This window comes from Stegodyphus dumicola, chromosome 6 (genome assembly GCF_044657685.1).
Source record: "Stegodyphus dumicola isolate Sdum_Otavi_A_Nest chromosome 6, ASM4465768v1".
In the NCBI taxonomy this organism is placed as follows: Eukaryota; Metazoa; Arthropoda; class Arachnida; order Araneae; family Eresidae; genus Stegodyphus; species Stegodyphus dumicola.
Genome location: NC_140773.1, coordinates 130,152 through 274,330, shown reverse-complemented (window position 1 = coordinate 274,330; position 144,179 = coordinate 130,152). Strand labels below are relative to the sequence as shown.

At 35.7% G+C, this 144,179-nt stretch overlaps 1 long non-coding RNA gene across 3 annotated transcripts; it reads right to left on the bottom strand.

Moving 5' to 3' along the window:
* Window positions 1-52,848: 52,848 nt before the first annotated feature.
* On the bottom strand, window positions 52,849-120,609 carry LOC146996631 (uncharacterized). 3 transcript variants are annotated; one of them, XR_015041514.1, is made up of 4 exons: window positions 120,455-120,609; window positions 112,741-112,859; window positions 53,292-53,617; window positions 52,849-53,153 (listed from the first exon to the last, which is right to left on the bottom strand). It is a non-coding gene; the product is annotated as an uncharacterized LOC146996631 (long non-coding RNA). The 3 variants fall into 3 exon arrangements; XR_015041516.1 differs by lacking the exons at window positions 112,741-112,859; window positions 120,455-120,609 and adding an exon at window positions 76,094-76,234; XR_015041515.1 differs by lacking the exons at window positions 112,741-112,859; window positions 120,455-120,609 and adding an exon at window positions 75,693-75,953.
* Between the last annotated feature and the right edge of the window lie 23,570 nt (window positions 120,610-144,179).

Sequence of the window (144,179 nt, the reverse complement as noted above, 5' to 3'; positions counted from 1 at the left end):
TTCGCACCTAATCTTCGTCATGATTGAGCATTTTTGTTCCATAAAAGTTCTAGTATAAGCGTAATTCGGCTAGTAGATTGTTGGAAAAAAATGTTGAGTTAAAAAAAATGCCTTTACTTCGTGAAAACAAAATGGCGTCAAAAAAACTAGAAAATTGCTGTAGCAGGGTTGGTCGCAAAATTTTCGCCAAAAAATCGCCAAGTTACCATAATGTAAAGATTCACCAAGAATACAACTGGACGTGAGAAGTGTTAGAAGTGTTGTCAAAAAGTTCAAAGAGACATTGTCGACAGAAAATAAAATTAAAAGTGGACTACTTCCAAATGTTTTCTACAAGGGAAAACTTTGCATTATCAAAGAGGTTAAGAAAGAAATTCTTTCATTATATGCAGTTGGCCAAAGATGTTGCTAATACTTCACATCACACTTTTAGTGTACAGACTCTACGGAATGGCTGACATGGAGGAAGTTATTACGTAAGGGCAGCTAGAAAGAAACCTTTCATTTCAGAAATAAATAGGAGAAAGTGATTAGATTTTGTTAAACCTCATTCATGTTAATTTATCAGACGAATTTTGGATGGTGACCCTAAAGGTATTTAAATTTACCGGTTCCAGAGTCGCCTTCCAACCGTACTACCGGGTCTGTCACCCTCAATGTCTCCGTATCAGGCGGGAGGTGGTTTAACAGACTAAAGTGCCCAGGAAGAGCTTAGAAATGTAACGATACACCGCCCCCTCGTCCCACACTTACGGGCGACGGATCAAAATGTTGCTCTCATTTCTCACGTCTGAACGGGTCAACGGGGGTCACCACTCCCCGCGAACCGAGACCACCATGAGGTGTGGTCCTATAATCTTTGCCGCTCTACCGGTCGGTTGCGCCCCTACCAGTACTACCGGGCAGTCCACTAAGCAGAAGGTTTGACATGGAATACTAGAGTCGTAGTCGAATAGCCACCACATTACCGCTACCAATACCATGGCTCGCAAGCGACGCCACCTGCCCAGTGGCCTATAGCCTTTCCCCCCTTTGGTCCAACCGTACAAACAGTCTTCCTTCAGGGGTTCTGGAACCGTCAAGTTCAAAAATGATATACCCCCGTGGCCGAGACTGCCTAGGTACAGATCCTAGCCAGTAGCTTCGCAGAGTTCTTTACGTCGACCCCCGGGGGGACCCTAAAGGTATAGTGAACTTAACCTGGCAAACGTTACTCGCGAGTTAAAGATACCACCTCAATCGTCCGACATAAATTCTATTTAAAATTTATGGCACAAATTGGACCTAGAAGTCAGTAATCATAAATTTCGTAATAATGAACTTGTATAATGAGGAGTGGTACTCCTGCACGAGTGTCACAGAATTTCCATCAGGAATTTGGTTTTTTCCCAATAGAACCTTCTCAACAAGCAGAACTTCGGTTTTCTCTATGAGAAAGTTATGAGTGCAAAAGGTATAAACACAAAATATTAAATTTTGTTTCCTCATTTTGTTGTATGATCTTTGGCAATACATTTTTGACATCCAAATTTACGATTTTGTTGTATATTTTGTGAAAGGCATATTAAAACGAAAGTTTGACTAGATTTGCATGTTTATTATCTCTTGTGTTCCTTATGACCAGCTAAAATTATTAAGCATTTCCTTTATTGCGAAGGGGGAAAAGTAGTTGTGGCAATTTTTTTCCCACCTTAGTTGGGGCACTTTTTTTCCCACCCCAGTTAGGGCTATTTTTTCCCACCCTAGTTGGGGCTATTTTTTCCCACCCTAGTTGGGGCAATTTTTCCCATCCTAGTTGGGGCAATTTTTTCCCACAGCAGTTGGGGCAATTTTTTCCCACCCCGGTTAGGGCAATTTTTTCCCCACCCTAGTTGGGCCTATTTTTCCCCCCCTAGTTGGGGCAATTTTTTCCCACCCTAGTTGGGGCAATTTTTTTCCACCTTATTTGGGGCAATTTGTTCCCACCCTAGTTGGGGCAATTTTTTCCCACCCCAGTTGTGGCAATTTTTTCCCACGTGAGTTGGATCAAATTTTTTCCCACCCCAGTTGGGTGAATTTTTTCCCACCCCAGTTGGGGCTATTTTTTTACCATTCCCAATCCTGTTGGGGCAATTTTTTGGCTAATCTTAAGAATATGGTAACAGGTAGTTTGGCTATATTTTGGTAAGGCGATAAAGCTTACTAGCTAGGAGTTTAGCAATAATCTGAAGATTACACAGTTCGAATCACAAATTATTTTGTCTCAGAGAAATGAAAGATCATGAGACATGTAACGTGACTTTTTCCGGAAAATTCCGGTCGTGATTTCTTAGCTAATAATACTTAGAAACAATTTTGCTGCTAAAGTGCAGGATCGCAGACTTATTTGTTTGGCACTTTTTACAAGAGTAAGAAGAGTTGGATTTTTGTCAATTTTCTTTGACTTTTTAAGTGAAAATATGTCGATAGATAAAGTCAAGTGTGTGCGCAATGCCATTTTTGTGCGATTCTGGGTTTTTTTAAGTGAAAATAGGTCGACGTGTACATGGATACTGTGTATGTGCAATTCTTAAATACGCGGCAAGTAGTTTGCTATTCTTCACTATCTCTCAATTTCGCACCTAATCTGCGTCATGATTAAGCATTTTTGTTCCATAAAAGTTCTAGTATAAGCGTAATTCGGCTAGTAGATTGTTGGAAAAAAATGTTGAGTTAAAAAAAAATGCCTTTACTTCGTGAAAACAAAATGGCGTCAAAAAAACTAGAAAATTGCTGTAGCAGGGTTGGTCGCAAAATTTTCGTCAAAAAATCGCCAAGTTACCATAATGTAAAGATTCACCAAGAATACAACTGGACGTGAGAAGTGTTAGAACTGTTAGAAGTGTTGTCAAAAAGTTCAAAGGGACATTGTCGACAGAAAATAAAATTAAAAGTGGACTACTTCCAAATGTTTTCTACAAGGGAAAACTTTGCATTATCAAAGAGGTTAAGAAATAAATTTCTTCATTATATGCAGTTGGCCAAAGATTTTGCTAATACTTCACATCAAACTTTTAGTGTACAGACTCTACGGAATGGCTGACATGGTGGAAGTTATTACGTAAGGGCAGCTAGAAAGAAACCTTTCATTTCAGAAATAAATAGGATAAAGTGATTAGATTTTGTTAAACCTCATTCATGTTAATTTATCAGACGAATTTTGGATGGTGACCCTAAAGGTATTTAAATTTACCGGTTCCACAGTCGCCTTCCAACCGTACTACCGGGTCTGTCACCCTCAATGTCTCCGTATCAGGCGGGAGGTGGTTTAACAGACTAAAGTGCCCAGGAAGAGCTTAGAAATGTAACGATACACCGCCCCCTCGTCCCACACTTACGGGCGACGGATCAAAAAGTTGCTCTCATTTCTCACGTCTGAACGGGTCAACGGGGGTCACCACTCCCCGCGAACCGAGACCACCATGAGGTGTGGTCCTATAATCTTGGCCGCTCTACCGGTCGTTTGCGCCCCTACCAGTACTACCGGGCAGACCACTAAGCAGAAGGTTTGACATGGAATACCAGAGTCGTAGTCTAATAGCCACCACATTACCGCTACCAATACCATGGCTCGCAAGCGACGCCACCTGCCCAGTGGCCTATAGCCTTTCCCCCCTTTGGTCCAACCGTACAAACAGTCTTCCCTCAGGGGTTCTGGAACCGCCAAGTTCAAAAATGATATACCCCCGTGGCCGAGACTGCCTAGGTACAGATCCTAGCCAGTAGCTTCGCAGAGTTCTCTACGTCGACCCCCGGGGGGACCCTAAAGGTATAGTGAACTTAACCTGGCAATCGTTACTCGCGAGTTAAAGATACCACCTGAATCGTCCGACATAAATTCAATTTAAAATTTATGGCACAAATTGGACCTAGAAGTCAGTAATCATAAATTTCGTAATAATGAACTTGTATAATGAGGAGTGGTACTCCTGCACGAGTGTCACAGAATTTCCATCAGGACTTTGGTTTTTTCCCAATAGAACCTTCTCAACAACCAGAACTTCGGTTTTCTCTATGAGAAATAGATTACGAGCCGTTATGAGTGCAAAAGGTATAAACACAAAATATTAAATTTTGTTTCCTCATTTTTGACATCCAAATTTACGATTTTGTTGTATATTTTGTGAAAGGCATATTAAAACGAAAGTTTTACTAGATTTGCATGTTTATTATCTCTTGTGTTCGTTATGACCAGCTAAAATTATCAAGCATTTCTTTTATTGCGAAGGGGGAAAAGTATTTGGGGCAATTTTTCCCAACCCAGTTGGGTCTATTTTTTCCCACCCTAGTTGGGGCAATTTTTTCCCACCCTAGTTGGGGCAATTTTTTCCCACCCCATTTGGGGCAATTCTTTCCCACCCCATTTGGGGCTATTTTTCCCACCCTAGTCGGGTTCTTTCCCACCCTATTTGGGGCAATTTTTTCCCACCCCAGTTGGGGCAATTTTTTCCCACCCTATTTGGGGCAATTTTTTCCCACCGCAGTTGTGGCAATTTTTCCACGTAAGTTGTATCAATTTTTTCCCACCCCAGTTGGGTCAATTTTTTCCCACCCCAGTTGGGGCAATTTTTTTCCCATTCCCAATCCTGTTGGGGCAATTTTTGGCTAATCTTAAGAATATGGTAACAGGTAGTTTGGCTATATTTTGGTAAGGCGATAAAGCTTACTAGCTAGGAGTTTAGCAATAATCTGAGGATTACACAGTTCGAATCACAGATTATTTTGTCTCAGAGAAATGAAAGATCATGAGACATGTAACGTGACTTTTTCCGGAAAATTCCGGTCGGGATTTTTTAGCTAATAATACTTAGAAACAATTTTGCTGCTAAAGTGCAGGATCGCCCACTTATTTGTTTGGCGCTTTTTACAAGAGTAAGAATTGGATTTTTGTCAATTTTCTTTGACTTTTTAAGTGAAAATAGGTCGATAGATAAAGTCAAGTGTGTGCGCAATGCCATTTTTGTGCGATTCTGGGATTTTTTTAAGTGAAAATAGGACGACGTGTACATGGATACTGTGTACGTGCAATTCTTAAATACGCGGCAAGCAGTTTGCTATTCTTCACTATCTCTCAATTTCGCACCTAATCTTCGTCATGATTAAGCATTTTTGTTCCATAAAAGTTCTAGTATAAGCGTAATTCGGCTAGTAGATTGTTGGATAAAAATGTTGAGTTAAAAAAAATGCCTTTACTTCGTGAAAACAAAATGGCGTCAAAAAACTAGAAGGTTGCTGTAGCAGGGTTGGTCGCCAAATTTTCGCCAAAAAATCGCCAAGTTACCATAATGTAAAGATTCACCAAGAATACAACTGGACGTGAGAAGTGTTACAACTGTTAGAAGTGTTGTCAAAAAGTTCAAAGAGACATCATCGACAGAAAATAAAATTAAAAGTGGACGACTTCCAAATGTTTTCTCCAAGGGAAAACGTTACATTATCAAAGAAGTTAAGAAATTAATTTCTTCATTATATGCAGTTGGCCAAAGATGTTGCTAATACTTCACCTCACACTTTTAGTGTACAGACTCTACGGAATGGCTGACATGGAGGAAGTTATTACGTAAGGGCAGCTAGAAAGAAACCTTTCATTTCAGAAATAAATAGGAGAAAGTTATTAGATTTTGTTAAACCTCATTCATGTTAATTTATCAGACGAATTTTGGATGGTGACCCTAAAGGTATTTAAATTTACCGGTTCCACAGTCGCCTTCCAACCGTACTACCGGGTCTGTCACCCTCAATGTCTCCGTATCAGGCGGGAGGTGGTTTAACAGACTAAAGTGCCCAGGAAGAGCTTAGAAATGTAATGATACACCGCCCCCTCGTCCCACACTTACGGGCGACGGATCAAAAAGTTGCTCTCATTTCTCACGTCTGAACGGGTCAACGGGGGTCACCACTCCCCGCGAACCGAGACCACCATGAGGTGTGGTCCTATAATCTTGGCCGCTCTACCGGTCGTTTGCGCCCCTACCAGTACTACCGGGCAGTCCACTAAGCAGAAGGTTTGACATGGAATACCAGAGTCGTAGTCGAATAGCCACCACATTACCGCTACCAATACCATGGCTCCCAAGCGACGCCACCTGCCCAGTGGCCTATAGCCTTTCCCCCCTTTGGTCCAACCGTACAAACAGTCTTCCCTCAGGGGTTCTGGAACCGCCAAGTTCAAAAATGATATACCCCCGTGGCCGAGACTGCCTAGGTACAGATCCTAGCCAGTAGCTTCGCAGAGTTCTTTACGTCGACCCCCGGGGGGACCCTAAAGGTATAGTGAACTTAACCTGGCAATCGTTACTCGCGAGTTAAAGATACCACCTGAATCGTCCGACATAAATTCAATTTAAAATTTATGGCACAAATTGGACCTAGAAGTCAGTAATCATAAATTTCGTAATAATGAACTTGTATAATGAGGAGTGGTACTCCTGCACGAGTGTCACAGAATTTCCATCAGGAATTTGGTTTTTTCCCAATAGAACCTTCTCAACAACCAGAACTTCGGTTTTCTCTATGAGAAAGTTATGAGTGCAAAAGGTATAAACACAAAATATTAAATTTTGTTTCCTCATTTTGCTGTATGATCTTTGGCAATACATTTTTGACATCCAAATTTACGATTTTGTTGTATATTTTGTGAAAATCATATTAAAACGAAAGTTTGACTAGATTTGCATGTTTATTATCTCTTGTGTTCCTTATGACCAGCTAAAATTATGAAGCATTTCCTTTATTGCGAAGGGGGAAAAGTAGTTGTGGCAATTTTTTTCCCACCTTAGTTGGGGCAATTTTTTTCCCACCCCAGTTGGGGCTATTTTTTCCCACCCTTGTTGTGGCAATTTTTCCCAACCCATTTGGGGCAATTTTTTCCCACCCCAGTTGGGGCTATTTTTTCCCACCCTAGTTGGGGCAATTTTTCCCATCCTAGTTGGGGCGATTTTTTCCCACCCCGGCTAGGGCAATTTTTTCCCACCCCAGTTGGGGAAATTTTTTCCCACCCCAGTTGGGGCAATTTTTCCCACCACAGTTGGGGCAATTTTTCCCACACTAGTTGGGGCAATTTTTCCCCACCCTAGTTGGGGCAATTTTTTTCCCACCCCAGTTGGGGCAATTTTTTTCCCACCCCAGTTGGGGCAATTTTTTCCTACCCCAGTTGTGGCAATTTTTTCCCACGTGAGTTGGATCAAATTTTTTTCCACCCTAGTTGGTCAATTTTTTTCCCACCGCACTTGTGGCAATTTTTTCCCACATGAGTTGGATCAAATTTTTTCCCAACCCAGTTGGGTCAATTTTTTCCCACCCCAGTTGGGGCAATTTTTTTACCATTCCCAATCCTGTTGGGGCAATTTTTTGGCTAATCTTAAGAATATGGTAACAGGTAGTTTGGCTATATTTTGGTAAGGCGATAAAGCTTACTAGCTAGGAGTTTAGCAATAATCTGAGGATTACACAGTTCGAATCACACATTATTTTGTCTCAGAGAAATGAAAGATCATGAGACATGTAACGTGACTTTTTCCGGAAAATTCCGGTCGTGATTTTTTAGCTAATAATACTTAGAAACAATTTTGCTGCTAAAGTGCAGGATCGCCCACTGATTTGTTTGGCGCTTTTTACAAGAGTAAGAAGAATTGGATTTTTGTCAATTTTCTTTGACGTTTTAAGTGAAAATAGGTCGATAGATAAAGTCAAGTGTGTGCGCAATGCCATTTTTGTGCGATTCTGGGATGTTTTTTTAAGTGAAATTAGGTCGACGTGTACATGGATACTGTGTATGTGCAATTCTTAAATACGCGGCAAGCAGTTTGCTATTCTTCACTATCTCCCAATTTCGCACCTAATCTTCGTCATGATTAAGCATTTTTGTTCCATAAAAGTTCTAGTATAAGCGTAATTCGGCTAGTAGATTGTTGGAAAAAAATGTTGAGTTAAAAAAAATGCCTTTACTTCGTGAAAACAAAATGGCGTCAAAAAAACTAGAAAATTGCTGTAGCAGGGTTGGTCGCAAAATTTTCGCCAAAAAATCGCCAAGTTACCATAATGTAAAGATTCACCAAGAATACAACTGGACGTGAGAAGTGTTAGAACTGTTAGAAGTGTTGTCAAAAAGTTCAAAGAGACATTGTCGACAGAAAATAAAATTAAAAGTGGACTACTTCCAAATGTTTTCTACAAGGGAAAACTTTGCATTATCAAAGAGGTTAAGAAAGAAATTCTTTCATTATATGCAGTTGGCCAAAGATATTGCTAATACTTCACATCACACTTTTAGTGTACAGACTCTACGGAATGGCTGACATGGAGGAAGTTATTACGTAAGGGCAGCTAGAAAGAAACCTTTCATTTCAGAAATAAATAGGAGAAAGTGATTAGATTTTGTTAAACCTCATTCATGTTAATTTATCAGACGAATTTTGGATGGTGACCCTAAAGGTATTTAAATTTACCGGTTCCACAGTCGCCTTCCAACCGTACTACCGGGTCTGTCACCCTCAATGTCTCCGTATCAGGCGGGAGGTGGTTTAACAGACTAAAGTGCGCAGGAAGAGCTTAGAAATGTAACGATACACCGCCCCCTCGTCCCACACTTACGGGCGACGGATCAAAAAGTTGCTCTCATTTCTTACGTCTGAACGGGTCAACGGGGGTCACCACTCCCCGCGAACCGAGACCACCATGAGGTGTGGTCCTATAATCTTTGCCGCTCTACCGGTCGGTTGCGCCCCTACCAGTACTACCGGGCAGTCCACTAAGCAGAAGGTTTGACATGGAATACCAGAGTCGTAGTCGAATAGCCACCACATTACCGCTACCAATACCATGGCTCGCAAGCGACGCCACCTGCCCAGTGGCCTATAGCCTTTCCCCCCTTTGGTCCAACCGTACAAACAGTCTTCCCTCAGGGGTTCTGGAACCGCCAAGTTCAAAAATGATATACCCCCGTGGCCGAGACTGCCTAGGTACAGATCCTAGCCAGTAGCTTCGCAGAGTTCTTTACGTCGACCCCCGGGGGGACCCTAAAGGTATAGTGAACTTAACCTGACAATCGTTACTCGCGAGTTAGAGATACCACCTGAATCGTCCGACATAAATTCTATTTAAAATTTATGGCACAAATTGGACCTAGAAGTCAGTAATCATAAATTTCGTAATAATGAACTTGTATAATGAGTAGTGGTACTCCTGCACGAGTGTCACAGAATTTCCATCAGGAATTTGGTTTTTTCCCAATAGAACCTTCTCAACAAGCAGAACTTCGGTTTTCTCTATGAGAAAGTTATGAGTGCAAAAGGTATAAACACAAAATATTAAATTTTGTTTCCTCATTTTGTTGTATGATCTTTGGCAATAGAGTTTTGACATCCAAATTTACGATTTTGTTGTATATTTTGTGAAAGGCATATTTAAACGAAAGTTTGACTAGATTTGCATGTTTATTATCTCTTGTGTTCCTTATGACCAGCTAAAATTATTAAGCATTTCCTTTATTGCGAAGGGGGAAAAGTAGTTGTGGCAATTTTTTTCCCACCTTAGTTGGGGCACTTTTTTTCCCACCCCAGTTAGGGCTATTTTTTCCCACCCTAGTTGGGGCTATTTTTTCCCACCCTAGTTAGGGCAATTTTTCCCATCCTAGTTGGGGCAATTTTTTCCCACCCCAGTTGGGGCAATTTTTTCCCACCCCGGTTAGGGCAATTTTTTCCCACCCCATTTGGTTCAATTTTTTCCCCACCCCAGTTGGGCCTATTTTTTCCCACCCTAGTTGGGGCAATTTTTTCCCACCCTAGTTGGGGCAATTTTTTCCCACCCTAGTTGGGGCAATTTTTTCCCACCCCAGTTAGGGCAATTTTTTTCCACCTTATTTGGGGCAATTTGTTCCCACCCTAGTTGGGGCAAATTTTTCCCACCCCAGTTGTGGCAATTTTTTCCCACGTGAGTTGGATCAAATTTTTTCCCACCCCAGTTGGATGAATTTTTTCCCACCCCAGTTGGGGCTATTTTTTTACCATTCCCAATCTTGTTGGGGCAATTTTTTGGCTAATCTTAAGAATATGGTAACAGGTAGTTTGGCTATATTTTGGTAAGGCGATAAAGCTTACTAGCTAGGAGTTTAGCAATAATCTGAGGATTACACAGTTCGAATCACAAATTATTTTGTCTCAGAAAAATGAAAGATCATGAGACATGTAACGTGACTTTTTCCGGAAAATTCCGGTCGTGATTTCTTAGCTAATAATACTTAGAAACAATTTTGCTGCTAAAGTGCAGGATCGCAGACTTATTTGTTTGGCACTTTTTACAAGAGTAAGAAGAGTTGGATTTTTGTCAATTTTCTTTGACTTTTTAAGTGAAAATATGTCGATAGATAAAGTCAAGTGTGTGCGCAATGCCATTTTTGTGCGATTCTGGGTTTTTTTAAGTGAAAATAGGTCGACGTGTACATGGATACTGTGTATGTGCAATTCTTAAATACGCGGCAAGTAGTTTGCTATTCTTCACTATCTCCCAATTTCGCACCTAATCTGCGTCATGATTAAGCATTTTTGTTCCATAAAAGTTCTAGTATAAGCGTAATTCGGCTAGTAGATTGTTGGAAAAAAATGTTGAGTTAAAAAAAATGCCTTTACTTCGTGAAAACAAAATGGCGTCAAAAAAACTAGAAAATTGCTGTAGCAGGGTTGGTCGCAAAATTTTCGTCAAAAAATCGCCAAGTTACCATAATGTAAAGATTCACCAAGAATACAACTGGACGTGAGAAGTGTTAGAACTGTTAGAAGTGTTGTCAAAAAGTTCAAAGGGACATTGTCGACAGAAAATAAAATTAAAAGTGGACTACTTCCAAATGTTTTCTACAAGGGAAAACTTTGCATTATCAAAGAGGTTAAGAAATAAATTTCTTCATTATATGCAGTTGGCCAAAGATTTTGCTAATACTTCACATCAAACTTTTAGTGTACAGACTCTACGGAATGGCTGACATGGAGGAAGTTATTACGTAAGGGCAGCTAGAAAGAAACCTTTCATTTCAGAAATAAATAGGAGAAAGTGATTAGATTTTGTTAAACCTCATTCATGTTAATTTATCAGACGAATTTTGGATGGTGACCCTAAAGGTATTTAAATTTACCGGTTCCACAGTCGCCTTCCAACCGTACTACCGGGTCTGTCACCCTCAATGTCTCCGTATCAGGCGGGAGGTGGTTTAACAGACTAAAGTGCCCAGGAAGAGCTTAGAAATGTAACGATACACCGCCCCCTCGTCCCACACTTACGGGCGACGGATCAAAAAGTTGCTCTCATTTCTTACGTCTGAACGGGTCAACGGGGGTCACCACTCCCCGCGAACCGAGACCACCATGAGGTGTGGTCCTATAATCTTTGCCGCTCTACCGGTCGGTTGCGCCCCTACCAGTACTACCGGGCAGTCCACTAAGCAGAAGGTTTGACATGGAATACCAGAGTCGTAGTCGAATAGCCACCACATTACCGCTACCAATACCATGGCTCGCAAGCGACGCCACCTGCCCAGTGGCCTATAGCCTTTCCCCCCTTTGGTCCAACCGTACAAACAGTCTTCCCTCAGGGGTTCTGGAACCGCCAAGTTCAAAAATGATATACCCCCGTGGCCGAGACTGCCTAGGTACAGATCCTAGCCAGTAGCTTCGCAGAGTTCTTTACGTCGACCCCCGGGGGGACCCTAAAGGTATAGTGAACTTAACCTGACAATCGTTACTCGCGAGTTAAAGATACCACCTGAATCGTCCGACATAAATTCTATTTAAAATTTATGGCACAAATTGGACCTAGAAGTCAGTAATCATAAATTTCGTAATAATGAACTTGTATAATGAGTAGTGGTACTCCTGCACGAGTGTCACAGAATTTCCATCAGGAATTTGGTTTTTTCCCAATAGAACCTTCTCAACAAGCAGAACTTCGGTTTTCTCTATGAGAAAGTTATGAGTGCAAAAGGTATAAACACAAAATATTAAATTTTGTTTCCTCATTTTGTTGTATGATCTTTGGCAATAGATTTTTGACATCCAAATTTACGATTTTGTTGTATATTTTGTGAAAGGCATATTAAAACGAAAGTTTGACTAGATTTGCATGTTTATTATCTCTTGTGTTCCTTATGACCAGCTAAAATTATTAAGCATTTCCTTTATTGCGAAGGGGGAAAAGTAGTTGTGGCAATTTTTTTCCCACCTTAGTTGGGGCACTTTTTTTCCCACCCCAGTTAGGGCTATTTTTTCCCACCCTAGTTGGGGCTATTTTTTCCCACCCTAGTTAGGGCAATTTTTCCCATCCTAGTTGGGGCAATTTTTTCCCACCCCAGTTGGGGCAATTTTTTCCCACCCCGGTTAGGGCAATTTTTTCCCACCCCATTTGGTTCAATTTTTTCCCCACCCCAGTTGGGCCTATTTTTTCCCACCCTAGTTGGGGCAATTTTTTCCCACCCTAGTTGGGGCAATTTTTTCCCACCCCAGTTAGGGCAATTTTTTTCCACCTTATTTGGGGCAATTTGTTCCCACCCTAGTTGGGGCAAATTTTTCCCACCCCAGTTGTGGCAATTTTTTCCCACGTGAGTTGGATCAAATTTTTTCCCACCCCAGTTGGGTGAATTTTTTCCCACCCCAGTTGGGGCTATTTTTTTACCATTCCCAATCTTGTTGGGGCAATTTTTTGGCTAATCTTAAGAATATGGTAACAGGTAGTTTGGCTATATTTTGGTAAGGCGATAAAGCTTACTAGCTAGGAGTTTAGCAATAATCTGAGGATTACACAGTTCGAATCACAAATTATTTTGTCTCAGAAAAATGAAAGATCATGAGACATGTAACGTGACTTTTTCCGGAAAATTCCGGTCGTGATTTCTTAGCTAATAATACTTAGAAACAATTTTGCTGCTAAAGTGCAGGATCGCAGACTTATTTGTTTGGCACTTTTTACAAGAGTAAGAAGAGTTGGATTTTTGTCAATTTTCTTTGACTTTTTAAGTGAAAATATGTCGATAGATAAAGTCAAGTGTGTGCGCAATGCCATTTTTGTGCGATTCTGGGTTTTTTTAAGTGAAAATAGGTCGACGTGTACATGGATACTGTGTATGTGCAATTCTTAAATACGCGGCAAGTAGTTTGCTATTCTTCACTATCTCCCAATTTCGCACCTAATCTGCGTCATGATTAAGCATTTTTGTTCCATAAAAGTTCTAGTATAAGCGTAATTCGGCTAGTAGATTGTTGGAAAAAAATGTTGAGTTAAAAAAAATGCCTTTACTTCGTGAAAACAAAATGGCGTCAAAAAAACTAGAAAATTGCTGTAGCAGGGTTGGTCGCAAAATTTTCGTCAAAAAATCGCCAAGTTACCATAATGTAAAGATTCACCAAGAATACAACTGGACGTGAGAAGTGTTAGAACTGTTAGAAGTGTTGTCAAAAAGTTCAAAGGGACATTGTCGACAGAAAATAAAATTAAAAGTGGACTACTTCCAAATGTTTTCTACAAGGGAAAACTTTGCATTATCAAAGAGGTTAAGAAATAAATTTCTTCATTATATGCAGTTGGCCAAAGATTTTGCTAATACTTCACATCAAACTTTTAGTGTACAGACTCTACGGAATGGCTGACATGGAGGAAGTTATTACGTAAAGGCAGCTAGAAAGAAACCTTTCATTTCAGAAATAAATAGGAGAAAGTGATTAGATTTTGTTAAACCTCATTCATGTTAATTTATCAGACGAATTTTGGATGGTGACCCTAAAGGTATTTAAATTTACCGGTTCCACAGTCGCCTTCCAACCGTACTACCGGGTCTGTCACCCTCAATGTCTCCGTATCAGGCGGGAGGTGGTTTAACAGACTAAAGTGCCCAGGAAGAGCTTAGAAATGTAACGATACACCGCCCCCTCGTCCCACACTTACGGGCGACGGATCAAAAAGTTGCTCTCATTTCTTACGTCTGAACGGGTCAACGGGGGTCACCACTCCCCGCGAACCGAGACCACCATGAGGTGTGGTCCTATAATCTTTGCCGCTCTACCGGTCGGTTGCGCCCCTACCAGTACTACCGGGCAGTCCACTAAGCAGAAGGTTTGACATGGAATACCAGAGTCGTAGTCGAATAGCCACCACATTACCGCTACCAATACCATGGCTCGCAAGCGACGCCACCTGCCCAGTGGCCTATAGCCTTTCCCCCCTTTGGTCCAACCGTACAAACAGTCTTCCCTCAGGGGTTCTGGAACCGCCAAGTTCAAAAATGATATACCCCCGTGGCCGAGACTGCCTAGGTACAGATCCTAGCCAGTAGCTTCGCAGAGTTCTCTACGTCGACCCCCGGGGGGACCCTAAAGGTATAGTGAACTTAACCTGGCAATCGTTACTCGCGAGTTAAAGATACCACCTGAATCGTCCGACATAAATTCAATTTAAAATTTATGGCACAAATTGGACCTAGAAGTCAGTAATCATAAATTTCGTAATAATGAACTTGTATAATGAGGAGTGGTACTCCTGCACGAGTGTCACAGAATTTCCATCAGGACTTTGGTTTTTTCCCAATAGAACCTTCTCAACAACCAGAACTTCGGTTTTCTCTATGAGAAATAGATTACGAGCCGTTATGAGTGCAAAAGCTATAAACACAAAATATTAAATTTTGTTTCCTCATTTTTGACATCCAAATTTACGATTTTGTTGTATATTTTGTGAAAGGCATATTAAAACGAAAGTTTTACTAGATTTGCATGTTTATTATCTCTTGTGTTCGTTATGACCAGCTAAAATTATCAAGCATTTCTTTTATTGCGAAGGGGGAAAAGTATTTGGGGCAATTTTTTCCCAACCCAGTTGGGTCTATTTTTTCCCACCCTAGTTGGGGCAATTTTTTTCCCACCCTAGTTGGGGCAATTTTTTCCCACCCCATTTGGGGCAATTCTTTCCCACCCCATTTGGGGCTATTTTTCCCACCCTAGTCGGGTTTTTTTCCCACCCTAGTTTGGGCAATTTTTTCCCAACCCAGTTGGGGCAATTTTTTCCCACCCTATTTGGGGCAATTTTTTTCCCACCGCAGTTGTGGCAATTTTTCCCACGTGAGTTGGATCAATTTTTTCCCACCCCAGTTGGGGCAATTTTTTTCCCATTCCCAATCCTTTTGGGGCAATTTTTGGCTAATCTTAAGAATATGGTAACAGGTAGTTTGGCTATATTTTGGTAAGGCGATAAAGCTTACTAGCTAGGAGGTTAGCAATAATCTGAGGATTACACAGTTCGAATCACAAATTATTTTGTCTCAGAGAAATGAAATATCATGAGACATGTAACGTGACTTTTTCCGGAAAATTCCGGTCGTGATTTTTTAGCTAATAATACTTAGAAACAATTTTGCTGCTAAAGTGCAGGATCGCCCACTGATTTGTTTGGCGCTTTTTACAAGAGTAAGAAGAATTGGATTTTTGTCAATTTTCTTTGACGTTTTAAGTGAAAATAGGTCGATAGATAAAGTCAAGTGTGTGCGCAATGCCATTTTTGTGCGATTCTGGGATGTTTTTTTAAGTGAAATTAGGTCGACGTGTACATGGATACTGTGTATGTGCAATTCTTAAATACGCGGCAAGCAGTTTGCTATTCTTCACTATCTCCCAATTTCGCACCTAATCTTCGTCATGATTAAGCATTTTTGTTCCATAAAAGTTCTAGTATAAGCGTAATTCGGCTAGTAGATTGTTGGAAAAAAATGTTGAGTTAAAAAAAATGCCTTTACTTCGTGAAAACAAAATGGCGTCAAAAAAACTAGAAAATTGCTGTAGCAGGGTTGGTCGCAAAATTTTCGCCAAAAAATCGCCAAGTTACCATAATGTAAAGATTCACCAAGAATACAACTGGACGTGAGAAGTGTTAGAACTGTTAGAAGTGTTGTCAAAAAGTTCAAAGAGACATTGTCGACAGAAAATAAAATTAAAAGTGGACTACTTCCAAATGTTTTCTACAAGGGAAAACTTTGCATTATCAAAGAGGTTAAGAAAGAAATTCTTTCATTATATGCAGTTGGCCAAAGATATTGCTAATACTTCACATCACACTTTTAGTGTACAGACTCTACGGAATGGCTGACATGGAGGAAGTTATTACGTAAGGGCAGCTAGAAAGAAACCTTTCATTTCAGAAATAAATAGGAGAAAGTGATTAGATTTTGTTAAACCTCATTCATGTTAATTTATCAGACGAATTTTGGATGGTGACCCTAAAGGTATTTAAATTTACCGGTTCCACAGTCGCCTTCCAACCGTACTACCGGGTCTGTCACCCTCAATGTCTCCGTATCAGGCGGGAGGTGGTTTAACAGACTAAAGTGCGCAGGAAGAGCTTAGAAATGTAACGATACACCGCCCCCTCGTCCCACACTTACGGGCGACGGATCAAAAAGTTGCTCTCATTTCTTACGTCTGAACGGGTCAACGGGGGTCACCACTCCCCGCGAACCGAGACCACCATGAGGTGTGGTCCTATAATCTTTGCCGCTCTACCGGTCGGTTGCGCCCCTACCAGTACTACCGGGCAGTCCACTAAGCAGAAGGTTTGACATGGAATACCAGAGTCGTAGTCGAATAGCCACCACATTACCGCTACCAATACCATGGCTCGCAAGCGACGCCACCTGCCCAGTGGCCTATAGCCTTTCCCCCCTTTGGTCCAACCGTACAAACAGTCTTCCCTCAGGGGTTCTGGAACCGCCAAGTTCAAAAATGATATACCCCCGTGGCCGAGACTGCCTAGGTACAGATCCTAGCCAGTAGCTTCGCAGAGTTCTTTACGTCGACCCCCGGGGGGACCCTAAAGGTATAGTGAACTTAACCTGACAATCGTTACTCGCGAGTTAGAGATACCACCTGAATCGTCCGACATAAATTCTATTTAAAATTTATGGCACAAATTGGACCTAGAAGTCAGTAATCATAAATTTCGTAATAATGAACTTGTATAATGAGTAGTGGTACTCCTGCACGAGTGTCACAGAATTTCCATCAGGAATTTGGTTTTTTCCCAATAGAACCTTCTCAACAAGCAGAACTTCGGTTTTCTCTATGAGAAAGTTATGAGTGCAAAAGGTATAAACACAAAATATTAAATTTTGTTTCCTCATTTTGTTGTATGATCTTTGGCAATAGAGTTTTGACATCCAAATTTACGATTTTGTTGTATATTTTGTGAAAGGCATATTAAAACGAAAGTTTGACTAGATTTGCATGTTTATTATCTCTTGTGTTCCTTATGACCAGCTAAAATTATTAAGCATTTCCTTTATTGCGAAGGGGGAAAAGTAGTTGTGGCAATTTTTTTCCCACCTTAGTTGGGGCACTTTTTTTCCCACCCCAGTTAGGGCTATTTTTTCCCACCCTAGTTGGGGCTATTTTTTCCCACCCTAGTTAGGGCAATTTTTCCCATCCTAGTTGGGGCAATTTTTTCCCACCCCAGTTGGGGCAATTTTTTCCCACCCCGGTTAGGGCAATTTTTTCCCACCCCATTTGGTTCAATTTTTTCCCCACCCCAGTTGGGCCTATTTTTTCCCACCCTAGTTGGGGCAATTTTTTCCCACCCTAGTTGGGGCAATTTTTTCCCACCCCAGTTAGGGCAATTTTTTTCCACCTTATTTGGGGCAATTTGTTCCCACCCTAGTTGGGGCAAATTTTTCCCACCCCAGTTGTGGCAATTTTTTCCCACGTGAGTTGGATCAAATTTTTTCCCACCCCAGTTGGATGAATTTTTTCCCACCCCAGTTGGGGCTATTTTTTTACCATTCCCAATCTTGTTGGGGCAATTTTTTGGCTAATCTTAAGAATATGGTAACAGGTAGTTTGGCTATATTTTGGTAAGGCGATAAAGCTTACTAGCTAGGAGTTTAGCAATAATCTGAGGATTACACAGTTCGAATCACAAATTATTTTGTCTCAGAAAAATGAAAGATCATGAGACATGTAACGTGACTTTTTCCGGAAAATTCCGGTCGTGATTTCTTAGCTAATAATACTTAGAAACAATTTTGCTGCTAAAGTGCAGGATCGCAGACTTATTTGTTTGGCACTTTTTACAAGAGTAAGAAGAGTTGGATTTTTGTCAATTTTCTTTGACTTTTTAAGTGAAAATATGTCGATAGATAAAGTCAAGTGTGTGCGCAATGCCATTTTTGTGCGATTCTGGGTTTTTTTAAGTGAAAATAGGTCGACGTGTACATGGATACTGTGTATGTGCAATTCTTAAATACGCGGCAAGTAGTTTGCTATTCTTCACTATCTCCCAATTTCGCACCTAATCTGCGTCATGATTAAGCATTTTTGTTCCATAAAAGTTCTAGTATAAGCGTAATTCGGCTAGTAGATTGTTGGAAAAAAATGTTGAGTTAAAAAAAATGCCTTTACTTCGTGAAAACAAAATGGCGTCAAAAAAACTAGAAAATTGCTGTAGCAGGGTTGGTCGCAAAATTTTCGTCAAAAAATCGCCAAGTTACCATAATGTAAAGATTCACCAAGAATACAACTGGACGTGAGAAGTGTTAGAACTGTTAGAAGTGTTGTCAAAAAGTTCAAAGGGACATTGTCGACAGAAAATAAAATTAAAAGTGGACTACTTCCAAATGTTTTCTACAAGGGAAAACTTTGCATTATCAAAGAGGTTAAGAAATAAATTTCTTCATTATATGCAGTTGGCCAAAGATTTTGCTAATACTTCACATCAAACTTTTAGTGTACAGACTCTACGGAATGGCTGACATGGAGGAAGTTATTACGTAAGGGCAGCTAGAAAGAAACCTTTCATTTCAGAAATAAATAGGAGAAAGTGATTAGATTTTGTTAAACCTCATTCATGTTAATTTATCAGACGAATTTTGGATGGTGACCCTAAAGGTATTTAAATTTACCGGTTCCACAGTCGCCTTCCAACCGTACTACCGGGTCTGTCACCCTCAATGTCTCCGTATCAGGCGGGAGGTGGTTTAACAGACTAAAGTGCCCAGGAAGAGCTTAGAAATGTAACGATACACCGCCCCCTCGTCCCACACTTACGGGCGACGGATCAAAAAGTTGCTCTCATTTCTTACGTCTGAACGGGTCAACGGGGGTCACCACTCCCCGCGAACCGAGACCACCATGAGGTGTGGTCCTATAATCTTTGCCGCTCTACCGGTCGGTTGCGCCCCTACCAGTACTACCGGGCAGTCCACTAAGCAGAAGGTTTGACATGGAATACCAGAGTCGTAGTCGAATAGCCACCACATTACCGCTACCAATACCATGGCTCGCAAGCGACGCCACCTGCCCAGTGGCCTATAGCCTTTCCCCCCTTTGGTCCAACCGTACAAACAGTCTTCCCTCAGGGGTTCTGGAACCGCCAAGTTCAAAAATGATATACCCCCGTGGCCGAGACTGCCTAGGTACAGATCCTAGCCAGTAGCTTCGCAGAGTTCTTTACGTCGACCCCCGGGGGGACCCTAAAGGTATAGTGAACTTAACCTGACAATCGTTACTCGCGAGTTAAAGATACCACCTGAATCGTCCGACATAAATTCTATTTAAAATTTATGGCACAAATTGGACCTAGAAGTCAGTAATCATAAATTTCGTAATAATGAACTTGTATAATGAGTAGTGGTACTCCTGCACGAGTGTCACAGAATTTCCATCAGGAATTTGGTTTTTTCCCAATAGAACCTTCTCAACAAGCAGAACTTCGGTTTTCTCTATGAGAAAGTTATGAGTGCAAAAGGTATAAACACAAAATATTAAATTTTGTTTCCTCATTTTGTTGTATGATCTTTGGCAATAGATTTTTGACATCCAAATTTACGATTTTGTTGTATATTTTGTGAAAGGCATATTAAAACGAAAGTTTGACTAGATTTGCATGTTTATTATCTCTTGTGTTCCTTATGACCAGCTAAAATTATTAAGCATTTCCTTTATTGCGAAGGGGGAAAAGTAGTTGTGGCAATTTTTTTCCCACCTTAGTTGGGGCACTTTTTTTCCCACCCCAGTTAGGGCTATTTTTTCCCACCCTAGTTGGGGCTATTTTTTCCCACCCTAGTTAGGGCAATTTTTCCCATCCTAGTTGGGGCAATTTTTTCCCACCCCAGTTGGGGCAATTTTTTCCCACCCCGGTTAGGGCAATTTTTTCCCACCCCATTTGGTTCAATTTTTTCCCCACCCCAGTTGGGCCTATTTTTTCCCACCCTAGTTGGGGCAATTTTTTCCCACCCTAGTTGGGGCAATTTTTTCCCACCCCAGTTAGGGCAATTTTTTTCCACCTTATTTGGGGCAATTTGTTCCCACCCTAGTTGGGGCAAATTTTTCCCACCCCAGTTGTGGCAATTTTTTCCCACGTGAGTTGGATCAAATTTTTTCCCACCCCAGTTGGGTGAATTTTTTCCCACCCCAGTTGGGGCTATTTTTTTACCATTCCCAATCTTGTTGGGGCAATTTTTTGGCTAATCTTAAGAATATGGTAACAGGTAGTTTGGCTATATTTTGGTAAGGCGATAAAGCTTACTAGCTAGGAGTTTAGCAATAATCTGAGGATTACACAGTTCGAATCACAAATTATTTTGTCTCAGAAAAATGAAAGATCATGAGACATGTAACGTGACTTTTTCCGGAAAATTCCGGTCGTGATTTCTTAGCTAATAATACTTAGAAACAATTTTGCTGCTAAAGTGCAGGATCGCAGACTTATTTGTTTGGCACTTTTTACAAGAGTAAGAAGAGTTGGATTTTTGTCAATTTTCTTTGACTTTTTAAGTGAAAATATGTCGATAGATAAAGTCAAGTGTGTGCGCAATGCCATTTTTGTGCGATTCTGGGTTTTTTTAAGTGAAAATAGGTCGACGTGTACATGGATACTGTGTATGTGCAATTCTTAAATACGCGGCAAGTAGTTTGCTATTCTTCACTATCTCCCAATTTCGCACCTAATCTGCGTCATGATTAAGCATTTTTGTTCCATAAAAGTTCTAGTATAAGCGTAATTCGGCTAGTAGATTGTTGGAAAAAAATGTTGAGTTAAAAAAAATGCCTTTACTTCGTGAAAACAAAATGGCGTCAAAAAAACTAGAAAATTGCTGTAGCAGGGTTGGTCGCAAAATTTTCGTCAAAAAATCGCCAAGTTACCATAATGTAAAGATTCACCAAGAATACAACTGGACGTGAGAAGTGTTAGAACTGTTAGAAGTGTTGTCAAAAAGTTCAAAGGGACATTGTCGACAGAAAATAAAATTAAAAGTGGACTACTTCCAAATGTTTTCTACAAGGGAAAACTTTGCATTATCAAAGAGGTTAAGAAATAAATTTCTTCATTATATGCAGTTGGCCAAAGATTTTGCTAATACTTCACATCAAACTTTTAGTGTACAGACTCTACGGAATGGCTGACATGGAGGAAGTTATTACGTAAAGGCAGCTAGAAAGAAACCTTTCATTTCAGAAATAAATAGGAGAAAGTGATTAGATTTTGTTAAACCTCATTCATGTTAATTTATCAGACGAATTTTGGATGGTGACCCTAAAGGTATTTAAATTTACCGGTTCCACAGTCGCCTTCCAACCGTACTACCGGGTCTGTCACCCTCAATGTCTCCGTATCAGGCGGGAGGTGGTTTAACAGACTAAAGTGCCCAGGAAGAGCTTAGAAATGTAACGATACACCGCCCCCTCGTCCCACACTTACGGGCGACGGATCAAAAAGTTGCTCTCATTTCTTACGTCTGAACGGGTCAACGGGGGTCACCACTCCCCGCGAACCGAGACCACCATGAGGTGTGGTCCTATAATCTTTGCCGCTCTACCGGTCGGTTGCGCCCCTACCAGTACTACCGGGCAGTCCACTAAGCAGAAGGTTTGACATGGAATACCAGAGTCGTAGTCGAATAGCCACCACATTACCGCTACCAATACCATGGCTCGCAAGCGACGCCACCTGCCCAGTGGCCTATAGCCTTTCCCCCCTTTGGTCCAACCGTACAAACAGTCTTCCCTCAGGGGTTCTGGAACCGCCAAGTTCAAAAATGATATACCCCCGTGGCCGAGACTGCCTAGGTACAGATCCTAGCCAGTAGCTTCGCAGAGTTCTCTACGTCGACCCCCGGGGGGACCCTAAAGGTATAGTGAACTTAACCTGGCAATCGTTACTCGCGAGTTAAAGATACCACCTGAATCGTCCGACATAAATTCAATTTAAAATTTATGGCACAAATTGGACCTAGAAGTCAGTAATCATAAATTTCGTAATAATGAACTTGTATAATGAGGAGTGGTACTCCTGCACGAGTGTCACAGAATTTCCATCAGGACTTTGGTTTTTTCCCAATAGAACCTTCTCAACAACCAGAACTTCGGTTTTCTCTATGAGAAATAGATTACGAGCCGTTATGAGTGCAAAAGCTATAAACACAAAATATTAAATTTTGTTTCCTCATTTTTGACATCCAAATTTACGATTTTGTTGTATATTTTGTGAAAGGCATATTAAAACGAAAGTTTTACTAGATTTGCATGTTTATTATCTCTTGTGTTCGTTATGACCAGCTAAAATTATCAAGCATTTCTTTTATTGCGAAGGGGGAAAAGTATTTGGGGCAATTTTTTCCCAACCCAGTTGGGTCTATTTTTTCCCACCCTAGTTGGGGCAATTTTTTTCCCACCCTAGTTGGGGCAATTTTTTCCCACCCCATTTGGGGCAATTCTTTCCCACCCCATTTGGGGCTATTTTTCCCACCCTAGTCGGGTTTTTTTCCCACCCTAGTTTGGGCAATTTTTTCCCAACCCAGTTGGGGCAATTTTTTCCCACCCTATTTGGGGCAATTTTTTTCCCACCGCAGTTGTGGCAATTTTTCCCACGTGAGTTGGATCAATTTTTTCCCACCCCAGTTGGGGCAATTTTTTTCCCATTCCCAATCCTTTTGGGGCAATTTTTGGCTAATCTTAAGAATATGGTAACAGGTAGTTTGGCTATATTTTGGTAAGGCGATAAAGCTTACTAGCTAGGAGGTTAGCAATAATCTGAGGATTACACAGTTCGAATCACAAATTATTTTGTCTCAGAGAAATGAAATATCATGAGACATGTAACGTGACTTTTTCCGGAAAATTCCGGTCGTGATTTTTTAGCTAATAATACTTAGAAACAATTTTGCTGCTAAAGTGCAGGATCGCCCACTTATTTGTTTGGCACTTTTTACAAGAGTAAGAAGAGTTGGATTTTTGTCAATTTTCTTTGACTTTTTAAGTGAAAATAGGTCGATAGATAAAGTCAAGTGTGTGCGCAATGCCATTTTTGTGCGATTCTGGGTTTTTTAAGTGAAAATAGGTCGACGTGTACATGGATACTGTGTATGTGCAAATCTTAAATACGCGGCAAGCAGTTTGCTATTCTTCACTATCTCCCAATTTCGCACCTAATCTTCGTCATGATTAAGCATTTTTGTTCCATAAAAGTTCTAGTATAAGCGTAATTCGGCTAGTAGATTGTTGGAAAAAAGTGTTGAGTTAAAAAAAATGCCTTTACTTCGTGAAAACAAAATGGCGTCAAAAAAACTAGAAAATTGCTGTAGCAGGGTTGGTAGCAAAATTTTCGCTAAAAAATCGCCAAGTTACCATAATGTAAAGATTCAACAAGAATACAACTGGACGTGAGAAGTGTTAGAACTGTTGGAAGTGTTGTCAAAAAGTTCAAAGAGACATTATCGACAGAAAATAAAATTAAAAGTGGACGACTTCCAAATGTTTTCTACAAGGGTTTGCATTATCAAAGAGGTTAAGAAATAAATTTCTTCATTATAATGCAGTTGGCCAAAGATGTTGCTAATACTTCACATCAAACTTTTAGTGTACAGACTCTACGGAATGGCTGACATGGAGGAAGTTATTACGTAAGGGCAGCTAGAAAGAAACCTTTCATTTCAGAAATAAATAGGAGAAAGAGATTCGATTTTGTTAAACCTCATTCATGTTAATTTATCAGACGAATTTTGGATGGTGACCCTAAAGGTATAGTGAACTTCATCTGGCAATCGTTACTCGCGAGTTAAAGATACTACCTGAATCGACCGACATAAATTCAATTTAAAATTTATGGCACAAATTGTACCTAGAATTCAGTAAACATAAAATTTCGTAATAATGAACTTGTATAATGAGGAGTGTCACAGAATTTCCATCAGGACTTTGGTTTTTCCCAAAAGAACCTTCACAACAAGCAGAACTTCGGTTTTCTCTATGAGAAAGTTATGAGTGCAAAAGGTATAAACACAAAATATTAAATTTTGTTTCCTCATTTTGTTGTATGATCTTTGGCAATAGATTTTTGACATCCAAATTTACGATTTTGTTGTATATTTTGTGAAAGGCATATTAAAACGAAAGTTTGACTAGATTTGCATGTTTATTATCTCTTGTGTTCCTTATGACCAGCTAAAATTATTAAGCATTTCCTTTATTGCGAAGGGGGAAAAGTAGTTGTGGCAATTTTTTTCCCACCTTAGTTGGGGCACTTTTTTTCCCACCCCAGTTAGGGCTATTTTTTCCCACCCTAGTTGGGGCTATTTTTTCCCACCCTAGTTAGGGCAATTTTTCCCATCCTAGTTGGGGCAATTTTTTCCCACCCCAGTTGGGGCAATTTTTTCCCACCCCGGTTAGGGCAATTTTTTCCCACCCCATTTGGTTCAATTTTTTCCCCACCCCAGTTGGGCCTATTTTTTCCCACCCTAGTTGGGGCAATTTTTTCCCACCCTAGTTGGGGCAATTTTTTCCCACCCCAGTTAGGGCAATTTTTTTCCACCTTATTTGGGGCAATTTGTTCCCACCCTAGTTGGGGCAAATTTTTCCCACCCCAGTTGTGGCAATTTTTTCCCACGTGAGTTGGATCAAATTTTTTCCCACCCCAGTTGGGTGAATTTTTTCCCACCCCAGTTGGGGCTATTTTTTTACCATTCCCAATCTTGTTGGGGCAATTTTTTGGCTAATCTTAAGAATATGGTAACAGGTAGTTTGGCTATATTTTGGTAAGGCGATAAAGCTTACTAGCTAGGAGTTTAGCAATAATCTGAGGATTACACAGTTCGAATCACAAATTATTTTGTCTCAGAAAAATGAAAGATCATGAGACATGTAACGTGACTTTTTCCGGAAAATTCCGGTCGTGATTTCTTAGCTAATAATACTTAGAAACAATTTTGCTGCTAAAGTGCAGGATCGCAGACTTATTTGTTTGGCACTTTTTACAAGAGTAAGAAGAGTTGGATTTTTGTCAATTTTCTTTGACTTTTTAAGTGAAAATATGTCGATAGATAAAGTCAAGTGTGTGCGCAATGCCATTTTTGTGCGATTCTGGGTTTTTTTAAGTGAAAATAGGTCGACGTGTACATGGATACTGTGTATGTGCAATTCTTAAATACGCGGCAAGTAGTTTGCTATTCTTCACTATCTCCCAATTTCGCACCTAATCTGCGTCATGATTAAGCATTTTTGTTCCATAAAAGTTCTAGTATAAGCGTAATTCGGCTAGTAGATTGTTGGAAAAAAATGTTGAGTTAAAAAAAATGCCTTTACTTCGTGAAAACAAAATGGCGTCAAAAAAACTAGAAAATTGCTGTAGCAGGGTTGGTCGCAAAATTTTCGTCAAAAAATCGCCAAGTTACCATAATGTAAAGATTCACCAAGAATACAACTGGACGTGAGAAGTGTTAGAACTGTTAGAAGTGTTGTCAAAAAGTTCAAAGGGACATTGTCGACAGAAAATAAAATTAAAAGTGGACTACTTCCAAATGTTTTCTACAAGGGAAAACTTTGCATTATCAAAGAGGTTAAGAAATAAATTTCTTCATTATATGCAGTTGGCCAAAGATTTTGCTAATACTTCACATCAAACTTTTAGTGTACAGACTCTACGGAATGGCTGACATGGAGGAAGTTATTACGTAAAGGCAGCTAGAAAGAAACCTTTCATTTCAGAAATAAATAGGAGAAAGTGATTAGATTTTGTTAAACCTCATTCATGTTAATTTATCAGACGAATTTTGGATGGTGACCCTAAAGGTATTTAAATTTACCGGTTCCACAGTCGCCTTCCAACCGTACTACCGGGTCTGTCACCCTCAATGTCTCCGTATCAGGCGGGAGGTGGTTTAACAGACTAAAGTGCCCAGGAAGAGCTTAGAAATGTAACGATACACCGCCCCCTCGTCCCACACTTACGGGCGACGGATCAAAAAGTTGCTCTCATTTCTTACGTCTGAACGGGTCAACGGGGGTCACCACTCCCCGCGAACCGAGACCACCATGAGGTGTGGTCCTATAATCTTTGCCGCTCTACCGGTCGGTTGCGCCCCTACCAGTACTACCGGGCAGTCCACTAAGCAGAAGGTTTGACATGGAATACCAGAGTCGTAGTCGAATAGCCACCACATTACCGCTACCAATACCATGGCTCGCAAGCGACGCCACCTGCCCAGTGGCCTATAGCCTTTCCCCCCTTTGGTCCAACCGTACAAACAGTCTTCCCTCAGGGGTTCTGGAACCGCCAAGTTCAAAAATGATATACCCCCGTGGCCGAGACTGCCTAGGTACAGATCCTAGCCAGTAGCTTCGCAGAGTTCTCTACGTCGACCCCCGGGGGGACCCTAAAGGTATAGTGAACTTAACCTGGCAATCGTTACTCGCGAGTTAAAGATACCACCTGAATCGTCCGACATAAATTCAATTTAAAATTTATGGCACAAATTGGACCTAGAAGTCAGTAATCATAAATTTCGTAATAATGAACTTGTATAATGAGGAGTGGTACTCCTGCACGAGTGTCACAGAATTTCCATCAGGACTTTGGTTTTTTCCCAATAGAACCTTCTCAACAACCAGAACTTCGGTTTTCTCTATGAGAAATAGATTACGAGCCGTTATGAGTGCAAAAGCTATAAACACAAAATATTAAATTTTGTTTCCTCATTTTTGACATCCAAATTTACGATTTTGTTGTATATTTTGTGAAAGGCATATTAAAACGAAAGTTTTACTAGATTTGCATGTTTATTATCTCTTGTGTTCGTTATGACCAGCTAAAATTATCAAGCATTTCTTTTATTGCGAAGGGGGAAAAGTATTTGGGGCAATTTTTTCCCAACCCAGTTGGGTCTATTTTTTCCCACCCTAGTTGGGGCAATTTTTTTCCCACCCTAGTTGGGGCAATTTTTTCCCACCCCATTTGGGGCAATTCTTTCCCACCCCATTTGGGGCTATTTTTCCCACCCTAGTCGGGTTTTTTTCCCACCCTAGTTTGGGCAATTTTTTCCCAACCCAGTTGGGGCAATTTTTTCCCACCCTATTTGGGGCAATTTTTTTCCCACCGCAGTTGTGGCAATTTTTCCCACGTGAGTTGGATCAATTTTTTCCCACCCCAGTTGGGGCAATTTTTTTCCCATTCCCAATCCTTTTGGGGCAATTTTTGGCTAATCTTAAGAATATGGTAACAGGTAGTTTGGCTATATTTTGGTAAGGCGATAAAGCTTACTAGCTAGGAGGTTAGCAATAATCTGAGGATTACACAGTTCGAATCACAAATTATTTTGTCTCAGAGAAATGAAATATCATGAGACATGTAACGTGACTTTTTCCGGAAAATTCCGGTCGTGATTTTTTAGCTAATAATACTTAGAAACAATTTTGCTGCTAAAGTGCAGGATCGCCCACTTATTTGTTTGGCACTTTTTACAAGAGTAAGAAGAGTTGGATTTTTGTCAATTTTCTTTGACTTTTTAAGTGAAAATAGGTCGATAGATAAAGTCAAGTGTGTGCGCAATGCCATTTTTGTGCGATTCTGGGTTTTTTAAGTGAAAATAGGTCGACGTGTACATGGATACTGTGTATGTGCAAATCTTAAATACGCGGCAAGCAGTTTGCTATTCTTCACTATCTCCCAATTTCGCACCTAATCTTCGTCATGATTAAGCATTTTTGTTCCATAAAAGTTCTAGTATAAGCGTAATTCGGCTAGTAGATTGTTGGAAAAAAGTGTTGAGTTAAAAAAAATGCCTTTACTTCGTGAAAACAAAATGGCGTCAAAAAAACTAGAAAATTGCTGTAGCAGGGTTGGTAGCAAAATTTTCGCTAAAAAATCGCCAAGTTACCATAATGTAAAGATTCAACAAGAATACAACTGGACGTGAGAAGTGTTAGAACTGTTGGAAGTGTTGTCAAAAAGTTCAAAGAGACATTATCGACAGAAAATAAAATTAAAAGTGGACGACTTCCAAATGTTTTCTACAAGGGTTTGCATTATCAAAGAGGTTAAGAAATAAATTTCTTCATTATAATGCAGTTGGCCAAAGATGTTGCTAATACTTCACATCAAACTTTTAGTGTACAGACTCTACGGAATGGCTGACATGGAGGAAGTTATTACGTAAGGGCAGCTAGAAAGAAACCTTTCATTTCAGAAATAAATAGGAGAAAGAGATTCGATTTTGTTAAACCTCATTCATGTTAATTTATCAGACGAATTTTGGATGGTGACCCTAAAGGTATAGTGAACTTCATCTGGCAATCGTTACTCGCGAGTTAAAGATACTACCTGAATCGACCGACATAAATTCAATTTAAAATTTATGGCACAAATTGTACCTAGAATTCAGTAAACATAAAATTTCGTAATAATGAACTTGTATAATGAGGAGTGTCACAGAATTTCCATCAGGACTTTGGTTTTTCCCAAAAGAACCTTCACAACAAGCAGAACTTCGGTTTTCTCTATGAGAAAGTTATGAGTGCAAAAGGTATAAACACAAAATATTAAATTTTGTTTCCTCATTTTGTTGTATGATCTTTGGCAATAGATTTTTGACATCCAAATTTACGATTTTGTTGTATATTTTGTGAAAGGCATATTAAAACGAAAGTTTGACTAGATTTGCATGTTTATTATCTCTTGTGTTCCTTATGACCAGCTAAAATTATTAAGCATTTCCTTTATTGCGAAGGGGGAAAAGTAGTTGTGGCAATTTTTTTCCCACCTTAGTTGGGGCACTTTTTTTCCCACCCCAGTTAGGGCTATTTTTTCCCACCCTAGTTGGGGCTATTTTTTCCCACCCTAGTTAGGGCAATTTTTCCCATCCTAGTTGGGGCAATTTTTTCCCACCCCAGTTGGGGCAATTTTTTCCCACCCCGGTTAGGGCAATTTTTTCCCACCCCATTTGGTTCAATTTTTTCCCCACCCCAGTTGGGCCTATTTTTTCCCACCCTAGTTGGGGCAATTTTTTCCCACCCTAGTTGGGGCAATTTTTTCCCACCCCAGTTAGGGCAATTTTTTTCCACCTTATTTGGGGCAATTTGTTCCCACCCTAGTTGGGGCAAATTTTTCCCACCCCAGTTGTGGCAATTTTTTCCCACGTGAGTTGGATCAAATTTTTTCCCACCCCAGTTGGGTGAATTTTTTCCCACCCCAGTTGGGGCTATTTTTTTACCATTCCCAATCTTGTTGGGGCAATTTTTTGGCTAATCTTAAGAATATGGTAACAGGTAGTTTGGCTATATTTTGGTAAGGCGATAAAGCTTACTAGCTAGGAGTTTAGCAATAATCTGAGGATTACACAGTTCGAATCACAAATTATTTTGTCTCAGAAAAATGAAAGATCATGAGACATGTAACGTGACTTTTTCCGGAAAATTCCGGTCGTGATTTCTTAGCTAATAATACTTAGAAACAATTTTGCTGCTAAAGTGCAGGATCGCAGACTTATTTGTTTGGCACTTTTTACAAGAGTAAGAAGAGTTGGATTTTTGTCAATTTTCTTTGACTTTTTAAGTGAAAATATGTCGATAGATAAAGTCAAGTGTGTGCGCAATGCCATTTTTGTGCGATTCTGGGTTTTTTTAAGTGAAAATAGGTCGACGTGTACATGGATACTGTGTATGTGCAATTCTTAAATACGCGGCAAGTAGTTTGCTATTCTTCACTATCTCCCAATTTCGCACCTAATCTGCGTCATGATTAAGCATTTTTGTTCCATAAAAGTTCTAGTATAAGCGTAATTCGGCTAGTAGATTGTTGGAAAAAAATGTTGAGTTAAAAAAAATGCCTTTACTTCGTGAAAACAAAATGGCGTCAAAAAAACTAGAAAATTGCTGTAGCAGGGTTGGTCGCAAAATTTTCGTCAAAAAATCGCCAAGTTACCATAATGTAAAGATTCACCAAGAATACAACTGGACGTGAGAAGTGTTAGAACTGTTAGAAGTGTTGTCAAAAAGTTCAAAGGGACATTGTCGACAGAAAATAAAATTAAAAGTGGACTACTTCCAAATGTTTTCTACAAGGGAAAACTTTGCATTATCAAAGAGGTTAAGAAATAAATTTCTTCATTATATGCAGTTGGCCAAAGATTTTGCTAATACTTCACATCAAACTTTTAGTGTACAGACTCTACGGAATGGCTGACATGGAGGAAGTTATTACGTAAAGGCAGCTAGAAAGAAACCTTTCATTTCAGAAATAAATAGGAGAAAGTGATTAGATTTTGTTAAACCTCATTCATGTTAATTTATCAGACGAATTTTGGATGGTGACCCTAAAGGTATTTAAATTTACCGGTTCCACAGTCGCCTTCCAACCGTACTACCGGGTCTGTCACCCTCAATGTCTCCGTATCAGGCGGGAGGTGGTTTAACAGACTAAAGTGCCCAGGAAGAGCTTAGAAATGTAACGATACACCGCCCCCTCGTCCCACACTTACGGGCGACGGATCAAAAAGTTGCTCTCATTTCTTACGTCTGAACGGGTCAACGGGGGTCACCACTCCCCGCGAACCGAGACCACCATGAGGTGTGGTCCTATAATCTTTGCCGCTCTACCGGTCGGTTGCGCCCCTACCAGTACTACCGGGCAGTCCACTAAGCAGAAGGTTTGACATGGAATACCAGAGTCGTAGTCGAATAGCCACCACATTACCGCTACCAATACCATGGCTCGCAAGCGACGCCACCTGCCCAGTGGCCTATAGCCTTTCCCCCCTTTGGTCCAACCGTACAAACAGTCTTCCCTCAGGGGTTCTGGAACCGCCAAGTTCAAAAATGATATACCCCCGTGGCCGAGACTGCCTAGGTACAGATCCTAGCCAGTAGCTTCGCAGAGTTCTCTACGTCGACCCCCGGGGGGACCCTAAAGGTATAGTGAACTTAACCTGGCAATCGTTACTCGCGAGTTAAAGATACCACCTGAATCGTCCGACATAAATTCAATTTAAAATTTATGGCACAAATTGGACCTAGAAGTCAGTAATCATAAATTTCGTAATAATGAACTTGTATAATGAGGAGTGGTACTCCTGCACGAGTGTCACAGAATTTCCATCAGGACTTTGGTTTTTTCCCAATAGAACCTTCTCAACAACCAGAACTTCGGTTTTCTCTATGAGAAATAGATTACGAGCCGTTATGAGTGCAAAAGCTATAAACACAAAATATTAAATTTTGTTTCCTCATTTTTGACATCCAAATTTACGATTTTGTTGTATATTTTGTGAAAGGCATATTAAAACGAAAGTTTTACTAGATTTGCATGTTTATTATCTCTTGTGTTCGTTATGACCAGCTAAAATTATCAAGCATTTCTTTTATTGCGAAGGGGGAAAAGTATTTGGGGCAATTTTTTCCCAACCCAGTTGGGTCTATTTTTTCCCACCCTAGTTGGGGCAATTTTTTTCCCACCCTAGTTGGGGCAATTTTTTCCCACCCCATTTGGGGCAATTCTTTCCCACCCCATTTGGGGCTATTTTTCCCACCCTAGTCGGGTTTTTTTCCCACCCTAGTTTGGGCAATTTTTTCCCAACCCAGTTGGGGCAATTTTTTCCCACCCTATTTGGGGCAATTTTTTTCCCACCGCAGTTGTGGCAATTTTTCCCACGTGAGTTGGATCAATTTTTTCCCACCCCAGTTGGGGCAATTTTTTTCCCATTCCCAATCCTTTTGGGGCAATTTTTGGCTAATCTTAAGAATATGGTAACAGGTAGTTTGGCTATATTTTGGTAAGGCGATAAAGCTTACTAGCTAGGAGGTTAGCAATAATCTGAGGATTACACAGTTCGAATCACAAATTATTTTGTCTCAGAGAAATGAAATATCATGAGACATGTAACGTGACTTTTTCCGGAAAATTCCGGTCGTGATTTTTTAGCTAATAATACTTAGAAACAATTTTGCTGCTAAAGTGCAGGATCGCCCACTTATTTGTTTGGCACTTTTTACAAGAGTAAGAAGAGTTGGATTTTTGTCAATTTTCTTTGACTTTTTAAGTGAAAATAGGTCGATAGATAAAGTCAAGTGTGTGCGCAATGCCATTTTTGTGCGATTCTGGGTTTTTTAAGTGAAAATAGGTCGACGTGTACATGGATACTGTGTATGTGCAAATCTTAAATACGCGGCAAGCAGTTTGCTATTCTTCACTATCTCCCAATTTCGCACCTAATCTTCGTCATGATTAAGCATTTTTGTTCCATAAAAGTTCTAGTATAAGCGTAATTCGGCTAGTAGATTGTTGGAAAAAAGTGTTGAGTTAAAAAAAATGCCTTTACTTCGTGAAAACAAAATGGCGTCAAAAAAACTAGAAAATTGCTGTAGCAGGGTTGGTAGCAAAATTTTCGCTAAAAAATCGCCAAGTTACCATAATGTAAAGATTCAACAAGAATACAACTGGACGTGAGAAGTGTTAGAACTGTTAGAAGTGTTGTCAAAAAGTTCAAAGAGACATTATCGACAGAAAATAAAATTAAAAGTGGACGACTTCCAAATGTTTTCTACAAGGGTTTGCATTATCAAAGAGGTTAAGAAATAAATTTCTTCATTATAATGCAGTTGGCCAAAGATGTTGCTAATACTTCACATCAAACTTTTAGTGTACAGACTCTACGGAATGGCTGACATGGAGGAAGTTATTACGTAAGGGCAGCTAGAAAGAAACCTTTCATTTCAGAAATAAATAGGAGAAAGAGATTCGATTTTGTTAAACCTCATTCATGTTAATTTATCAGACGAATTTTGGATGGTGACCCTAAAGGTATAGTGAACTTCATCTGGCAATCGTTACTCGCGAGTTAAAGATACTACCTGAATCGACCGACATAAATTCAATTTAAAATTTATGGCACAAATTGTACCTAGAATTCAGTAAACATAAAATTTCGTAATAATGAACTTGTATAATGAGGAGTGTCACAGAATTTCCATCAGGACTTTGGTTTTTCCCAAAAGAACCTTCACAACAAGCAGAACTTCGGTTTTCTCTATGAGAAAGTTATGAGTGCAAAAGGTATAAACACAAAATATTAAATTTTGTTTCCTCATTTTGTTGTATGATCTTTGGCAATAGATTTTTGACATCCAAATTTACGATTTTGTTGTATATTTTGTGAAAGGCATATTAAAACGAAAGTTTGACTAGATTTGCATGTTTATTATCTCTTGTGTTCCTTATGACCAGCTAAAATTATTAAGCATTTCCTTTATTGCGAAGGGGGAAAAGTAGTTGTGGCAATTTTTTTCCCACCTTAGTTGGGGCACTTTTTTTCCCACCCCAGTTAGGGCTATTTTTTCCCACCCTAGTTGGGGCTATTTTTTCCCACCCTAGTTAGGGCAATTTTTCCCATCCTAGTTGGGGCAATTTTTTCCCACCCCAGTTGGGGCAATTTTTTCCCACCCCGGTTAGGGCAATTTTTTCCCACCCCATTTGGTTCAATTTTTTCCCCACCCCAGTTGGGCCTATTTTTTCCCACCCTAGTTGGGGCAATTTTTTCCCACCCTAGTTGGGGCAATTTTTTCCCACCCCAGTTAGGGCAATTTTTTTCCACCTTATTTGGGGCAATTTGTTCCCACCCTAGTTGGGGCAAATTTTTCCCACCCCAGTTGTGGCAATTTTTTCCCACGTGAGTTGGATCAAATTTTTTCCCACCCCAGTTGGGTGAATTTTTTCCCACCCCAGTTGGGGCTATTTTTTTACCATTCCCAATCTTGTTGGGGCAATTTTTTGGCTAATCTTAAGAATATGGTAACAGGTAGTTTGGCTATATTTTGGTAAGGCGATAAAGCTTACTAGCTAGGAGTTTAGCAATAATCTGAGGATTACACAGTTCGAATCACAAATTATTTTGTCTCAGAAAAATGAAAGATCATGAGACATGTAACGTGACTTTTTCCGGAAAATTCCGGTCGTGATTTCTTAGCTAATAATACTTAGAAACAATTTTGCTGCTAAAGTGCAGGATCGCAGACTTATTTGTTTGGCACTTTTTACAAGAGTAAGAAGAGTTGGATTTTTGTCAATTTTCTTTGACTTTTTAAGTGAAAATATGTCGATAGATAAAGTCAAGTGTGTGCGCAATGCCATTTTTGTGCGATTCTGGGTTTTTTTAAGTGAAAATAGGTCGACGTGTACATGGATACTGTGTATGTGCAATTCTTAAATACGCGGCAAGTAGTTTGCTATTCTTCACTATCTCCCAATTTCGCACCTAATCTGCGTCATGATTAAGCATTTTTGTTCCATAAAAGTTCTAGTATAAGCGTAATTCGGCTAGTAGATTGTTGGAAAAAAATGTTGAGTTAAAAAAAATGCCTTTACTTCGTGAAAACAAAATGGCGTCAAAAAAACTAGAAAATTGCTGTAGCAGGGTTGGTCGCAAAATTTTCGTCAAAAAATCGCCAAGTTACCATAATGTAAAGATTCACCAAGAATACAACTGGACGTGAGAAGTGTTAGAACTGTTAGAAGTGTTGTCAAAAAGTTCAAAGGGACATTGTCGACAGAAAATAAAATTAAAAGTGGACTACTTCCAAATGTTTTCTACAAGGGAAAACTTTGCATTATCAAAGAGGTTAAGAAATAAATTTCTTCATTATATGCAGTTGGCCAAAGATTTTGCTAATACTTCACATCAAACTTTTAGTGTACAGACTCTACGGAATGGCTGACATGGAGGAAGTTATTACGTAAAGGCAGCTAGAAAGAAACCTTTCATTTCAGAAATAAATAGGAGAAAGTGATTAGATTTTGTTAAACCTCATTCATGTTAATTTATCAGACGAATTTTGGATGGTGACCCTAAAGGTATTTAAATTTACCGGTTCCACAGTCGCCTTCCAACCGTACTACCGGGTCTGTCACCCTCAATGTCTCCGTATCAGGCGGGAGGTGGTTTAACAGACTAAAGTGCCCAGGAAGAGCTTAGAAATGTAACGATACACCGCCCCCTCGTCCCACACTTACGGGCGACGGATCAAAAAGTTGCTCTCATTTCTTACGTCTGAACGGGTCAACGGGGGTCACCACTCCCCGCGAACCGAGACCACCATGAGGTGTGGTCCTATAATCTTTGCCGCTCTACCGGTCGGTTGCGCCCCTACCAGTACTACCGGGCAGTCCACTAAGCAGAAGGTTTGACATGGAATACCAGAGTCGTAGTCGAATAGCCACCACATTACCGCTACCAATACCATGGCTCGCAAGCGACGCCACCTGCCCAGTGGCCTATAGCCTTTCCCCCCTTTGGTCCAACCGTACAAACAGTCTTCCCTCAGGGGTTCTGGAACCGCCAAGTTCAAAAATGATATACCCCCGTGGCCGAGACTGCCTAGGTACAGATCCTAGCCAGTAGCTTCGCAGAGTTCTCTACGTCGACCCCCGGGGGGACCCTAAAGGTATAGTGAACTTAACCTGGCAATCGTTACTCGCGAGTTAAAGATACCACCTGAATCGTCCGACATAAATTCAATTTAAAATTTATGGCACAAATTGGACCTAGAAGTCAGTAATCATAAATTTCGTAATAATGAACTTGTATAATGAGGAGTGGTACTCCTGCACGAGTGTCACAGAATTTCCATCAGGACTTTGGTTTTTTCCCAATAGAACCTTCTCAACAACCAGAACTTCGGTTTTCTCTATGAGAAATAGATTACGAGCCGTTATGAGTGCAAAAGCTATAAACACAAAATATTAAATTTTGTTTCCTCATTTTTGACATCCAAATTTACGATTTTGTTGTATATTTTGTGAAAGGCATATTAAAACGAAAGTTTTACTAGATTTGCATGTTTATTATCTCTTGTGTTCGTTATGACCAGCTAAAATTATCAAGCATTTCTTTTATTGCGAAGGGGGAAAAGTATTTGGGGCAATTTTTTCCCAACCCAGTTGGGTCTATTTTTTCCCACCCTAGTTGGGGCAATTTTTTTCCCACCCTAGTTGGGGCAATTTTTTCCCACCCCATTTGGGGCAATTCTTTCCCACCCCATTTGGGGCTATTTTTCCCACCCTAGTCGGGTTTTTTTCCCACCCTAGTTTGGGCAATTTTTTCCCAACCCAGTTGGGGCAATTTTTTCCCACCCTATTTGGGGCAATTTTTTTCCCACCGCAGTTGTGGCAATTTTTCCCACGTGAGTTGGATCAATTTTTTCCCACCCCAGTTGGGGCAATTTTTTTCCCATTCCCAATCCTTTTGGGGCAATTTTTGGCTAATCTTAAGAATATGGTAACAGGTAGTTTGGCTATATTTTGGTAAGGCGATAAAGCTTACTAGCTAGGAGGTTAGCAATAATCTGAGGATTACACAGTTCGAATCACAAATTATTTTGTCTCAGAGAAATGAAATATCATGAGACATGTAACGTGACTTTTTCCGGAAAATTCCGGTCGTGATTTTTTAGCTAATAATACTTAGAAACAATTTTGCTGCTAAAGTGCAGGATCGCCCACTTATTTGTTTGGCACTTTTTACAAGAGTAAGAAGAGTTGGATTTTTGTCAATTTTCTTTGACTTTTTAAGTGAAAATAGGTCGATAGATAAAGTCAAGTGTGTGCGCAATGCCATTTTTGTGCGATTCTGGGTTTTTTAAGTGAAAATAGGTCGACGTGTACATGGATACTGTGTATGTGCAAATCTTAAATACGCGGCAAGCAGTTTGCTATTCTTCACTATCTCCCAATTTCGCACCTAATCTTCGTCATGATTAAGCATTTTTGTTCCATAAAAGTTCTAGTATAAGCGTAATTCGGCTAGTAGATTGTTGGAAAAAAGTGTTGAGTTAAAAAAAATGCCTTTACTTCGTGAAAACAAAATGGCGTCAAAAAAACTAGAAAATTGCTGTAGCAGGGTTGGTAGCAAAATTTTCGCTAAAAAATCGCCAAGTTACCATAATGTAAAGATTCAACAAGAATACAACTGGACGTGAGAAGTGTTAGAACTGTTAGAAGTGTTGTCAAAAAGTTCAAAGAGACATTATCGACAGAAAATAAAATTAAAAGTGGACGACTTCCAAATGTTTTCTACAAGGGTTTGCATTATCAAAGAGGTTAAGAAATAAATTTCTTCATTATAATGCAGTTGGCCAAAGATGTTGCTAATACTTCACATCAAACTTTTAGTGTACAGACTCTACGGAATGGCTGACATGGAGGAAGTTATTACGTAAGGGCAGCTAGAAAGAAACCTTTCATTTCAGAAATAAATAGGAGAAAGAGATTCGATTTTGTTAAACCTCATTCATGTTAATTTATCAGACGAATTTTGGATGGTGACCCTAAAGGTATAGTGAACTTCATCTGGCAATCGTTACTCGCGAGTTAAAGATACTACCTGAATCGACCGACATAAATTCAATTTAAAATTTATGGCACAAATTGTACCTAGAATTCAGTAAACATAAAATTTCGTAATAATGAACTTGTATAATGAGGAGTGTCACAGAATTTCCATCAGGACTTTGGTTTTTCCCAAAAGAACCTTCACAACAACCAGAACTTCGGTTTTCTCTATGAGAAATAGATTACAAGCCGTTATGAGTGCAAAAGTTATAAACACAAAATATTAAATTTTGTTTCCTCATTTTGTTGTATGATCTTTGGCAATATATTTTTGACATCCAAATTTACGATTTTATTGTATATTTTGTGAAAGGCATATTAAAACGAAAGTTTTATTAAATTTGCATGTTTATTATCTCTTGTGTTCGTTATGACAAGCTAAAATTATCAAGCATTTCCTTTATTGCTAAGAGGGAAATGAATTTGGGGCAATTTTTTCCCACCCCAGTTAGGGCAATTTTATTCCCACCTTAGTTGGTGCAATTTTTCCCACTCCATTTGGGGCAATTTTTCCCACCCCAGTTGGGGCAATTTTTTCCCACCCTAGTTGGGGCAATTTTTTCCCATCCCAGTTAGGGCAATTTTTTTCCCACCTTAGTTGGGGCAATTTTTTCCCACCCCAGTTATGGCGATTTTTTTCCACGTCAGTTGGATCAATTTTTTCCCACCCCAGTTGAGTCAATTTTTTCCCACCCGAGTTGGGGCAATTTTTTCCCATTCCCAATCCTGTTGGGGCAATTTTTTGGCTAATCTTAAGAATATGGTAACAGGTAGTTTGGCTATATTTTGGTAAGGCGATAAAGCTTACTAGCTAGGAGTTTAGCAATAATCTGGAGATTACACAGTTCGAATCACACATTATTTTGTCAAAAAGTTCAAAGAGGCATTATCGACAGAAAATAAAATTAAAAGTGGACGACTTCCAAATGTTTTCTACAAGGGAAAACTTTGCATTATCAAAGAGGTTAAGAAAAAAATTTCTTCATTATATGCAGTTGGCCAAAGATGTTGCTAATACTTCACATCAAACTTTTAGTGTACAGACTGTACGGAATGGCTGACATGGAGGAAGTTATTACGTAAGGGCAGCTATAAAGAAACCTTTCATTTCAGAAATAAATAGGAGAAAGTGATTAGATTTTGTTAAACCTCATTCATGTTAATTTATCAGACGAATTTTGGATGGTGACCCTAAAAGTATTTAAATTTACCGGTTCCACAGTCGCCTTCCAACCGTACTACCGGGTCTGTCACCGTCAATGTCTCCGTATCAGGCGGGAGGTGGTTTAACAGACTAAAGTGCCCACGAAGAGCTTAGAAATGTAACGATACACCGCCCCCTCGTCCCACACTTACGGGCGACGGATCAAAAAGTTGCTCTCATTCCCCACGTCTGAACAGGTCAACGGGGGTCACCACTCCCCGCGAACCGAGACCACCATGAGGTGTGGTCCTATAATCTTGGCCGCTCTACCGGTCGGTTGCGCCCCTACCAGTACTACCGGGCAGTCCGCTAAGCAGAAGGTTTGACATAGAATACCAGAGTCGTAGTCGAATAGCCACCACATTACCGCTACCAATACCATGGCTCGCAAGCGACGCCACCTGCCCAGTGGCCTATAGCCTTTCCCCCCTTTGGTCCAACCGTACAAACAGTCTTCCCTCAGGGGTTCTGGAACCGCCAAGTTCAAAAATGATATACCCCCGTGGCCGAGACTGCCTAGGTACAGATCCTAGCCAGTAGCTTCGCAGAGTTCTCTACGTCGACCCCCGGGGGGACCCTAAAGGTATAGTGAACTTAACCTGGCAATCGTTACTCGCGAGTTAAAGATACCACCTGAATCGTCCGACATAAATTCAATTTAAAATTTATGGCACAAATTGGACCTAGAAGTCAGTAATCATAAATTTCGTAATAATGAACTTGTATAATGAGTAGTGGTACTCCTGCACGAGTGTCACAGAATTTCCATCAGGAATTTGGTTTTTTCCCAATAGAACCTTCTCAACAACCAGAACTTCGGTTTTCTCTATGAGAAAGTTATGAGTGCAAAAGGTATAAACACAAAATATTAAATTTTGTTTCCTCACTTTGTTGTATGATCTTTGGCAATACATTTTTGACATCCAAATTTACGATTTTGTTGTATATTTTGTGAAAGGCATATTAAAACGAAAGTTTTACTAGATTTGCATGATTATCTCTTGTGTTCCTTATCCCCAGCTAAAATTATGAAGCATTTCCTTTATTGCGAATGGGGAAAAGTAGTTGGGGCAATTTTTTCCCACCTTAGTTGTGGCAATTTTTTCCTCACCCCAGTTGGGGCAATTTTTCCCCACCTTAGTTGGGGCAATTTTTTTCTCACCTCAGTTGAAGCAATTTTTCCCCACCCCTGTTGGGGCAATTTTTTCCCCTCCCCAGTTGGTGCAATTTTTCCCCCACCTTAGTTGGGCAATTTTTTCCCACCCCAGTTGGGGCAATTTTTTCCCCACCTTAGTTGGGGCAATTTTTTTCTCACCTCAGTTGGAGCAATTTTTTTCCCACCTTAGTTGAAGCAATTTTTCCCCACCCCTGTTGGGGCAATTTTTTCCCATTCCCACTCCAGTTGGGGCAATTTTTTGGCTAATTTTAAGAATATGGTAACAGGTAATTTGGCTATATTTTGGTAAGGCGATAAAGCTTACTAGCTAGGAGTTTAGCAATAATCTGAGAAGTGCACAATTCGAATCACAGATTATTTTGTCTCAGAGAAATGAAAGATCATGAGACATGTAATGTGACATTTTTTGGAAAATTCCGGTCGTGATTTTTTAGCTAATAATACTTAGAAACAATTTTGCTGCTAAAGTGCAGGATCGCCCACTTATTTGTTTGGCGCTTTTTACAAGAGTAAGAAGAATTGAATTTTTGTCAAGTTTCTTTGACTTTTTAAATGAAAATAGGTCGATAGATAAAGCCAAGAGTGTGCGCAATGCCATTTTTGTGAAATTCTGGGATTTTTTTAAAGTCAAAATAGGTCGACGTGTACATGGATACCGTGTATTTGCAATTCTTAAAAACGCGCAAGCAGTTTGCGATTCTTCACTATCTCCCAATTTCGCATCTAATCTTCGCCATGATTAAGCATTTTTGTTCCATAAAAGTTCTAGTATAAGCGTAATTCGGCTAGTAGATTGTTGGAAAAAATGTTGAGTTAAAAAAAATGCCTTTACTTCGTGAAAACAAAATGCCGTCCAAAGAAAAACTAGGAGGTTGCTGTAGCAGGGTTAATCGCCAAATTTTCGCCCAAAAATCACCAAGTTACCATCATGGAAAGATTCACCAGGAATACAACTGGACGTGAGAAGTGTTAGAACTGTTAGAAGTGTTGTCAAAAAATTCAAAGAGACATTATCGACAGAAAATAAAAAATTTTTTCCCACCCCAGTGGACGACTTCCAAATGTTTTCTCCAAGGGAAAACGTTGCATTATCAAAGAAGTTAAGAAATTAATTTCTTCATTATATGCAGTTGGCCAAAGATGTTGCAAATACTTCACATCAAACTTTTAGTGTACAGACTCTACGGAATCGCTGACATGGAGGAAGTTATTACGTAAGGGCAGCTAGAAAAAAACCTTTCATTTCAGAAATAAATAGGAGAAAGTAATTAGATTTTGTTAAACCTCATTCATGTTAATTTATCAGACGAATTTTGGATGGTGACTCTAAAGGTATAGTGAACTTCACCTGGCAATCGTTACTCGCGAGTTAAAGATACCACCTGAATCGTCCGACATAAATTCAATCTAAAATTTATGGCACAAATTGGACCTAGAAGTCAGTAAACATAAAATTTCCTAATAATGAACTTGTATAATGAGGACTGGAACTCCTGGACGAGTGTCACAGAATTTCCATCAGGAATTTGGTTTTTCCAAATAGAACCTTCTCAACAACCAGAACTTCTGTTTTCTCTATGAGAAATAGATTACAAGCCGTTATGAGTGCAAAAGGTATAAACACAAAATGTTAAATTTTGTTTCCTCATTTTGTTGTATGATCTTTGGCAATATATTTTTGACATCCAAATTTACGATTTTGTTGTATATTTTATGAAAGGCATATTAAAACGAAAGTTTTATTAGATTTGCATGTTTATTACCTCTTGTGTTCCTTATGACCAGCTAAAATTATGAAGCATTTCCTTTATTGCGAAGGGGGAAATGTAGTTGGGGCAATTTTTTCCCACCTTTCTTGGGCAATTTTCCCCACCCCAGTTGGGGTAATTTTTCCCCACCTTAGTTGGGCAATTTTTCCCACCCTAGTTGGGGCAATTTTTTTTCCCACCTTAGTTGGGGCAATTTTTTCTCACCTCAGTTGGAGCAATTCTTTTCCCACCTTAGTTGAGGCAATTTTTCCCCACCCCTGTTGGGACAATTTTTTCCCATTCCCACTCCAGTTGGGGCAATTTTTTGGCTAATCTTAAGAATATGGTAACAGGTAGTTTGGCTATATTTTGGTAAGGCGATAAAGCTTACTAGCTAGGAGTTTAGCAATAATCTGAGAAGTGCACAATTCGAATCACAGATTATTTCGTCTCAGAGAAATGAAAGATCATGACACATGTAATGTGACATTTTCCGGAAAATTCCGGTCGTGATTTTTTAAGTAATAATACTTAGAAACAATTTTGCTGCTAAAGTGCAGGATCGCCCACTTATTTGTTTGGCGCTTTTTACAAGAGTAAGAAGAATTGGATTTTTGTCAATTTGCTTTGACTTTTTAAGTGAAAATAGGTCGATAGATAGAATCAAGAGTGTGCGCAATGCCATTTTTGTGCGATTCTGGGATGTTTTTTAAGTGAAAATAGATCGACGTGTACATGGATACTGTGTATGTGCAATTCTTAAAAACGCGGCAAGCAGTTTGCGATTCTTCACCATCTCCCAATTTCGCACCTAATCTTCGACATGATTAAGCATTTTTGTTCCATAAAAGTTCTAGTATAAGCGTAATTCGGCTAGTAGATTGTTGGAAAAAATGTTGAGTTAAAAAAAATGCCTTTACTTCGTGAAAACAAAATGCCGTCCAAAGGAAAACTAGGAGGTTGCTGTAGCAGGGTAAATCGCCAATTTTTCGCCAAAAAATCGCCAAGTTACCATCATGGAAAGATTCACCAGGAACAAAACTGGACGTAAGAAGTATTAGAACTGTTAGAAGTGTTGTCAAAAAATTCAAAGAGACATTATCGACAGAAAATAGAAATTTTTTTCCCACCCCAGTGGACGACTTCCAAATGTTTTCTCCAAAGGAAAACGTTACATTATCAAAGAAGTTAAGAAATTAATTTCTTCATTATATGCAGTTGGCCAAAGATGTTGCTAATACTTCACATCAAACTTTTAGTGTACAGACTCTACGTAATGGCTGACATGGAGGAAGTTATTACGTAAGGGCAGCTTGAAAGAAACCTTTCATTTCAGAAATAAATAGGAGAAAGAGATTCGATTTTGTTAAACCTCATTCATGTTAATTTATCAGACGAATTTTCGATGGTGACCCTAAAGGTATAGTGAACTTCACCTGGCAATCGTTACTCGCGAGTTAAAGATACTACCTGAATCGACCGACATAAATTCAATTTAAAATTTATGGCACAAATTGTACCTAGAAGTCAGTAAACATAAAATTTCGTAATAATGAACTTGTATAATGAGGAGTGTCCCAGAATGTCTATCAGGACTTTGGTTTTTCCCAATAGAACCTTCAGAACAATCAGAACTTCGGTTTTCTCTATGAGAAGTAGATTACAAGCCGTTATGAGTGCAAAAGGTATAAACACAAAATATTAAATTTTGTTTCCTCATTTTGTTGTATGATCTTTGGCAATACATTTTTGACATCCAAATTTACGATTTTGTTGTATATTTTGTGAAAGGCATATTAAAACGAAAGTTTTATTAGATTTGCATGTATCTCTTGTGTTCGTTATGACCAGCTAAAATTATCAAGCATTCCTTTATTGCGAAGGAGGAAAAGTATTTGGGCAATTTTTTTCCCCACCCCAGTTAGGGCAATTTTTTTCCCACCTTATTTGGGGCAATTTTTCCCAACTCAGTTGGGGCAATTTTTTTCTCACCTTAGTCGGAGCAATGTTTTCCCACCTTAGTTGAGGCAATTTTTCCCCACCCCTGTAGGGGCAATTTTTTTCCCATTCCCACTCCATTTGGGGCAATTTTTCGGCTAATCTTAAGAATATGGTAACAGGTAGTTTGGCTATATTTTGGTAAGGCGATAAAGCTTACTAGCTAGGAGTTTAGCAATAATCTGAGGATTACACAGTTCGAATCACAAATTATTTTGTCTCAGAGAAATAAAAGATCATGAGACATGTAACGTGACTTTTACCGGAAAAATCCGGTCGTGATTTTTTAGCTAATAATACTTAGAAACAATTCTGCTGCTAAAGTGCAGGATCGCCCACTTATTTGTTTGGCGCTTTTTACAAGAGTAAGAAGAATTGGATTTTTGTCAATTTTCTTTGACTTTTTAAGTGAAAATAGGTCGATAGATAAAGTCAAGTGTGTGCGCAATGCCATTTTTGTGCAATTCTGGGATTTTTTTTAAGTGAAAATAGGTCGACGTGTACATGGATACTGTGTATGTGCAATTCTTAAAAACGCGGCAAGCAGTTTCCGATTCTTCACTATCTCCCAATTTCGCACCTAATCTTCGTCATGATTAAGCATTTTTGTTCCATAAAAGTTCTAATATAAACGTAATTCGGCTAGTAGATTGTTGGAAAAAAATGTTGAGTTAAAAAAAGGCCTTTACTTCGTGAAAACAAAATGGCGTCAAAAAACTAGAAGTTTGCTGTAGGAGGGTTGGTCGCCAAATTTTCGCCAAAAAATCGCCAAGTTACCATAATGTAAAGATTCACCAAGAATACAACTGGACGTGAGAAGTGTTGTCAAAAAGTTCAAAGAGACATTAACGACAGAAAATAAAATTAAAAGTGTACGACTTCCAAATGTTTTCTACAAGGGAAAACGTTGCATTATCAAAGAGGTTAAGAAATAAATTTCTTCATTATAATGCAGTTGGGCAAAGATGTTGCTAATACTTCACATCAAACTTTTAGTGTACAGACTCTACGGAATGGCTGACATGAAGGAAGTTATTACGTCAGGACAGCTATTAAGAAACCTTTCATTTCAGAAATAAATAGGAGAAAGAGATTCGATTTTGTTAAACCTCATTCATGTTAATTTATCAGACGAATTTTGGATGGTGTATCTAAAGGTATAGTGAACTTCACCTGGCAATCGTTACTCGCGAGTTAAAGATACTACCTGAATCGTCCGACATAAATTCAATTTAAAATTTATGGTACAAATTGGACCTAGAAGTCAGTAAACATAAAATTTCGTAATAATGAACTTGTATAATGAGGAGTGGTACTCCTGCACGAGTGTCACAGAATTTCCATCAGGACTTTGGTTTTAAATAGATTACAAGCCGTTATGAGTGCAAAAGGTATAAACACAAAATATTAAATTTTGTTTCCTCATTTTGTTGTATGATCTTCGGCAATATATTTTTGACATCCAAATTTACGATTTTGTTGTATATTTTGTGAAAGGCATATTAAAACGAAAGTTTTATTAGATTTGCATGTTTAGTATCTCTTGTGTTCGTTATGACCAGCTGAAATAAATTATCAAGCATTTCCTTTATTGCGAAGGGGAAAAAGTATTTGGGGCAATTTTTTCCCACCTTACTTGGGGCAATTTTTTTCCCACCTTAGTTGTGGCAATTTTTTCCCACCCCAGTTGGGGCAATTTTTCCCACGCCAGTTGGGGCAATTTTTCCCCACAATAGTTGGGGGAATTTTTCCCACCTTAGTTGGGGCAATTTTTCCCAGCCCAGTTGGGGAAATTTTTTTCCCACCCCAGTTGGGGCAATTTTTTTCCCACCCCAGTTGGGGCATTTTTTCCACCCAGTTGGGGCAATTTTTTTCGCACCCCTGTCGGGTTAATTTTTTCCCATGTTTTTGCTTTAAAAATGATTGAATTATGTTGTTTTTATCTTCCGGTTAAGGTTTTTATGCCTTTCGTAATTCTGGAAGCAATTTTTGTACAATTATCGACAATTTAAAAGCTGTTCAAGTGCGGTTAAGTTTTAAATAACATGGCGGACATATTTGTTTAAATTTGAAACAGGAGAATTGTACATTTGTTGCCAATCTAGAGAGACTAAGCTTCGCAACACAAAAATAACGCCTTCATTTATTATTGCGAATTAAATCATGCTTAATCCTTTCTGGAATTTTTTTGAGGATATAAGTGTTTAATATTTACTTCGTAATTTTTGATGCAGATATTTTGGGTTTTTATGTATTTTTGCCTTGTCGCGAAGTGAGAGCTGAATTAATTAAATGAGAAATACTAAATCGTCTGTGAAAAACTGTTCTTTTCTGTTTTGTTTGCTTAATTTCTTTCATACATTGTTTTAGCTTTATTATAGTATTTGAATAGAACATGTGGCAACGATAATTCTTCAAATGATATAAATTTTGTGTATTCAGAGTGTCGTTATAGTAAACAAATATAGTGAATTTTAAAGAGTGCATTTATTTTATTGTGGTTTATGAGCTGTCGACGAAGTAGATTTAATTCAATCCAATCAATTTAAATGAAATTCAAGAATAAATGCGTATAGTTTAATATTCTGTGCAAGGAAGTCATGACATCAGATTTTTTATTTCAGCGCTAGCATTCTTTTGAATTTTAAAGTGTAAGATTGTAGAGTTGCGCGCCTCCAACCTGCACGCAACCAAGAGGTGACTGTTGAAACTGGAAAATAGACAGAGTCTTGCTAAGGGTTTAAGTCCCTTTTTATTCAACTTAAGAATTTACAATTGCGTGCTCTTGACGCTCACAAATTACTCCGACCCGGCGGTAAAATAAAAATAAGAACATGAAAAGAAATAATAAGAAGACTCTAACTACGAGGCTCTCTAAAAGTAACTAACCTCACCGCGTTTTAGAATACCGCTGCTAATTCAGCAAACTTTGAATATCACTTTGAACGATTAACAATTCTCCGAGGCAAGCACACAGGCCTAAACGCGGGGTTCTTCAATTTCTGGCTAACTACCTCCGCGCTCGTGAAGTACGAACAGCACACTTCGAACTCGTTTCCTTTCTATTTAACTCAGAATACTTCCGCTGATAATTTGAATCCTTGCGCGTTCTACTAAAATTTACATACTCTGGCATTGGCAGTTCCAGGGGAAAGTAAGGCTTGACAGGAAAGATAGTTTAAACTTAAAATAAATGTTACTTAAAATAAATATAAACCCTACAAGATTCAGAATACATATTGTGTATGATCTGATTATATCCATTATATGTGAATAAACTGAATATATTCGTTGTGGATAAGATAAATTCATTTTGTTTGATGAGTATTTCTTGTTTAGGCAGTGCATTTAAGAATAACAGTTATTAAATGTGAAATTTAATACAATAAATATATACGAATACAAATTAGTAATGGTCACTTTGAATAAAATTCTGCATTGGCTATTATTACAGACAGACCTCAATAAAATGTGCGGACTTCTATTTACGTATATAATTGGTGTAAATATTTTTCTCTTATGCATAGTTTTATCTAAAGATAGCATTTGAGCTCAGATGTTTATCACATATTTCTTTCTTCACATATTTCATCTTATTTACCACTTATTGACTAATATCACATGGATATTTTTGAGCTGTATCCAGCATGTGTTTGTATTGATTTCAAATTCTTTCAATCGGGTAGTGAAATCCTCACAATTGCTTAGATTTGATCTAATTACGCAATGAAAAGTTTCAGAAGAAATCGGGGAAGCTTTAATTATTTTGTACAGAAAATTGCGTGGCAAAATATTTTCAACCATCTTGCTTAAATCTTTAAGCACGTGAAAGGTCATGTTGATATGACAGAAATATAACTGGATGCCCATTGGTCCAACCTAGAAGCCAACTCCTTCGGTGGCTACACAGATGTGCACTTGCGAGATATGCCAACCGTCAGACCACGAAGGTATGCAGAAAGGAGGGAGAAAATACCTTTTAAGTTTAATTTTTTTTCGAACTTATGCTATATGCAATTCAACAGGAAAATTACAATAATTTTAAAAGCAGCATGTGTTAAGAATAGTCGATGCAGTGTTAAATGTTGGTATACATTTTTTTTTTGAAGTATTTTCTCCGTTTGTCGTGTATTTTATTGCTTCCAGAAGCTGTACTGATTCCGATTGGAATAGTATAAGTGGAACTTTTTTTTCAGAAGCTTTTCATGCACGATGATGCTTAACCCTTTGCGGCACAGTGTGTCCGGTCCGGGCACACCTAAAAATTTCCTTCTGTACGCACAGAAAAATTGAATGAAAAAGAATTCATAGGTTACTCTCAACCTTCTTTATTTAAAGTAGATGGCAGCTCAACACAAACCAGTCCGTATATTTTAGCCATGTTTAGTTTTTTAAGACCCTCATTTTTCAAAGAAATTTTCCATATTTATTTTAGGGTATAAAAGGAATTGTTTGAAAAGAAATTTCTATGTTATTTTTTCCGCTGTATGCTAATCACCTTATTCTATATATTAGTTTTAAATTTTTACCTTGAAATCTTGTCTAAAATCAAACGGCAAACCCTAAGTGTACCCAGACCGGGCTCACCGATAATGTAGGACAACTGAGAGTCTGTATTCTTTGTTTCTCCGTATCTCATCGGTCAGTTCATTGAGAACAGTGCTCGTTTCAGCACTCTTTTCGAAGCTCTATTCAATCAGTGTGCCCCTTTGGGCACATCCTCAAAATTAAACGATAAGTGCTATCTTCAGAAAACTTTACTTGTGTACTCCTCTAGGCCTAATTAGACTGCCTACCTTTTTTTTAAATCAAAACTCCAACTTTAAAAGGTAGCGTGCTTGGAAAGGGTTAAGTATTTTAGGGAGTTAACTATTTTCATTCTGCCTCCTTCGATTTCGAATCGTGGAAGTCTTGCTACGTTTTATGAGGGTCTGTGAACAATTAAGGGGTGGGAGTTTTCTTGAGAAATTATTAACTTTCACTGTTTTCGTAGAGAATTGCAATTTTCTACTGTGTTGCTTACATTTCTTTGTAACTCGGCTCTCGAACTATCACTCATAACAAAAGCCACATCGTCCATGAAAGCTATGCTCAGAGTGTTAAGGCCATTTTTGCTTAGTGATTTTGTCAAATTCCAGATTCTAAAAATCTGCACTTAGGCATGAGGCCTGTGGACAGACTCTGATATTTTCAGTCATACCGTGGTTGTTAGTTATAATTACACTGCGCTTGTTAGTGAAGTAATTTTGAACACTTTCATAGTTGTTTTTTGGACAGTTTATATTTTTTAATGTTCCTAGAACCTCCGGCCAGCAGCACGAATCGAACGTTTTTTGGATGTGTAGGCACATCAAAGCCGAGTCCTGATTCTGCACTTTATTTTTTCATCTGCTGTAGAACTTCATTGATTGCAGGTACAGTGCTTTTATTGGAGAAGAAACCGAATTGGTGTGGGCTTGCTGTGTTGGGCTTTGAAATATGATGCCTGAACTGGTACTTGATATCCAGATTAGTCTTGTTATTGCGTATTTAATTTTAACTGCTACTTCTCCTGGCATTATAAAAATTATTTAGGCATGGAAAGATATATTCAGTGGATTAGCTGTTTCTCGAATATTTGTTAAATTCTAAATAACGTTCGAAAATTCTGCGAAAGACCTAAGGAATGCAAAATCCCCTCCCCCCCCTCACAAGAAAGGACTTAATAAGCATTTTAAACACCGAACTAAAACAAACTGATAACGATACAAAATTTTCATTTCCTAAACGATGAATAACTTGTGTCTGCTGTGCCTTATGTTGGAGTAATATTAGTAGAGCGAGTTTGACATAGATTTGCAACAGGGAATTCTACTTTGACTCGAATTCTTTTTGCTTTTCATTTAATTTTTCAGTTTGTAATTTTGTTTTTGTTGTTTTACATTTATTATTTCTTCATGAAACTGGTTCAGGAAATCCTACTGTTCTAAGAAGAGATGTAGATAAGGTTGCATTTCATCCTTAATTTAGAATTAAGGATGTATTTGGGTTGATGGTGGTATTTTTATTTTATATATTTATTTATTTTTATTGCTTGGAAATGCCTTATGTATTTTATGAATGTAGAAAATTTTATTCTTCCCAAGCTCTTCTTTTCTTAAATAGCAAAAATTTCCGCCATAACATCAGATTCAGGGCTTAATTTCTAAAAGTAGAAGTACCGGAGCCCTATAGAAGACCGGCAGGAAAGAGAAACCAAGAGCAAATAAAGGAATAAAATGACTATTAAAATCATTAACAATTTAAAAACTGAATAGTTAATTAATAATTATGTAATTGTAGAATGGATGTTAACAATGAATATTTATTAATAATTATTTAATTGATAATTATTATTGAATTCATAGTTAATTTAATATTGTTTATTCATTGAATAATTAAGGATTAAAGTAATTAAATTAAACGCAAAGAGGTATATTAAAATTTAATGATCCATTTTTAATATAATTTTATTGCTAAAAAAATTTTTCGAGATTCCATTTCTACTGAAATTGTTGTTCAGTTATATAAAAGAAGTGAAGCCTTCTTATTTAGGGCTGCAGTGCACTCCGGCTAAAATTAGAATTTATCCCCAAAACTAAGAAGTACCGGAGCTGACCTCCGATGGGCTCCGGCACAATTTGAGCTCTGAACAGTTTTGAACAGAGATCTGTGTGAATAGCTTATCCAAGCACCTTGAATGGAATGAGAGATCCCATTCAAGTTCTTTGGTGTTTCAAGTTCGCAAACTGTGTTTACGTGTATTTTGGTTCTCCAAAAAGCAGATATTGTATCTGCTCAGTTTAGCTTTTGTTTGGAATGTATAATCGCGTAATTTAATTTTGGGTGGGGGGAGATATGCCTCCTAACATTCAAAATTTAGATGATTTTTAAAGAGTAAGAATGCTTTTAGTTAAAAGGTGTAGAAATTCTGAAAAAATTCATAAAAAAATTTCATTCATAGAAATCCGCAGAGTTCTTTAAATCTTATTTTTAGAAATTCAGTATAGAAGTAACGTAACGTTCATAAAAAATAAAGCTCATAAGATAAAGTTCATTGGAGATATATTTCTGAATATCATGATTTGCACGAACGTCAGTAATTATCAGATAACATTAGACAGCGGATGCTCTTAATAAATGTTTCGTAATAAATGGAAGACCTCAATATGCTTACAAAGGTAATTTGTTTTAATCATTAAATTTCCTTAACCCCTTGGCTTACACGATATCTGCCAATTACGGGAGCTATAGAAAACAAGAAAGTCGGTCCCGCGCTGTGCCTTTCAACTGTTCATCCGTATATCCGAACTGGTGCAAAATATATACTTTCATGGGCTAATCTTTGGAATATGGTAGCAGGTAGTTTGGCGACATTTTGGTAAGGCGATAAAGGTTACTAGCTACGACTTTAGCAGTGTACATGGATAAAGTCAACAGTGTGCGCAATGCCATTTTTGTGCAATTCTGGGATTTTTTTTAAGTGAAAATAGGTCGACGTATACATGGATGATACCGTGTATGTGCAATTATTAAAAACGCGGCAAGCAGTGGGCGATTCTGCACTTTCTCCCAATTTCGCACCTAATCTTCGTCATGATTAAGCACTTTTGTTCCATAAAAGTTCTAGCATAAGCGAAATTCGGCTAGCAGATTGTTGGAAAAAAATGTTGAGTAAAAAAAAAATTGCCTTTACTTCGTGAAAACAAAATGGCGTCCAGAACAAAACTAGCAGCTTGCTGTAGCAGGGTTGGTCGCCAAATTTTCGCCAAAAAATCTCCAAGTTACCATGATCCAAAGATTAAACCTTTCATGACATATATATTTTCGTGTAACGAAAGGAATTGTGAAATAATAAACAATGTTGAGGTACAAATAATCATTTTAAGAAGTCTAGGGTGTAATCATAATCAGTTGAGAAAAATAATTGCATGATGGTGTGAGAGTTTGGCATGATGGATATAAGAGTTTTTTAATTCTTTATACGAAATTATACCTGAAAACGTGTGAACGTAACGGAGCTATACGAGGAAGTAACAGATCACCCAGTTTCGTCAGAAACAACTGAAAAAAACAAAATACGTTACAATGAAATGAAAAATATTCGATGTAGAATAACTCCAATTGCTTGGCATTTTATACACAAATTCCTCACCACGAGTCAGACTCGTAGCTTTTGCTTATGGCACAAATTCTTTATCACGAGACAGACTCGGGATAGGCCGTTATAGGCCAGAGGGTTAAAAATATACAAAAGAGCTGGATTTTGTGAAGAATGAATTGAATTATAGGAAAAATGTAAATATTTCGAGTTCATAAATTAATTTATAATTACTTGCATAAATAAAGCAAGTTAATATATTCTAAAGAAATTAGAGGCAAATGTGTAAAATTTTTAAACGACGATGACCTGATTTCTAAACGCCACAAAAATATCTTGATGAACTGACTTTTAAATACGGAGATGAACTGATTTTTAAACAGAAAAAAAATGTTGATGAACTGATTTTTAAACGGCAAAAAAAATATATTGATGAACTAACTTTTTAACGCCGAGATGAATTGATTTTTAAATGGCAAAAAAATATCTTGATGAACTGACTTTTAAACGCCGAGATGAACTGATATTTAAACGGAAAAATAATATATTGATGAACTGACTTTTAAACGGCGAAACAATACCTTGATGAACTGATTTTTAAACGGCAAAAAAATATCTTGAACTGATTTTTAAACGGCAAAAAAATATCTTGACGAACTGACTTTTAAACGCCGAGATGAACTGATTTGTAAACGCCAAAAATTATCTTGATGAACTGATTTTTAAACGCTGAGATAAACTGACTTTTAGACGGGAAAAAATATCTTGATGAATACTCAAACATAAACAAGTGTATACGAGCCAGTTTCCCTTAGAAAGTCCTCCACGAAGGCATCCCTCCCCTTAGGCAGATAGCCCTCGTGTGCTTTGCCATAATTAAATACACCAACACACACCAACACCAAACATAAACAATAAAGACTCATAAAACCGTAAAAGAAATTTATTTTTACTTGTACACACCAGATGACTATAACAACATTTGTACTAGAAATAAACTTCAAAACAAAATCTAAAGTTTACGAAATGCATTTCTGGAGATGGGAAAAATTTTACAAAAGCCCCTTCCCGGGTGGCACCGTTTTCTTCCCAAATTAATCTCCTTCTTTTCTCTTTTTCGGCGCTATTTCATGTGCCACCCGGATATTTTCTTCTCTCCTTCCATTTCCTATCTTCGTTCTTCTAGTTAGGGGGCCCCTTTTCTTTTCTCAGCTTTCTCTTTCGTCGAACCTATAACTTACGACAAATCTCGTTATTACAGCTCCCGCCCTCATACATTTACATTACTTTTTTACAATTATAATTCAACATATTCATATCACACATTATTTTACATCTAACAGTTATAATTCAATGTCACTTACTTACCGAGGATAGAACTTGAGATCTCTCTGTAGAAGCGAAGTCTCTTGCCAGCCTGTCTCTGGGGCCCCGGAAGGAATTAATTCTCTTAGGTACTTCAGCTTAAACCACTTCTTGTACCCTTTCCTTATCTTTCATACTTTCCCTACGTGGCGTGTACAATTCTTATTTTTTCTCCAGCTTCCATCATCACTTTGAACAACAATACGTCCTATAAAGGAACGAACATACCCTCTTCTATACAGATGAAATCTACCCTACCCAAAGGAGGTTCTCGCTTCAAGAGCTCTGCATGTAAAGTAAGTTTTTTTTTTCTTCCACTCTTCAGCAATCTGAAAAAGAAAATTGTTCTTAGTGGTTAAGTTTATAAACGAATATCTAGATTATGTGGAAACTAAATTAAAACCGGACCTTCTTCCCCTCAGTACTTTAACGCTCAAACGTACGCAGCTAACATGTTCCGCAAGGCACTAATACTGAAATCTGAATGTTTAAATTTAGATTTTGAGGATTATTATTTATCATAAGCTGTCAAATAAAAGACAAAACTCGCACTTCATTCGTACGCACATAGAGGTGGCGCAAAATCTCAATATACATTTCAGTCACTTCAAACCGCAATCATTCAATTAATAGACAGCGTCATCAAAGATCTGCAGTGTTAACAATTTAATCCGAAGAACATTTGCTTTCGTTGTCGAAGCGATTGAAAAAGATTTGGTGACACCGAAAATTCCAATCATCTGTTCTATCGCTGCATGAAGTTTGACGTTATGCTTGAAACACGGATAGTTTGCGTCTCACTCCCTCCATCTTCTATAGCTATATAGGTATATCTTCTATAGCTTCTATAGGTACCCTCATCATACTCTGTACAGCCAAGAGGAATGGGAGCTTGCACTGTTTATTAACGACTCCAGGTAAAAACCTGAATTGCAGCTCTAGGCAACTGGAAAGAACCAGGAACACGAAACTTGCCTTACCTTGTTCATACAAATCCAGGGAAGCAGTTGCATGGTTTGCAGTGGAATCATCAAACATATTCATACATCAAATATATGAACGACGTCTTGGAATCGTATGTAAGGCTGTTTAGGGATGCTATTGGCCCAGACGTTTTGGTAATGACTAATAACGCTGTTCTCAGAATTTTCGGAAACAGAAGTGGACTGAACAGTCTATTCAACACACTTCAGTCCTACTAAGCATGCATTGGATAAGAAAACTGCACCGAGCCTGATATCTGTCAGGATCTAAATAATGCACATTCTAAAGACTGGCGTGAAATTCCAAAGCAATTCACTAAACTGTGTGAAGATCCCGTATTCTGTCCGAAGTCACCATACCAGATATTAAATAAAGATTTCTCTGTCGGTTCCTATAAATACGACTAAAAATGTAATGTTTTGAGATTGATCAATTGGGAAACATGGTGATTTTAAATCAAGTACTATAAAATCCCTCATAACTGCCAATATCAAAATAAAGGTACTTTCGAAGATCTAAATTTAAATCCGAAATTTAGGCCTGTGAGATAAAAATATATGAAATGGGATAAGAAGAAAATAAGCTGGCTACTAATATATAAAAGAATGGGCTAAGAAACATGGAAAACATCTGTGTTGCGTTTCTGCCGACCACCATAAGAACTCTTATCCAACCAATGAATTATCCAGATTACAAAGGAACGAGCGACAAATTCCATTTTTGTTCCTTGATGTATGAACTCTGAAGGAAGAAATTTTATCTCAACTATAATAAAAGACCTTTATAATTTACTCGGCATAGACAAAACCCAAAGGAATCCTTTACACCCACAGCCATGGTAAAGAGGTTTGACCGAATTACCTTTAGTAACCACTCGCTAATTCTTTCCAGAAATCAACAGTACTGGGACCACACGTTAACTGGCCCACCGTAGTGCTATCTCGATCTCAGACGCTCTTTTGTCGTCACCTTCGTGATTTATTGTTTGATTGCTCTTCGGATCGCCTGAGGTGCCATTCTCCAGGCACGGTTTCAAATCATGTTCAATTTTGCTCGACAGCAAGTGACGGAGAAGATGAAGGCCCAGTTCGACACGAGAGCTACAGGACATCAATTTAACAAAAATGACAAAGTGTGGTTATGGAATCCAATTCGAAGGAAAGGAGTTTCTCCTAAACTACAGTCACCCTCGGACGGTCCTTACACAATCCTGAACAGGTAAACAAGTAAACGTGCATGGGAGCTCCTAAAACTTCACTATCGAATCAAACAGGTATTGGCCCAATGAGATAAGAAGATACACTAACCAGCTAGAGTATGAAATACTTGAACTAAGTATATGCTATTTCTGAGTAATACTGAAGTTATACATCGGAGTTGTTAATTTAAATATAAGAAGATAATAATATAAAATTACATACAAAGTTACATAAATTACACAAACTGTTTAGAATACTCATTAAAATATTGGATTACGTAAATATCGTAGAGCTGATATTTTGGAGATCGTTGTACGGGAAATTTTGCATTTTTATGGAAATACATATGCGATTTCATTTTGCTAATATTTTGTTAGTTGGAATCTTGTTATGCGACATTTGTTACAGGTAATCAGATCTGACCTCAGATCTTTCAGTCCAAAATTTATAAATAAAGCTCATGGTCTCAGCTTAATAAGTTAGGTATTATGGAGCAGTATGGAAATTGTTACTCTAGCACGGATTAAATTATTGGTGTGTAACCTATACATTGCTCTTTCGTTTCGGCTTTATCGTTTTCGGATATAACTTGTGCTTCGGCATAGGTCCAGTCCTAAAGCACCGAGCTTTTGTATACTTAACATAATTTTTGGATATAGGTTGTGTTGAGCTATCACCAGTCTTTTAAAGGTTTTTTTTTTATTATTTTTCCCCTCCAAAATGGCAGATTATGAACAGTTACAGCAGAAGGCAAAAATATATAGAATACAACATCACAATGAAAAAAAAAAAAAAAACCAGCTGTAACATAGTCCATTAATCTAACATATCTCTTGCCTCCCAGTTCCCAGTAACGCGCGGCGAGAAAAGTTTTGAGAAGATCAGGACAGTGGGATAGATGTGCGGCATCCATCACCTCTCCAGAGCTGCATGGAGTGCATATCGGAGAAGGAACAATATCGAATCTCAAAATCGTAAAAAACAACCTTATATTTAGCGTAGGTATAATGAAACACTCAATCGATTTCGAGGGCAGCTAAAGGTCCCTCCTCATCAGGAGAAAGAAATACATAGAAAGAAGAAAATAGGAATCATAGAAACACGTGGTGCTTATCAGCACTGCACGTGGTTATAACTAGATTTTTAATCAGAGTTGCACTGGCCGCCTACTTTTACTGAGCCAGGCTGTCTGATCAAGCATAAAGAAATATTAGCGAAGTTAAAATAGGGAGCGAGGGCAAATGCACATTACGCTCAAAATCTGAACTTCAAATAATGGAAAGCAACCACTGAACGGATTTTTATACCCTCTGGTAGTACCAAGTGCGAGAAGGTAACGCCATCTATCGGCAAAAATAATTGAATTAAGACAGTAGAATTTTAAAGGCATTAGGAAGGACTGGATTGGACTTCAAATCATTAACTAAACTTTTTAAATCTTTGTGAATGTGAAAAGCCTCAAGAAAATCCAATTCGCCTATGGAAGAAGCCTCTTGGATGATTTTTGCAGACCCAAAATCAAAATTATGGTTAAAAGTCCAGCTATGATACGCTATTGAAGACTTGTTAATTTCCCCTTTTTTGACATAAGATTCATGTTCCTTGATACGAAACTTCAACGCTCTTTTTGTTTGGCCAATATATCTTAAACCACACTGACATGATATACTATAAATTCCCCAAGAATTCAAGACAGAAACGCAATCTTTTAGAATCGAAGGGTGAATTTTATTAATAGGGGAGAAACCGACTTGAAAATTGAATTTCTGGAGAATCCGTGCAATTTTATAGCTAACAGAAGGATAAAATGGAAGCACGACAAGGTCATTGATATTATTTCTAACAGTGGAATGTCTACTTTGATGGGAATCTGAAAATTTTTTGACGGCTTTATCAATAATCACGGGAGAAAATCCACGGTCAATCGCAACTGCTCTCAAATAATTAAGTTCATTGGTAAGCAAAGATTCAGAGGAACAAACTTTTAGCGCGCGGAAAACATAATAGTAAAAAGAAGCCATTTTTTGCTTAACAGGGTGGCATGACTTGGCATGGGGTGGTAAACAAACTGCAAAGGGTTTACGGTACACAGTGGTGCTAAAATCGGTTTCATTGCGGATTATAAGAATATCGAGGAAGGGGAGGGAATTGTTGGATTCAATTTCAAGAGTGAATTGGATGGCTGGATCAATTGAATTCATAATAGATAGAATCTCGGATAAATCCTCTTTATAACCGTCAAAAAGTGCGAAAGTGTCGTCAACATACCGAATCCAAAGACGAAAAGATAATTTATCAAATAATTTCATCTCAAAATAGTGCATATAAATGTCAGCAAGTACCGGACTGAGAGGATTACCCATAGCCAATCCTTCAACTTGACGAAAATATGCATTTTGGAAAACAAAGTGGGTTTGACTTAGAGAAACTTTAGTAAGCGAAACCAACTCATTAATTTCAGTATGTGTGAAGTGAAATTCCCGAAGCCTAGTTTCAAGACAATTTAGTGCTCCTTCGACCGGAACATTAGTAAACAATGATTTGACATCAAATGAAACCATAATGGAACGAAGTGGGGAAATATTTTTAAGTTTATCAATGACTTCAACAGAATTTTTTACAGTGTGAATATTGTTATCAAGTAGAGGAGAAAATCTGGAAACTAAATATTTGGCCAAAGGATATGAAGCAGTGCCTATGTTGGAAACAATTGGTCGAAAAGGAATACCGGTTTTGTGGACTTTTGGAAGAGCATAAAGTCTAGCGCAATTAGTAATAGGCGGAATAAGTGATTTCTTCAACTGAGTTGGCAGAATGTGGGAAGATTTAATAGCACTTTTTACTTTCATGAGGTCCGAAGTTGAAGGATCTTTAGGGATCGAGCAGTATGGGTCTTCATTTATCAATTTAGAGACTCCAGTAATATATGTGTGTTTGTCCATAACAACGATCTGTCCGCCCTTATCAGCTTTAGAGATAATGATATTAGTATCAGAATGAATTTCACGTAAGATCTCATTTTCCTTTTTGCTAAGATTAGAACCCAAAGATTTATTGTTAAAATTAACGTTATGAGTAATTAGGTGGCGGATTGTATCCTTCTGCGTTTCGGAAATTTTGGAGAATTTAAAGGCTTTCTCTATAGGGGCGATGATTTGAGGAATTGAAGGTTTAGATGTCTTAGAAAAATTGAAATTATATTTTAATACTTTTAACTGATCCTCCGAAAGATTCCTATTGGAGATATTAACGATGGAGTTAACGTTTACAGTGGGAAGATCAGCTAGATAATTGGGACTATCCGACTGGTGTGTGAGTTTTTGGGAATCTTTCGGAGGATCAGTTAAAAGTATTAAAATATAATTTCAATTTTTCTAAGACATCTAAACCTTCAATTCCTCAAATCATCGCCCCTATAGAGAAAGCCTTTAAATTCTCCAAAATTTCCGAAACGCAGAAGGATACAATCCGCCACCTAATTACTCATAACGTTAATTTTAACAATAAATCTTTGGGTTCTAATCTTAGCAAAAAGGAAAATGAGATCTTACGTGAAATTCATTCTGATACTAATATCATTATCTCTAAAGCTGATAAGGGCGGACAGATCGTTGTTATGGACAAACACACATATATTACTGGAGTCTCTAAATTGATAAATGAAGGCCCATACTGCTCGATCCCTAAAGATCCTTCAACTTCGGACCTCATGAAAGTAAAAAGTGCTATTAAATCTTCCCACATTCTGCCAACTCAGTTGAAGAAATCACTTATTCCGCCTATTACTAATTGCGCTAGACTTTATGCTCTTCCAAAAGTCCACAAAACCGGTATTCCTTTTCGACCAATTGTTTCCAACATAGGCACTGCTTCATATCCTTTGGCCAAATATTTAGTTTCCAGATTTTCTCCTCTACTTGATAACAATATTCACACTGTAAAAAATTCTGTTGAAGTCATTGATAAACTTAAAAATATTTCCCCACTTCGTTCCATTATGGTTTCATTTGATGTCAAATCATTGTTTACTAATGTTCCGGTCGAAGGAGCACTAAATTGTCTTGAAACTAGGCTTCGGGAATTTCACTTCACACATACTGAAATTAATGAGTTGGTTTCGCTTACTAAAGTTTCTCTAAGTCAAACCCACTTTGTTTTCCAAAATGCATATTTTCGTCAAGTTGAAGGATTGGCTATGGGTAATCCTCTCAGTCCGGTACTTGCTGACATTTATATGCACTATTTTGAGATGAAATTATTTGATAAATTATCTTTTCGTCTTTGGATTCGGTATGTTGACGACACTTTCGCACTTTTTGACGGTTATAAAGAGGATTTATCCGAGATTCTATCTATTATGAATTCAATTGATCCAGCCATCCAATTCACTCTTGAAATTGAATCCAACAATTCCCTCCCCTTCCTCGATATTCTTATAATCCGCAATGAAACCGATTTTAGCACCACTGTGTACCGTAAACCCTTTGCAGTTTGTTTACCACCCCATGCCAAGTCATGCCACCCTGTTAAGCAAAAAATGGCTTCTTTTTACTATTATGTTTTCCGCGCGCTAAAAGTTTGTTCCTCTGAATCTTTGCTTACCAATGAACTTAATTATTTGAGAGCAGTTGCGATTGACCGTGGATTTTCTCCCGTGATTATTGATAAAGCCGTCAAAAAATTTTCAGATTCCCATCAAAGTAGACATTCCACTGTTAGAAATAATATCAATGACCTTGTCGTGCTTCCATTTTATCCTTCTGTTAGCTATAAAATTGCACGGATTCTCCAGAAATTCAATTTTCAAGTCGGTTTCTCCCCTATTAATAAAATTCACCCTTCGATTCTAAAAGATTGCGTTTCTGTCTTGAATTCTTGGGGAATTTATAGTATATCATGTCAGTGTGGTTTAAGATATATTGGCCAAACAAAAAGAGCGTTGAAGTTTCGTATCAAGGAACATGAATCTTATGTCAAAAAAGGGGAAATTAACAAGTCTTCAATAGCGTATCATAGCTGGACTTTTAACCATAATTTTGATTTTGGGTCTGCAAAAATCATCCAAAAGGCTTCTTCCATAGGCGAATTGGATTTTCTTGAGGCTTTTCACATTCACAAAGATTTAAAAAGTTTAGTTAATGATTTGAAGTCCAATCCAGTCCTTCCTAATGCCTTTAAAATTCTACTGTCTTAATTCAATTATTTTTGCCGATAGATGGCGTTACCTTCTCGCACTTGGTACTACCAGAGGGTATAAAAATCCGTTCAGTGGTTGCTTTCCATTATTTGAAGTTCAGATTTTGAGCGTAATGTGCATTTGCCCTCGCTCCCTATTTTAACTTCGCTAATATTTCTTTATGCTTGATCAGACAGCCTGGCTCAGTAAAAGTAGGCGGCCAGTGCAACTCTGATTAAAAATCTAGTTATAACCACGTGCAGTGCTGATAAGCACCACGTGTTTCTATGATTCCTATTTTCTTCTTTCTATGTATTTCTTTCTCCTGATGAGGAGGGACCTTTAGCTGCCCTCGAAATCGATTGAGTGTTTCATTATACCTACGCTAAATATAAGGTTGTTTTTTACGATTTTGATTGTCACTTTAGCGTGTTTCTCTTCTAGTCTAATATCGAATCTATCAAGATGATATTGTAGGCAGTCATGTCCGGTGGCAAGGCGGAATTCAGCGACCGCTCTACGCCTTGGGCCATTACACAAATTCGGGATAGCATTCTTCCAAGACTTATGAGAAACACGATTATAGAGATCTTCCTGAGCACGTACATTGATAGATCTTTTAATAAGGTCCCTAACAGTATGGAAAGGCAAAGGACGAGAAATATTATTCCCGATAAAAGCACCCTTTTTTTGCCAAGAAGTCGGCTTTTTCGTTACCTGGAATCCCACAGTGGGTAAGAACCCACTGGAGGACTATAGTTTTCTCAAGTGAAGCAGGTTTTGCAGATAATGTCGACAATCCAATATATCCTGCGATATAGGATTTTCATCTGAAACGATAACCAACAGAGCAGCTCGGGAATCACTGAGTATAACAACTCTTGTGAATTTTTCCAAGTGGCATGGTAGCTGGTACAGAGCTGTGCAAATCGCATCAATTCCACCGTCAAACGCAGTACCCACAGGGATGTCGAAAGAGAAAATTTCCAGTCTTTTAAAGTTAGAATCTAGATTGGTGGGTTTCCGAATGTGTGAGACGGCAGAAGCATAGATAATGGTCTGCATCCTCCTTTGACTCCACACACGCCATTTTCGCTATTGGAGAGATTCCTTTTCAGAAAATAATCTGGATATGGGACATGACCGGTGAGGTAATAAGTTAGGAAGAGCTTGGAGCTTCTAATTTCTGTGCCGATGTTTGGAAATAACCAAGCTGAACGGCGATGTAGTTCGGATCCCTACGTCATCAGATTCTAAGTATAAATTGTTCATTACGTTCATTTATTTATTGAATTGGTGTTTGATTTGTTGTACGTTATTTATTGAAATTATTATTTTAGTATTGCGTTGATGTTCAGTTATTGATTTTCCTTAGTTGTAATTATGGCTACCTGTCCGGGAGTCTCACTGCCCGGGATATGCAGTCTTTGGGAAGGGAAAATGCTATGAATTTTGTACATATGGTAAATAATTTTAATGAGCCTATGCGTAAATTGTAGTACCTCCTGTAAATTGTAACAAGAAAGGCCTCAGAGGGCGAAGCATCGTCACGAGAACACGGCTACAAGGTTTAGTCCAATTTAACATCATAACGTTAACATTATAACGTTTGGCTGCCTTGCCAAACTGGCGAAATAGCACGAAGTATTGTCGCCAAGCTTAGCGACATTTTGGCCCGATTGTTGTGTAACTGTAATTGTTTCGATCTCTGTGTAATTCTTAACTGTGTAAACCTTACACCAATTTCAAAAAATCGAAGGTACTGGAAATTTTTCGGCGGACAGGGTAAAACTATATAAAATTGGAGAAAGCATTAGTTTTTCAATTTAGTTTATAGAGTTTAGCTCAGATCACTTTGCGAGCTTGTAATATTAGCGGTCATAAAAGTGGCTTGCACTCTTAATGATAATAATGGATTTACTTTTGTAGTATTATTTTACTATTTAAATTTTATTTCGCTAAATGAGCAGAAAAATCTGAAGTTCCAGAACTTTAAACTGCTTTTGGAAAAATTAATTTTAACAAGCTATCATCGGTGCGCAGATAATAATATAAAGAAGAGTGTCTTTTTGTTTGTAATTCATACAAATCTATAATTTTATTTAGTATTTCGTATTTCTACATGGCTGAATTTATTTGCCCAACATGTTTGATGAGCGACAGCTGTCAAGCCAGTCAAGGACATGTTGAAGACATTGTTGGAAAGTCATGCTGTATGTGGCCGAGCATTGTCCTGTCGGAAAACATAACCTGGACCATCAGCTAGCACAGGCAGTACGGTCGACTGCATAATTTCATCAACATACCTTTGAGCAGTCAGAATACCTCGCAGCATGACTAATGGTGAACGACTGTTTCATCTAATCGCTCCTCAGACTATCACACATCCTATATTCTGCTCGTACAAATGGTACATCAGACCGCTCACCTCTGTCTTCGGACACGTATACAGCGGTCATCAAGCATCGACAAAAAAGTGGGATTAATCACTGATTATCACTTTCTCCGATCAGATACTGTCCAGCTTGAGCGACAGCGGCACTATGCAAGACGATGCTGCTTATGGTGGAGTGTCAAACTGCTTATGGTAAGCATCTTAATAGACGTCAAGATCGTAACACGTTGAGCGCGGCGCCGAATTTGCTGTCCTTTCTGTTCAGCCGGTAGCGAGCTAAGCCGTATTTTTGTTTAGAATGTTTTAATACATTTCCTTAAAACTAAATTTGATCACATTTCATTGAGACTATATTTATTTTTTAACTTTAATACTGTCGGTTCCGCGGGCCGACGCCAGCCAAACGAAAATTCCAGTTCCGGTCCCCAGGGACCGACGCCGGCCACACGGAAATTTTACTGCCAGTGCCCAAGAACCGACTCCGGCCAGTCCCAAGAGACCGGCGCCGCGCTCAACGTGTTAACCCCAGCGTCCCATAGTCTCCTGAGAATCGTATCCTCGGATATCCCAGAATCCCTGCGAGTTTACAAATGGCATTTTATCGCTGATAGCATAACGTAACCACGACCACATCACTTTGACCAATATTCAGATCCGTTTGTTTAGCCAACCAGCATCTTTTAGCCCTATGATGCGACCCTTCTCAAAGTTTGACAAATGTTTGTAACGTCGTCGAGTACGTCTTAAAGGCATTTTTCATTGCAATGCCACATTACAAACTTTTTACAATCTATCCAAGCCGTCAGCATAGCAGCGGTTGTAAATGCTGCTATGCTCCATTTAACATTCTACCAGCTCATCACACCTGCCCTTTAACATTCTACCAGCTATAAACTTCACACGCACACTGTATCGCTCCACAATTCTGAATGTTGCTGCAAGTTTAATCATTTACTTAACTTAACAAACCACATTTGCATACTGTGTTTTCGAAGTTCTGGCTCTGTTTTTCCTCGATTGCTTTTTTTTTCCAACAGTTTTATGTTTACAATGTTCTCACTGAATATAAAGACAGAAGTTTGTTTCGCTCGCTAAGTAATTTCTTTTAAAAGAGATGGCGCATGATTCCATGAACCAGATCATGAGACTATGGAAGTTTCCTGTATCGTAGCTCTCGAGATAACAAAGCAAGGACAAAAACATACAGAAACTGAGGAAAATTTAATCAAGCCGTGCGACCTGAAAATTGATAGATTGAGGATGCGGTGGAGTTTCTGGTGCATAAACTGAAAGATTATATATGCCGAATAGACGTAGAGGTTAATTTGAAGTAGGAAGAAATGAAAAATGAGCAGTGCCCTCGCCGGGACTCGAACCACGGACCTCTCATACGCGCCGAGTGTGCTGGCCATTACGCCACGAAGGCATGCTAAGCGGGAGAAATACCTTATATACTTCCCGCTTTTAAAGGGCGACTGGAGATTAAGGGACCCAATCACCAGATCCTGGTGCCGGAGAATCATCATCCACCCCCATTTTCAGTTCGGGCGCCACCGCAGAGACAATTAGGCATTTTTTGACAGTAGGAGAGATGAAAAGTGAGCAATGCCCTCGCCGAGGCTTGAACCACGGACCTTTCAAATACGCGCCGAAGAATTGAGGAATGAAATGGTATAAAACTTGCACCAGTTTCATTATTAGAGAATACAGACCAAGGAACGATGAGCGGTATGGTCATGGATATCAAAATATTGGCTTATTCTTCATTTCAAGATGATGACAGTCGTAGAATAAGGTTAGTTGTATGTGCACTACTTCCATCTGTGTTGATGTATCTTTGCGGATCAGACGTTTTAAACGGAATTAGATATAACTACCTTGCAAATGAAAATGAAGCAGCAAAGTAGACTGGAAGTTAAACATAACCTATACCTACTATGCTGTCTCAGATTTGGTCGGAAAACAATAATTGCAATTTTCCATTAATTTATCCAAAAATTAAAAAAATAAATAAAACAACTGCAAGCATAAACATAAATAAGAATCTCATCATCCTGCTTTGAGGCTGCAGCAGAGTTGATTGGCACAAGCCTTTTATTGTTATCAGACGTAAAAAACAACTGCAAACGAAAAGTTACAGACGCCTTTAAAATCACTCAAATGAACTACAAGTTCTCCAGATGAATGAATACGATAATTTTAAAGAATAACAGCTATTTTATTCAGTTAAAATGCAGCTTTAAATTAGCATTGCTAACATAAACATCATCAAAATAAGCTGAGAACCTTGCGTTCTAAACATTGCGTAAAAAAAAAAAAAAAAAAAAAATATTTTTCTTAACAATAATAATCGTTGCTATTCAACTACAAGAAAAGTAATAATAAAAGTATAAGTTGAAAATCATAGGTGAAGTAGTAGTTAAGTTTAAATAAGTTAAATAGTTAAGTTCTGAAGTTTCACAATTTCGCGCTTTAAGAGGAATTCTGTGTCAACCGACAGACTCGCTCTAGCAAAATGTTTGTCATCGACGTAACTTGGCAAACTGCCAGCTTACAAAAGGCCTGCCATTCGACGCTCTACGAGATCTTTAATGCGTGTGTTAAATTGAAACATTGCATTGCTTACCTAATTTGCTGATTTAAATGCAATGTATACTTATTAATAATTTTAATTTAATCTTTAGTAATATCTATAACCATGTAATTTATAATACATGGAAATGACATGAAGCTCTCGTGATTTGTAATTCACAAAGTGAAAATATTCATAAACATTTGCATTATTGAAATAAATAAAATATTTTTCTTACACCATGTATAACATATTTTGGTATGGAATCATTGTTTGCAAGCCCATTTGCAACCAAGCCTTCATTAACCCTTTGACTACTTTCGGAATATGTATGTCCCACTGAAAGTTAAAAAATGACTGTTGGGATAAAAAGCACTTAGAATTTTCTCACTGTTGGGGATCGTCTTCCAATAGTTCGAAAATCAAGACGCCGCCGTGCTCGTTACACGTAAATGAACGTAGCGAAAAGAACAAATATGAGCTGCCCAATGTGTAATGTTGGGTTATGCAAAGAATGATTTTTACCCTGTACCATACGATGTAAATCTATTTCATATAATAATGTTTTCCAGAATAATAGGTGTGTTTACAGTAAGTCGATCGCTACGTGTGGAACATACGTATCTTACCGTTACCTACGGCTGGGACATACGTATCTTACCGTTACCTACGGCTGGGACATACGTGTCCCAGCCTTTGGCTAGATAACCATTTGTCAAAAAAATCCCAAATGCTAAATTTACCTTGTTTATCACATATTTTGTCCACTTCGATAGAAAACGAGCCAAAAACAATTTTTTAAAGTTTTAGTCAAAGAAAGCGAAACACCCAGCATATAAATTCTGACATGCTTAAACTGAAATTATATGATTGAATGAATCTTGGTTAATCACTGCTTAGGTTTCTTTTTACATGAAATATTATGAAACAAATTTTTATTTTTTGTAGGTTGTAGTATGGTTCAACAATGCTATATATAAATCTAATACGTATTTTAAGTCGCGCTTTTGAGACATGAAAACCGCAAGTTGAATTTTGTCAATCGGCCCAGTAGAAGGAAAGCCATAGAACTGCCATCTTTTTTTTTTTTTTTTTTTTTTTTTTTTTTTTTTTTTTTTTGTAGCGTACATGTCATGCATCTTGAAGAAACAAAACTTACTTGTCTTGAAATAGAAATCTGCATAATTTCTAAACTTATTTCATCACTAAATTTGAAGAATGAATGAGATGCATTTAAATGTATAATAATAATAAAGTTAGGCATATGTGTCGATAGCACTCGTGGCACAGGCACGAGTCCTTATGATTTTCATTTAACCACATTATTAATCATAGATAAATTTGATTCTGGATGTTCTGTAATTTTGTGTAACAAATAGAATTGATTACTCTGATATCAGGTTATTTTTAATTCTATTACAAGTAAGTGTGTCTAAGTCTACTTCAAAACCTGTAAAACAAGAAAACCACCAAACAAAAAAAGTTAAATTGCAAAGAAGATTTTTTTTTCAATAAAGAAACAAATACCTGTATAGTAAGTACCATTACAAAAACCTACTGATGCGGAAAAGTAGTTAATAATTGAATGGTCACCAGTCTTCTGACTGTGAATAGTGATATTTAATGTTTAAAAATTATTCACATAACAGTAAATATATTGATTTGATTTTAAAATTGGACCTGTTATTAAGTCCCAGTGGTCCTTGTTTCCGAGATTGTCTGTTTTTAAATAGCTTTCTGGAAATAAGTGCTTCTAGGACATTCACAGAACAATTTTTTTTTTAATGAAAATTATAAAACACTGACAAGTTTGCTGTCCAAGTTATCGTACTGAAATTAAAAATTTTCTTGTATTTATGCAATTAGTTTATAATTTTAATCTTACTCATATTTCAACTTGCTTAACTTTGTGCATGTATTTTAGCAATTATTATTTATGACAATTTTCCATGGATGTTAAGTTTTGCTTTCAGCTGTATTGCCATGTAAAGCTCTTTTCCACTTTAAGAGTCATCGATTTTTATCTCAAGCAAAGTATTGTTAACAAATTCTTGTGTCTATTACTTGAAGACAATACTTTATTACTTGAAGAGCGACGTTATTTCTGTTCTGAATGTTTCTAGATCAAATCGCTTTGAATTAGAAATGCATTTAAGGGACTTGTTCTTTGATCACCTCCCATTTAATGAAAAAATCTTCCCTAAATAATTTGAAAGTTTACAAATTTGGGATTCCATATACCGTATATACCCGTGTATAAGTCGACAATATTAAGAATAGAAAAAGAAAAAAAAAAAAAAAAAGATCCGCCGCCGATCAATGACACGTTGGCGAAATTTATCATTAAATATATCATTCATATGAAAAAAACACAAAATTTTTATTTATTCTTTGTTTATCTCTTAGTTTTTAGCCCAAAGAGCGTTAGCCCAGAAAGGCTATTAATTTCGTTTTGGCATTTTCCGTTTGAAAACTTTAAATGTCGGTTCACTTTTCAAATTGTTCCCACCCAATATTATCGCCCTGTGTTATATTTAAAGAAATTAAATAATGAAGAATCTGCATAAACGTGTGTATGTTTCTCGCATTGTGATAAAACCACCAGAGCCATCCAATTTTGAATAACGTAATCTTCCACCGAATATGGACACGTTTAAGCCCTAATTTGGAATCTGAAACTTGTTTTATTATGGTTTTCATATTTTGTAACACTTCAACGAATTTTTGATTAACAAACTCAAGGATTTCTAAGCGAGCCATGGCAACATTGCAGAGAAAAAACATTTATCTCCAGCGCGCAAGACTGTGTATCGGAAATTATAAAGGTACGCCCATTTTAAAATTATTTTGCGATATTGCTGTCGAACTGAATTTTATAATTTAAGGGCGAAGAAATCGGCTATGATCGCGGCCATGATGTCGCTTGTAATTCACACTCAAGAAGACTGAGGTTCGAACTCCGCGGAGTACATCCTTATACTGATTGTCTTTACAGAGTAGACAACATACAGATCGTGCACAATCGTGGCGCAAAACGCATCAACTCAATGCAGCTTGAGCTTGGTGCGCGAAATGGTGCATTGATGTGCGAAATGGTACAAATAGGGCGCAGCCCCATCCACCTAATCGACAAGATTTTATGACAAACAAGGGCTGCGCCAAGCAAAAACCACAAACGAGGGCATCCAGCAACCCGGGCATGTCCCGGCAACAGGCAGTAAAATTAAAAACAAACCTAAAAACTTCAAAAACTTCAATTTAAAAACACTATAATCGGGAAACCAAAGGGTGTTAAGGGGCTCCGGGTAACAAAAAACATGTAAAGAAAACCAAGAAAATAAACTAGAAAACATCACAACAGGAAAGCAAGAAGAAAGAAAAATAAAAACTAATCAAAATGGTGGTTAGTAAAAACAAAATATAAGGAAAGGACAAAACAATTACAAACCACTCATTCTCAGAACAAGCAAAAGTCCAATCAGCACACTTCAAATCGATCGATGTAGAGTGTAAAAACCTCCAACCAACAAAACCATCAGCAAAACCGGAAAAATAAAATCACAGAACTCTAGAAACCGCCACTACCAATAATCCGCCTAAATATGACCAGAGGAAGGATCATACCAACAAGCCGCTGAGACACTAGTTCTCAGCGGCATATTAAATTAATATTTAATAATTACTTAATGGCAGTATGTAAAGTTTCAATGTGTACATTAAGGTAAACGTTATCTAAAAGTTTTCTCTTTCAGTAGCAAATAGTATACAAAACAATTAACATTGGTAATTACTCCATGTGATAACCATACAAAACTATAATAGATTTAAACTGAACATGTTAAATCCTCAAAATAAATGTGTGGTTGGAAGCGTAATTATACAATAAAAGACACCAGAAGACAAATCATTTTGTTCTACAAAACCAGAGCTGCAACACTTTGAAAATCCTTAAGCTTATAAACTATACATTAAAAACCTTGTTTACGCAAGATATATTAAATATATCAAAAACAATGAAATACGTATAAAATACATCAATTATATAAAAGCATAAAATTCACCACATACAGCACTGAATAAAATTATGTCTAAATTCCATATAAACACCAATCTATATCTAAAATTATTGTAACACAAAATTTAAAAACAAACTTTTATCAAATAAAAATACCAACATCAGAACGATTATTATTTAAAAAACGCATAAGTTCCCTTGCAAATTTAAATTCTTTTTCAGCACCTTTAAAAATCTTAATAAAATCATATTTTTTTCGTATGTCATAAGTAAGTTTCGTATGTCATAAGTAACATTCTTCTACATAGTGCTTTACCGATCCGACAACTCCACAATTATGACAATATTCATTCTCTTGTATGCCAAATCTTTTAAGATACACCGGGAAGCGCCCATGTCCAGTAACGATTTGATTAAAATCCAAATGACAAGAAATACTTTTATTAAACATAGGTTTTAAATAATAGGCATATTCTTTTCTTCTATTCGAATTATTCCAATTATCATACCACAAATCAATATAATACTGTTTGATTCTAGTAATAACCATTTTTCTTGAGGGCTGGACAACGGAACACTCCCCGGAAATATCCAAAGTCGCCTCTTTGGCCAACACGTCGGCCCTCTCGTTACCTTCAATACCTACATGAGACTTAACCCATCTAAATTTAATATCATGCAAACCTTCAATTTCTTTATATAAACACTTAATATCCATAACTAAAGAGTTATTACAATCGTAGCTTTTCAAAGCCTGTAATCCAGATAAACAATCACTATAAACTACAATACTATAACTCTTAGATAGGTTTTTCTTAATTCATTTATTAGCAAAATAAATAGCAGCAAGTTCAGCCTGAAACACAGAATTAAATTTTTCTAACGTTATCTTTGAATAATCAAACTCCGCCGCTCTGGAGCCCCAACAACCAATACCGCATAACACAATAGGAACAACAACTACTCTATAAATAGTTCTAATAATATCTCTCGGTACTTTTCCATTATGCCGGCGCAAGCGATAAAGTCGCCAATAATGGTACAACCGATTACAAACGGAATATTCTCGCTGGTAACCTTTTACGCCTCATTTTAGAAACAAGTCGCAGCGTTTTCTTATCAGATTGATTGTTTCTTTCAATACTGGCATATAATTACATAGGATTTTTATCAGATAGTACAGTTTTATGTCTAAGGCCATTTTCGGTAATTAAGTCAATTAGGATGCAATCACAGCGCTTACCCGAAGCCGAAAATATAGAAAAGGTAAAGTCAAGGCTTAAATTCATCCATTCTTAAGAGAATGCATTAGCGAAGTAAAGCACTGCAGTTTTACATAATTTCTGAGTAAGCTACTCGTACGAATTGAAATATTTGTTGCATTTAAACTTGTGTTCCAAATTAAGATTTAACTTGAAATTAATGTAGATAATTACTGAGAACATTAGATTTTTGTAGTTTACATGAGATGAGATCGCTTGGGGTCACGTGATAGGAACCGGCGAATCAGGATGTTGAACCATGAAAGCATAGTAAATTCTTAAATTAATGTCTTTTTACAAATTTATTGTCTTTTTTATTGGCTTTTTATAAAATTTTAAGCGATATTAAAATGTTTATGCCTTCAAAATAAAAAATTCTTAGAACTAACATTTTTTTTAATATTTTTTATGTGTATACTGTATGTTGTCGCCAATAAAGTCTGCTTGGCGAGATTTGCGCCGGCGAAACGGAAAAGTACCTATCTCTCTTAAGGTCGATAACACCCGCTGGAAAATTTCTCTTATAAAATAAGAGTATTGAATCTGTTCTCCTTTGAATTTCCTTGAAGTGTGACTCGAAATTCAGTTTATCATCTATTATGACTCCCAAATATTTGAATTGTTCGACTCTTTTTAATAATGTTTCCTGGAATCGTAATTTGGGAAGGCTAGTCTTTTTCCCCCCTTTGGGAAAAACAAAAAAGATGTCTTTTGTAAGTTGAATATGGCCCATCTTTCAAGAACATCACACACCAATGTAAATCTTTTTTCTAATTTTTTCAAGAGACATATCGTATACCACACAAAGTATGTCATCTGCATAACAGATGATTTCAACACCCTCTGGAAGACTCGTATTCAGCAAGTTGTAAATAACTGCACCCCAGAGCAGCGGAGCATTCGAGGATCCCTGTAGGCAACCTTTATAAACTGATTTAACCACTTCAGAATCCCCACCATATGAATAAACAACCTTCCTATTGTGAAAGTAACTACAAAAATTTTTTAATATATTGCAAGGAATCTTAAAAAATTCACGAGGGTGGAGAGCAGCGTTGACCATATAATGGAGTCAAAGGCCTTTGAAATATCAAATGAAACAACAGTTACATGATAATCTCTTTTTTTTTTTCCTCAGAAATAATATTGATCAATTTATACAAAGCATCATTGGTTGATCTGCCTGCGATAAAGCCCAACTGTCTATCCGAAATAAAATTTTCTCTGTAGAAAAAATGATACAATCTATTGGTGAGAAGTCTATCCAGGACCTTACTAAAAAACTTTAACAAGCAAATTGGTCTAACCGCTTGTTCATTTTTCGGTATAAATATAATTCTTGATATTTTCCACGCCCTCGGAAAAACCAACAAGCGGAAACATGTATTATATATTAAAACAAAAAACTCTTCGTAATACTTATAAAGGCACTTCACAACCACCGCAGAAATATTGTCCAGTCCAGGAGCACTTTTATTTCTTAGTTTATTAATTACATATCCGATCTCATTAGAAGTAAAAGGCAAATCACCAGCACAACAATTTGAAAACTTTAACAATTCATGATCAATAATCCCATCCTCAAACTCACCACAGTCAAAATTCTTATTAAAATATTCCTCAATCACCTCAGTACATTCCTTATGTTCACTCTCCGAGACTCTACTTATTATCTGTGGTAGCCGACGCTTTCCCTGGGCAAAACGAAAGTAACAGTCATGATATACCTTATTTTCCAAAAAATGTTTGATTTTACTCTCATATTTACTCTTCTTTATCTGCTTTCTAGAAAGTGCCATCTCTCTTTTATATAAAACTTTTCTCTTATTTCTTGTTTCTTCATCAATATCTCTGAACTGAAAACTCTTTCTCAATGCTCTCGTCCGTCGCTTCATTTTTTGCAAACTCGTATTCCACCAATAGGTTTTCTTGACCTTATTTCCACGTATAGTCAGGTACCTCTTAGCCCTCTAGACAATCAACCTTTCAAAATCATCCACAAAATTCTCCAAATTATTTTCATCATCAATTGATCTCAGTCTATCCGTCATTAATTCCATATCCAGTTTAAGTTTTTTACAAAATTTATTTATTCTAACAAGATTTTTTGTAAAAACAGTACTCTCATTTCTCACATCATCAATATCAACAGCAACATATCTATGGTCGCTAAGACTCTCCTCTTCATGTATCTTGAGTTCAATACGAAACGGGGAGAGAGAGGCAGAACTGAGAATCAAGTCTGTCCAACCTTTCCCTACTGCGGAAACAAAAGTTGGTAATGAGTCTGATTGATTATATAAAACAATATTATTCTGTATTAAAAAAATCCATGGTTAAAACACCCCTATCATCCACAGTCCAAGAACCCCAATTAAAATGTTTCGAATTAAAATCTCCAGCATGAAATGTATACTTATTCAAAACGTCTTCAAGTCTTGTCAAATGTAAATTCAAGTTTTCCGCAGGGGAGAAGTATACCGACACAACACCCAGTGTAAAGTTCTCCATTCTCAAGGAGATGGCTACTATCTCATTTGTTTTATAAAAAATAATAAATTCAATCTCTTCTTTGATGACAATTATGGCAGATCTTCTCCTTACATCATGCACCGCTCTCCAACCCTTTTTTAAATGTGGGATTTCTGTATTTACATAATAGGGCTCCTGGACAGTTATCAAGTCAAACTTCTGTTCTAAAATATCCTCAACAGCAGCCAACTGGCAAGCTGCCACCGCCCAGTGATTCAAGTTTATATTTAGCACTTTCATAATCAAGAGAACAGTACAATAGCCAATAATAAACAACAAAAAATTATAAACCATAAGATTATGATCAGTATAAAATATAATAAAACAGCCCAATCGCAGTTCTAACCCTTAAAACCTAAAATAAATCATTTCACTAAACCTATATGTTCTGAAATAAATATAACTTCACGTTTGTATAGTTCACAATCTCGTGGTAAAACATGGTGATGAACATCCAAATGAGTACCATATTTCGAGTTAGAGTTCTTACAGTTTACACAAATCTCTACATCCATTTTACATTTTTTAACTTCATGTGGTTCAGAACATCTAAAACATACAATTTCATTTTTATAATTTTTGGTAGTATGCCCGAATCGAAAGCAACGCAGGCATCTCTCTGGATTAAGATAGAGCTTAGCCGAATATGCCTTCCAACCTATACGAACTCTGCAGTCTTCCAGGACAACAGCTTGACATCGAGGGTCTACACGGAAAACGCGATGAGAAATCTAGTCGGACTCTTTACATTTTTGTCTAAAGAGAGGACGAACACAACTTCCATCACAAACGCACTCCTCCTTCATTTTATCCATAATCTCCTTATCATCTATTAAATTGCATACGCCATATACAATAATCTTCGGTTGTATAAACCTTTTCTTCCTTGTATAAAGTTTATCCCTTAAATTTTCCCTGGATTCAATAACATTCTGTACCGTGTCTACTTCTCTGCTATCTTTAAACCTCATCACCAAATCACCATTCTTTCTCGTATAGGAACTCATTATTTTTATATCAACATCCTCTGGTCTAACGTTAGCAATTAACTCCTCGTATACATCAACGCCATTTGCAGCTGGTTTAACTATTAATTCATTTTCTCTCCAATCATTTACATCCAATACTTTATTCTTTCTATCCCTCATTTCACATATATCTCGATCTTTCTGCAAAATAACCTTAATTTCATCTATATCCTGTTTAATATCAAATAAAATATTGGTTCTTGATTGCACCATGTCCTCTTCAATAGTCTTTAAATTCTGTGAGACAAGCAAATCCAAAACTTTATCTATACCTCTAGCTAAACCATCGGTAATTTCCCGTGAGACTCGTCTAGCTTTTAACTTGTCTACAAAATCATATAATGATCTAACAGCAACGAGGACACTCGCAATTTTTCCTTCATTGTTAGGTCTATCATTACTACAGTCCATAATTTCTTTTATTTCATCCGAACTCTCCAAAGTCTTCCACAAGTTTACTCTCCTTATTACTCTTCAGTTGACTCATCACAAAAATCACGAAAGGTTCACACAATTATTCACTAATATAACTGCGACGGGGCCGTATTAAAATTTTCAGAATAAAAACATATATACAAATATAAGATTTACAATAATTACAATTTAAAATTAGTTAAAATGGCAAGAACTCTCATATATACAATAAAATTCAGTAAAATACAGAGTGGTTTGTATCACATAAACAGAAACACACACAAAAACATATACATTCTACAAAATTAAGATGATTGCAAAACGCATCCAAAATGTTTCTACAGCACAATTAAATCCATCCAGCTTTAGCATCCGAACAAATCCAATTTTATAAATATCAGGAGTAAATAAAACTAAAAGCTCCTTAAAAGCTGAAAATATTGAGATTTACAAATTAAAATAATCAAAAATACTTAAAAACACCTCAACTCTCAAAAGCATTCATAGTAAAATATAAAATCAATCTTACATGCGGAAAATCCAAAAATTGTCCAACGGGCTGAAAAACATATAAAATCAATGCACCAACTTATATATAAGTCTCTCCTGGCATAACATTTAAAAATCCGAAATTTCAATATTTTCCAGTTGGCTAAAAGTTGACATGCCCGCGGTGCAAAATCACAAAGATTCAAACGTAAACAAAACGTAGTATCAAATTTTCAAATACAAATAACTTTAAAAATAGGCCATGAAAATGAATCATATTCACTATACAGATAGTAAAAGATGTATAGAAACTAAAAATCAAAACAAAAGTACTTTACCAAGTCGATGTAAAAGAATACAGGCCAAAACTCCAAAGTCATATGCAAATGAGCTCCTAAATACGCATGAAATCTTAAAATGCTTGTAACTCGGTCAAAAATCCTCGAATCCTTAAACGTAAGAATACTTCACAAACCGGAAGGCCTGTAGATTCCAAATACAGCACGTTTAGACACCAAAAGTCAATATGCACAAATATATAAGCTTTTCTAGACAAACACAGCAAACATAATGGCCGACAGTTACGGTTGATGCCACGGTGTGCGAAATGGTGTATGAAACGTCACACTTGTTCACCTGAGACAGCTATAAAAGTGATATCTCCTCGTGGTTCTATATTGAAGCTCATGGTCATGGAGCGATTTTCAAAAAATGATTATTCTGAGATTATTCTACTTACGGTGAATGTGAGCGCAAGGCAAGATCGGCAGCGTGGTTGCATCGGCAACGTTTTCCTGCAGAACCGCGTCCTTCATACAAAACCACCCTACAGGTTGTGAAACGTTTAAGGGATATAGACTTTTCGAGATAGGGACGCTAACTCTGCTGTTTTCCACCAAGTGGCGCTGAAAGCTATCTCATCTAGTAGCGCATAGCCACTTTACCTCGACATCCCTTTTATGACTATAGATGCAGCCGTTCGGCAATTAAACGGGTTGTACCGAACTTTCGTGGGCACCCTGTATGTATGTATATATAAGAAAAATAAAGAATATATAAAGATTAAATTTGCAACGTAAATTTCCCTTCTCTATTCTAAAAATAGTAACTCCTCTCTGCACTGCATCATTTCGAGACTATTCTATGTCATATGACTCTTACGTAATCTTGGTGATGTAAATGGATCGAAAACTCAAGCAGCCAATAGTAATTTTAGAGCAATATTAACTGTCCGATCAAAATGTATTGAGAACCAAAACTAACTCAGTTTGACTTTAGATTTCATCCTGAACACGACGAACTTTCTTTCCACGCTTTGGCCTAGCTACACTGCTGTCTGTCTGCTCTGCTTTCTTGCTACAAAATTATCAGAAATGTAAGCCTTTTGGAACAGGCAGATTTAATGATTCGGGCTTCCAGGTGCCCAAATTCGGGTGGAGGAATACGTTATTCAAAATTTGATGGCTCTAAGTACCGTTGTTTTTCCAAAATACCAGAAACTTGCATACAGTCATGCAGATTCTTCATTATTTAATTTCTTTAAATAAATAATGAATAATAATAATTCTTTAAATAAATAATGAATTTATTTAAAGAAATTAAATAAATTCATTATTTAATTTCTTTAAATAAATTATAATTTAAATAAATAATCTTTTCTTCATTATTTAATTTCTTTAAACAGAGGGCGATAAAAATTAGAAAAGTGATTCAGCGCTTAGTGGTTGACGCAAAATGCCGTTTCGAGACTGAAAGCTCTTCTGGGCGTACACCTCTTTCGGCTAATAAAAGAAATGACTGGAAGATTTGATTCTATCGCTTCTATTATATCACTGAAAAAATTAAATTTACTGAAGTTGGTATGCCTATCATTTTAATCTTGAAAATGTTGAAAACATCGAACTTTAGTTTTGAATGTTTATTGCTCAAAATGTTAATCTTTGGTGAAGCAAATTTAAATCTTTCGCTTAATTCAGTATTACGCTGAATATTTCATAGGCGGATTTCAACTTTTCTCATACGCTAAACATGAATTTTTTGTGCCAAATTATTTCATACCAAAATATCAAATTACGAAATTTCGAATATAAAATTACTGAATATGAAATTACGTAATTTTGTATGAAAAACGTAAGCTTTTTCCTTGCAGCAAGATGGGCGTTTTCGTGGTTTTCCATTTTTATTTGTAACGTGTATACGAGCCAGTTTCCCTTAGAAAGTCCTCCACGAACGCATCCTTCCCATTAGGCAGATAGCCCTAGTGTGCTTTGCCGTAATTAAATAAACCAAACCTTACAGCAAGAACTTCTGCCACAACTTTTAATTTATGTTGTCGCGACTTATTTCTCGTGCAGTAGATAAAAATACCCCGACATGAAACTGTCTTATGGCCAAAAACGTGCATAAAATGCTATATTATGGCTTCGTTTTCTAGATATCTGTATTTAAACAGAAGTTTAGGAGCAAATATAAATCGATGATTATAGTCTTCCAGAACATTTCAATACTTCACATTCATTTCAGTTGCGTTAATGACCAATGTTGAATACCTACTGGTCCATTGCCTTTCGTTTTAACAAAAATATGCAGCTGATGGTACATCCTTTTATTAACGAGCTGCTATAAGGGAAAATGTTATAAGTTCTGTGTTTGATTTTCGTAACTTTAATTACAAAAGGTAATCCGTTTTTCTTATTCTAAATTTTTGAGTCTTTATTATCAATATTGTTACGGATCTCTTATTTAAATAGCTAATATTAGTAGAATTATAAATTAAATTGTATTATTCCCCGTACAGAGCAGCGCGTGACGAATATTAACAGAAAGCTAAGCTCATCATCTTAAGCCGGAAAATTAAAAGTACAAGAGCGCGTGCATTTAACATTTAATAAATAAAAATCTCTTTTCGATTTCGAGAAATTGCTAGAACATTCTCGTGCATTTAAAAAGCTTATTTATATAAGCGGCATGAAAATCTCTCAATTCGTTCGTTGGTTGGTTGTTTTATCAGGTTTGTTTAGAAAACTGCAGTTGTTTTACAGTAGCGAATTGTTTTACAGTAGCTTTCTTTACGTTTCTCTGTTTTGAATTAAGTGTTCTGTTGAACGTTTTGAGTAGTTTAAAAGATAACTGCTATGAGATGTTGTACGAATATCTGAGGGAATTTAAGCATTTTGTTTTTGTTTTTGTTTTATTTGTTGTGATAATAATAAATTTTATTCATTCTTCATCAGACTTGTGCATTCAATACTTAACGAACCCATACGCACGCAACAATATTATTCGTTTCAGAACTCTTTTATTTATTCTAAATTATATATCTTTATTTCTCTGTCTGCTATCTGAGTGTCCAAAAAATTAAGTATATCAAAAGTATATAAATATTAAAGTACACTGCGCACAAAAAAAGGGGGGAAGTTCTATATCTCTCGTTCTACTGAACCGATTGACAAAATTCAAATTGAGTTTTTCATATCTCGAAAGCGAGACTTAGGATGTATATTAGATTTATATATAGCATTGTCCTGACATAGGTATTTTGACACAAAATCGGACTTTTTCTCTGAAATAATATACCAATATTTTTCCATATTTCGATTATACGATTCAAATTATGCCTAGATAGTAAATTTTGGGTACTTTTCCGTTTTGCCGGCGCAAGCGATAAAGTCGCCAATAATGGTACAACCGATGCCAAACGGAATATTCTCGCTGGTAACCTTTTACGCCTCATTCAGATAGTTTAGTTTTATGTCTAAGGCCATTTTCGGCAATTAAATCAATTAGGATGCAATCATAGCGCTTACCCGAAGCCGAAAATATAGAAAAGGTAAAGTCAAGGGTTAAATTCATCAATTCTAATGAGAATGCATTAGCGAAGTAAAGCACTGCAGTTTTACATAATTTCTGAGTAAGCTACTCGTACGAATTGAAATATTTGTTGCATTTAAACTTGTGTTCCAAATTAAGATTTAACTTGAAATTAATGTAGATAATTACTGAGAACATTAGATTTTTGTAGTTTACATGAGATGAGATCGCTTGGGGTCACGTGATAGGAACCGGCGAATCAGGATGTTGAACCATGAAAGCATAGTAAATTCTTAAATTAATGTCTTTTTACAAATTTATTGTCTTTTTTATTGGCTTTTTATAAAATTTTAAGCGATATTAAAATGTTTATGCCTTCAAAATAAAAAATTCTTAGAACTAACATTTTTTTTAATATTTTTTATGTGTATACTGTATGTTGTCGCCAATAAAGTGTGCTTGGCGAGATTTGCGCCGGCTAAACGGAAAAGTACCAGTAATTTTATCTGGTAAATTACCAAGGTGAAAGAATAAGCTTTCCTTGCAAATACAAAAATTTGTAGACATTTCAAAAAATTGGTATACATAAAAAAGTTCTGAAATTGCCACATATGCGAAACTGAAAATGTTATATATGAAATAGTTCAGAAATATAAATATTTTCACTATTTTTTAACTATAATTCACTGCATTTGTTATATATAATCACAGTTTAAGGTAGCAGTGCTTTAAGCACTGCTACCTTAAAGCAGAACCACTAAGGTAGCAAAAAGGTGCATTCGCGTTGACAGCAGAACTCCTAGCAGTATCATCTGAAGTGAAAAAAAAAAAATCCGTGTTTTAGTTAAGGCTTCAAACTGGAAATTGGACGAAGGAAAAAAAATTAAAATTAAATGTTTGACAGCGGTTTTTACATAAAAATGCAAAATTCGATAAAAATTTCGTGGCATTTTGAATAAAAAAAAAGTTTAATTGGAAAAAAAAAATCTTTCGTCCAAGTAAGTCCTTGTAAATTGTATCTCGAAGACCTGTTTAAAATTTCATCGAGATCGGTGTAGTCTTCGAGAAATCTTGACAACCCACTTTAAAAGCATAGTTTTGAGAAAAACGCGTTTAAAGTTTTGAGTGACCACAAAATTTCTTGCATCCGGCAAGTCCAATAATCTCATGACAAAAATAAACCGCTTATTTAGTTCATACATTCTGCCAATTTTTTGACAAGATAAGACATATTTCGGCTCTCATCGTTCACATGCTACCTCAATTTTATATCCCAGACCAAATTTCGAGCATTGTTTAGTTTACTTTTCCATTACACAATTTTTCTTCACCTTCACTTTCAGTGACGCTTGAACACCGCACAAAGCACGACAGCGATGAAAAAACAAGATAAAAATCGATGATGGAATATTGGAGCGTGGCTTCCTCTGGCACGTGCTCTTTATTTTCACCTTTCAAATTTTGCTGATGGGCTCATGAAAGAATCATCATGCTGCTCAGGATTTTTAGGATTGAACGACTGTCTCCGTTTCTTGGGTCGATCTTTTCTATGAGCACCATCCACTAATTGAGGGCCCACCAGCGGCCGAGCGGTAAAGTCGCTGAACACTGGTAGTTCGGTCCGAGGTTCGAATCCCACGAACGGGCTGGCTGCATGGGCGTTTTCGTGGTTTTCCCCATGTGTAACGTGTATACGAGCCAGTTTCCCTTAGAAAGTCCTCCACGAAAGGCATCCTTCCCTTTAGGCAGATAGCCCTCGTGTGCTTTGCCATAATTTAATAATCCAATCCAATCCACTAATTGAGATCTTGAAACTTTGGGCATTTTTAAATACAATTTACTTTGGACACTTATAACCTCAAAATAAACCTCGTGGTTCAACAAGTGATCACCAAATGAAGTATTTCAACTAGTTGGCCTTAGAAAAAGAGAAAAGTAGCCATAAAGGACAAATGAACAATAGGCCAGCAGCTGCTCTTTTATACCTGCGGCAAGCGGAGCCCAGGTAGCCCTGAGCGTGCCACTTCAAAAGGCTGTATCTCCGAAAGTATTACTCGGATCAACTTCAAATTTTCGGAAAATATTCGAGAGATGTTGTAGATTTTAACAAGCCAAAAAAAAATCGATTTTTTGAACCCGTGAAACCCATGCAACCCCTTAATAGTTAAACATTCCCATATTCGTATAATTAACAGAGAAGTGAAAAAAGAAAACGTATAGGAGGAGAAACAGGAGTAACTGATAAATCTGATGATTAATTAATTTTTTGTCCAAAGGGGCAATTTGCCCAGAAGGACTATTAATTTCCTTTTGCGTTGTTTCACTTTCAGACTGTTGCCATCCGATATTATAGCTCTGTATTATATTTAAAGACATTAAATAATGAAGAATCTGCATGACTTATTGTATATTTCTCGCATTGGGATCAAACAACGGTACCTAGAGCCATCAAAATTTGAATAACGTAATCTGCCAAAGAATATGGGCATTTGGAAGCCTTAATTTGAATTTGAAATTTGTTTTATTATCGATTCCACATTTTGACAGACATTTAAAATTTTTTATTAACATACTAAACGATTTCAAAGCGAGCAATGACGACACTGTACGGAAAAAAAAAATTATCTCCTGTGCGCGAGACTCTGTATCGGAAAATCTAGAGGTATGTTCATTTTAAAATTATTTTCGATATTGCTGTTGAACTGAATTTTATGATTTACATGCGAAGAATATGATATTTAATAAAAAAAGGTAACACACAAAATGCTAAAAAACTCCCCTTTGCACGCAATTTAAAATCGATTCAGATTTTTTTGCTACTTTTTTCAAATTTTTTTTTTTGTTCAAAGTGCACATTTTTGCACTGCTGCTAGAAAAATTTTATACTTTTGCATTTTGAGAAAGTTAAATGCCTTATTTTCTCAAAAAATTCGAAATTAAACGCATTTAGAACAAGAATAGGTAGTCTATTCTTTTTCTTAATTTTCATTCCATTTACCAAATTGCAATTTTTATCTTCTTGCTGCTATATCTGTGAGCAACGTAAGAAAATTTTATTTGCTTTTAGCTTAATGTTTATGTTGTTTTCGGAAATTTCCTTTTATATATGCATATGTTTACAATAATAAAACAGACACTGAAATTTCATTAACGTCTCGCGATTGACGGGTACTAAATTTATAGCTCATACAATGTTATACTCAAGTAAACAATAATAATTAAAACTCATACAAAAAGTTTGTATCTTAAGATAAATTATATAACAGAATATTTAAAGTCTTGGAATAAGAACCTTTTCATCCATTTCCTGCATCAAATTTATTTGTTACTCTTGTTTTTTCCTCTTTTGTTTTCTGCTTTAAATACAATGCTTTTTACTTCCTTGTGCGAAGTAAAAAGGAAGTATTATAATCGCGAAAAATTTCGGGTATTATATGTTTCAACGAAAATATCCATTTTGACGGCTATCAAATGCAATTTAACGATATTATAGGCAACATCTGTACGTAAGGATAGAATCAAGGACTCTTTTACTTAAAAACCTGATTAAATTACACAAAACTGATTTAAAATGACTTCTGAAGAGAATTCTCCGTGGCGTCTGTGTGTACGTGCAGTATGTATGTATCTCGCATAACTCAAAAACGAGTCGTCTCAGAACGTTGAAATTTTGTATATAGGACTGCTATAACATGCACATGTGCACCTCCTATCTTAGTGGCAATCGGCCGCACCAAAAGTATATAAATATATGTATATGTGATGTACCAGCTTTTGTCCAGAATAAATAGATTGTTGATGAATCATAGATGTAGTCGTAGCTTAAATTATCAGACGATAAGTTTAAAAAACAGGATCCATTTATTATATTTCAGGGGAAATAGCAATTAAAAAAATATGATCTCCGGAGTAAATAAAAAATAATTACTAATAACTTTTTGTATGAAATTTACTGCATCGTGACATTTGAGAAAAAGCCCCCGATATTCCTATAGCCTATGGAAAGGCAGAGCTTCCATGAAATGACGTCAGCCAATCCAGTTCGCTTTAAATATTTCCAGAACATTCTAAAACTGTACGTGTAGGAAAGGCGGGAAAAACAACTTGACTACGGGGCTGTGAATTTTAATCCCACGTACTTTCAAATAAGAGACCGTCGCCATTAAAAAAAAAAAAAAAAAACATACAGTTAGAATTTTAAGTGTATTCTTGACTATGGAATTTTATTATTACGAATATATATATGTAATATATTCAATGTCAGGAATTTAGATGGCGTAGATGTGTTACTACATAATGACTAGGAAATTGGAGGCGAATGCAGATTAAATCTTCATTTTTATTTTCAGAAAATTGTTACGGCTACACACAAGTCGGCACATTAAATATGCCTGTTCTTTACATTTTTGATAATTTTGTAGCAAGAAAGCACACAAATAGTAATGAATGCCTTAAAGTATTACTGATTGTCAGACTAACCGCAGCTCTTAATCCATCTAATGTGTCTAACTTCATACGCATATACATCGGTACCTATAATGCTAAGGAACTGTCTTACATCGTATATAAAATTCGAAGTTATTGACCAAAAAAATAGTGGATTTCCACAAATAGCTGGATGTGTGTAACTAGGAGAAAGCTGTGGGGTCTTCTAGTTTGCGTAAAATGTCAAAATTGTAAAATGTAGTAATAAAAGTGAAAACCATAATTTCAATCCTGCTATTACAGATGATAAAGTATTACTTATAAATGTGAAAATTGGTGTAAATTTTAAGATGTATGATCATTCGTAACAACTAATGGGTATATAAAATTTTTATAATTGTGATCTTGTGTGTAAAAATTTTTGAAAATCCTTCCTTGAAATATAAAAATTGTGATGTAAATGTTCCAGAAAAAAAAGAACTCTCTACAGACTGGACTCAAATCATAACAGGACTTTAAAAAATTTTATTTAACTCAAAAATTTACGTATTATAATTTTATTGTTCGAAAGCTAATATTATATTTTGTATGTTTCAAAATTATATATCTCATGTTTTGCTACTCTAAAGCTTTTTCTTTCAAAAAAGGCTTCTATATTGCTTCGCCTTTTTCTTTTGAAAGGGGGAAATGTGTAAGATAAAAAATATGAAAGCAAACTTCTAAATTTAACTCACTATAACCTCTTTTACTTTTTATTTCATTTGAAAACTTCATCGCTCTATCCTAAAAATAGAGCTGTAAGTCTAAACTGCGTCATTCAAATGAATCATGCGATCTTACGTAACCCTTAACCAATCGCCCAACTGCAAACCCAAACTTTTCTCTTGGCGCGCTTCCATCTTTCTTGACGACGCACTTCAGCTTTTGCTCTCTACTGTACTAAGATGTTATTTCGCTGGCTTGCTTTCTATCTCAACAATATCAAAAATGTAAATCTTCTGTGGAAAGGCACGACTAGAGTGCCAAGTGATTGTGGCCACAAATATCAATTGCAAATAATAATGGAATTAAAACTGCCTCGACTGCCAAGTTCTTTAGATATTCTGGAATTTATTCGAGGAAATAAGTGTTTAAGATTTACTTCGTAAATTTCAATACAGACATCTTAAGTTTTAATGTATTTTTGCCTTGTCGCGTAGAAGAAATACTGAAACGTCTGTGAAAAACTGTTTCTTTTTTTTTTTTTTTTTTTTGTTGTTTTTCTTCTTTGATTAATTTCTTTTATAAATAGTTTTAGATTCATTATGGTATTTCAATAGAACATGTGGCAACGCTTAGATAATTTCTTCAGATGATATAAATTTTTTGCAAATGAATGAAATGTAAAGCTGTGAACCTAACGCCAGAATGTCGCTATGGTAAACAAATATAGTCGATTTTAAAGAGTGCATTTATTCTATTGTGATTTATGCGCTAAGGACGAAGCAGATTTAATTTCAATTCAATAAGTTTAAATGAAATGCAAGAAAAAGTGCGTATAGTTTAATAATCCGCACAAGGAAGTCATGTAGTGTAGACATCACATTTTTTAATTACATGCTAGAATTTAAATAAACAAAGGGACCATTACTTCAAAGATCTGTAATTTTTTTTCACTAAGATAAAAGTACAACGTTTGATTTTCCGAAACAGAATAAATCAAGCAGATCTATTTTGAACGAGGATTTATTATATATATATACAAGGATCTGCTTCTAATCGTATATTTGTTTCACAGATTTCTTTCGAATTATGTACAAGCCCGCGCCAAGCCTAATCGGCGTCGTCGTGGAAATCACTAGCGATGCCTTTACGCAGTGACGATATTAAAGGGAAGCTGCTTATGGTTAGGACTTAAAATGCAGCATTATTAATATAATATGAAAAAAAAATTAATTTTATCTTTTAATTTGTCTAAATATGCAAACATTTTGTGCTTTATTAAAACCCACACTCAAACATATTTATTGTAGAATTATATTAGGTTATAAAAAGCCGCCCAACCGGTATAGAGGTTAGCGTTGCTGACTGCCGGGCTCGAATTCAAACTGTACATTACAAACAACCGGAGAAGGCATGGTTGTTTGTAAATGTACAGTGTCCGTGCGACACGAGAGCTCTCTAAATATATGGCGAGCCCAAAAGTCTTTTGGAGAGGTTGTGGGTAAGGGAAGAGGGGTACGAGAGGCTCGGACCCGCCCACCCCAGGAATGCTCTCCATCAAAATCGGGGGGCGAAACTGAGCTAAATCGCACTGTCACCTGTAAGGTGCTCAAGGCTGTTGCGAACGACAGGCGTATCTTGAGTTCCTTGCCACGAAGCATTTCGTGGGCTTCGGCTGACTGTAGGTCAGGCAAGTCAGCATTAGTCAAAAATAACATGTTATCCAAAAGCAACACTGCAAGCGAAGCGAAATAGTATACTCAACGCATTGGATACCAAATATATTGCTGAATTGTGCGAATATAAACATATTGTTAAAATAAATTGTTGTTAGCACCGAATAAGTTGTAGTTTACGACAAAGTTCAAACTGTGATTGCAACAGGGCCCCAAAGATGCTGTAAGGCTGACTATATGTTAAAGACTTTAGAGGGAAATAGTTTAGATATCAGTAATTTACGCGGCCAAGAATAGGACAATGGTTCAAAAATGGGAGGTCAACACTTTTCGAGTAATCAGCTCAAATCGTTGCTTTTCCGATTAAAAAACTTAACCTAAGTTTAACATAATATATAACTGTACTTACCTTTTTATGTAGAATAAAAATAACAACAAGCAATCACAAAAAATGTAAATGTTGTACAAATTACTGCGATTGCAACAGTAGACACAAAATAAGGATTAAGCAATTTGTTGAATGCGTCTACTCTTACATACCCATCGGCATAACGTATTTTCACGTTCAAGAAGGAGGAAGGGGCACTTAGACCTGGCAAGCGCAAAGCTGCTTTAACAGAGTTAAACGCCCCAACCCCTAGAGTCGATCCAAGAGACCGCTAACCTCTCGGTTGAGCCGACGAGCTAAGCCGAGTCAACAGAAATACTCAGCAACTCACATTCCACGTCCCGTCCTGGAGAGATGGTAAAAACATTTAGCATCAACAGGGGCCCCAACTGCGGACAGCAGAACAAAGTCACTTAAACGCTGTCAGACAGACTGAGCCACCACCAATCCGGCTCGCTAACACTACGTTATGGTATACAGACGTCGGCTTTAGGCGCCCCCAGTGAGAAACCAAGGAGGGATATGAATATGTAGTTTTGAGGCTCCAGGCACCCACTGGAAACCTCAAGCAGTTTAAAGGCCCGCTGAATTCGACAACTCCACCGACGGGGGTGTTTCGTCCCGGACAACCATCAATATCTGACTATATAGCTCCACCGGAACGGACAAAACGGACCAACGGAACGGACAAAACAGTACCATATGGTCCCTGGTCGGCCTGAAACAGCCATCGCCAGCGATGACCTCCAGTCGAGCCCCAGAAGGGCGTTCAAATACGACAGGAGGCAGGAGACCACTCGGTGAGCAGCTGAGCTCAATGAAGACTTTCAGCTTTATTGTTCACTCAGTGGGACCCTGTTTATTTAAATTTCATTATCTATAGAATTTACGAAATTTGGATATATGCGTTAAATCATTATACATAATTATATACATCAAATAAAGTTATGAGAAAAAATTTGATATTTGCATAAAAATTAATTAATTCTAATTTGAAAGTTCTGTAATAGCTGCTGAGATGAATTTAGAGTTTTTATGAGTTCATAAGTGTTTATGAACAGTTCATAACAATTTGAGTTCATAAAGATATTAAGCACATAATTTCAATGAGTACATTGGAATTAGAATCCTTAGGAGTTTATAGAGTTATTGAAAAGCGTTAAAAGTTCATAGGTTCCTTTTTGATGTCTTGAATATCAATAAGACAAAACCAAAACACGTTCAAATAAGACAAGAAATTTCCTGTTCAGACAGGCAGCGAAACAGACTGCTTGTTTGAATGATGACCCAGCGCCTTTTTGACTCGGCGCACGACTCTGCAGCTATTGTCGCAGCGGGCCTGATTATGTAAAGCATCTATTTCCCGAAAACGATCCTCTTTCAGTTTATGTAAGTGAGGTCTACGGATAGAACGAGTCACTGTCATAAGGCTATCGCAAGAGCCACTTGATTTACTCGTATGGAGAGAATGCTGCTTGGTATTCAAATTTCTTAACGAGCTGCCTCATGGCTAAGCTTTAATTTGGCTAACTGGATCGGTGCCCTCTGCTCTCAGTCAAATCTTTAAAACACTAAGTCACAACCTATGGTGAATTTTGGAAAGCTTTTGACCAAAGTGTGGGTCCACGCTTTCCTCGGCAAACAAATGCTCGGTTGAACGTAAAATTTAAAGTGAACGTTTAAGCAATAAAGCTCAATTATAGCTGTAATCTGAAAGTATACAGAGACCGTTCGCACATTTTTCAGACGATTTTGTTTTGCTGTAAAAAATATCTTCTGCTTATGATTTTATTTTTTAACTGCAACTTTCATTTATTTATTTATTTATTTATTTATTTGTTTGAAGGTAGAAATTATCGTCTGCTTCTTGACAGTTGTTTTCATGCGACAAAAAAAAAAAAAAAAAAAAAAAAAAAAAAAGGTCGCTTTTAAAGAAGATTATGTTTGTGTTCTTTCCAAAGAAAATGATTCGAATCTAGTTATTAAAAAACATTGTGAAAGCCATGGCTTTTCGATAGCTAAAGCTTCGAAAGGTAATGTTGTCAACAACGAAAAAGAAAAACGTCAAAATGTAGCTTGTGGAAAAATTGTTCTAAATACGTATCCAAGGAAAATAAGGAATGTTTCGAATCTTGCAAAACAAATCTCTTTAATGTTAAAAGGAAATCCTCCAAGTTAACCCTTTGCGGGACAGTGTCTCCGGTTTGGACACATCTAAAAATTTCCTTCTGTACGCACCGAAAAAAAAATGAATGAAAAAGGATTTATAAGTTACTATAAGTTACTCTAAACCTTCTTTATTTATAGTAGATGGTAGCTCAACACAAACCAGTCCATATATTTCAGCCATGTTTAATTTTTAAGACCCTCATTTTTCAAAGAAATCCTCCAGATTTTTTTAGGGTATAAAAGGAATTGTTTGAAAAGAAATTTCTATGTTATTTTTTTGGCTGTATGCTAATCTCCTTATTTTACATTAGTTTTAAATTTTTACCTTTAAATTTTGGCTAAAATCAAACGGCGAACCATACGTGTGTTTAGACCGGGCTCACGGATCATCTAGGACAACTTAGAGTCTGTATTCTTTGTTTCTCCGCATCTCATCGGTCAGTTCATTGACAACACTGTTCGTTTCAGCACTCTTTTCGAAGCTCTATTCAATCAGTGTGCCCACTTTGGGCACATTCACAGAATTAAAATGATAAGTGCTATCTTCACAAAATTTTACTTGTGTACTTACTTGTATAGGCCGAATTAGACTGCCTACCTTTTTTTAATCAAAACGCCGACTTTAAAAGGTAGCTTGCTGGAAAGGGTTAAAGGACAGTTGCCAAATAAAATGCTCGGTGTCAACTTTAAACAAGTGATTAATGCTAATTTGAATCTTGAAAAGGCGGGAAAACATAATGTGCATAGTCTTTTTCCACCACATATCGCCGAACGCAGACCCCGCTGCAGAATTCTTTATGCGAAATATTGATCCGGACAAAAATGAAGAAGCATTATCATAACAGACGAAGTTTTAGTACGCTTAAATGATTGCACTAAAAAAAATCCATTTATTGTCATCAAAGATAAGAAAAACTCTTAAAACATGCTTCAAGGAATTTAAAGAAAGTTTTTGTAAGGGATTTACGATTGTTGTTGAATTTTGATATAACGGCAAATTAAAGATAAACAGAGGAGAGAAAAATGTTTAGATCAATTCCACATATTATCAAAAACATATTTTATATCCAATTTTCAAATATGAAATACCTGCTCTTTACACACAGTGCGATCCATCAGTAGAACTGCATCAAGACAAAGCAAGTAGTCACATGTGAAATTCTAGTGCTGATTTCTTGGGAAAACAATGGAACAAGAAATGGGTATCAAGGCCAAATTCCTTCACTCCTATCGTACTAAATCTCCTAATCTATCACCAATATATTTTTGTGTTTTTGGATTTTAAAAAAGCAGGTTGTCCAAACGTCAACCTACAACCTCCTTAGTCTTTGGATTGGATTGGATTATTGTAATTTGGCACAAAACCTGTCAAGGTTATCTGCGCCAGACAAACGGTAACAATGCAATTATTCATTTGTAAAAACTTCCAGCTTAGGTAAAAAGAGACAGATTACAATTTATGATAAAAGCTGATATCTTTTAAAAACAGGTTAAAGTCTATTCTTAAGAGCCAATATCTTTTAAAAACAGAAACAAATTACGATGATGTGTTTTTCCAATCAAATTTCCAATTCTGAACAATGAAAATGTTTTTGGCGAAAATAATTAAAACTCTGGCATTCCACCAAGATGTGATGGACTGTCAGATCTGCATTGCAGTGTGGGCAGCTGGGATTCTCTTCTCCCTTCAGAAGATACTCATGGGGCAGGCGACAATGGCCAATTCTCAGTCGATTCAAGAGGACATCCTCCCTTCTATTAGCCATACATGGCCAGTATCCAATGGTGGGTTTTACATTTCTCAGCTTGTTATATACTTTGTCATCTCATTGCTTCTGCCATTTGCTGAGAATTTTGCTTTTGACAAACCTTAGTCTTTAGAAAGCTGTTCGAAAGCAATAGGCTGAAGTATCTCTTCCGATACTACAAAAGGCTTTATTGTCTCGGAAATTACGGTGTACAAAGATAGCGAAGAATAAATATTATGTAACAAAACATATAAAACATAAAAATGTTGGGTAAAATATTTTTGTAATTACAATGAAAATCGTCTAAAATTGTGCGAAAAGCATCTTATTATATTAGTCTGCTTTCAATATATGGTGCAGGAACTGCTCTAAAAGCTGTAACTTGGCTTTATGAAATGGACAAATTAATAATATCAGGTTGTAAGCGAAAATTTAGGCACAACTCAATTCTTTAATTTTATTTAATGAAATATTTCAATTCTTAAGCACACAGAGATCGCCATGACATGCAGCCTTTCGGCACGAACCAGTAAAACGCTTGATTCAGCAACAATCGAAGGAGGTACCTGATACATTTTTGGACAAACCTTATTTCAAGTTTATCCAAATGCCCAGGACGGATGGAACCACTCTTCACAGTGCTGAATCAGAGCGTTTTTTCCCTTACCAGATCTGTATGAATTTTCGCCAACCACATCATCGCCATCTACCTTTATTTGTATTCATTAAGCACTCGTAAATGTAACTGCATTTATTGACGCATCAGATCTATTTTATAGCTAATTCTTCGTTAATTTTGGTGTTTCGTAAATTAGTTATTTTAATTTATTATTTTCTGTTTAATCCTCAGCCCTCCGTCTTCAATTCGCTTTTCGCAACTCCTGACAGGAATTTCGCCAGATCCTTTCATAAATTCAGTTAGTGTTTTATAATTCCAATGAATGACAGCCGATTAGAAACAACATACACCCTCAGATGTTGACATAGAAATTTCTCGAAAATTCTAAATAAGTGCGCAAATTCTCACAATTGATGGATTGATTGTAGTTCTTGGCACAAAACCCAACGAGGTTATCTGCGCCAAACAAAAGGTAAGAACAATGAATACAAGGTAGTTATAAGTTTCGGACGAACAATCACTATACATTTGAGGTGAGGTAAGAACAGATCACAGTTTATAACTTTATATAAGTCAGTGCCCTTTAAAAACTGGAACAATTTGTGATGATGGCTTTTCCCTATGTTGTTTAAATCCAGTTTTAATCATTTAAAATGTTTTTGGCGAAGATCATTAAAACGACGACATTCTAATAAAATATGACGGACTGCCAGATCTTCATGACAGTTTGTGCAGCGAGGATTCCTCTCGCCTTTCAGCAAATGTTCGTTAGTCGACAATGACCTATTCTCCACAGAGTCAAAATAACTTGTTTCCTTTGCCGTGGTCGGCCAGCATTCAGTTGTGGGTTTAATATTTTGGAGCTTGTTATTCGTTTGATCGTCCCAATGCCTCTGCTATTTATTAAGAATTTTATGTTTGATCATCGTACTGATATCTGCAAGTGGAATCTCGGGATTAGATACTGTAATAGCAGTTTTAGCTGTAACGTTTGCTAGTTCATTCCCTTTTATGGCAACGTGGCCAGGCATCTAGGAATACAGAATCTGATATCCCCAATATTTTAGTCTGGTTAAGCTTCAGAATCCTGGTAATGCTGTGATGTGAGTTATACTTAGGCTCTTTGAATGAAGTTAGGACACTCAAGGAATGCGTATAGATAATGAAATTCTTGTAACGATGTTCTGAAAGAAACGTTAAAGATACTGATAAAGTGTATAAGTTTAGAGGTAAAGACAGAGCAAGCCGGATATAATCGAAACCCCAAGAATAGTTTTTTTCCTACTACAAAGGCTGCACCAACGTGATCTCGGCATTTTGTGCCATCTGTATAGAGAAGGATATAATTTCTGTATTACTGTCTATGTTACGCAAAGATCTGCCTGTCAGTGACATCACTTGTACTAGATTTATCGCAGTGTTGGAAGGTAGCTAGAGACTGAATTTTCCTGTCTTCCCATAATGACATCTCAAACGGATTCTCCAGCTGTGTATTTGTAATAGTCATATTATACTGTTCTAGTAAGGTGCTAACTCTTAAAGGAAACGATGGGTTACATGATGGGCGTGCCTGATATAAACAACAGCATGAATCATTGAGTAAGCAAATTCTGACGGAAGAGCTAGATATTAATAATAGCCCTGGTTATTCCTGAAAATTGCCCACCAGCGGTAACGTCGCTGAAGACTGGTAGTTCGGTCCGAGGTTCGAATCCCGCGAACGGGCTGGCTGCATGGGTGTTTTCGTGGTTTTCCCCATGTGTAACGTGTATACGAGCCAGTTTCTCTTAAAAAGTCCTCCACGAAGGCATCCCTCCCTCAAGGCAGATAGCCCTCGAGTGCTTTGCCGTAATCTAATAAACCGAAACTGTATTCCTGGAAATTATTTCAAATTCCATTTGCTTTTCATTGTCTAAGAGTTCATATCCATTCCCTTTTCTTAATAGCAATTTTATTTTAACTGTTATGTAGTTTATCAAACTAATCTTTAACTTTAGGCTCTAAGGGTCCATTCGATTCATCGAAAGATATGGAAGATGTAATGAACTCACTTCCGCCTCCTATGGCAGAGGCTGTGAAACCATTCAAGTCTCAATTACCGACTCTTGCAAAATCTGTAGCAGAAGTAAGAGAAAGAAAATTTTTACTTAACGCACATTTTGCTATAAATACTCGGCAATACTATTACTTCAGATACACTGTTTTAAGAATTACTGTGCCAACTAAACACTGTACTGTTTTCTGCAGCAAAACGCCGCAGTATTTTCTTCCGCAATTATCTAAAAAATTCTTTGTGTTTCGAAGATATACTTTACGTGAATTTTCAACTTAAAGGTTTTCTGAAACACTGCAGACTTATTTAATTCTGGTGATACTTTCTTTGTGTCTCAAATTATAATGGGAAAATGCACTACATAAACCTGCAAGTGAAAGAAATCAGTTTGAGGTATTGCTAAGTCCCATTGAGCAGCGGTGTACACTACTAACAAAAAATTAAAGGATCGCCCTCTTTTTACAAACAAATCACATTTACTGAATATGAAGTCTGTAATCAAAAATGGTTTTTTTTTCCCTAGATGTAACATCAGTCATCTCATAATACGTTAAATATCGGAGTTTAAAATTATGATTCTGGATCGAGACTCCCATTTTATATGCTTTTGCTTCTCTCCGCGTCTCTTAACGACGTCGTAATTGCAGAAAAAGTTGGAACTCTATCTCATCCTCTTGGCTCCCTAGTGACAGAGCGTTAAAGTCACCGAAAACTGGTAGTTCTATCCACGTTTAAATCCTAGCGAACGAGCTGGTTGCATGGAACGTTTCGTGGTTGTTCTCCTATATTAATGTAGATAAGAGCTAGTTTCCCTTAAAACATATCTGCACGAAGGTACTCCAGCCCAGACAGGTACAGGTAGAAGCTAGGCCAGCACCTCCGTAGTACCACAGGTAATTGAGGTATTGCTGAACCTAGCTAACTGTTAAACTTTCCACACCAATTTTGAGGGAGAACACCCCGGGGGTGGTCCGAGGTTCTCCCGCCCCTCTCTCTCTCTCTCTCTCTTTTTTTCCATCAACCACTTGAGAGGACTTTCTGAGATAACTGAGTTCTGGTATTAATAGTGTACACAAATCATATTGAGAAAAGACTGTCCTTGAAAAGTTCAACAACTGATGCTTCCAAAAGCATAAATGTAAGAATAAATGTCTTTTCTAAGGCGGAAGGTGTAATAAGCAAGTCTTTGGAGCTTCCGTCCATCAGCATTGCGTAGATAAATGAAACTGTTGGAACATTAAAATGAAATAAAAAAATAAATAAAATAAATAATGAAAAATAAAAAATTATAAACAAAATAAAATAAAATAAAAAAGACCAGACAGCGATAACCTTCGAATGGCTTTCTCTTAATCAATTTACATCAGCTTCTTGATTTACAAGGATCCATGATTGACGAGATCTGGAAACTCATGAATCATACAAGCAAGTAACGAATTCGCTTGGCGTGACTGAAAGTATTTGCATTCGTGGTGTATTTTCTAAGGGAGTTAGCTCGTATTTACACGTTACACATGGTAAAATCCATGAAAACGTCTATGCAGCCAGCCCGTTTGCGGGATTAGAACGTCGAACCTAACTACCAGTGTTCAGCGACTTTACCACTCGGCCGCTGGTGGGCCCAGACATCGATCTTAATTCGGCACATTGAAGCAAAGCAAGAAAACCTGAAAAAAGAGATTCAGGAGTAAATGAAATTGTACAAAATCGCCATTTGTATACATGTAGACCTACATTTTTTAAAGAAGGAAACCGGGCCAGTAAAGATTCTATATGTTATACGTAGTAGAGTGGCAACAGTTCGCTTCATAGACGAATCAATATTCTATTTAAAGCCCGACGATTATCGTATCTTCATATCGTTTTCATCCTCCAAAAGACACACATTAGCAGGTTAAGCGTTATAGCACTGCTATTTTCTTTATGGGACTGCAAGTTGCAAAAAGGGAGAGAGAGAGAGATGAAATGGTGAAGGAAATACTTCGGGTTTTGTAACTGGGTTTCCGGCGAATATGTTCAACTTTAATAATGGACCTCAGGCAATCTGTGCAACGAAAAACGTTGCATAATGAATATTTTTGCATTAACTCAAACTAGACGTAAAACTAGTAGTAAAAAAATGACATGTTTCATTTTCAGATAAAACTGATATTGTTCACTATAAAAATACAACTACTTTTGCCGTTCAAAATCGCGGAAAATTTCTGGATGGAAAAAATGCGCGTCATTCTGTAAGGCACTGAAATTCCGTAAATGAAGCATGAATTTTTTTTTATTATTTTATTTTAAACCTAAGAACCTATTCGCTGTGGGTGCTAGATACCTATAAAATACTGACTGGGTATCTTATCACAACAGTAGCACTCTCGGGGGACTATAATTACGAACCTGGTGGTTCCAGAACACTGGGGGAAGATCATTTTATACCAGGGTTTCTATAACCTTTTTATCACAGATTTTTTCGAGACCCATTTTGTTGGGCCCCATAAGTATTGCGCAAATCAGATGCACGCGTGAGTGAAACTGTCAACTTTTTCTCTTGTATTGCAGTTTTAGGTCATTCACTTTAATTTCTAATTTTAAGACATAGAACAATGTGAACATTTTAAATAAGTAACAGACGAAATGACAACATCAGATGCAAAGAAAGTAAAAAGAACGTTTATAAAAAGAATGCGTCGAAGCGTTTTCGTTTTCTTTCTTTGTCTGTGCTGTCTTATCTTTATCTATTTTCAGATACGCTGTGTTAAAATATTTGTTAATTGTAAAATTATCATAATAAGTTAAAGAAATATCAAAACTGCTAAAATTTTGGGAGACCCACAGTTTAAGAAACCCTGTTTTACACGGTTAGATAAAGGGGGCTCCCCAGTCTGGTGGTATCGTTAGTGGCAGGGCCGTCCCTAAGCCATTGTCTGCCCGAGAACTTTCCGAAGATTGTCGCCCCCCAAATAAAAAAAAAAAAAGATCAATGATCAATAAAATTTTTATTTCATATTCATGAAGTACTTGCATGTTACAAATTGTATAAAAAGTACTTACACATGGCAGGTATAATGAATTTAAAATATTTAGTCGTGGTACCGCGTAGTTTACGCGCTGAAACCCCCGTTAAGAACTGCCCTGGGTAGCGGGCATGGCTTGCCGTAGTCCCACGGTATCAGTAGCGGTGCAAGCGGCCATTCCGGTTGTTTAACACCGTCATTCTGCGTCACTCCTTCAGCGCGGACCTCCCCGCATAGAACAGTAGGCGCTCAATCCCGGAACGAATTCTGTTGTTTGCCGGAAGAGTCCAAGATTAGTAGGTATGGTACGTGAAAGTAGGGATGAGCTAAGAGGAGAAAGAGAAAGGGATTTTGAGTATAGGGAATTTCAGTCTTTCCCTCATTGAGCGCCTACTATGAACGGGCTCCTGCTTTGTGAGGGTAGCTAGCGTTTCGTTAGTATGTGTATTATTTATTATTCTTATTGATTGTCTGCCCCTTTTTTTACAGTTGCAATTTTCTGCAATACGTTAAGTAAATAAAAACTTTACACTTACGTATTGTAACTTCATGTTCGTTGGAATAAACAAAATTATGTATTTTCGCCAAAACGTTATGCCTTTAAGCAAATTTTAAATGAGCGTACAGTTTTACATTGCAAACACGTATTTTTCTACGAAGTATTTTTTTTTTTTTTTTTTTTTTTGTTTCATAAATTGATAACAATTAATTTGTCCTACAACAAAATGTTCAATAACACATGGAGCATAAAAATAAGCAGTGAAACTCCTTTCACGGTTCGGAAATAAGTCAGCGAAAATATCCCTTTTTTTCGTAGTACCCACTGAAAGCCATTCCACGATCTAATTATTTCCGTTGGAAACCATTCCGGAACCTTTCCTTTCTATTCCTCTCACCTGCGTATATTGAACTCGCCCAGCTCACAATAGCAGGCGTTCCGAGATTGACGGTCTAGTGCATAGAACTGGCAGGAACACTTTGACGGCAAGTCAAATCTTCAGGCCAAATACAGCCTCACTTCTGGTCTCTGATTGCCGTGAATGGTGATCCCGGTCGACAAGTTCAGCCATGAGTTTTCAGAGATGAAGTAGTCAATTTTCTTAAGCTTTCGATAGGAGCTAATTAATTATCCGACAGATCCACCTCCCGCCCAATACTGAGGTTATAATTTGGGTTCGGGCTTGGTTGTGCGTCTGCTTTAGATAGTCGTAGCAGCTGTACATAAACATACCTATAAAACTCAAAGAAATAATTGTATTTACTTGAGTAAAATTCCCATGTGCCAAATAATTCGGTTAAGCTGTTTTATTTTACCTTAATTTTCAATTTAAGAATTAAATTATACTGATTTTTTATAAACTTTCATTATAAAAGTACAAATGTCACATCACTTATTTTGGTAAATTAAACGTGAAATTGCATAAACTATATAAACACAATTAAATATTATTTTAAAGAAGGTGACCCCCCCTTTCTCGTAAATTAAATGCAACTTACATCCTATTTAATTATTCTAATGATATTATGAAATAATTTCTAACAAGGAAGGTCTTCCAAACTTGATTTCTCATTTTTTCTCAAAAAATACTTATGAATATAACATTTAAAATTAGGTAACAGTAAAAAATCTAGCTGCTAATACTCTAATGATAAACAAAAAATTGCAAAGAATAACGAGATTTGAAGACTCTGCGCTCTTTTATTTTATTCTCTTCCAGCAAAATTTAAAACTTTCAAAACGTAGGTTTCAAAAATCATCCCCAAAATTGATCGATTCACGCAAAAAAAAAAAAAAAAAAAAAAAAAAAAAATCTGATGATAGGTTTCAGATTTTAAATTACGTCCAAAAAGGCTTTTTTTTTAACGTTTGTGCTTTACCTTTATTTATTAAATATCGCAATCTACGTACTCAAAATATAAAATTCATTTCAACAGCAATATCGCAATTTAATTTTAAAAATGAGCATATCTTTAGAATTTCTGATACAAAGTCTCGCGCGCTGGAGCAGTGGAAAACTGTACGAAAAATTTTATTTTTCGTTCAGTGTTGTCATTGCTCGCTTTGAAATCATTTAGTTTTTTTAATCAGAAACTCGTTGGAAAGGTTACAAAATCTCAAATCGATAATAAAACAAATTTGAAATTCAAATTAGGGCTTCCACATGCGCATATTCTATGCAAGATTACGTTACTCAAATTTGGATGGCTCTAAGTATTGTTTTATCACAGTGCGAGAAACATACATCCACTTATGCAGCTTCTTCGTTATTTCATTTCTTTACATATAAGACAGGGTGATAATATAGGGTGGCAACAATATGAAAAGTGATACAGCCTTTTAAAGTTATCAACGCGAAATGCCAAAACGAAATTAATAGTCCTTCAGGGCAAATTGCCTCGTTGGACTTAAAACAGATTTATTTTGGCGGTCAGTTCATTCAAAATAAAAGATTTAATAGAAGTCATGAAAATTTAATCCTTGAAAAATTAAATGAATATACTAGAAAATCTGGAATTATTTTAATGTGGAAAAGATGACTCATATTTTGTCATTTTAGCACTACTACTACGATTCATAATAATAAATATTCTAATAATGGATGGAATGTATAGCCCAAAAGAAAATGCAGTAAAAATATTAGTAGATAGAATATGGGGGTTTGGAGCCATGTGGCGCTGTGGCGCTCACAGACGACGGACGGGGGAAAAGGAAATTTACGGAGGAGCCCGTGTGGGTTGATACGTCATCAACCACGCGGCTTAACCCCGGACGTGCTGCATCCTATTCGTGACGTCATCACGCATTATCAGCTCGGATTATCTTGCTACGTCAGACACATGTTTCATCCTTTTTGTGTTTTCATGTCCTCACTTATCGATTGACATAGAACTCGCCGCTGCTTTGATGTCATACTAAATCCGCAGTCTGATTGCAACTTGTTAGAATTTCTAGCGCATTCTTTTTAGTTCAGCAACGACCGCTAGAGGGCAGTAGTCGTATCCATAGCGCTTTCTGATTGGTTCTCCTGGATCCTGACCAAGTTATTAACCATTATTTTTAATTGATTATACTATTTGACTTAATAATTAATATATTTAATGAAAAAAGTTCATCTATTTACCTGTAAATTTCAATTATTTGTCCATCTGTGGCATGGGAAACCTGGACGATAACAAAAGCCGTGCTTTTATCTCATGAATCATACTATTTAATCTTATCTATCCCATCGTATCTATCCTCTTTGTTCATCTTTGTGCAGCGGAAACCAGCATGAGGCTGATGGATTACACATAGGGAATTCTGTTCCATCTTGCTCAGACCTTTGAACATCCTCGATAATGAATGAATTCATAACTTTAAATTTATTTTGTTTCTATTTTATGTTAAGATATTTTAAATTTCTCATTTCTTTATCTCACAAACATGATTTAAGTATTTTTCTTTTCTTCTCGCCGTTAAATTAAATGTACTAATTTTCACTCCATATGTTTTATATACAAACATAAGATTTTCTTTTTTTCCTCCCATTTTTAAGTTTTACATTCTTTTCCCCTGCGTTTAACTTGCAAAAGTAATAGATTTTATAAAACTAATATGTTTTCACAATTTTAATTTTTTTTTTTCTCTTTTTATTTTACAAAAGGTTTTTTCCTCTTCAGTTTAATTTTTCTTTCCGTGTTTTACGTTCTTTACTTTATTTGTTTTACAAAAGCTGTGCTTATTTTCATACGATTTTTTCTTTCATTTTACGAACTCGGTCTTTTTTTCCTATATTTTACTTCAAGAAGTAATTTTTAATTTTTCTTCTATATAAAAGCATTTTTTTAATTCTTTGAAGAATTTTCTTCTCTCATTTCTTTTTTCTTTCTTTGATTTTCCTCTTAAAGTTTTTCTTAATGTTTTAAATACTTATTGATATTACACCTCCATTTCTCGAAGCGTAAAGTTACATATATATTTCTCTGTCTATGAAATTTAAGCTGGAACTTACACGCATATAATTTCCCTCTAGAGGCTTTCATGGATAATATTTTCTGTAAATTTAAACCAATAAGTACGATGTCCCTTCCATATAACTTACTTAGCATGTTATTTTTCTTATTATTTTTTACGCTACTAATACTTAAGATATACAAAACTTTCTCTTCTAATGTATTACACCATACTACTAACACTTAACAGGTGATACTCCGAACTTTCTCTTCTAATGTATTATACTAACTTTTTGAAACATTATACAAAACGTCGCGGATTCTCTTTTACACATCTCATTTTTGTTCAAAGGATCCATAAAACGTGTCAAACAAATGTAAATTTTAAACTTTCTATTTTCCATTTAGATGCTTTGCCTTACATTTAACCTTTATCAGGTTTTTAAAACATATCTCTGTTAATATTCCGATTCTTTTTTTTTTTTTTTTCCTAAAAATAAATGCATACCTATACGGATTTTTTAAAGATCTACTGTAAATTAAACTTTATAATTCAGACAAAATACATTTTCACAACATAAAATCTACTTGAACTAATGTATGGACATTTCTAACCAGTTTAGTTCAAATACATACGAAATTTCTTATTATTCTCTACCCCTGTCTAATACGTATCAACAGCATTTCATTTCCTATTATTTTACGCTACAGACATTTACATGAATATATTCAGAACGTTCCCTTTTATTGAGCAGGAGGTTTCAGATATATTAGTAACACAGATTATGGACATCTCTAACCAGTTTAGTTCAAATACATACGAAATTTCTTATTATTCTCTACCCCTGTCTAATACGTATCAACAGCATTTCATTTCCTATTATTTTACGCTACAGACATTTACATGAATATATTCAGAACGTTCCCTTTTATTGAGCAGGAGGTTTCAGATATATTAGTAACACAGATTGACTCTTTGAAATATTTTACAAACATATCTTGGATTTTCTTGTACACATTGTATTTAAGTACGTTAAATTTTGATTTCTATCATGTGAAAACTTCACCCGGATTCTTAATGTAATCCCACCATTTACCGCAGACCTTCATAAACACTGCTATATTTGAACTTAACACAGCCATAATTTTTTAACAATCTACAGAATTTTTAACTACAGAGAAGAATATCCGCATTGTAATGTAATATTTTAAATTCACTATAGAGCCATATTTGTGTAAAACATCTAAAAAGAAAGGATGTCTGGACATGGAATTAATGTTAAGTCACGGAAGTGAAACTTTATCATCTTTTTCCCAACTTAGGACATAAAAAATTCTCAGCTAGGAATGTACTCGTATATATATATATATATATATTTTTTCAATCATTATTTTTACGAGTCTCAAAGCTTTTTAATATATTCCTTCTAATCTTACAGCTTTTTGAGAATGATTTTTAAGTTATGACACATATCAAATAAAATCCTACATTACAGGGAATATTGACATGAATTTCGAAATAATAATACAACTTAACTTCAATATATTCAATTTGACTGAAGATATGCATTTCAAACTGACATTACTTTGCTTAGAGTTCTTACAACTCTTTGAGTACATCTTACATTTAATTTTCCAATAATATGAGAAACATTTTTGCATAAGTACCATACAAAACATATAATATTGACATGAACTCCATGGTCCAACGTTGGTCACTTAAATGAACACTTAATACATTTTAGTATGAATTAATTTTAAAAAGAAAAATTCAAATGCAAGTATTCAAACAGAAATGCTTCACAAATTTACATATTAAGCAAACATTCAAGAGAATACTATATATCTAGAGATATTATTTACACTAGTTGGTAATGTAATTTATGAGAACAGCCGCAGACGCATATGAGAGGTATGCAATATCCATGAAAAAACTTCCTACCAAGCCAAAGAGCAATAGTGAAACATAACATATAAGAAGGGGAAAAAAATGTCTGAGTATGGAAAACATGAACAAGAAATGAATATGTTTTCTGAAAATGTGTCGAATGGGATATGTCAGGAGTAAGAACCTTAACCAGTTTCAGGAATAGGGTCTGAAAAATAATGAAGTATTTTTAATCTTATTTTTTGTCTATAATGCATTTATTTGTACTAAAATATTCTGTTTGAAGACTATATTCTACACTTAGAAGGAATTTAATAAATCAGAATGATTTCGTTTTCTGAAGATTTAGGTTCAGAAATATTACAACTCAAAAGAAAAAAGGTTAGAGCAAGAATGACGTAATGAAGAAGTCTTTTGATAGACGTAATGAAGAAGTCTTTTGATAAGAATGGCTTTTGATTTTCGCTCTTACGTAGAATCTTCAATTCTACTTAACTTTTGTAAGAGCCCAGATCAGGTGCTCACTTAAAGTTTTAGGAGACTGCTGGCGTGTTTCCTTCGCTCGAACCACTTTATGGAAATCTTCCATATAACTAGATTTGTATAATTACCGTCCAGATTTTTGCAGAGTACTTGATCTTCATTACATCTATTTTCAGTAAATGTACATTTTTATGCTGTGTAATTCCAAAAAAAATAATCTTCGAATAGGATGAATATTTGCACATTTTACTGAATTGCCTAGATCTGAAGAAGTTCTTTTACATCCAGATTTTTACCCTATGTCTGCATAACCTGCATTTATTCCATTCGTCTTCTTATTATTGATAAAAAAAATATAAATTTATGTGAGAGCTTTGGAATACTGAAGTTAATATGAATGTTGAATACTGGGAACAAATCTGGCATTCTGTCATAATTGAGTAATACTCTGAATAATAAAATTTTAAGAAAAGATTAGTTTCATTTACGGGAAAAAATACATTTTCTAAAAACACATCCAGGAAATCTATCACAAGTGTCAACATAAATGATCTACAAATATATTTTTAAGTATTTAAATTATTCATAAGCTGAAGATAAACCAAGAGAAAAAGTATCGAGAATTCATTGGCATATATCAATAGCAAAGATAAAATAGTTTCCAATAGCAAAGAGAAAACTGTTTCGAAGTGTTTAAAAGAGTACCGAGAGCACACTCTCTCAAAGCGTTTGCAAAAAGCCAACGACATCAGAAATTCATAAATTTTATGGAACATGACATTATTTAAAACCTTTCGTTCTGATATAGAAAAATACTCATTAAATTATTAAATGTGGGTATTCTGTACGTGTTTTTAAAGAAATAAATGTATACATTTTTAGGGAAATTTTGCATTCTATTTTGGTAATAATACTGATAATTTAGAAAATTTTTCTGTATTGAACACATGTATCTAACGAAATTCTTTGCAAAAAGCAGATAGTTAATAATCAATCATTTCGACACTTCATTAGAAATCAAGTGTTATAGATGAAATTAACCAATTTAAAATTAACCAAGAGTACAACGGAGTACATGTATAAACTATTTTGCTAACCAGTTATGAACGTTTAAGTAGGATATATCCAGAATCTTCAAAATTAGTAATGAAACGTTCAGTTTAACGTTGAGATTTTACTAAAGAAGTCTCTGTAATAGTAATATGTTCGTTCAAATTTTGCTAACAGAAGGAAAAAATGTGCCTTTTTTATAATATTCGGATGATATGTAATAAAAATGAAAGCATGGCCCTGGTTCAGCAATGCAATGCAAGGTGTTTAAGTAAGAAAAGGTTGTAAACTGAGTTTATGTCACATACGAAAGGCACTGAAAAAGCGAAAATTAGCAATATAGTGTTAGCACTGGACTAAGAAGTAAATTTTCAAAGATAATCAAGTGGTATGAAAATTAATCAAAAAGTACAACACGTAGAAATATTTCTTCGTAAAAACTTATGAATGTTTCAGTTTCAGTAGAATGAAGTCGGAAAATACAAATTTGGTAATGAAACACTCATTTCAGCCTTTGAGATTTTATCAAAAAGTGCAATAAACACATGTGTGTGATAATAAAATTCTACTTGGAAAATGAGCATTTAGGGGAAAACATGACTTTCTTCTCATAGTCTTTTAAAATGTAATACAATAAGTTAAAATAGAACACTGGTTCATCAAAACAATATATTACTTATGTACGGTTAGTTGTTCATTTAGAATATGATAAAGAAGAAACTTTTGAGTCAAAGAGAAACATATTTACAAAACAATGATTCTTAGTTTCCTAGTAATTTAAATCAAGGTGCTGATGTTTCTCATGAATGTCATATATTTTCTTAGATATGTTTCTAATGAAATTAGTATATAAACTTCTTTTAAGAAAGAAATAGTCTTCATGAGAAAAACCTATGATAGTGCAAGTCAGTGATTCTTGGTAACTTCGAGAAAATATTCTTTATGAGCTGGGTTAACAGTCTCTATTTCCATAGTATGCTAAGATAAAAAAATTCCATTTCTTTTCTTAATTTTCTGATTCAGCATGGTAGTGCTATTGAAGTAAAATCTTCCAAACGTTATTAAACAATATATCTATTTAATGAACATTTATTCCCAAATCTTTACATGGCAATGTAAAAGACAAATAAGAAAATATTTGAAAATTCAATGATTTGCTGTGGCCGTAACATTAAAAATTGGTAATACTCAAAGTTTTTAAAAGGTTTATGGAAACACGATAACATCATAGTCATCCGCAAATAACTCCCATCGAAACTGAAAACTTTATGCACAAAATTTACTTGGAATGTAGGAAAAAAAGAAACATTAGAGGATTCAAAATCAAGATACTTTCCGTAATGAAATGTACAGTATTTCAGGAAGAATCCACTTAACTTCTAACTTGGTTGTAATGAGCATATGTGAGACACGAAATGCGTTCGGATGTGAAAACAAATAACAAACATTTAACTTTCTGGCAATGAATCAAATTTCATTGGAAATGTAATGGCATGAAAAGCAGAAAAGTATATTGGTAAAAATTTTCACTTTAATAATTTAAGACGAAAAATCTCCACTGTTATTTCGTCTATGGTAAAACCCATGTTAATTTCAAAATGTAGTTAGAAAAATTATACTTTGAGGTTAAAAACGTGAAAAAAAAATTCGTTTAGATTTTTTAAGTCAAAAAAGTTCCACTTTAAATTTTTTAGGAAGAAAAATCTCCACTTTTATTTTGTCTATGGGAAAACCCATGTTTAAATTCAAAATGTAAGGGGGAAAATTTACACTTTGATTTTAAAAAGTCGAAAAAAATTCATTTAGATTTTTTTAGGTCGAAAAAATTTCACTTTAATTATTTTAGGGAGAAAAATCTCCACTTTTATTTTGTCTATGGGAAAACTCATGTTAAATTCAAAATGTAAGGGGAAAAATTTACACTTTGATTTTGAAAAGTCGAAAGAAATTCATTTAGATTTTTTTAGGTCGAAAAAATTTCACTTTAATTTTTTTAGGGAGAAAAATCTCCACTTTGATTTTGAAAAGTCGAAAAAAAATTCATTTACTTTTTTTTGGTGGAAAACGTTTCACTTTAATTTTTTTAGGAAGAAAAAAAATTTTATTGGTTACGGTATACGTCATTCTTGCTCTAACCTTTTTTCTTTTGAGTTGTAATATTTCTGAACCTAAATCTTCAGAAAACGAAATCATTCTGATTTATTAAATTCCTTCTAAGTGTAGAATATAGTCTTCAAACAGAATATTTTAGTACAAATAAATGCATTATAGACAAAAAATAAGATTAAAAATACTTCATTATTTTTCAGACCCTATTCCTGAAACTGGTTAAGGTTCTTACTCCTGACATATCCCATTCGACACATTTTCAGAAAACATATTCATTTCTTGTTCATGTTTTCCATACTCAGACATTTTTTTCCCCTTCTTATATGTTATGTTTCACTATTGCTCTTTGGCTTGGTAGGAAGTTTTTTCATGGATATTGCATACCTCTCATATGCGTCTGCGGCTGTTCTCATAAATTACATTACCAACTAGTGTAAATAATATCTCTAGATATATAGTATTCTCTTGAATGTTTGCTTAATATGTAAATTTGTGAAGCATTTCTGTTTGAATACTTGCATTTGAATTTTTCTTTTTAAAATTAATTCATACTAAAATGTATTAAGTGTTCATTTAAGTGACCAACGTTGGACCATGGAGTTCATGTCAATATTATATGTTTTGTATGGTACTTATGCAAAAATGTTTCTCATATTATTGGAAAATTAAATGTAAGATGTACTCAAAGAGTTGTAAGAACTCTAAGCAAAGTAATGTCAGTTTGAAATGCATATCTTCAGTCAAATTGAATATATTGAAGTTAAGTTGTATTATTATTTCGAAATTCATGTCAATATTCCCTGTAATGTAGGATTTTATTTGATATGTGTCATAACTTAAAAATCATTCTCAAAAAGCTGTAAGATTAGAAGGAATATATTAAAAAGCTTTGAGACTCGTAAAAATAATGATTGAAAAAAAATATATATATATATATATACGAGTACATTCCTAGCTGAGAATTTTTTATGTCCTAAGTTGGGAAAAAGATGATAAAGTTTCACTTCCGTGACTTAACATTAATTCCATGTCCAGACATCCTTTCTTTTTAGATGTTTTACACAAATATGGCTCTATAGTGAATTTAAAATATTACATTACAATGCGGATATTCTTCTCTGTAGTTAAAAATTCTGTAGATTGTTAAAAAATTATGGCTGTGTTAAGTTCAAATATAGCAGTGTTTATGAAGGTCTGCGGTAAATGGTGGGATTACATTAAGAATCCGGGTGAAGTTTTCACATGATAGAAATCAAAATTTAACGTACTTAAATACAATGTGTACAAGAAAATCCAAGATATGTTTGTAAAATATTTCAAAGAGTCAATCTGTGTTACTAATATATCTGAAACCTCCTGCTCAATAAAAGGGAACGTTCTGAATATATTCATGTAAATGTCTGTAGCGTAAAATAATAGGAAATGAAATGCTGTTGATACGTATTAGACAGGGGTAGAGAATAATAAGAAATTTCGTATGTATTTGAACTAAACTGGTTAGAGATGTCCATAATCTGTGTTACTAATATATCTGAAACCTCCTGCTCAATAAAAGGGAACGTTCTGAATATATTCATGTAAATGTCTGTAGCGTAAAATAATAGGAAATGAAATGCTGTTGATACGTATTAGACAGGGGTAGAGAATAATAAGAAATTTCGTATGTATTTGAACTAAACTGGTTAGAAATGTCCATACATTAGTTCAAGTAGATTTTATGTTGTGAAAATGTATTTTGTCTGAATTATAAAGTTTAATTTACAGTAGATCTTTAAAAAATCCGTATAGGTATGCATTTATTTTTAGGAAAAAAAAAAAAAAAAGAATCGGAATATTAACAGAGATATGTTTTAAAAACCTGATAAAGGTTAAATGTAAGGCAAAGCGTCTAAATGGAAAATAGAAAGTTTAAAATTTACATTTGTTTGACACGTTTTATGAATCCTTTGAACAAAAATGAGATGTGTAAAAGAGAATCCGCGACGTTTTGTATAATGTTTCAAAAAGTTAGTATAATACATTAGAAGAGAAAGTTCGGAGTATCGCCTGTTAAGTGTTAGTAGTATGGTGTAATACATTAGAAGAGAAAGTTTTGTATATCTTAAGTATTAGTAGCGTGAAACAGAATAAGAAATAGTATATGCTAAGTAAGTTATATGGAAGGGACATCGTACTTATTGGTTTAAATTTACAGAAAATATTATCCATGAAAGCCTCCAGAGGGAAATTATATGCGTGTAAGTTCCAGCTTAAATTTCATAGACAGAGAAATATATATGTAACTTTACGCTTCGAGAAATGGAGGTGTAATATCAATAAGTATTTAAAACATTAAGAAAAACTTTAAGAGGAAAATCAAAGAAAGAAAAAAGAAATGAGAGAAGAAAATTCTTCAAAGAATTAAAAAAATGCTTTTATATAAAAGAAAAATTAAAAATTACTTCTTGAAGTAAAATATAGGAAAAAAAGACCGAGTTCGTAAAATGAAAGAAAAAATCGTATGAAAATAAGCACAGCTTTTGTAAAACAAATAAAGTAAAGAACGTAAAACACGGAAAGAAAAATTAAACTGAAGAGGAAAAAACCTTTTGTAAAATAAAAAGAGAAAAAAAAATTAAAATTGTGAAAACATATTACTTTTATAAAATCTATTACTTTTGCAAGTTAAACGCAGGGGAAAAAAATGTAAAACTTAAAAATGGGAGGAAAAAAAGAAAATCTTATGTTTGTATATAAAACATATGGAGTGAAAATTAGTACATTTAATTTAACGGCGAGAAGAAAAGAAAAATACTTAAATCATGTTTGTGAGATAAAGAAATGAGAAATTTAAAATATCTTAACAGAAAATAGAAACAAAATAAATTTAAAGTTATGAATTCATTCATTATCGAGGATGTTCAAAGGTCTGAGCAAGATGGAACAGAATTCCCTATGTGCAATCCATCAGCCTCATGCTGGTTTCCGCAGCACAAAGATGAACAAAGAGGATAGATACGATCGGATAGATAAGATTAAATAGTATGATTCATGAGATAAAAGCACGGCTTTTGTTATCGTCCAGGTTTCCCATGCCACAGATGGACAAATAATTGAAATTTACAGGTAAATAGATGAACTTTTTTCATTAAATATATTAATTATTAAGTCAAATAGTATAATCAATTAAAAATAATGGTTAATAACTTGGTCAGGATCCAGGAGAACCAATCAGAAAGCGCTATGGATACGACTACTGCCCTCTAGCGGTCGTTGCTGAACTAAAAAGAATGCGCTAGAAATTCTAACAAGTTGCAATCAGACTGCGGATTTAGTATGACATCTAAGCATCGGCGAGTTCTATGTCAATCGATAAGTGAGGACATGAAAACACAAAAAGGATGAAACATGTGTCTGACGTAGCAAGATAATCCGAGCTGATAATGCGTGATGACGTCACGAATAGGATGCAGCACGTCCGGGGTTAAGCCGCGTGGTTGATGACGTATCAACCCACACGGGCTCCTCCGTAAATTTCCTTTTCCCCCGTCCGTCGTCTGTGAGCGCCACAGCGCCACATGGCTCCAAACCCCCATATTCTATCTACTAATATTTATCAAAATAGTAATCTGTTTTACGCCGGTTAGTAGTTAGTGAGCTAAATGAAATTACAAAAGTTTCAAAACTTAACGCCACCAGCAGTCGAGACATTTTTATGTTTGGCAGTGAGAGACATTTGATGTGGATTGAAATCCTAATGCACGGCATGCATATTTTGTCCGGTGAGTAACGTAAATACTAGACATCTCCTTAAGAAGTTTTTTTTTTTTTAAGGCTGCAATTTTTTAACTTATTTAATTCTATTTTGAACACATTGTAAGCTTTTTAAATAGTTTCTTTTATTACGTCTCAGAATTTCACTACGTTCCTCCTTATAATCGCGGGATACAGGATTAAGGCTTTCATGTTTTTAGCCCAACTCTTCATCTCCAAACGGCATATTGCGTAGAATCACTTTTCAAATCGTTGCCACCAAATATAAATGCAGTATTAAATAAAATATAAATATATAAAAATAAAATAATAATATATATAATTATATAATAATAAAATAATATATATATCTATATATATATGTAATAATAAAATTCCATAGTCAAGATTACACTTAAATTCTAACTTATGTTCTTTTTATTTTTAATGGCGACGTTCTCTTATTTGAAAGTACGTGGAATTAAATTCACAGCCCCGTAGTCAAGTTGTTTTTCCCGCCTTTTCTACACGTACAGTTATAGAATGTTCTCGAGATATTTCAAACGAACTGGATTGGATGACGAGGCTGACGTTATTTCATGGAAGCTCCGCCTTTCCAGAGGCTATAAAAAGACTCGCAAAAGGAATATCGGGGCTTTTTCTTAAATGTCACGATGCAGTAAACTTCATACAAAAAGTTATTAGTAATTCTTTTTATTTACTCCGGATATCTGATTTTTGTAACTGCTATTTCTCCTGAATAATAATAAATGGATCCTGTTTTTTAAACTTATCGTCTGATTATTTAAGCTACGACTACATTTATGATTCTTCAACAATCTATTTATTCCTGACAAAAGCTGGTACATCATATATATATATATATGTCATAATAAAAGCAAAGGAAAAACGGAACACTGTAGATGCGTGATTAGACCCATATTGAAGAAGAATTTGATTGCGTAGTATGCTAGTAATGCTAACTTGGTAATATCTAAAGAACTTGGCAGTCGAAGCAGTTTTAATTCCATTTTTATTTCCAATTGATATTTGTGGCCACAATCACTTGGCACTCTAGTCGTGCCTTTCCACAGAAGATTTACATTTTTGATATTGTTGAGATAGAAAGCAAGCCAGCGAAATTACATCTTAGCACAGCACAGAGCAAAAGCTGGAGTGCGTAGTTATGAAAGATGGAAGCACACGAAAAGTTTTGGTTTACAACGACAGTTTCAGTTCTTAATTATTACGTCATCGGAGTTGCGCGGGCCATAGAATGATCTAGAAATGACGCAATACAGAGAAGTTATTACGATTTTAGAATATAGAGGAAGAATTAATGTTTATAGTTATATTATAATTCTGATTCATACATTTTTATCTTACATATATATATATAAATAATATAAAATACAAATGCCAGTATTGTATTTAAAGAAATAAAATAATGAACAATCTGTATGAATGTACGTATGTGTCTTGCATTGGGAAAAAATAATGATACCTAGAGCTGTTCAGTTTTGAATAGCGTAGTCCTCCATCCGAACATGGGCACCTGGAAGCCCAAGTTATTTTGTTATTTTTTGAATTTCGAACTTGTTTTATAATCTATCTTTAACCACTTATCTCTTTCAAAGGTCTTCCTTTTGCGACATAGATGCACCTCACTGAGAATACATTAAACTAAACTACACACAAGAATCTTTGTTGCAAATAGGAGGTGATTTCTTAAAGGGGAAAAAGCATTCGCGGTTCAAGATTCCCCGTCCTTTGGTAGCTTTTACTGCTACCAAAGCCCCGGCCTCAAAAGGCTAATAAAGCTTAAACGGGAAAGAACTTTTTCGCGTAGACCTAACTAAGTGCAATCTTTATCAAGGGCTGCAGATAGATCTGAATCTTCTACAAACTTACGTGGAGCTAACAGCTTCATTCACAGCCAGACTAAACAAATCTCTAGATCAACTGTAAACCTCAGATTTTTAACTCTAAGCCACTATAAGGCTAGTCGGCTTTCATACGTTGGTTTATGAAAGCTCTGATCTCAAAAACAAGCCAGCAGCTCTCCTATCATCAATAACATTTAATTTATGAAGCTTTTAAATTTGGACCATAATAACCTTTGGTAAGCTAGAAATCAAAAAAGAAACTAAGTAACCTAATAAATTCGTCCCCATGGCTTATATAATTGACAAATGTTCCAAACTTCGGGCCGAATAAAACCAAGAATATTCTGACAAACCTCTGAATACCAATGGTCTTGCTGAAAAGAAGGAAGACTTAACAGCGAATTAAATGAAGTAGTATTCGCGTAGAACAAGACTTCACACACTTTTAGAAAGAATAATTAAATTTTAATTTGGAATTATTTTTTACTAAATGCAATATCGTAGAGACGAACGAAACCGAGAAATCAAAAAATTAATTAAAAATATAATAAATATTAAATTTTGTACTTTTCGCGTGCAAACAAGAAAGTAATGGTCAAAATTTTATCGGGGCACACAAATATATTTAAAAATAAAAACTGTATAAAAATTGCTATAATAATGTATTGGACTTACTTGAATTCGCCGAGTCTATTTTTTACCATTTCGTGGTTTTTCTCCAGCTATATTTCTGTTGGAAATTCTACCGAGCTACCAGTGTTCAGAGAGCTTTACTGCTCGCTTGATGGTGGGCCTACCTAAGTTACTAAAGTAGGTGTTAAACTGCAACTTTTACATGTTTAAAATCCTTTTTCCACGGGTTTTATAATATAAGAACTGATTCTTTATAATATTTGTACTTCAATGATGAAACACTTTATCTTAATTTCATATTTAAAAGCAAGTTGTTTAAAATATTTCATTTATTCATTAGTGTTATTTAATATTATTTCTCATTTTTGATTTAGCATGGTATTTAAATAGAGAGCAATAAAAAAAAATTAGTTTGGAAAAAAAAGCTGAATTTTTACCACCAACTCTTCGAAATTTTCTTATGGACCGATAATTTTTTAGCACACGTTGAAATAAATTACACTAAAGAAATAAACGTGATTCTCGCATGAAGACCATGTTGTCCAAGTTTTTCTAATTTTAATTCTTAACACATGGACATATTAGACTGAATACAGAATTTAGACTCCTACATAAACATATTAGACTGAATTATAAACCAAATATAATTAATCAGGTAAACCAGAGAAAACGAATTAAGAATAAATTAAACGTAGTAAGCAAAAAGTATACGTTACATTCAGAATTCTAAAAATTCTTAACATAAACTTTGAATGCAAGTTCTGCCGGGAAAATGATATCAGACGATTGCAAACGTACTATCGCCCCCCCCCCCGAACCACAGGAGGTTTATCAAACTGCTATATAAGCTGTGTAGATTCATACTACAAAATCGCTCGAAGTCCAGACAAAAAAAAAAAAAAAAAAAGGTGTGTCATCCATAAATAATTGCGAATTTAAATGGAACACCAAGCAATTTAAATATAACATAACCTAAATTTAAAATTTTATATATAACATAACCTGCGAAGGCATTTAGTGCCAAAAGAAACAATGTAAACACAAGATAAGACAAGTAATGAATTTAAGGTACTTTACCTGCCCGCAAATCTGGCAATCGTATCTCATTATGTTTTGGTGTCCATTTTTATTCTCGAAATTCTCTTTTTGAGTCTCGCGTTGTTTGGTCTCGCCATGCGCTTTTGAGTTACCATCCACTGAAAAAAAGATTCGATAGAATATTTTCAGCAATGTGGAATTCGGGTAAAGTGCAGAATCGCACACTTATTTGTATGGCGCTTTTTACAAGGGTAGGAAGAATTCGATTTTTGACAGTTTTCTTTTACTTAAGTGAAAATACGTCGATGTGTACATAGATAAAGGGAGTGCGCAGCGTCATTTTTGTGCATTTCTGGGATTTTTCTTAAAGTGAAAAATAGGTCGATGTGTACATGAATACCGAGTATGTGCAATTCTTAAATACGCGCCAAGCAGTGGGTGATTCCGCACTTTCCCCGTGAAGTTCTCCCAAGTAATCGAAAATATTCAAATATTCATGATATGAATCTATATATCACCAATGAAAGGATTACGTGGTGATGTAATGTATGGCTGCCGGCAATAGGCAAACAGTTTCCATGTGAAATAAACACTAAATGACATAAGCAACGTCGCTTCTAATTTTTTCATTGTCTTATTATTAATTATCGAGTGCTATTATATCATATTACATGTTCTTATACGATACCGCGAGGAGATAAACGGGAAAACTACCGAATTTAATTGCTGAACGTTTAGAATAAAGAATATTTCAGAATTATCAGAAAACTTAAGTTCAATTTTTCAGTCATTTCCTACATATCTTGGGTAAAATCCTGGGAGAGCCCACACCCTTGGCGACAAACTGAGAAAGTGCGCACTGGTTCGCGCGTTTCTCAAAATCGCCAACTTGAAAATAATAATACAAAAATTGGACAAACTCGATATCCATGTAAACATCGACCTGTTTTCATTTAAAAAAGATCAGAGAATTGCACAATCTTGGCACTGCACACTCCCTTTGTCTATGTACGATGCGCGCTATAACCAAAATTATTCGCGCCAAGGGTGTGGGCTCTGCTAGGATTCAACCCATATCTTGTATATTTAATGAAGAGAGAATATAGAAAGAATTAAGAAACCTTTCTTAAGAAAACTTCTAACAGACTGAACGCTGTGATTCGCATCTTGATATTCACAGAGTGTAAATACTTTAGCGGAGTTCTGTTTTACTTTAATTATAAGTACATTAATTCGGAAATATTAAAAAATTAATACAGATATTAGCGGCATTTCAGTTCACGAAAATGAGCAATCACTTAGAAGCACTACAAATCAAAATGTACAGTGCACTCTAACATATTTTTACATTTTACAGAAAAACACATATCCACCCTTTTTTAAACACAGAAACATTACTTCATTTTAATCGTTTGCTGTGAATGTAAATTTGCAATAAATAAATTTTATTGAATAAAATTTTTTTCTTCTAATTCATACAGTGGCTCCTAAAAGTGTCCGTACACTTACGAGTTTCAGCAAAATATTGCTTTGCTCATTAATAAAAATTAATATTTGAGAATGAGAAGTTTTTCATAATATCTATAAATTTCGCTTAGCAAAAATAGATTAGTTATTTTATGAACATATGAATTTTTTGGGGGGAAATCAATAATCAAAAAGTAACAGAAAATTTACCTCTTTGTACTCTTTAAGAGAATCTGCACATATTATGTAGTATTTCTGTTAACATTTTGTGGGTTACCTTGCAGCATTTATGGCATCTTTCAAACGTCTGGGTATAGAGCTGACCAGCTTTATTTTAATTTTATTAGTCCGCAGGGGCTATGTCCCTGAAGGACTATTGTTTGCGTTTTGCGATTTAGCCTTACCGTATTTGACGGCATATGAGACGCACTTTTTTTCCTAAATTTGGTCTCAAAAACGTTACCCGCGTCTTATACGTGAAGGACACAAGTTAACTTTCAATACTGAATGCTATTTTTAGCCCGGATAAAGGTCTAGACACACAACCTTTTCTACATCTGTCATAATTATTTTGCGATAATTATGATAAAAAATTGCAAAATGTCAAATACATGTATTTGATTGCGGCACACCTATATCCTACTCATGGCACACCGGTTGCGGAACACTGGTCTAGACACACATAACTTTTCCTACATCTGCCATAATTATTTTACGCATGCGTGAAATATCTGTCGCCAAAAAGCGCCAAAGCTCGAAGCTGATGTCGAAGTTCGAACAGGTTCGACGGTCACATTACGTCTATGGAGCCTTTCCTTCTTTACATAGACTTTCTTTGACTCAGCCGACACACGTATCGGTATCGGTGCTACTGTGTATAAACGCGTCGGTATCGGTGCTTAAAACTATTTGTTTAAAAAAAAAATACCCTGGAAAATATGACTACAGGAAACAGGAGATTAAGCTATACAATTCAGTATAAACTAGGGGTCAGAAAAGTGGGCGCAGCCCCGGCCCCCCTAGCCGATTTAAATCGGCCACATATAAACTAGGGGTGTAGAGGAGCAGTAAGGCATTTCGGTCCACCACCTACCGAAAAAATGATACGTACTTGGCGACTGCAGGAAGATCCACTGAAGACTGCTAAAAAACAAAAACATAACCTTCGATGCCCAGCTCCGCCTGAACTTGAAAATGCCGTAAAAATGTGGGTGATAGATAAGAGGAAATCTGGGATAAGTGTTGCAACCAAAATGATAATCAATGAGGCCAAAGGATTTGCAGAAAAACGTGGGAATCAGAATTTTTCAGGGTCTGAGGGCTGGTGCTACACAGGTTCATGAAAAGGCAAGTCTTATCAATGCGCACAAGAACAACTATTGCACAGAAAATGCCAGCAGATTATGAAGAAAAAATACTAGCATTTCATAGGTTTGTTATAAATGCACGGAAGAAAACTTCTTTTAAACTCAGTCAAATAGGAAATATGGATGAAAGAGAAAGAAACCACATTTTAAGTTATTGTGGTGCCGCGCTGTAGGGCGGACTATTGAAACTTTTTTTCCTTGTGTGTGGCCTTCTAAATAAGGGTGCGTCTTATATGCCGTCAAATACGGCATTTCACTATAAATGTCCGTTTCCCTTTTCAAACTGTTGCCACCCATTGTTAGAGTTCTACATTATATTTAAAGAAATTAAATAATGAAAAATTCTGCATGAATGTATGAATATTTCTTTCACTGTGATAAAACGACGGTACATAGAGCCATCGAATTTTGAATGACGTAATCCTAGTGCGAAGGCCAAATTTGAAATTTGTTTTATTATCGATTTCATATTTTGTAAAACTTTAACGAATTTTCCATTAACAAACTCAAGAATTTCAAAGCGAGCAGTGGCAACGTTGTACAGAAAAAACATTTTTATCTCCAGCGCGCGAGACTCTGTATAGGAAATTCTAAAGATATGCTCAATTGAAAGCTGTTTTGCAATATTGCTCTTGAACTGAGTTTTATGGTTTAAGTGCGAAGAACGTGATATTTAATAAAATAAAGATAACAGACAAAATATTAAAAAAACGCCCCTTTGGATGTAATTTCAAATCTGAAACTTTTCATATTAAAAATTTTTTTTCTATATATTTTTTGCAATATCTGCATCGCAAGTTACTGAGGTGGTATTTTCAGAACTTGTGGACAATATTAGACACACCAAAGGCAAACGTTGACGGCCATGCGCTTAGGATCGCTACCCTGGTAAAAAGAAGTTGTTTCCAATACCCAAAATTTTGATTGGGTAATTTTAAATTATCTTCTAATATATTTTAAATAAAGAGCATGGTTCATTGTGCCATCAATAAATACCAAACTATCTAATCCTGATGCTGACATGCACCCACACTCCCACCGCCATGCTTTACAGTTCCAACTAAGTTCTTGGGATTAAGTTCCTCATTTTTTCTTCTCCATACTGTTATATGCCTATTGGAAACAAAAAATGTTAAATTTGCTTTCATCTGCAAATGAGACACGGTTCCAATACGTTTCGGGCTTATTTACCATTGATTTTGCGAAAGAATATAACCTTTCCATTTTTTGCACTTACAGAAAAATTTTCATCGAGTGAAGCCTCCATATAAATGAGCTCATCTAAGTATTCGTTGAACAGTTTCAGGTGAAACTGAAGTAGAAAGTTTTTCAATAAATTCTGTAGAAATCTCTACAGCACTCAAACGTGCGTTCTTCACAAATTTTCTAACTACAAATCTCTGATCACGTTAACTTTGCCGGACGACCTCTTCTTACTTTATTTTCGATCCGATTTTTTAAAGCGTTTTATCATATACTGCGTCGTAGAATGGGATAAATGTACTAATTAAGCGATATCCCGGATCGATTTTCCACCCCTTATGATGAAAAATGATCCATTTTCGTATGATATTTGTTGTTTCCTTACGACTACGACACATTTTTAAATATTAAATAAAATATGAGGAAGTAAGCAAGCAAAGAATAAAGACAAGCGAGTTTTTAAACGTCATCAAACTGCAGAAATTAAAAATAAATAAATTTAAAAAAAATCTGAAGGTCTCCGATTTTAAATTACGTCGGAAAGGGCGTTTTTTTAACGTTTTGTGCGTTACCTTTATTTATTAAACATCATGTTCTTCGCACTTAAATCATAAAATTCAATTCAACGACAATATCGCAAAATAATTTTACAATGAGCATATCTTTAGATTTTCCGATATACAGTTCCGCGCTGGAGATAAAAAGGTTTCTTTTCCTCCATAGAGTGTCGCCATTGCTGTATTTTAAATCGTTGAGTTTGTTAATGAAAAATTCGTTAAAGTTTTACAAAACAGAAATTCCAAATTTCAAATTTGGGCTTTCAGATGCCCATATTCGGTGGAGGATTACGCTATTCAAAATTAGATGACTCTAGGTACCGCTGTTTTCTCACAATGCAAGAAACATACGTACATTTATGCAGATTCTTCATTATCTAATTCAGGGATGTCAAACTCATAGGTACACTTGGGTCAAACAAACAAGGTTTAACTTTAGGCGGGCCGCAAAAATAATAAAGCAAAGTGGATGCACCAATATATCATAAGTGTGATTGGAAAACTGAGACCATGAGTTCGGCCACATTCGGCTATCGGTGGATGCGTACAAGTTCTGAGTGCACGTGTCCCCCAAAAGCCGAAGGTAGCTGAACGCAAGCTACTCACACGCATTTGTAATTTAAGTAGTGTGTGTGTGTGTGTCAGCTCGCTGTGAGTAATCTAACAACACTGAATAAATTATCGTTAATTACTTAGCAGTAAACATTTCACTTTTTTCTTTGTCGATATGTTATTTTATTATTATATATTATTATTTGCCGATATATTGGGCGGGCCGCAAAAATATTTGTTGTGGGCCGCATGCGGTCCTCGGGCCGCGAGTTTGACATCCTTGATCTAATTTCTTTAAATATAACGTAGGGCGACAATATTTGGTGGCAACAATTTGAGAAGTGAACTGACATTTATAGTGAACTAATTCAAAATGCCAAAACGAAATGAATAGCCCTTTGCAGGGTAAAAATGTTGCAGACGATAATTTTTATTTATGAAATTTTACGAAAATATTTCGGTGTACGATAACTTTTGTTGCATGTTTCATTTGCGCCTTCTTATATTTTTCAGTTTTAGAAAATTTAGTTAGATTTAAACTGATGATCTAATATACAGAAAAATCCCCATTTTTAACGAGCATTTTAAGCTAAACATACGGTTCTGAAGAATAATGGTCAACTTAATATAATATGTGATATGACGAAAATGCGATCAGCCTATTTTTCAACTCGTACTTTACATCTGGATTTATTATAAAATGAAGACTAAGAAAACGCATAATTCAAGGAAACTAACATTTTATACTTTTAGTTTTGCACATTTAAATATTCTGGCACTTTTTTAGGAAACTACACATATTCGATTACATTTGGATATCAAACATTTTACTTTGCATTAAAACATCATATGATATGATGAGGCACACCAAGATGGAAAGCCAGTCATCAACAGTTCCTACCAACCAATACTCAAGTAAACTAAGTGGTAACTGCCGAATTTGGTTCCAAGAGATACTGGTGAATGTCTTTCACAAATCACCACTTCAAAGAATAACTTTATTTGCTAATAATGGTCCCTCTGAACAGGTGTCAAAATGTCACACAGCTGCAAAATCTTCTAATGGATCCAAGCTTTGATTGGACAAATGCAGAGCCAAGCTTTCTTTCCCAAGGAATCCAGATTTTGCCCATCCAAGACGGCTAATCCATGACTTCTGGAGAGAATGTGACACTCAATAAAATACAGTGAAACACAATCTAAAAAAGAACTGATTGTGCTGAAAGTAGCATGTTTATTTCAGCGTATACGGATGTACTGACTTCTACGTCATTCAGACTGGATTTCCTGATGGTTCAAATGCAAGATTAAGATCTTAAGAAATGCAAGAATCAGATTTTAATAAGAAATTTTTAAAAATCTCGGTAATGCTTTGTATCGCTGCCACTGGTGATTCCACCCTTCGTGTACATTAAAATTGCCAGTTCGTGAACTTGAACAGTCAGGAAACCTGACAAAAATCTAACATAACCTGATCGATCATGTAATCAAAAAAGTGTCTCACATAAGATATCTTCAACCTTTGTTAAAGGTGTGAGAAAATTACTTGTATACTGAATTCCTATGTACAAATGGATCACGAATATAAATATTTTCGCTCTAGTGTAGAATTGAGTGCCCCTTCGCATCGCAACAATTTTTAAAAAATTTTGGCGACGAAACCTCACTTCTGCTTACCATGATAGTTTTAACTTTGTTTTAGCTTCCTGATTTTATTTAAATGAAAATAGGGCTCTAGTGTAGAATTGGGTGCCTCTTCAATTAGCGACAATTTTTTTTTTTTTTTTTAAATTTTGGCGATGAAACCTCACTTCTGGTTACCATGATAGTTTTAACTCTGTTTTAGCTTCCCGGTTTTATTTAAATGAAAATAGATTGATGTGTACATGGACAAATTTAAGGCACTGTGCAATGCCTAATTTGTGCAATTCTAGGATTTTTTTTTAAGTGAAAACAGATCAATGTGTACAGAGTCTGTGCAATTCTTTGACCTCTTATTTTGGTTTTGTGTAGCGACCATAAAGAAATTGTACCTTCCTGGTGCCGATCTTGTCATCAAAAAAAGAATCGCCAAAAAACAAGGGGCACCCAATTGTAAACTTTTACCAGTTGAAAAATATGTGGGTTTTCATTCGCAGAGAACCCGTTGGCGCCGTTGCATTTTTACTCGCCAAGCTCGCAGTTCATCGACGATGATCCGGGCCGTAAACGTGATTTTTAGTGCATGTAAATTCAAGTTAGCAAACAAAACAATATATTAAGCAATTATAAAAATTCACAGATAATAAGCATGTAGATGTAAAACTAACCGGTTAAACGTGATATACGAAAATTAATTTGTATTAAATTCAAGTTAACACAGAAAACAATATATAAGCATTTATAACGGATATAAAAAATATAAATTAGTATTAATGTACTGAAATTACTCGGTTAAACGTGATAAACGAAAGCAATTTGTCTTAAATTCCAGTTAACACAAAAAACAATATATTCCTTGGTTTGCTAATTTTGATGACCATGGTTATGCGTCAAACTATTCTGTCATCTTTGATAATAAATCATTTTTTATTTCAGTTTAATCATGATATATAAGTGAATACATACGAAGGAAGCCTTTTGAAGCGTTCTTCTTCATCAACCGCTTCCATATCCATTCAAGTCTCGGAACTTTTAAAAACAAAAGCACACGGTAAACTACGCAATTGTTTTTCGGCGCTACCACAACCAGCAAATCAGCTTTACGTTGCAACGCAGTGTTGCCAAATCGCGCAATTTTCGACGAAACTATGCTGCCAAAATTCATGTGCTTGCGTTTTGGGGAAATTTTCGCTGCTCTTTTTTCTTAAACGCACATATGTTAAAATAACTTTTCTATTAAAATAAATTTATAATATTTGCCCCCCAGATGATATAGTGTTTAAAGTTTAAAATGAGGAAACACTCATTATGAATGAATAAGAAGTTTGACTCGAAGAAAATTGACTCGCGTATTTAATCTCGAAATTTGCAGTTTTTGATGTCGTTTCAAAACGCCTTGAGGTTAGAAGATATATTAGATTTATATATAGCACTATTCTAACATAGTTATGTTGACTCAAAATTATATATATTAGATTTATATATAGCACTCATCTAACATAGTTATGTTGACTCAAAACCGTTACCACGATTTATTTTGGCTATCTTTGGTCGTAGACATATACTTCCAGTTGCAGAGTGTTTAAAGTTTAAAATGAGGAAATACTCATTATGAAAGAATAAGAAGTTTGACTCGAAGAAAATTGACTCGCATATTTAATCTCAAAATTTGCAGTTTTTGATGTCGTTTCAAAACGCCTTGAGGTTAGATTAATTTAATTAGAATAATTGGAGGAAATAAGTATAAATGAGCGGCAGCAAAAATGTATATAATTTAATACGCCATACAAGGAAATCATGTGGTTTCCATATCAGATAATTTTAGATTAAGTTACAGATATAGCTTCTATTGCTAATATGTGGATTATCATGAACTTCTTATTTCGTCATATTTAAAACTAATAAACTTTAGTTTATATTACACTTGTTTATGAATGCTTTAATTTATATTACACTTGTTTCCGAAAAACAAGGATAATTCATCATTTTTCTTACGAAATTCAATGGATATTTTTTAACTTAAATAATCTAACCAAAGATTTATTTTTAGCATTGGATTCTAATCTCACCTTTTCGTCCGTATAATTTTTGTGTACGTATCAATTTTCAAATAAAAAGATGCTGGCACCAAATTCTATCGCCACGTATTATTTTTGAAGAAATAATATAACGAACATAAATATTCGGAAACTAAGTACCGTTTCATTCTAGCGCCGTCGCAGCGCTCTGGTAGGCGTCTCGCGCATGCGCACGAGTCTTTCTTGTTCACTGACTTTCAATTGTCGCCATTTTGGTTGCTCTTTGTTGTGTTTTCAGTTTGCTGTGCACATTCAAAATGTTTAAGACAATTAGTTCTCCCGCTCACTGTGAGATTCGTGACGTGATTAAATTTTTGAACGGGAGGAATGTTAAACCGGCCGAAATTTATCGTCAAGTGACAGAAGTTTACGGTGAATGCGCGATAAGTGATGAAATGGGGAGAAAGTGGGTAAGAATGTTTAATGCAGGTCGAACAAATGTCCACGCCGAGGCTCGGAGTGGTCGGCCTTCTGTTGTCACCGATGATTTGGTAAGGAAAGTTGATGAAGCAATTCATGAGAACAGACGCTTCACAATGACAACTCTTTCAGAGGCATTTCCACAAATTTCACGTACTGTTTTGTTCGAAATTGTGTCTGACCGCTTGAATTATCGCAAACTGTGTTTCCGATGGGTTCCAAAAATGCTGACTGATGTTCACAAAACAAAGCGACTTGGTAGTGCCCTGACATTTCTCACGCGGTACAGTGATGAGGGAGAAAACTTTTTAAACCAAATTGTGATAGGTGATGAAACTTGGGTGTGTCATTTCATACCAGAATCGAAACAACAATCGATGGAGTGGAGACACACTCATTCTCCGAAAAAACAAAAGTTCAAAGTGATAATGTCATCACAAAAAATCATGTGCACTGTCTTCTGGGATAGGAAAGGCGTTTTGCTTACTGAATTTCTTCCCAGAGGTGAAACCATTAATGCGGCACGATATCGTGAGACTTAGGCGTGCCATTCAAAATAAACGAAGAGGAATGTTCAGTAAAGGAATAGTGTTGCTCCATGACAATGTTAATGAATTAACGATTGAGTGACCCATACTGCTGGTGTCACTCAATCGTTAATTCGACAGTTTCATTGGGAGCAGTTCGATCACCCGCCGTACAGCCCGGACTTGGCGCCGTCCGACTATCACTTGTTCCTGCACCTGAAGCACGAGCTTGGTGGCAAACGCTTTGGATCTGACGATGACACGAAAAATGCTGTGGAGTCGTGGTTAGTTTCTTTGACGTGGTTCTTTAGTCGTGGAAGTTTCTTTGACGATGGTATACAAAAACTGGTCACCCGCTGTGACAAGTGTTTGATCATTGTCGGAAACTATGTTGAAAAATAGTTTAAGACATGTATTTTCATGAAAAATAAAATTGGATTCGAAAAAATTGTTTTACTTTTTTTTTTTTTTTTTTTTTTTTTTTTCAAAACGGTACTTAGTTTCCGAATACGCCTCGTATATATGGCGTATACAAGTCGTATACAACTTGACACTATAATCGAGAATTCTAAAACTTCTCTATTTTTAAACAACTTACTGTTGAGTTCATTTTACTATTGAGTTTTATGCGGCTTAAGTGCAAAGAAAATAATTCTGAATGAATAAAGTTTAGAAGAAAAGAAAAAAATGTGTTAGTGCGAGTGAATCCAAAAGTAGATTGCTAAACTATCAGCCCAGCGAGAGCATAAAAACCTTATTATTATGCAGCATTACTGACACTCTAGTTGAGAACAATGTATTTATAACTTCACCAATTTAAGGTTCTGTATTTTGACAAATCAACCATCATACGTTTATCATTAAATATTTTCACCAAGTATCTACAATGCAAAGTACTTGGGTACTTTGCATTGTACTTGGGATTTGATAATCACAAACAAACTAAAATAATGATTTTGAAATAAAAGGTAAGGAATTTATGATAACGGTTTGGGTTATGTTATTACGGCAAAGCCTCGAGGGAAGGGATGCCTTCGTGGAGGACGTTCTACTGGAAACAGACTCATATACACGTTATGCTTGGGGAAAAGCATGAAAACACTCATGCAGCCAGCCCGTTCGCGGGACTCGGACCAAAATATCAGTGTTCAGCGACTTTTACCGCTCGGCCTCTAAAGCTCGGTCTTTCATGATAACAAAGCCCAAATTATTAATAACGGAATTCTAACCAATATCTATTTCGTGATGCTTCATGCAGGATTCATTCATACTGTTGGAGTTAACTATAGGCGAGTGGATTTTGAGTGATTAATGACAACACTTGATGAAGAATCAAAACATAATTTATTTAGCCAGTATTACTCGTTTACAGTCGTCGAAAAACGAGGACAACACGTTGAAACGATCAGCTACACATAATACGTAGGTAAGTTGAAAAATAAGTTTCCCCTGTCGACTGTGGGCAGAGTTGTGTATGAAAGTCAAAAAATAGAATGAGACATTAACGATATGACATACCTTTATTTTATTATTCTCGTACGAGTACGTTGAGACGTTTGTCATATCGCTTGATAAGCTTCAAAAAGTCCTCCAAGAAAAATTCACGCTTTGCATATGGAAGAAGCGTTGAACGATTTGCATATGGAACGCTTTGCATATGGAAGAAGCGTTGAAAAAGCGGCCTGGCCTTCTGCTGTTGGATGACAATGCCAGACCACATTCGGCGACGGCAACGCAAAACCATATTGCAACTCTTGATTGGGAGCGCCTACACCATCCGCCATACAGTCCTGATCTCGCACCAAGTGACTTCCATCTGTTTCCGGCTTTGAAGAAAAATCTCGGGGGAAGGCGCTTTGGAAGCAATACTGAAGTGAAACAAGCCGTTCAACGCTTCTTCCATATGCAAAACCCTGATTTTTTCCTGGAAGGCTTTTTGAAGCTTATCAAGCGATATGACAAATGTCTCAATGTACTTGGTACCTATGTGGAAAAATAAAGGTATGTCATATCTTTAATGTCTCATTCTATTTTTTGACTTTCATACACAACTCTGACCACAGTCGACAGGGGAAACTTATTTTTCAACTTACCTTCGTATATGGGTGAAGACGGCTTCACGGCAAAACACCAAAGTACAGCTCCCGACTCGGTAGATCACTGTTGGAGCTCGACGCTCTCAAGATAAAACTCGACGATACACTACTACTCCGCGTTCAAGCAGATTTTATATAGCTTTCACCTGAATTCGAGAACATTGTAGGCTCTAGGGTAAACCGGTAAGAATTCGTTCTAGAATGTTCTCGCTCTGTCTATAGCATATCGCCAATTCTGTCATCTGCCAGCCCTGCCTTTTTTTAACAATTTTCTGGAAAACCTAAACCCGCTTTGTGGGTAGCTGTCTTACAGCAGCTGGGCATTTAGTAACAATACATAACATTATTATGAATAACCAATCCTCATTATCCTTCCCAAAATCATTCTGCACTTCATAACTTTAAATATACAATAAATGGACGGAGAAATGAATTTATTTTACAACATCCGGTTAAAAGAATAAAAATTAAACTGAGCTAGGATATAAATTTAAATTTGTTTAAAAAAGCAATTAAAAGAACAAAAATTTAACGGAATTTTTTACAAAGAAATATTACCATCTTTATCACCTCGAATTAAAAAATCTCAGTATTAAGCATATGAGGAAGAAAGGACGCAATGAAGCGCACGTACTTTAGAAAGATATGCAAATAAATCTCCTAGAGTGGTGTTTCCCAGAATTAAACTGCTTTTCAAGCAAAAATACCCGAAACCCGGTAACCTTGAAACCTTGCTTGTATTTTGATTCTTCATCAATCACTCCAAATCCAAACCGTGTCTAGCGTTAAGAAGGAACATCCATGGACCAGTTTCTCTCCAAATTTTTCATTTTCTGTCATAGTAACAATCTCCGAGCGAACATTGCCATTAAGCTACAAACTCGTCCACGCACTTATTCAGTTACGGTTAGGGCCATGGCGAATTCTTTACTACCACCCGAATACGCTACGCCTTTTTATTACTGTATTTAATACTCCTTCACCTATTACGGAGACAGTATTTTGCAGTAAAGTTGAGAATGACTCCTACAGGAAAAGACGTAGAAGTTTGGCTACGTGATATATAAAAGGAAAATTTTCTTCCGTTGCCAATGATGGGTTACAAAAAACTTGAAAAAATAACAGACTTTTTTCGAAGATTTGGAAAATGTTCACGAAGCGAGAAACGCGGTCAGAAGACTGTAATAAAAAAATCTGATGTGTACACCACATGACTTCCTTATACGGAATATTACATTATACGCATTTTTTCTTGCATTTCATTTAAACTTATTGGATTGAATTAAATCTACTTCGCCGACAGCGCATAAACCACAATAGAATAAAGGCATTCTTTAAAATTCAAGATATTTGTTTACCATACCATAGCGATACACTGGCGCTAGATTCACTTAACAGTATTATATTTCGTTCATATTATAATTCAGAATGCACAAAATTTATATCATTTAAAGAATTATCTAATCGTTGCCACATGTTCTATTCAAATACTATAATAAAACTAGAACAATGTATAAAAGAAATTAAGCAAACAAAACAAAAAAGAAAGTTTTCACAGACGATTGAGTATTTTTCATTCAATTAATTCAGTTCTTACTTCGCGACAAGGCAAAAATACATAAAAACTCAAAATATCTGTATTAAAAATTACGAAGTAAACCTTAAACACTTATTTCCTCGAAAAAATTCCAGAAAGGACTAAGCATGATTTAATTGGCAATAATAAATGAAGGCGTTTTCTTTTTTGTTGCGAAGCTAAGTTTCTCTAGATTGGCAACAAATCCACTAGTCTGCTGTTTTAAATGTAAACAATCAATGGCCGCCATAAAAAAAAGTCTTAGCGGCACTTAAACAATTTTAAAATTGTTGATAATTCTAAAACTATTGCATACAGATTTACTAAACGCATAAAAACCTTAACCGGAAGATAAAAACAACATAATTCAATCATTTTTAAAGCAAAAAACGTACAATTTACAAACATATACAGTAAAGAAACTGAGATCACTGAGCTGGGTATCAGAGTGGATGTATATATAAATATATTTATATACGTTTGCTGCGGTCGATTGAAATCAAAATACGAGGTGCACATCTACATGTTATTGCAGTCCTATATACAAAATTTCAACGTTCTGAAGCTACTCGTTTTTGAGTTATGCGAGATACGTACATACGTTCGTACAGACGCCACGAAAAATTCTCTTCAGAATTCATTTTAAAGCAGTTTTTTAATTTTTTTGGAGGAAAAGAGTCTTTTATTCTGTCCTTACGTACAGATATCATGCAAAAACATCGTTAAATTGCATTCGATAGCTGTCAAAATGGATATTTTCTTTGAAATATGCTGCCTGAAAGTTTTCGCGATTACAATACTTCCTTTGGTACAATTCGGTTTCGGAGACCGTAAAAAATTGCAGCGAAAATGCATGCGCAAAAGCGCCAAATCTAGGAAACTCGCCCATTAAACAGCACGCCAAATCTCGCGAACGCGCTGATTTCAAATTGCGTAAGTTTTAGATAGTTCTATATTTGTAAGTCGCCATTGAAATACTAGTTTAATTTTTTAATTCTCTTTATGATAAAGCTATGGATTTTACAATTTGGGAATTGCCGAGTGAAGAAAAGTCTACAATAGAATTTTTTCAAAAAAAAAAAAAAAAAAAAAAAAGGCATCATTCATGATAGAAAATTATGTTTGAACAATCATGAGATGAAATTATGCTCTATCGATAACTCGGAAGCAAAATGGCGGTGCAGGAAAGAAACCTGTAATGAGTATGTTTCCATTCAGTTATTTTAGCCTTTTTTATATAAATAATAATAATAATAAATTGTATGATGTGAAATTAACCTTTTTATCTAAATTAAAATAATAATCTGAAACAGTTATTTACTCTTATGCTTCCATTCAGTCATGTTTAGCCTTTTTTATATAAATTATAATAATAAAATAGTACTATATGAAAGTAACTTTTCATCTAAATTAAAACATCAATCTTAAATAGTTATTCGCTATTATACTTCCTTTCTTGCGTTAGGGTTGCCGCAATTATTTTTGGCAGCATTGGCATCAACAATAGTTTGGCGATATTTTACGGCCCTCGAAACCGAATAATACCCTTCCTTTTTACTTCGTACAAGGAAGTACGAAGTACATTTTTTCTTTTTAATGAAAGCGTGACTTGTCGTCGTCGTCATGGCACGTACTAAGCAGACTCCTCGTAATGAAGCGGTTCCACCTGATAAAGGCACGGATCCGGTCTCGGACAGCTCGAATACGGCGGCCACTCATATGGACCAGGGTACTGATCACGCTCTCACGGAACATGAAATCGCTACTCTACGAACGGAAATCGCCGACCTAGAAATTGCTATTTCAAGCCTCAACGGAATAATTCAGGAATTATCGGCCAAAAGACCAGTTACGGACAGAGACTATCATTCGGATATCATGGAAAAGGAGATAGAAGCGAAGAAGATTCTACTGGATAAGCTGAGGGGTAAGTTAAATATTGTTCTTACTCATGCAAGCATTACACAGCCAATAGCACAACATAAACGCAAACCACGTGATAACTCAGACAGCGAAGACGATTCGGATGGATTTCAAAAACCAACTAAAACCGCAGAGGTTCCTAAAGATATTCCACCCAACACTATTCCCACCCAAAACAGCTTCATAGCACTCTCGCAACCTAACACTCACTCCACTCAACCTACACAACAAATTAACAGCACACAATCACCAGATGCAAGACTCCCAAACTACCGTACACCTACACCGATTATGGTTAAGCCGACAGATGGCGCCACACACAACCAATACATCAAAAAACTCACAACACTTACACAAGCTACTTTCTATGGCAAAATCAGCGGCGAATACTTAAAATTACTACCCTCAACAACAGACGACCACAGACAACTCACCCCAGACCTACAAAAACATAACATCGAACACTATGTCATTACACCTAAACATAAACGTCCAGTTAAAGTAGTCATTAGAGGCCTACCCATCACCACAGACACACATGAAATATCCACTGAACTTACAAACCTAGGATACACAGTACATAAAGTAGTTCAGCTCACAAGATTTAAAACTAAACAACCCATGACACTATTTCAGATACAACTTATGCAAACACCCAACATTGACAAAATCTACAGTGAAACACACCTAGGTATGTTCATCATTACAGTTGAAAAATACATAAACAAAAACATTACACCACAATGCCACAACTGTCAACGCTTTAACCACTCATTAGAGAATTGCTTCTTTCTACCTAGGTGTGTTAAATGCGCACAACAACATAAAACCACAGACTGCCCTACACAAGGAAAAATTGACAATCCCATCTGTGCTAACTGCCACAAAAATCACCCAGCTTCTTATCGCGGCTGCGAGAAATTACTTAGAAACAGAAACACCAACAGCTCACCAAATTACACTTTCACCCCAAAAAACACCACTTCACACGCACCTACATATACACAAGGCAGAACCTACGCACAAGTTACATCAAACAACACACAAGGCACTAGAAACCAGAATACCAACACTACACCTAACACCAACACTTTCACAGACATATTTTCCACGTTAAAAGAACTAAACAACATTTTCGGAAACAGCAACATCTTTAAATTCTTCTCCATTCTTAAAAATAATATAGACCAACTTAAATCAGCTGATACACCCATGGAAAAACTACTCATTTTATTTAACATGTGTGAAGAAGCAAATATCTAATTAATATATATATATATATATATATATATATATATATATATATATATCATAATATTGAAAATATATACACTGTTTGCATGAGCTCTCTCAGCTCTCTTACAAAAAAAAAAAATCACTTTCTCAACCATTGGCTACTCCATACCACCTGACCTGATGATTCTCCACCACCTCCAGCCTTCTCTCCGCCCACCGACGCCGCCTTCAACTCTGTTTCTCAACGCATCGACCTGATACCTGGGAAATAGCCTCCGGTTACTTCTCCTCAAGTGCAAGTATCGCCATCTCATCATCGACTGCTATATTTTCTGTTTACTGACATATTTTCTGCTTATTGACACTCTGCCGGAACGCACTTATGCTTCCAACGTTCGAAAAGCGATTCAGCATCGATAGGGATAGGACTCTTCAGTCCGGGAGCCCTTCGAAAGGAACCTAAAGGTTACACGGATGATACAAGGAAGTAAAAAACGACACTCAATTATACTGAATTTTTTTAACTAATTTAATGCTAGATATCGGTAGATTTGCCTATTTCCCACGAAACGACATTACATTAAAAAGGAAAAGTGATCCCTTCTAAATATGCCCCATAGAAACCAGTAAAACTTTTTATGGGTACCCATAAGATTTTATGGGTTTCTATTGACTTTTACTGGTTTTTGTTGGTCTCTGTGGATTTTTCTTACTGGTTTCAAAATGATCCATAGAAACCAGTAAAACGTTCTACTGGCACCTGTAGAATTTTTGATGGTCTCTACTGACTTTTACTGGTTTCTATTGATCTCTGTAGTTTTTTCTTACTGGTATCAATTGACACCCATACAACCAACATTTTTTTCAATGGCAGAACTTTGTACTGGTTTGTATAGGTTTATATTGACTTTTACTGGTTTTCTTACTGGTATGAATAAAATAATAAATCTTCTGTTGGTTTATATGGGTTTATGCTATTTTTTTATCTGACGTTAATAGACTTCTTGTAAACAATAAAATTAACAGAATGAAAATATGATCTCTTTAAGACCATCAGAACAACCTGGAAACGCAGGTGGTCGTTTTAGAGAGGGTTTTTACTAAATATGCTTATTTATTTGATTAACATTTTTTTTTCGGAAACAATGACAGTAATCATATACACCACACACAACGAGGTCTCTCTAAGGCGACCAGCCGCAAATAAATTTAATCTTTGCAAGTGGTCGCCTTAGAAAGGTGATGCTCAATACCTATATATACTCACATTCTCAGAGATACGTTTATCTTTTAGAGGTGGTCGTCTTAGGGAGATTGCATCTACGGAATGAATCCCTTTAAGGTGACCAGCCACACTTGCAGAACTTTCTTTGTGAATGGTAGCCTTACAGAGGGAATATTAAATACCAAAGTATACTTATGTTTTCGGAAATACTGGTCTCTTTCAGAGGCGGTCGTCTTAGGGAGGTGGTTTTTTGCTACGAGTTGGTTCTCTGAATACACACACACAAAGCACTTACATTTCTGATATTACAATTAAACACCGGTATCAACCAACATCTCTTTAACGCGAACAAGTTCATTCACAATCGCAAAATTATTTTCTCCGTGTTAACGTTAATGTGAGGGAAAAAAAAAAAATTCCCCTACTTTCAGAAGTTCCTCAAACAAGCAATATGGCAAATTCTTTGATATGGCGCCGTTCTAGTTATTGTTGTGCGGTGGTAGTGTTATTTTCTTCGTGGATGTAGTAATGCAATATATAATTTACTATATTAAAAATTTTACTATGCTTTACTGTTTAGAAATTGGTAATAAATAATAAAATACCAGCACTGACTATGAATATGAAAGCAAATAATACCACTAAGCCATGCACGTGTAATTGTGTTTAATGTTTGAGAGAACTTTGCGGATAGCTGATTAGTTGTGAAATGGAGTTTCTGTGCGTGAAATTGATTTTTTATCTTTACTTTTATCCTGAAAAGCAGTGCTTAAAGTCTGAAAAGTGATAATTTGGTTCAGTGTGTTTAGATCAGATGCACAAATACTATAATTTTTGCATTCTACTGAAATTGTATTTTTGAAATTTAAAAAAAAAAAAAAAATTTATTACAGTTTAGAAATACTTTTTAAAGCTTGTTCATGTAGATGCTTTATCATTTGGAATATTATGTGCTAATAAATTTGAGCATACCTTACTTAAAAATGATCTTGCATGATTCAATTTTCAATTTTTCGAGTAATGTGATGTGGCTGAGCAAAAAGAATGTTTTTATATGTCTTAAAAAATCTACTAATTTATTTCGCGAGCAAAAAACGTAAGTTTTATTCATGAAGTAAACATTGAAATATTTAATGTGTTTATTAGGATAGGGTAGACAAGACATACAAGCTTAAGGAACCTTTTTCTATTACTAAAATGATGTGAAAATTTAGATGATCATAGTAGCTTACATTGCGTTTTTTTTTTTTTTTTTTGGTCTATTTTTCTTTACAAGTATGAGACTAGAACCACATTTTTACATTAAATATTTTGTGCTATTTTGTTAAAACACATATAATCATTTTTATGCATACTTTAATTTTCATTATTATTAGTTTGATGAAGAAAATTTCAAATGTGTTTTCCATAAATGTCTTTTGAAATAGATTTGTCAATAAGATTTATGTAATATTAAATGTACTAGTCTTGGGAGTATAAAAAGTGAATTATTTATTTGAAAAAATTTACATTAAGTGAAACCTCATATAGTGGTTATTTTCTTAAATGACCACCTCTGACAGTGACACATTTGTCAGGATAATTAAATAATAGTACTTAAAATCAGTCGTAGTTTTATCAGGCTACAGGAAACTGGCATTATCTAGAACTGTGGAGTTGATTGTTTTAGGAAAGTTTCACTGTGAAATCAATTGATTTAGGTGTAGTAATTTTTACGTGGGTATGAATTTTGCAAAACTAATTGAAAGTTTTTACAAGACAATTAAACCTAAAATAGTAACTATGACTAAAAATGTAGTATAAAGAAAACTATTTGAAAAGATAAATGGTACACCTTTGATTTAAACTACGCAGTTCGAATGAGTAAATAGAAATTTTTAAAACAGTTATTCGAAAGAAACTATGCAACGTAAACAATTTAAATAAAAATTCGAAAAAGAAAAAAAAAAATTGCTTAAAGTTTATAACAATTATAATTAAAAATATAAGATAAAGAACATTATTTAAAAGAAGGAACGATTGGGTCTTTTTTTCCGCTCACGCACTATGTACACTGCTCAAAAAAAAAAAAAAAAAAAAAAAAAAAAAAGGGACAGTGCTATATCTCCCGTTCTACTGGGGCGATTGACAAAATTCAAACTACGTTTTTCATGTCTCGAAAGCGCGACTTAGGATATATATTAGATTTATATATAGTACTATTCTAACATAGGTATTTTGACACAAAATCGGACTTTTTCTGAAATAACATACCAATTTTTTTACATATTTCGATTCTACGACTCAAATTATGCCAGAATACCAAGTTTTGTAAAAATCGTACGAATAGTTTTTAAAATATTAGCTCTCAAAATTTTAGCTCCTCAATGTTAATTGAATTTGGCAAATATTTATTAATATCTCTTTTTTTATTAAACATTTTTTATTTTTTCTCTCACATTTCGAAATTTTGGTTCATTCCAAATAAAATTTACCCATTTTTTGCGTTTTATTTTTAAAATTTTTATTTTTAAATAATTTCTATAGATTTTTCGAAAAATATTTTGAATTATAACCTACAAAATTTTTACCATCATCTTAAAGTAGGTGTATTTTTAAGCATATCTGCAAAAAATTAGACTTTTTTACTCAAAATTTTCTAAGATATACACGAATTTACATAATTTCGCGTTTTGAAATTTGGCACCTTTTTTTTTGAGCGATAATAACGCCAAATGTGGTCTATGGATTTTTGTTATACTGAATTGCCACAGCTATTTTTAACCTTAAACTTCAAGTAAAATTTTACGGAGAATTAATTATATGACATTTTTTCCCTCAATGATTCGTAATAAATATTTATTAATACTATATGAAAGGCTATTTTTTTTAAATTATAGATGATATTATTCAAATTTTTAACTATTTTTTTTTTAATTTCTCTCGTATCTTTTCTTTTTCTTTTCTTTTTTTTTTTTTTTTAATTTAAGAGTAAGTTTTTGTAAGAGTAAATTTTTACCTTCGGCGTTTTATCGTCTGCTACTTTACTTCGTTTAAATCGAATTGTCTAAAACTGAGAATTTTCGTTTGATATTTATTTGAATTTTATGACATTAACTGCATAATTTATTTCTAAACAAACTGTTGCTTTTGAAGTGGCTGAAAGAGCGGCTGATACTATTATCCATATTTTTAAAGCACAATATATTTTTATAGAAACATAATATTTAGAATAATCATTTTTATAAAAGTCAAATTATGATATAAACATACAACCCTCTAGAGACTGAATTAATGGAAGTTCAATGGTTATGTAGAAATGATCTGCAGCTACTTAATGGCTAGATAAGTCAGTAGATTCTGTGGACAAGTAAGAATAATTATATAAACGACACCAACATTCTGGATTCAATAAACAACGAGGATACGATGTTTACTAAATGAATTTAAGAAGTTTTAAAACATAAAAAATCAACTCATTTTTTTCCTAAAATGTATTTTTGTGCGTAGCGTATTTTCATTATATCCTTAAAATTCTAATTTAGAATGTAATTGTCAAGAACTGAATCCTAATCATCAGTAATATAATAAGTAATTATTACTGTTATTAATAAATCCTTCTTATAAAGTAATTGCAAATATTTCAAAAAACTTTCTGTCTGAATGCAAACATTTTTCTATGCAAATATTTTTAATTTTATATTAATCAAGATTGCACACCATATTACTTATTTCCACTTCAATTCTTACCGTCAGTTCTAGTAGAATTTACAAATCAATTATATTTAATTAAGGATTGAATTGGATTATTTAATTATGGCAAAGCACACGAGGGCTATCTGCCTAAAGATAGGGATGCCTTCGTGGAGGACTTTCTAAGGGAAACTGGCTCGTATACACGTTACACATGGGGAAAACCACGAAACCGCCCATGCGGCCAGCCCGTTCGCGGGATTCGAAACTCGAACCGAACTACCAGTGTTCAGCGTCTTTACCGCTCGGCTGTTGGTGGGCTATTTAATTAAGGAACGACCATCTAAGTTAAGAAACAGCGTACCGTAACAACATTTCAATTATTGGTTCCGTATCTTTCATGTTACTCCCGATTGGCTAGCTACATGATTTTTAATGAGTATTCGGATTTTACTAGTAACTTCACTTGGAAATCGCGCTTAAATTAGGTTAGTTGGTTATTTGAACATAGAAAGAACATGGGAGCTATTTTAAGATGCTTTCATAGAGAACCTTTGTAAAGAGAACCTAGAAAACTACGAAAACCAACCATGCAGCCTGAGTTAGACTTCGCAACAAACAATTAGTATTTAACAATCTTTTCTTTTTCAAATGCTAGGCAACTGATGAGGCTCCAATTAAATCTCCAATTTAATATTTTATTTGTAAATATTTAAAATATTGTTGTATTCTTTGACATAAAAAGCAGAATTTAAATTTTGTTAACTCGTTAGTAAACTACCAAGCCGTAGTGCAAATGAATATTAAATTTCTTTGGCAATAATTGTATTCACTTAATATTCTTGGAATATGAGCTAAAGAAGGAACGTTCTCGGAAGATTAAAGAAGTGTTTAAATCCAGTGATATTAGGTTTGTCTTACAAGCTCAGGATCAAAACGATTCTGCAATTGCCCGAGTAGTTGACTTGTAAATGGATGTGAATTAAGCAGATGACTTTTAATCTTACGTTATTCAGCCAGAAAACGTATTCCAAATGTTTTGTATTGCATGACAATGCATCTTTTCATTATTCAATAACCAGTCGGAGAACCGCTTGTGTTCGGAAAATAAGTATGTATATTCAATCGTCCTGCATGTTCTTCAAATTTGTCTTCTTGTGATTTTTTTTCTTTCTCAAAAACTAAAGTTGCCTCTCAAAGGAAAGTTTTTTTGACATTGAAGAGACAAAATTAATATGACATCTACTTTTAGAGGCATGTGAAAAACAGATCTCTACAAACCTTCTCTTCCATTACATGTTGTGCAGTCAGACAAAAAGTTACATCAGCGTAAATTCTATAATCTATTTTTATTACACTCTGATTACTTTATTAACATACAGTGAATATATACTAAATCTTTAACTTTAGCTTAAGTAATTCGGAATTTTTGACGGAATTGTTGTCGGAACTAGGTTTTAGAAGATAGGTCAAATTAAATAGTTCGATAACCCAGTAAATTCAAGTTCGAAATTTCAATATTTTATTTTCGGAGGGAGGGGAAATGTTTTCAGTTTTGGTCCATTATACTAAGTATATTTGCTTCGATTTTTTATTTTTCCATAAAAGCGAAAATTTTACGCATGGTATACATATAACGCATAGCTTCAAATTAAAATTTAATAATATACAGAGTGGTTATAATTAAAGTTCCACATTGAAACGGTCATAAAAGGAAAACTACTGGATCAAATGTTATCAAACTTGGAAATCGTGTAAAGGAGGTCATGGGAATTTATTTTCCGCGAAAAAAAGGAAGTTCGAAACCTCACCACCAGGTGGGAAAATGGCGCTGTATGCAATATTGTTAAACGAAATATGGGTCGGAATCTAACTTAACCTTTTGTTAAACGGGTTTAATATGTTTTATACCCTTAAGAAACTTTGAAGTAGGCAAATTATTATTTAAAGACGTTAAATTCGATAAATGTCGAGAGCGCCATCCCTGTAAGTGAGAATTTCGTCCGTGAAAACCACGAATTAGCGATTAGAAAATGTGAGATCGCAAATCACTCTCACAAGTGCGTACAATCTGGAAATCGTTTTCTTACAGATCGCTAATTTGTAATTTTTTAAGCCTGAATTCGGCACTAAAACATGAAGATACTGATTCAAAACGCTTTTAATCGATTTGGGCCAAAGAAATCTCTCATGTTATCTATCTAGTTCCATAGCATCCTCCTACTGCATTCGATTGCATAACAGTCATTTCACACCGTTTACTGTTGAATGACAGCTAGTTTTATAACTGAACCATTTTTTCTGAAGAGCAGTCGACAGCTGGATCACTGCGATTGCAGCTCACTTTGAGCCAGTATTAAAATGTTTCGTGATACATGAACTGCAGTAACGTGGCATTTTAGATACTACGATTTTTATGCAGGGCTGTGCACCTCAAGAGTGTCGCATAGTTACTTAGGCAACATTTCACGAATGAACGTCTTATAGGCCAACACTTCCCCTCTTCCCACCAGACCTCAACCTCTGTGACTTTTGTCTATGAGGTTATCTCAAAAGCACTGTTTATGGTGATAATCTAAACAATTTGGCAGAAATGAAAAATGTGATACACTGATAACATTCCTCCTGATATGCTATGTGTAACGTGTATACGAGCCAGTTTCCCTTAAAAAGTCCTCCACGAAGGCATCCCTCCCTTAAGGCAGATAGCCCTCGAGTGCTTTGCCGTAATCTAATAAACCAAATCAAAACCAAACCTGATATGCTAAGAGCTGCTGTTGAGAATGCAGTAACATGATTTAACTTGCTTTCGGAAAATGCTGGATGCTACATTGAACATGCTTTGTAACACGTTTCGGAAAATATTAAACACATTTTAAACAGATGTTTTCGTGTCTTATTTCATTTAACAATATTGTATACAGCGCCATTTTTCCCCTGATGGTGAGTTTTTGAACTCTTTTTTTTTCCGCCGAAAATAAATTCTCATAACCTCCCTTACACGATTCCCAAGTTTGATAACATTTGGTCCGGTAGTTTTCCTTTTATGACCATTTTAAAGTGGAACTTTAATAATAACCACCATGTAAAATAAGCTTTAAAAGTCTGACAGTTTGGTTCAAGTCCCAACTTTAAAAAATATATATAAAAATATAAATTTTTATATTAATTCTCTTAGAAAGCATGTTTTAAGAAGCTAATTTTTCTCTCGCGTTATAGATTGTATAAAAAAAAACATGATCTTTAATATGATTTAGATTGTTTCAGCCGATATAAGAATCGGGTTACTCTGTGGTACAGAATAAACCCTGCTGGACTGTTTTATTTCTTTGTCATTTAGCAAAAATCTTTTAATTAAAATATTTATCCTTTGGACTTCGCTTTAAACTTTATTTATAGCTAAAATGACTAGAAAATGAAAAGCTGTCTTTAGCTGAAACGCAATTCATATAATTGATATTTTAAAAAATTGACAAGAATGCAAAATGTATGGAAGTCTAGCAGTCGAAAAATCTTAATTTTCTTGGGTGAGCACTGAAAATAACTGTAGAAGGAAAAAAGAAAATTAGGGAGAAAAGTAAGCAAAAATTTGCAGGGAAATTTGGCTGTCAGACGTACTAAGATGTTCAAAAAGTTGGACGCTTTCGAATATACTTTCAGGATACTTCAAAGAATTTAGGTGTTCAAAGAGAAAACACTTGGACGAGTACACCAGCAAATATCATCAATTGAGCTTGTGTTAATAGAAAAGACAAAACGATATCATTGCAGATTAAAGTGAAGAGCGACTGGTTTTAAACTATATGGTTGTGTAAATTACGTTATAGAACATCATATCGTATCATAAATGGTAAATCCCATGATTTCCTCAGTCGAATTATTTGAAGATTCAGGAGTTTATCCAGTGATGTATGTGGATGTCACTTAAAGATGTTTTTTTTCCCTTCCTGATGAAACAGCGGCCGAGCGGTAAAGTCGCTGAACACTGGTAGTTCGGTCCGAGGTTCGAATCCCGCGAACGGGCTGGCTGCATGGGCGTTTTCGTGGTTTTCCCCATGTGTAACGTGTATGCGAGCCAGTTTCCCTTAGAAAGTCCTCCAGGAAGGCATCCCTCCCCTTAGGCAGATAGCCGTAGTGTGCTTTGTCATAATAAAATAAACCAAAACCTTTTGATGAAACCAGTCTTTCCTTTCATCTCACAGCTTCAAAAAGTTTAGCCTCTAAAGACTGATAAAGGCTCTGACGAAATACTTCGTGAAGAACTTTCTAAGGGAAACCAGCTGTCATACGCGGTACACATGAGAAAATCCACGAAAACGCCCGTGCAACCAGCCCGTTTACCGGGGTTCGAACCCCGGAGTGAACTACCAGTGTTCAGAAACTTTACCGCTCGGCCGTTTGTGGGCCTTTATGAAATGGAAGGCGATAACTTTATTTAAAATGATTGTCAGAAATACCAAAATGTTTCGAAAAGTTGGATACTTTTCAATATACTTTCAGAATGCTTAAAGAAACAGAGAAGAAAAATAAATTTTTTTGTAAAATTTAGTATTCGTATTTTTTTAAATTGAAAACTTTTCAATCTTATGATATTTGATTCTTGCGATTTCAAAAATAAAATATTTGACTAAAATATGAATAACATTTTAAGAAACCAAATGTAGGATAAAATTGTGTAAAGCAATGGGCACAATGATAAAACTGTTTAAAGCAGTCTATGCAAGTCATCCTAAGTTAAAATATCGGTTATACATCTCTCTTATTTATATATATATTTTTTTCTGAACGGAACATTGAAAGGCGTGTAAAACTGTGCTTTACTGTATTTTCTCTTTTAATATAGTATGCAGTTTTCAAACGCATCCGTAGTCTGGGTTACAAAGTATTCTTCCGAAAAAAACGCAGTTCAAATAAATAAAATCAAATTCTGGAAAATTGATATTAATAAATATATTTAAAATGCTCAGTTCGAAGGAATAAATAGAAAATTTTAAAACAATTATCTGAAGAGACAATGCAACACAAACAATTAAAATAAAAGTATAAAAATTTAAAAATGACCTAAAATAATAGCTATGACGAAAAATATATATAAAGAAAACTATTTGAAAAAAAAAATAAATAAATAAACGCTGCACTTTTATTTACGCAGTTCGAATAGGTAAATAGAAATTTTTAAAACAGTTATTCGAAAAAAAAAAAAAAAAAAAAAAAAAAAAAAAGTGCAACTTAAACAATTAAAATGAAATTCGAAAAAGAAAAAATTACTTAAAATAATAAGTTATAATTAAAAATATAATATAAAGAATATTATTTGGAAAAAAGGAACGATGGTGACTTTTTTTCCTAAGGAAACTAGGTTGCCATATATTAAGAAGTTCGCCAAGTGAAGTATTCTTGGCGCAAACTGACAAAAAAGTGCCAACATAAATTTGTGAATTTCTCCGTAAATTTCGCTCCAAATTTTACGAAATTTCATATTTAGGCGTAATTTGAGTCGTAGAATCGAAACATGTAAAAACATTGGTATGTTACTTCAGAAAAAGTCCGATTTTGTGTCAAAATACCTATGTTAGAATAGTGCTATATATAAATCTAATATATATCCTAAGTCGCGCTTTCGAGACACGAAGAACGCAATTTGAATTTTGTCAATCGGCCCAGTAGATCGGGAAATATAGGACTGTCCCTTTTTTTTTTTTTTTTTTTTTTTTGAGCAGTGTACATCCTAAGTCGCGCTTTCGAGACATGAAAAACGCAAGCTGAATTTCGTCAATCGGCCCAGTAGAACGGGGTATAAAGACCTGTCCCCCCTTTTTTTGTGCAGTGTAAAAACGTATGCATGTCTGTGTATACACGAACACATGCAGCACATACATAAGTCCACACATACATACATATACACATATAAACACATACATACATACGTCCACACATACATATACACATATAAACACATACATACATACATATGTCCACACGTACATATACATATATAAACACATACATACATACGTCCACACATACATATACACATATACGTCCACACATACTACATGGTGATGCAGATACTTCGAAGCATATATACACTTCTGAAGCCAGTCCCGATAATAGAAGAGTACCGTTAATATTCGATATTTTACACTTTTGTCAGTATTTTTAATTAATATTCCTGTACATCTGAAAACAAAAAAAGAAAAAATTTCTCAGAATTTAAAATTTGAACTTACCTTGAAGATTTAGGCTCAAAACGCATGATCTATCACTCTTCTCAAGAAAACTATAGTCAGGGATGGAATCAGCGGAAAACGAGTGATGCACCTCCCTTTACGTCAGAAGCAGCGAATCTGCTGTAAAAACTAACCACGCTGGGAAGCACAAAGCTTGGACCCACATAGCAATACGACCCAACCCCGGAAGTGAATAATTTATGAGGTGGGGTGAATTTCCCTTTCGGTCAAGAAGTCTTAAATGGAGCAATTTTAACTAAGGATAAGAAACAACTGCAGGATAAGAAATTTGTCTGAATACACGTCAGTGTGGTACTGAAAATAATTCTCGTCAGATTCATTTAATATCATCCATAACAGATGCATTTTTCAGAGGTGCCGAATTAATTGAATTTTTAGCCCAAAGGGCGTTAATTTTGTTTTCTCATTTTGCGTCGAAAACTTCAAAAGTCCGTTTTACTTTTCAAATTCTTGCCAAATATTATCACCCTGTGTTAAATTTAAAGAAGTTAAATAATGAAGAATCTGCATAAATGTATATGTCTTTCTCGCATTGTTATAAAACAACGGTATCTAGAGCCATACAATTTTGAATGACGTCATCCTACTGCGAATATGGGCATCTGAAAGGCCTAGAGTGGATTGGATTATTCAGTTATGGCAAAGCACACGAGGGCTATCTGCCTAAAGGGAGGGATGCCTTCGTGGAGGACTTTCTAAGGGAAACTGGCTCGTATACACGTTACACATGGGGAAAACCACGAAAACACCCATGCAGCCAGCCCGTTCGCGGGATTCGAACCTCGGACCGAACTACCAGTGTTCAGCGTCTTTACCGCTCGGCCGCTGGTGGGCTGTGAAAGGCCTAAACTTGGAATTTGTTTTATTATGGATTTCATATTTTCTAACATTTTAACGAATTTTTGATTAATAGACTCATCGACTTCAAAGAAAGGGTAACACTGCACAGAGAAAAAAAAAAATCTAAAAGGCTTCACATTTTAAATTATGTCCAAAGGGGCCTTTTTTAACATTTTATCTATTACCTTTATTTATTCAATATCACGTTCTTTGCATTTAAACCATAAAATTCAGCACAAGAACAATATCGCAAAATAATTTTAAATTGAACCTATCTTTAGAATTTCCGATACACAGTCTCGCGTGCTGGAGATAAAATGTCTTTTTTCTGTAGAACGTTGCCATGGCTCGCTTTGAAACCCTTGAGTTTGTTAATCAAAAATTCGTTAAAATTTTGCAAAATATGAAATCGGTAATAAAACAAATTTAAAATTCGGGCTTCCACATGCCCATATTCGTAGGAGGATTACATCATTCAAAATCCGATGGTTCTATGTACTGTTCTTTTATCACAACGCGAGAAATATACATACATTTATGCAGATTTTTCATTATTTAATTTATTCAAATATAATGCAGGACTTTAACATTTAGTGGCAACAGTTTGAAAAGTGAAACGGACATTTATAGTGAACCAACGCAAAATCGCAAAACGCAAACAATAGTCCTTCAGGGAATAAATTGGCCCCTATGGATTAATTGTCTCCAGCGCGCGAGACTGTGTATCGCAAATCTAAAGACAGGCTCATTTAAAAAATTATTTTGCGATATTGCCGTTGAATTGAATTTTATCGTTTGAGTGCGAAGAACATAATATTTAATAAATAAAGGTAACACACAAAACATTAAAAAAACGACCGTTTGGCCGCAATGTAAATTCTGAGAGCTTTCAGATTTTTTATTATTACAGTTTCTCTTTCTTACGGAATAAAAAAGGGCTTGCAAAAAATTCTTACACAGCATTTTATTATTAATACTCTATCTAACATGTTTTACTTCATCAAAAGCAGTTATGCCTTATATATTGACGTGAGAATAAAGCCTCTGAATATAAAAAACCTGTTCCGAAATTGTATTTCTAGAACTTTTTTTGTTTTCCACACCAGTCTGATAAAGGAAATGGCAATTTGTTATCATTATATTCCTAAAATATTTTCTAAAGTTGGATGAATAAATAACTCGAAGTGCGGTTATTTTAAAGAACTAAACAATTACATTCTGCTTGACATCATACTTTTTAACGAAGCTTACCTTATAAAACTATTTGAAAATTTATAGCATCAATAATGTTTAACTTTTTAAATTAAAATTTTTTGTTTTTAGATACGCTAAATATAAATGATTTCGTAAAAGGAAAACAGCATTTTCAAGTACTGTTTCAAGTACTGATTATTTTCAAGTACTGTTTCAAATACTAATTATTACTCCTGATTTGATTTCTAGGAATCAGGCAAACAAAAATATTTTTGGAAATTTTTTTTTTTTAAATTAAAAATCTAAAAGCCTTTAGATTTTACATTGCGCCCTAAGGTTTTTTTTTTTTTTTTTTTTTTTTTTTTTTTTTTTTTTTTTTTTAAAGTTTTGTTTGTCACCGTTATTTATTAAATATCATGTTCTTCGCACTTAAAACATAAAATTCATTTCAACAGCAATATAGCAAAATAATTTTAAAATGAGCATATCTTTAGAATTTCCCATACACAGTCTCGCGCGATGGAGATAAAAATGCTTCCCCCCCTCCGTATAGTGTTGCTATTGCTCGCTTTGAAATCGTTCAGTTATTAATCAAAAATTCGTTAAAGTTTTACAAAATATGAAATCGATAATAAAATGAATTCTAAATCCCAAATTAGGGCTTCTAGATGCCCATATTCGGTGGAGGATTACGTTATTCAAAATTGGATGGCTCTAGGTACCGTTGTTTTAAGACAGTGCAAGAAACATACATACATTTATGTAAATTCTTCATTATATAATTTATTTAAATGTAACACAAGGCGATAACATTTTGTGCCAACAACTTGAAAAGTCAAACGGACATTTAAAGTTTTCGACGCGAAATGCCAAACGAAGTTAATAGCCCTTCTGGGCTAATGCCCTTTGGCCTCAAATAAAAAAAAATCTGAAAAGTTTTCAGATTTTATATTACGCCCAGAGGGGCGTTTCTTAACGTTTTTGGCATTACCTTTACTCTTTATTAAATATCATGTTCTTCTTACTGAAACCATAAAAATCAATTCATTATAGCAGTATCACAAAATGTTTAAAAGAGCATATCTTTGGAATTTCCGATAGAAAGTCTCGTGCGCTGGAGATTATTATTATTATTTTTTTTTTTCGGTAATAGTTTTCAGTTATATGATTACAGTTTAATTTTCTATCATAAAACATTAGAGATAGACCGAGTTCTTCTTTTAAAAAATTAACTTTTCTTAAATGAGAGTTTAAGGAAAAAACATCTGAATTAAAAAGAGGAATTAACAATTTTCAAGAAGTAAAGCTATGAATTTTAAGGGATATTGCAGCCACAAACACTTGTATGAATATAATAAACATGAACTTAATGCAAATTTTTACCGAACATTTCGCTGAATAAAATCTGTTTAAAGACATATACCGTTAATTTCATGTTAAATAGACCAGCCTGTTGAAATTCATCGAATTTCTGAACCTAATTTACATAAAAGGAAAGATTTATTTGCAGAAGTAAGATAATAAAAATAATATCTACATGTAGTTTAGAACAGTGTTTCTCAACTGGATTTACTCCAAGGACCGGAAGAACATTTCGGTACGTTCTCGCGGACAGGTAAGTTTAATAGTTCGACCCATTGGCACAATTTTTGG